A 144,179-nucleotide genomic window follows, 5' to 3' on the forward strand; every position below is an offset into this window, starting at 1 on the left:
AACAGTGTCACTCTGTGTCTGATCTTTAAATAGTAGTTTAGCAATAAAAGTGGACCACATGGTAAGACAATAACAGTTCTTCATTCACCTGAATAGAACGGACACAGGCGATATGGGAAAACACTTAACTACGTCGCTTAAGGGATTCTGATGAGTATTCCTGTCCATAAGAGAACGATGTTGACAGAAGATTTCGGACCTTTCACTCCGACTAACGATTACATAATGGGAGCTGTAAAAAGTCCCTCCCATCCAAATCAAATACAAGTCAGACAACCAAAATGAGTCATAATTAGCTTTATAAACACAAAGAAAAATACTTTGACAAGGAAGCTTGATAATGCTTCAGTAATTAGATCAGTGAATTCCTTCGGTCTGACATCACATGCATTGCTGCGATTGGCTTCTTCCCATATCCTCGTCTTCAGTCTTCCTGTGCTGTCCTATGGACCAACGTGGATTCACAGAACTCTGTTCTGTTTAAAGCAAATCTGAAGTGAAAATAAACGTATGAGATAATGATGTGTAGTACAGCTAGGAAATATTATAATTTTTTATTTATATAGCGCCAACATGTTCTGCAGCGCTTTACAGAGCACAATAAGACGACAAGGGGAACATAGATACAACTAACAAATGTACAGCAAAGTTCCAAGCAGCACAAATATTGTGACAAAACCAGTAAACATTAGGAGGATGACCCTGCCCTTGCGAGGTTACACTCTAATGGGTAGTGGGGGACACACTAGGTAAGGGGGTGGAGGATGGATGAGGCAGTGACCTTTTGCCTCTGATTACTTTGTGACAGATAAGTAAATAAGGGCTATAGAATGTTATAAGATTGTCTGAAAAGGTGTGTTTTAAGAGTGTGTTTGAAGATGTCTAGGTTTGGAGCACGAGGTACAGGCTGTGGAAGAGAGTTCCAGATAAGGGGTGATGCTCGTGTAAAGTCCTGGATGCGAGCATGAGAGGAGGTGATCAGCTTAGAGGCCAGGTAGCAAGTAGCAACAAAAAAAAGTCTAATTTTCCAGTAGAGGAAAGGTGGCCATACATTAGACGACTTGGCGGCCAATCGACCATCTGATTCGATTATTATAATCAGATGAAAATTGGTGCTGTCAAGTACATGCCCAACCGACAATGCAACCAATTTCGGGGCGGAAATTTGTTGCATATATTGGTCGGACATGCTGCAAGATTTAGGGCCGTCGTAGTCGGTCGGTGCGCGGCGGTAATGGTGGGAGATATCGGGACGAGTGACGAACGCAACAAAAATTCCAGCGCTGTTCCTGCAATGTATAAATGTATGTAATGTGTGCCTTTATACATTAGCTGTCTCGCGGTGTCCATCCATCTTGCAAAGTTCTGCTCTTCTGTTAGCCCCATACATGGCGCATAGCACGACGGCGCGTGTGACATCACATGCCACGCCGGCAGCGCGTAAGCAGCTATGGAAGAGTAGAGGATGCAGAAGAAGGATGAGCACCGCAACATATAACAGGTAATATACAAATGCACACACACGTACATTTATACATTAGGGCAACAGCGGCGAGGCGGCGGGCTCTGACGATCCTGGAGAAATTTGCTGGGATTGATCGTGAATTGACCCGACAGGTCTCTCTAATCAGATGCTATTCCCTATCTCATTTGATAAATGAGGACTACCTGTATTGGCTTTAATGGGTACCTGAAGTGAAAAAAAGTTTTATACATACCTGGGGCTTCCTCCAGCCCCTTTCAGGCTGATCAGTCACTTGCTGTCTTCCCACACCGCCTGAATCCTCCACTAGGTGGCCTGGTTATTTCGAAAGTTGACACAGGTGCAGTCCGATGCAGGCACAAAACTCTCATGGTGACAGGGATGGGGCGTGGTCGGGTCATGCATGCGCAGTACGCCCCGACTTAAAATACGGAAGCTTCGCGTAGTGCGAAGCGTAGTGTATGCGGATGCTTATGCCCTTATGCGGAAACATTTCCCAAATACTCAGCTAAATATGCGCATGGGTGAACTAATATATGCGTACATTCCACCTTCCAATGCGGAATTGTATACGTATAGAAGGGCAATAATATTTGTGCGCATGCGCAATGATCCGTATAGACGCAGTTACCGCACTTGTAGTTGACTTCGCAATACATACGTCAACTACGCGTAGCGGGCGAAGCATCAAATAGCGGTACTACGACTACGCGGAAATACGTACGTGATGTTTTTAAACTTCGTCTATAAACTACAATGCGTAGTTGCAGACTACGACGCGTAGATTCGCACTGGCGTAGTTTACGACCAACCCTGATTTTATGTATAAAGTCCCTATCTCAGAGTCACTTTAATAATAATTTTGCAAAAATTGCACTGTTCCATACACATAAAAAAACAAAACATTTCACTCACCACCCTTTAGGCCCCGTTCACACTTGAAAGCGCAAAACGCTAGCGATTATCCCTAGAGTTTTGCGGGAGTGATTTTTCTGTGATTACTGCGGAAAAATCACTGGACAAAGTAGCGTTTTGGGAGCGATCGTGATTAGCGGTTCTATACATGCTAATCGCGATCGCTCTGGGATCACCGCCAAAACGCTGCAGGTAACACATTTGTCGCTAATTGCAAAACGCCCGCGATCACAGCAGTGAGAACACTGCCATGGGGTACAAGACTAGCATTTTTAAAAGCCGTTAGCAGTTTGCAGTTAGCGGGAATTGCGCGATTCCCGCTTAGGTGTGAACAAGCCCTAAATGGCGCAAAATATAATAATGATGACAGTATTTTTCACGGCTAAATAGTACGCCACACTTTAAAAAGTGAGGGCCGCAGCTGCCCCACCGCGTTCCCGAAGAAACAGGCAGCCTACGAAAATATTTTTTTGCAGGAGACAAGCCGCCTTTGATGGGGGAGTGTGTTTCAGGCAGCGAGGGCTCTCTGCAACGCCGCGGGAGCAAAATAACAGAGGAGCCCTATGCAGCGAAATTAGCAAATCCAGATCTAGGTTAAAAGGACTATTTTCACAACAAGCGGGGTGAGTCATTCGCCCCGCTCATGTATACGAGTGGAGCAGCCTGCGTTTCCCCCATCTGGTTTAACAATCTGCATCACAAGGCTCCACGTTTCCTGTTACCCTGGGTAAGCTCATTTCAAGCCTAAGGGAAAATCTTACCATTTTTCTCCGATTATCTTTACAAATGTAAAAAAAAAAAAATCAGAATAATGTGAAATGAGGAGGTCCAACAAACTAACCACAAAACAAAAAGTTGTTTATGTGAATTAGAAGTCTGAAGGATCGTTAGGATGAAAGGGGAGAGGCGATTCCAAAAAATAATAATAAAAGAAAAAAAAAGGTAAAATGTTCCAGACTTTTTTTTTTCGCTGACGCGACTTTAATGCAAAAAGCAAACGTTTGGGGCTGTAATTCTGTCGTGGCACAAAACTTATGTAAAGTAAACCCATTACTTCCATTCACTAAAACACAGCAAGAAAAGTAAACTTAAAGCCAATGGGTACCGGATTAAAAAAGAAAAAGTCAGATACTCACCTAAGGAGAGGGAAGGCTTGGTCCTAATGAGCCTTCCCTCTCCTCTCCCGGTGCCCTCGGTGCTGCGCTGGCTCCCCCGTTCGCGTCCGCCGCCGCAGGGACTTCGGAGGTCTTCAGGAGCACTCGGGCTTCCGAAGACGGGCCGCTCCATACTACGTACGCGCGAGCGCATCATGGAGGGCGCTCACGCATGCGTAGTATGGAGCGGCCGCGTCATCGGGAGCCCGAGTGCTCCCGAAGGCTTCCGAAAGCTCCCGAAGGCATGCGGAAGTGGCAGTATTTGACCGAACTGGTCGAATACTGCCACGGGGGATCCTGTGCGGGACCGGGCACCGGGAGAGGAGAGGGAAGGCTCATTAGGACCGAGCCTTCCCTCTCCTTAGGTGATTATCTGACTTTTTCTTTTTTAAATTGGTAAACATTCACTTTAAAGAGAAACTGTAACCCAGGATTGAACTTCATGCCAATCAGTAGCTGATAGTGATACCCCCTTTCTCACAAGAAATCTTTTTCTTTTCTCGAATAGATCATCAGCGGGGGTCTGTATGGCTGATATTGTGGTGAAACCCCTCCCACCGTGTGATGTCATGACCATGGTCTGGAAATTTTAGCTGTCTGTGAACTTCGTTGCATTGTGGGAAATAACAGCTTATTCCAACTGCCAAGCAAGCAATATCTCCCTCTGTGCGTAGAACTCCGTACAGATCACCTGGCAGAACTAAGATGTCACCAACTGTGATAAATTTCAGAATATAAATCAGGGAGAGGAAAAACTGTACAATGGGCAAACACTGACTAAATATTCTGTAAATGAATATTGTAAAAAAAAAAAAAAAAAAAGCAATTTTATTAATTACGTTATTCTCGCTACATTTCCTCTTTAAAGGACATCCGAGGTGATAATAAACTTATGAGAAAAACAATTGTATCTATCCTCCTTATCCTAAAAATGACTTTTTTTTAGATATCCCACAGTTTTATTTTATATTTAAATCTAGTTTTTAAGTTTTTACTGTTTCATTGTCTCTGCTCAATGACACCTTCTTTTAAGTATGCCAGAGCTCAAATCTATGAATTATTGAGCCTTTTTATCTCTTTCCTGCTCCAGAAATCCATTAACTGACAGGAAAGTGTTTTTTGGCTGTTATTACTTATCAGTGAGGTTTATGCTATAGACCAGGCATGGGCAAACTTGGCCCTCCAGCTGTTAAGGAACTACAAGTCCCACAATGCATTGCAGGAGTCTGACAGCCACAGTCATGACTCATAAAGGCAAATGCAATGTGGGAGTTGTAGTTCCTGAACAGCTGGAGGGCCAAGTTTGCCCAGGCCTGCTATAGACTGACCCAGTCTGACCTGGTCCTGACCCGGATAGAAACTGTCACTTGCACACCTGGGGCTTGATTCACAAAGCGGTGCAAAGTGTTTGCACGCCAGTGAAAAGCCCCTTATCACGCCTAAATTCACTTTAGGCATGATAAGAAGCAACTCGCGCGAATTTTCCACGCGCAAAGTTTTGCGCGCGCAGCGTCCCCGCTTCGCGCGAAGCTCCCATTAAGCCCTATGGGACTTTGCGCGCGCACGTACGCGCGGAAACTTCGCGCGAGTTAGAGCAAAAATCGGTGATAACTCAGTGGTGCAAAGGTTATCACGCCTAAAGTCTTTTAGGCGTGATAACTGAGTTATCACCGCTTTGTGAATCAAGCCCCTGATGTTTAACTCTTTCAGGCAGAGAAAGAATAAAAAGGAACACAGCCTAGTTATTTGTGTGCTTGGTACTGTACATACACATGCCTATCTTATCATGTCACAAATCACCTCGGTTGTCCTTTAAGGCCCCCTTTACTCTTGCACTGGAAACCTGCATTGGGCTACCCCTTTTTTTTACCACAAGGGCCCACAAACGCAATGCAAGTCAATGGAGCCTTAAACACTTCATGCGGTGTGATGCGGTGAGCAAGAAGCTACTAATTCGACGCACGGGCTGCAGTGCGTTACCGCATGCACTGTGCTTGACGCACGGAGTGTACTGTAATGCAAGTCTATGGTCAATGCAGGCAGTGTAAACGATGAAGTGTGGTACGCAGGGGCGCAGATGCGTGATTGGCATGAATCCCAGTGATGTACTTCCTGTCCAGCAGGGAGTACACCTTGAGCGGGGTCGTGCCTATGCATATGACCCTGTCGACGCACTCTGCCGCAGGGTCATATGATTTACATTTTTTGTGGTGAGTGTAAAATTGGTCTGAAGAGAAACTGAGTTGGGAGGAATATGGAGGGTGACATATTTATTTCCTTTTAAGAGACTCTGTAACAAAAATGTCATCCTTTTTTCTACCATCCTACAAGTTCCTAAACCTATTCCAATGTGCTCTGGCTTACTGCAGCACTTTCTACTATCACCGTCTCTGTAATAAATCAATGTATCTTTCCCCTGTCGGACTTGTCGCCCTGTGTCTGGAAGGCTGCCAACTCTTCTGTGCTGATCTGTTATGCACTCCCCCCCTTCCGGCCCCTCTATGCACACTCCAGTGTGTGTATTATTTACATAAGCCAGCAGCATCTCTGCTCTTATCAGTGACAGAGAGCTGGATAAAAATCCTCCTCTGTTAGGCTGTGAAAGGAGCTGGCTGACACATACTGAGGAATTACTGACAGGGCAGAGCTGTCTGCAGGAAGAAATGATCAGCCTGGCTGTCACTAGTATTCAGTGGATGAGAGCTGCAGGGGGACAGAAGGTAAACACACAAATGATCTCTTGAGATTCAAAAGGAAGGCTGTATACAGCCTGCTTGTGTATGGATGTATTTTCTATGTGTGGACATGCTGTACATCAACCTACTTCCTGTTTTGGTGGCCATTTTGTTTGTTTATAAACAAACTTTTTAAAACTTTTTTTGACTACTTTTAATGCGGCGGGGAGCGGCGAAATTGTGACAGAGGGTAATAGGAGATGTCCCCTAACGCACTGGTATGTTTACTTTTGTGCGATTTTAACAAGATTCTCTTTAAGCAATACATATTTCCTGGCTCTCCTGCTGATCCTCTGCCTCCAATACTTTTAGCCATAGACCATGAACAAGCATGCAAAACAGATGTCTCAGACACTACTGACCAGAAAGATCAGCAGGGACTGCCATGCAACCAGTATTGTTTAAAAGGAAATAAATATGGCAGCCTCCATATGTCTCTCACATCTGGTTCCTTTTAAAGGACATTCAACTAGGCATTATTTTTTCATTACTCCTCCTTCACTTCTCATAATTGCTGAAGTGCCTGGAGGGAGGTGTGCACTGACTCTAAAATATCTAGGCAAATACGAAAAAAAAAACCTGTTTTGTGTAGTGATGATGACCAGGGGCGGATTTACCATAAGGAACTGTAGGCACGAGCCTACAGGCGCCTAATGATAGAAAGGTGGCTCACTTTGCTTCTCGAGTGCCTTCCTGCCTCCTTCCCTATGCAACTTAATATTGAGGGTTCTTCTGGCTACCTAATACTAAGGGGGACCTGCAGTGGCGGCGCTACACTGGGGCTTACCCAGGCTTCAGCCCCAGCTGGCAACTTGTTAGCCCCTCTTAAAGCCCCCCCGCTGGCCATGGCCACCGCAAGTCTGTACTTGCGTATTTTCAGAAGAGAAGGAGGATTGGAGAGGGGCTGGCCTGCTGGCTGACAGATGACAAAAAATGATCGAGGCGCCAGCCGCGCTAATAAGGGATGCGGGAGCCTGCTTTATTCCTCCCTCCCTCCTCCCTTCCTATGAATGCCCCCACCTGCTGTGAATGACTGTCCCCCCCGTAGGCAGTGTGTGCGGAGCAGAGCGGAGCGGTAGGTCCTCTTACCACAATCCATGCTCACCGGCAACTAGTCTCTTGCTTCCTGTTTACCATGACGTCACAGGAAGCAGGAGACTAGTTGCCGGTGAGCATGGATTGCGGTAAGAGGACCTACCGCTCCGCTCTGCTCCGCACACACTGCCTACGGAGGGGACATTTACAGCAGGTGGGGGCATTCAGAGGAAGGGAGGAGGGAGGGAGGAATAAAGCAGGCTCCCGCATCCCTTATTAGCGCGGCTGGCGCCTCGATCATTTTCTTCCTGTCTTCTCTCCCCAGGGCAATCTCCTCACACACAGGGGCACCTTCCTCCCCACCCACGGGCATTCTCCCCCCTCCACTGACGACCCCCCTACCCACTGGCACCCTCTTCCCCACCCACTGGCACCCTCCTCCTACCCACTGAGTCTATCCTCCTACCCACTGGCACCTTTCTCCCCCACCCAGTGTCACCCTCCTTTCCACCCACAGGTACCCTCCTCCCCACCCACTGGCACCCTCCTCCTACCCACTGAGCTGCCCTGGGGCCCCCAGCCCACCACCACCAGCCAGGCCTGAGCTGCCCTGGGGCCCCCAGCCCACCACCACCAGCCAGGCCTGAGCTGCCCTGGGGCCCCCAGCCCACCACCACTAGCCAGGCCTGAGCTTCCCTGGGACCCCAGCCCACCAGCCACGCAGGCATGAGGCCTCCAGCCCACCACCAGTCAGGCTTGAGGTGCCCTGGGGCCCCCAGCCCACCACCACTAGCCAGGCCTGAGCTTCCCTGGGACCCCAGCCCACCAGCCACGCAGGCATGAGGCCTCCAGCCCACCACCAGTCAGGCTTGAGGTGCCCTGGGGCCCCCAGCCCACCACCACCAGCCTGACTACATATACTGGGGACAGCTATACGCCTGGCTACATATACTGGGGACATCTATACACCTGGCTACCTATGCTGGGGACACTGTCTGTCTGTCATTATGTGCATTTACTGGAGAAAAGTTGTCTCTTATGTGCATTTACTGGGGAAATGCTGTCTGTCATTATGTGCATGAACTGGTGAAAAGTTGTCCCTTATGTGCATTTACTGCGGAAACGCAGTCTGTCATTATGTGCATTAACTGGTGAAAAGCTGTCCCTAATGTGCATTTACTGCGGAAACGCAGTCTGTCATTATGTAAATTAACTGGTGAAAAGCTGTCTCTTATGTGCATTTAATGGGGAAACTGTCTGTCATTACATGCATTAACTGGTGAAAAGCAGGCTCTTATGTGCATTTAATGGGGAAACTGTCTGTCATTACGTGCATTAACTGGTGAAAAGCAGGCTCTTATGTGCATTTACTGCGGAAACGCAGTCTGTCATTACGTGCATTAACTGGTGAAAAGCTGTCCCTTTATGTGCATTTACTGCAGAAACGCAGTCTGTCATTACGTGCATTAACTGCTGAAAAGCTGATTCTTATGTGCATTTACTGGTGAAAGGCTACCTGTCATTATGTGCGTTTACTTCATTTTTTTTTTCATGTAACTACGTTAGCTGGTACAACCACATTAAAGTTAGCCCCGCCCACATGACATCATGACCACGCCCAAATCCCCCACGCCCCAAGCCCGGCCTGCCAGCCCTCGTGCCCCCTTTGAGCCCCCCCAAAAATCTGAAGCTGGAGCCGCCACTGGGGACCTGTAGCTACCTACACAAGGCAGGGGAAATAAAGGAGAAGTGGCAGCTGGGCCAGCCAGCACACTTGTGGTGCAGTTTGGTGGGGGTTTGTAGGCTCATGGAGGGCGAAGTCTAGGGTGCCAGGACATCTGTGCCTATAAGCTTCAGTGACGTAAATCCGGGCCTAATGATGACACCTTGTGTTGAAGGCCCACTCCCCTGTACAGGGCTGGGAATAACATGAGTGGCTTCTATCATCTGTCATATGGAGCAGTTTTCTTCCTTGTCCAAAATATGTTCCTCAACAGAGTGTCCTTTTTACCTTGAGGTACAGGCAGACCTCAGAGCCCTGACCTGTAGTCTTAGCTCTCCTGTGATGGGCCATGCAACTACTCAGGTGTTGTTTGGTCCCCTCAATGTACAACTCTTTGCACTTCTCATCAATGGCATAGCAACAGAACTCTGTCCCTAGATGTACAATTTAAATCTACTCCCCCCCCCCCCCCCAACTTTTCACCCATTCTTTTTGCAACATAGTCCAGCTCCCGTCCCCTACACAAATTTGGGAAGTATATTATCCATTTTAGGTCAGGGGCGTAGCAATAGCCATAGCAGCCATAGCAACTGCTATGGGGCCCTGGAGATTAGGGGGCCCAGGTGATATTTGATGTATTCACCATTACCTTTCTTGTGTATCTCCACCCTCTGACTTTGTCTCAGTGCCCATGAACAATGTGCAGTGTAAATTGCATGAGAATGTAAATTACCCAATTAACTCCTATCCATAGGGTATATGGGGCAGGTGGTATTGCTTAAGAGTGCCTATATCTGAGGGCCCCATGAAAGTTTTACTACGGGGCCCTATGATCTCTAGCTACACCACTGTTTTAGTTATTTACTTAACATTTGTGTTTGGCAGATATAGGCTGTTTTTTAGCTGCAGATACTCTAAGATACTACATGTGGGTGGGGCAGATAATCCAAGGGGATGGTGCAGATACTACATGTGGGTGGGGCAGATAATCCAAGGGGATGGTGCAGATACTACATGTGGGTGGGGCAGATAATCCAAGGGGATGGTGCAGATACTACATGTGGGTGGGCATATACTCCAAGAAGGTGATACAGATACTCCAAGGAAAGGGAAGGGGGTACAGATACTCCAAGAGGATGGTGCAGATACTCCAAGGGGATGGTGCAGATACTACATGTGGGTGGGCGTATACTCCAAGGAAGTGATACAGAGACTCCAAGGAAAGGGAAGGGTAGTACAGATACTCCAAGCGGATGGTGCAGATACTCCTAGAGGATGGTGCAGAACTGCAGATACTCCAAGAGGATGGTGCAGATACTTCATGGGGGTGGGGCAGATGCTCCTAGGGGATGCTCAGTGGCGTAACTACAAACCCCCTGCAAACCTTTGATGGGCCCCTCATGCTCACATCCTTCTGTTGGTGGTCCTCATAGCCTGGGGCTCCATCTTCCAAGGGGCATAAAACAAGTGTGGACATCATAATCTTCACAACTATAACAAGTGTAGCCAGAAAAACAACCGATCTGAAGGATGGACCCCTTTATCGAAAGTAGGGAAGTAGTAGTTGGGGCCCCTTACATCTCTGGGCCCCCCCTGCAGGCTCAGGGGCTGCTTCCCTCTAGTTACGCCCCTGGGGATGGTGCAAATACTCAATGTAGGTGGGCATATTCTCCAAGGAGGTGGTGTAGATTCTCCAAAGAAGGGGAAGGGGGTACAGATACTCCATGGGGCTGGGGAAGATCATCCGGGGGGGGGGGGGGGGGTGCAGATGTTCTATGCGGATGGTGCAGTTACTCCATGGAGGCTGGGAATATACTCCAAAGGTATAGTACAGATACTCCATTGGGGGTGGGGCATATACTCCAAGGGGGTGAAGCCGCAATTCCAAGGGGGTGGGACTGCAGCTTGACAATAAGTAGTCAATGAAATGCTAATATTTCCGGTTTGCATGAAAACGCCATGCAAACTGTAGGCAGCTTGAAATTGGGCCAGTCAAAATTTGAGGATGTAATTGGTTGCCTACAACTTGCTTTCAATTTACCTGCAAGCCAGAATAATTTGCATCCCATTGGCCATCTCTAGCATGCAGTGGCTGTGGTGTGCAGGAGGAAATGTTTTTTCCGGGATTTGGCATCCGTGTAAAGATTGTATTGGTAATCTGGGCACTGCTGTTATTAGAAGATCGTGAATGATATTCAAATAATGGCTTTAGCTTTGGAAATGTTCGCGGCACTATTACCATTGCTTTCTAATGCTAACCTCCCCTCCATTCCCATCCATTAATACTAACCCCCCCTCACCCTAACACTAACCTCCCCATCTATGCCTCACACTAACTTCCACCCCACCTACACCTAACACTATTCCTGAGCACTGCATTGTTACATCTCCATCACAGCTGATAATGGTAGCCTGCTATAGATACAGCCTATACTGTTATTCAGCTATACACGCTCCACCACAGTCCGAAGCTCGAACATAGGGTAGCCAAACTCTGGTGCCTCTATTCACCAAAGCCACATAGCCATGGCAATTTTGAGTGGGAGCCTGGTTCTTTGGTATGGACTGGTACATCAGTCTTGAAAGAGAAGCTAATGAGGAAGAAAGAGGGACAAAGGAATTTGGTTCTCAAAGAGATGCTGTCCCTCTGAAACAGTTGTGAGATATGCTAACATTATACTCATCACCCCCCCCCTCCCCATACTCACTTGCAGAAGTCCTTGACTTAAGCGTAATGGGACCCTTTTCATCTAGCCATTGTCCCCCAATGTACTCGGTAGCAATGCAGCTCCAGCTGGCTATGTTTTGACACCTCCACTCAGAAACTCCTGTGGCGTCCTCACTTTTTCCTACCCTCATATATCTTATCACAAGCAGATTGGAAGGAGGTCAGTGGGTGCAACAACCACACCTCCCCTCCAACTGGCATCAAAGGGAGGGGGCTAATATTGTAGGTGCTCTGTCCTCTCTCATTCTCAGAAGTGGCCACAGAAGGTCAATGGAGCCATCCTCCAGCTTTCCTCCAAAAGCCAAGGAAGATCTGGGTGGAAGCCTCAGCATCACCTCATCATTTGGAGCCTCAGGCAATTTGCTGAGTATAATGTGGGGTGGGTGGAGGGTTAGTAGGAGGAAAATTATTCCAGAGCTTGGCTGAGAATGGGATTTAAAGATAAGCAACTTTTCCATTTAAGAAAGGAAAATAATCTGCACATTTATGCTAGCAATTAAATCCGCTGCTGGTGAGAGCAAAAACCAGTCCAGTAGAGAAAAAAAAATGCCAAAAAAGCTTTAAAAACCAGCCAAATAGCCCTGGGAGGAGATGGCCTCTGACCCCTCCACACTGGAACTGAACAGTACTTCTCAACAGTATAGTAACAACGAAATCCCAAGTAGATATTAAAATGCTGTGTATAATACATGGAGACGGGCTGTCTGAATCGGGTGGTTCCCGAAACACCCCAGCCATCATGGCTCACCAATCAGATTACAGAAGGGGCCTCCGTTCCTTGACTCTCAGTGACCCAACGTGGGCAATCGTCCAAGGCATCGGGCAGGCTTTAGCAGAGCACTGCTTTGGTGTTGGTGGAAATTCTCTTTCTTTATAATTGCGTTGGCTGCCTTCTCTGTCACACGTTGTAAAATGTTTTGAAAACTATTGATAGGAAGGAGCATTGGGAATGTTTAGAGAGAGCGAGAGAGAGGAGAGTAAGGCTCTTGTTGACTTTTCCATAAGGCACGTATAGATATAGGCCATGGATTTATGTAAACTGTGAGCTGAGAAGCTGTGTGTAATGGTAGAGAGAGAAAGATCCTTGGGGAAGCGGGGAGGGGGGAGGAAATATTTTCTTCATGAACACTTGACTTCCTGTCAGAAAACTGCAGTAGGACTGAAGTCTTTGTTTATATCAACAAAAAGGAAGCAAGACTACAGAAAATAAGTTTGGGAGAAAGTGGGTCTCTGCTGGGATTTTTTTACGCTCACCTCCATAAACAGGTAAAACAACGGCATCTAATATAGATTGGTGGTCATGGAGGTTAAAAGATATCTTTTGTGTAAACTGAGGCTTCTAACTAAAAATCCTGTCTTGGAATTTTGAAGAAATAATCCTAAATTCCTGTGTGAGAAGGCTGTTTCCAGGCTCTATGGATGAGTCTTGGGTTGCATCATCCTGCTGATCAAACCACAAACTGTGCTTCTTAAATAAGGGAACAAACACCAACTGTACAGCAGTCATAGTGAACTGTCAGGGCCGGATTTACCATAAGGCGCTGTAGGCATGTGCCTACAGGCACCTGATGATGGAAAATTGGCTCAATCCGCTCTCCGAGTGCCACTCTCCCTCCTTCCCTATGCAGAGTCCTTATGAGAGTGCCTGTTCTCGGCATTCCACTAACGAGATCTCCCTTTAGTCTAGCGACCTAATACTTGGGGGCACCTCTAGCTACCTTCTTAAGGGGCACCTGTAGATACTTTTGAGGGGCAAAGGAAGTAAGGGAGAAGTGACAGCTGGGACAGCCAGCACACTTGTGGTGCTGCTTGGGGGTTTGTAAGTTTGTGGAGAGTGAAACCTAAGTTGCCACTGCATCTGTGCCTATAGGCTCCTGTGAGGTAAATCTGGGCCTGGGAATTGACTCACTTGAAAGTAAAGTGGCCTATCAAAACTCAACTCCCTTGATACTCGGGGGTGGATGCCATCGAGGCCAGGTGCCTTTACTTGTGCCTTTGCCTCTGTTGAGCCTCATACACACGCCTGACTTAGCCCCCTCCCGACCGCCTAGCGCCGATTGGCGTTGGGAGGGTGGTAGCCCCAGGACCGTGTAACGCCAATTGGCGTCAAATCCTTGGGCGGGGTTTTGCAGAAGATTGCGTGCGCCAATGCGCGTGCATCTCCGTTTGAATGACGAAGCGATCGCCGCTAGGAGACTGTTAGAAGGCGAAACCGTTGTCTAGTTACATTGTACAACGCTGCAATCTACGGCAGCGCTGTACTGGGGACTGCCGTGTCACTCGGCTGTCCCCCGGAGATGCTCATGTCATGAGCGATCGGCTTTCATAGGCTGATGCCTATGAAAGCTGATCACTGTCATTGGCTGGCGGGAGGAGGGAGGAAGGAAGAAAAAAAAATAGGTAGTTTTATTAAAAAAAAAAAAAAAAAAAGACAAACAAATAAAAAAAACAAACAATAAACATCGTACACCAATAATGTAACAGCATTTATACTTACCTGATGCATCAAGATCAAGATAGCGCCGGACCTGGACGCCGCGGCCACAGGGCTCCGGATTTGTTACTTTTTTTCTATGTAGTCTCCCACCCTTACTCGCCTCCGAGCCTCTTTACCGCCGGGGTGAGATGTGGGGATCACGGGCATGCCGGTATTGTTCCGCACCGGCCATCGAGTCCAGCTGATTGTTACATCGGCGGTTTGGGGCGGCATGTGGGGGGCACCGTTCAGCTTGCAGAGGGACCGCTGCTCATTCCCACCGCCGCAGCTGGGTGCCGGCTCCACTGCTGCAGATCCATACTGGGCCGCTGACGGGAGATTTGTTGCTGCTGCACACTGCAAAGCGGGCCACAGCTGATCGATCCCCAGGGAGGCTTCCACAGCGCCGCGGGCCGCTCCGTCACCTAACACCTTATGCCGGCCATTGTTGCCACTGCGCTGGTCACCTCCAGGCCAGCCCCTCAGCCTACTTGTCGCCACTTCCTGCTTGGGCCACCCACGTGGAGGAGCTTTCGTTGCCAACGTCGCTCCACTGGCCGCTTCAGAGGCAGTCTTCTACTCCTCCAGCCCGCTAGACCTACCACGTGGAGGAGATCCTCTTCTCCAAGCTCTCTCGCAGGCCTGACCACCACTGGCAGGCCACTGCCAGGACGATCACAGCATCCAGCCCTCAACAGCTGCCACAGGGATCCGATCTCCATTTTAACATCATAGGCTGACATCACCCCAGGGCCCTCATGCAAACTCCAGCACAAAGGGGGATCCAGTCACTCCCCCACTGCTCCAGCCGTGCCAGAAGGGGTCAATCAAAATCCGCAGGGAGACATGCAGAGATCGCACAGAAGGAGCCACATCGCTGAACGGTCCCGCCGACCCTGATGCTCTGCCGCCATGGGACAAAAAACACAAAAACTATTGCCGCCTGCGTGAACGCCTGATCCATCTAAAGGCTGCCCGGCAAAAGGGGACTTTTTTTCAATGTCCTTACCTTCTCCATTTTCATTCTTTTTCCTCTTTGTCTCTCTCCCAAGGATGGACTGGGGGGCATCTGATTCAAAGTATCGCTGTAGAAGCGTTTTGAGTGCCTTATACGGCAGCGGATTACCCCCCGGTCCTCTCCTGGGTCCAGCTCTTGAGTTTCCTTCTATATCTATCCTTTTTATTCTATGCCGTGTATATTTGCTGTATGTAATGTATGTACCTACTGTAAGTATGCGTATGCACTGTATGTATCTACTGTATGTCTACTGTATGCTAAATTGCACCATTCTGCTACTGTACCGACCCTGTTGTGCCAAAATCAATTCCGGGTACAACTCTCGTTGTACTTGGCGAAATAAACCTGATTCTGATTCTGATTCTGATTTAGGCCATGGGCTCCCTTGCCATCCTCCTGTGATGCTCTGATCCTCCGCTGGTAGGCCCGCTCTTATCCTCCAGTTCTCCCGGCGATGGGAGCACAACGGGGGCACACAGGTGGCTGGGCCCTGCATGCACATAGTAAAGCACCATTGGCAGCGACTGGACAAAGAAACCTGAGAAGTGTCCTGGAAGGATTCCAGGGAGCCCATGGCCTAAAGGAGGCTGGAGGAGGCCCCAGATAGGTAGAACTGCTGTTGCATTATAGATCTTAGGTACACTTAAAATTACCCATAACTATGACCCCATGTTTGCTTGCAGCTTGTTCATTCTGCTGCAGCAAATGAGTTTCTTCTGTATTGTTTATGTGTGTAGGTTTTGTTTTTGGAATTGACAATTCTTGCTTCCGGCATGAATACTTACCCATACAGACTCCACTCCACTACAGACTCCACACCTTAACAGCCCTTGTCCTCCTTTTTTATTTAGTCTATCTTGTCTAAAGACATTGTAATCCTTTATATTTGCCATCCAAGCATGGCTAGCATCATTCACGTCTCTGCTACTCCTTCAGTTTCACAGTCTAGATCTCTCAACTTCAACTCAAGTTCATCCATTCTATTTGAAAGGCTTCTAGCATTGGTTAGTATACATCTGCCCCTTCTTGACCCTGGACACTACCAAGCTGCTCATCCATGCCCTCATCATCTCCCGCCTTGATTAGGGCAACTCCCTTCTGTCTGGTCTCCGCTTAAAACTCATTGCCCCCCTTCAATCAGTTATGAACACGTCTGCAAGACTCCTCTATTCTTCTCACTGCTCCGCATCTACAATCATCACCCCTCTGTAAATCCCATTCCCTGCACTGGCTCCCTATACGATCCAGGATAAGTTTCAAGATTCTATGCCTGGCCTATAAATCTATGCACAAAACCTGCACTACCTATTTCTCGGGGCTTGTTCACAGGTATACACCAGGTCCTCCCCTCCGGTCCTCCAACCACCTTCGCCTAACTAACACATTTCCCACTCCCATGTTTGCCTGCAGGATTTCTCAAGAGCCGCCCCCACCCTCTAGAACGCTCTTCCACCGCGCATCAGACTTGCTCCTTCCTTTAACACATTCAAGCAAGCCCTCAAAACCCACCTCTTCAAGATGGCCTATCCACCCCCTTCCACACAGTAACTCTCTGCTGAATACTTATTCCACAGCCCTACCTTGTGTGTCCACTAGTGTTGGGCGAACAGTGTTCGCCACTGTTCGGGTTCTGCAGAACATCACCCTGTTCGGGTGATGTTCGAGTTCGGCCGAACACCTGACGGTGCTCGGCCAAACCGTTCGGCCATATGGCCGAACTAAGAGCGCATGGCCGAACGTTCCCCGAACGTTCGGCTAGCGCTGTGATTGGCCGAACGGGTCACGTGGTTCGGACCCGAACGCGCTCTGATTGGCCGAACGGTCACGTGGTTCGGGTAAATAAATACCCGAACCACGTCATATCTCCGCCATTTGTCTGTGGGTTTAGCTTTGGGTAGGCAGGCAGGGTAGTTCGCGCTCCAGCCACGCTAGCCAGGGTCCCCCCTGTCATTGTGTCACTGCTGGGAACAGTAGTACACCGCTTGCTCAGCCACACTATATAGCATTCTGTTTACTGCCACTCTGTGTACCTCGCTCAGCCACACTATATAGCATTCTGTTTACTGCCACTCTGTGTCTGCTGGGAATAGTAGTACACCGCTTGCTCAGCCACACTATATAGCATTCTGTTTACTGCCACTCTGTGTACCTCGCTCAGCCACACTATATAGCATTCTGTTTACTGCCACTCTGTGTCTGCTGGGAATAGTGGTACACCGCTCGCTCAGCCACACTATATAGCATTCTGTTCACTGTTCTGTGTCTGCTTGGAATAGTGGTACACCGCTCGCTCAGCCACACTATATAGCATTCTGTTTACTGTTCTGTGTCTGCTGGGAATAGTGGTACACCGCTCGCTCAGCCACACTATATAGCATTCTGTTTACTGTTCTGTGTCTGCTGGGAATAGTGGTACACCGCTCGCTCAGCCACACTATATAGCATTCTGTGCACTGTTCTGTGTCTGCTGGGAATAGTGGTACACCGCTCGCTCAGCCACACTATATAGCATTCTGTTCACTGTTCTGTGTCTGCTGGGAATAGTGGTACACCGCTCGCTCAGCCACACTATATAGCATTCTGTTTACTGTTCTGTGTCTGCTGGGAATAGTGGTACACCGCTCGCTCATCCACACTATATAGCATTCTGTTCACTGTTCTGTGTCTGCTGGGAATAGTGGTACACCGCCCGCTCAGCCACACTATATAGCATTCTGTTCACTGTTCTGTGTCTGCTGGGAATAGTGGTACACCGCTCGCTCAGCCACACTATATAGCATTCTGTTCACTGTTCTGTGTCTGCTGGGAACAGTAGTACACCGCTCGCTCAGCCAGAGTATATAGCATTGTGTTTACTGCCACTCTGTGTACACCGCTCAGCCAGACTATATACCATTGTTTACTGACACTCTGTGTACACCGCTCAGCCAGACTATATACCATTGTTTACTGACACTCTGTGTACACCGCTCAGCCAGACTATATACCATTGTTTACTGCCACTCTGATTCTGCTGGGAACAGTAGTACACCGCTCGCTCAGCCAGACTATATAGCATTGTGTTTACTGCCACTCTGTGTACACCGCTCAGCCAGACTATATACCATTGTTTACTGACACTCTGTGTACACCGCTCAGCCAGACTATATACCATTGTTTACTGAAACTCTGTGTACACCGCTCAGCCAGACTATATACCATTGTTTACTGCCACTCTGATTCTGCTGGGAACAGTAGTACACCGCTCGCTCAGCCAGACTATATACCATTGTTTACTGACACTATATAGCAGACTATATAGCATTGTGTGTACACCGCTCAGCCAGACTATATACCATTGTTTACTGACACTCTGTGTACACCGCTCAGCCAGACTATATACCATTGTTTACTGCCACTCTGATTCTGCTGGGAACAGTAGTACACCGCTCGCTCAGCCAGACTATATACCATTGTTTACTGACACTCTGTGTACACCGCTCAGCCAGACTATATACCATTGTTTACTGCCACTCTGATTCTGCTGGGAACAGTAGTACACCGCTCGCTCAGCCAGACTATATACCATTGTTTACTGACACTATATAGCAGACTATATAGCATTGTGTGTACACCGCTCAGCCAGACTATATACCATTGTTTACTGACACTCTGTGTACACCGCTCAGCCAGACTATATACCATTGTTTACTGCCACTCTGATTCTGCTGGGAACAGTAGTACACCGCTCGCTCAGCCAGACTATATACCATTGTTTACTGACACTCTGTGTACACCGCTCAGCCAGACTATATACCATTGTTTACTGCCACTCTGATTCTGCTGGGAACAGTAGTACACCGCTCGCTCAGCCAGACTATATACCATTGTTTACTGACACTATATAGCAGACTATATAGCATTGTGTGTACACCGCTCAGCCAGACTATATACCATTGTTTACTGACACTCTGTGTACACCGCTCAGCCAGACTATATACCATTGTTTACTGCCACTCTGATTCTGCTGGGAACAGTAGTACACCGCTCGCTCAGCCAGACTATATACCATTGTTTACTGACACTCTGTGTACACCGCTCAGCCAGACTATATACCATTGTTTACTGCCACTCTGATTCTGCTGGGAACAGTAGTACACCGCTCGCTCAGCCAGACTATATAGCATTGTGTTTACTGCCACTCTGTGTACACCGCTCAGCCACACTATATAGCATTGCGTACTCTGCCAGTCAGTGTGTATATTGCTGGGATCAGTAATACTCCACTCACCGTCAACCACTATATGAGCTCAACATGAGTTCCCCAGAGACCTCCGCTGTGAGCAGCACTCCCAACAACAGCAACAGCCAACGCCCCACGCAAGCTATAACATCCACCCCAGCAGCCAGTGGTCAGCAGCAGCCCTCCCCGGAGGAGAACGTTGTGTCCATCAGTCCGTCGCCAGAGCGATTAATGAGGGCTGCCATTGAGGAGATGATGGGGCCTGATGTGGAGGAGGAGGTCTGGCTCAGGCCAGCATCCCAAGTTAATGTTGAGGACGATGAGGGGTCTGTGTCTGGGGATGTTGGGGTGGCAGAGGTGGTGGGTGGGTCAGACTCAGGAGAAGAGTTGTATGATGAGGATGATGATCGGGACCATCTGTATGTGCCTCAGAGTCCGACCCCGGAAAACATGTTGTATCGTGTGTTTAGGTACTAAAATCTGCGTTCCCTCCCAGTAGTGTTGGGCGAACAGTGTTTGCCACTGTTCGGGTTCTGCAGAACATCACCCTGTTCGGGGTGACTATATAGCAGACTATATAGCATTGTGTTTAATGCCACTCTGTGTACACGGCTCAGCCACACTATATAGCATTGTGTTTACTTCCACTCTGTGTCTGCTGGGAACAGTAGTACACCGCTCACCCGCCACTGTATAGCATTGTGCTCTGTGTCACTGCTGACAATAGTGGTACACCGCTCACCCACCACTGTATAGCATTTCTGTACTGCCACTGTACTGCTGCCAGTCAGCGTGTACTTTAAGGATAAGTGAAATGAGGAAGAAATCCGGTGAAAGAGGGAGGGGCAAGGGAAGAGGTGTTTCCCCTGACGGTTCACGTACAGGCCACAGGGGAGCACCCAAGAAAACCCACTCAATACTGCCCATGTTGTCCAGGACAACAACCCTCACAGATCCAAAAGAACAGGACCAGATAATTACTTGGATGACCTCTCAAGCGTCCAGCAGTGGGTTAAGCAGCACCAGCACATCACGCACGAGGTCCGAGTCCTCAGCCAGTTAAAGTCTGGGCTTTCTTTGAAGACTGCACTGAGGATGTTACCATGGCGATTTGCAAGGTGTGCAAGACCCGCCTGAGCAGGGGGAAAAGTATTAACAACCTCTCCACCACCAGCATGAGCCGCCACATTCTATCCAAACATCCCACTCTGTGGGCAAACGCGGCAGGACAGGGTACCACCAGCAACACTGCCTCCCTTGGGTTCACCAGACTCACCACCAGACCCGCCTCAGCAGCAGCAGTAGCCCAGCCATTGCGTGGTTCACAACATTCACAAACATCAGACGATGCTGACACTGTCACTTTCCGGACTAGTGCTCTTGAGGTCTCCCAGTGTTCATCAAACACAACAACCAACAGCCCTTCGGTGTGCAGCGCTACGGTTGAGTTGTCTGTCTCTGAGATGTTTGAGCACAAGAGGAAATTGCCAGCAAATGACCCCCGGGCCGTGGCAGTAACAGCCAGCCAGCATAGCCAAGCTTCTGGCCTGCGAAATGCTGCCATATCGAGTGGTGGAGACAAACAGCTTCAAGGGCATGATGTCAGTGGCCATCCCACGTTACGTTGTTCCCAGCCGCTACCACTTTGCGCGCTCTGCAGTGCCTGAGTTGCATGAGCACGTGGTCAGCTAAATAACCCGAAGCTTGAAGAATGCCGTTGCCTGCAAGGTTCACCTCACCACTGACACCTGGACGAGTGCGTTCGGCCAGGGTCGATACATCTCCCTTACCGCGCACTGGGTGAACCTTGTGGAGCCTGGCAGCGATTCCTCACCTGCTACGGCGCGGGTGTTGCCCACGCCGCAAACAGCTGGATAACAACAGCAGCACCTACCTCTCTGACTCCTTCTCCTCCAACGCATCTCAAAGCTGTACCTCATCCGGAAATGCTAACCCAGCACCAGCAGCAGTAGGATCGTGGAAGCAGTGCAGCACAGCTGTTGGCATGCGTCAGCAAGCGTTGCTGAAGCTGATCTGCCTTGGGGATAAGCAGCACACAGGGGAGGAAATTTGGAGGGGAATAAAGGAACAGACGGATTTGTGGCTGGCACCGCTGGACCTGAAACCGGGCATGAAGCTAGACACCTGGCACGAACTGGCAATGTACGCAATAGAGGTGCTGGCTTGCCCGGCAGCCAGCGTTATGTCGGAACGCTGTTTCAGTGCTGCCGGAGGCATCATCACAGATCGGCGTATCCGCCTCTCCACAGAAAATGCAGACCGTCTGACTCAAATTAAAATGAATCAATCCTGGATTGGAAACGACTACGCAACACTCCTGGACCCCAACCAAGTAACATGACCGATGAACATCTGGGATGGTTTAGCGTTTCCGGTCCCTGTTTATTGAACCTCTCATCTGTATTACATTTATGACTGCATGGCGGCAAAAAGCATTGCTGCTATATCCGCACGCTTTTTGTCCTCATGCAAGGCCTGGGTTGTTGTGTCTCACAAAGCGTGGCCTTCTCCTCCTGCGCCTCCTCCTGTTCCATCACGTGTGCTGCTGCTGCTGCTGCTGCTGCTGCTGCTGGGTTACCGTTGCCGGTCCCTGTTTATGGAACCTCTTATCTTTATTACATTTATGACTACATGGCGGTACAAAGCATGCTATCCGCACGCTTTTTGTCCTCATGCAAGGCCTGGGTTGTTGTGTCTCACAAAGCGTGGCCTTCTCCTCCTGCGCCTCCTCCTGTTCCATCACGTGTGCTGCTGCTGCTGCTGCTGGGTTACCGTTGCCGGTCCCTGTTTATGGAACCTCTTATCTTTATTACATTTATGACTACATGGCGGTACAAAGCATGCTATCCGCACGCTTTTTGTCCTCATGCAAGGCCTGGGTTGTTGTGTCTCACAAAGCGTGGCCTTCTCCTCCTGCGCCTCCTCCTGTTCCATCACGTGTGCTGCTGCTGCTGCTGCTGCTGGGTTAGCGTTGCCGCGTGGTCCCTGTTTATTGAACCTCTTATCTTTATTACATTTATGACTACATGGCGGTACAAAGCATGCTATCCGCACGCTTTTTGTCCTCATGCAAGGCCTGGGTTGTTGTGTCTCACAAAGCGTGGCCTTCTCCTCCTGCGCCTCCTCCTGTTCCATCACGTGTGCTGCTGCTGGGTTAGCGTTGCCGCGTGGTCCCTGTTTATTGAACCACTTATCTTTATTACATTTATGACTGCATGGTGGTACAAAGCATGCTATCCGCACGCTTCTTGTCCTCATGCAAGGCCTGGGTTGTTGTGTCTCAAAGCGTGGCCTTCTCCTCCTGCGCCACCCTCCTCCTGTTCCATCACGTGTGCTGCTGCTGGGTTAGCATTACCGGTCCCTTTTCCTGGAACCTCTTATATGTATTACATTTATGACTGCATGCCGACAAAAAGCATGTTACCTGTGCAAAGAAAACAGACATTTCCCGCATTTAAAAGACAGTTTTCCCTTTGAAACTTTAAAATCGATTTTCTCAAAAACTATAAGCTCTTTTTGCTAAATTTTTTTTTCCTCTTGTACCCACTCCCAAGGTGCACATACCCTGTAAATTTGGGGTATGTAGCATGTAAGGAGGCTTTACAAACCACAAAAGTTCGGGTCCCCATTGACTTCCATTATGTTCGGAGTTCGGGTCGAACACCCGAACATCGCGGCCATGTTCGGCCTGTTCGGCCCGAACCCGAACATCTAGATGTTCGCCCAACACTAGTGTCCACCTCCACACCCCCAACCCCCTTCCCCATCTTAGATTGTAAGCCTTTTTGCAGGGTCCTCCCTTCCCTAGTGTATTCTAGATGATTGTGTGCACTTGTCCTATGATCGCCTCATACTTGTGTTACTGGACCTACCTACCCAGCCCATAATCACATGATTGTACCGTTTGCCTTGTATAGCTTTGTCCTATGTTGTATAACCTTGTTACGTCTGTCATGCTTCGTATCATTCTAGGGGCTTGATTCACAAAGCGGTGCTAACTGTTAGCACGCCTGCGCGCAAAGTTAGCTCGCGATCTGATTGAGAAATCCAGTGCTAACCTACTTAGCACCCTGGTTAGCGCGTCTAAAGACTTTAGACGTGCTAAGTAGGTTAGCACCGCTTTGTGAATCAAGCCCTATATATTTATTGTACAGAACTGCGTAATATGTTGGTGAGAGGGTAGGAGGCGCCCGGAGTACTCGTGACATGGTAGTGATAAAATATCAAAATATCTCTGAGATAATCTCAGTAATTATATGTAAATATAGATAAATATGGTCCTACCTGAATAGAGATAAAAAAACTTTATTGGCGCCTAAGGTTGCAGTACTCTGTGCAAGGCAAGATATTCGACCTGAGGAAGCAGGATATTCCGTGAAACATGTTGTCATTTGTGCCAATAAATTTTTTTATCTCCAAAAACAATGTGATGGACTACTTATTCAGGTAGGACCATATTTATCCATATTTATCTATATTTACGTATGATCACTGAGATTATCTCAGAGATCATATAATTTGATATTTTATCACTACCGTGTCACGAGTACTCCGGGCGCCTCCTACCCTCTCTCACCTACGTTTTACCCCGTGCCAGGGGTTACCACCGAGGAAGGTGGACCTTTTTCAGAAATGGCGACCATCTACACCTAGACACAAGGCCGAGTGGGGACGGTACTTCCCTACATGCGCAACGCAGTGGTTGCCTCACGCAACCCACTTTTGTGGGTATATCTGACGCATAGATCCATTTATCGACCCTTTTACCTTACGGTACTACACCAGATTGGGCTCCCAGTTTCCTCTCGTCCTTTTTCTACCCTTCCCACCATGCGTAATATGGTGGTGCTTTATAAATACAATAAATAATAATAAAACATGAAACCACACTTTTTTTCCGTAGCACTTGCGAGAGCAGTAGAAGGTTCAGTCACCGTCACCATCTTATTTCTTGAGCTTCCCATACCCCCCCTTTCCATCGTCTATAAGTTTAGTCTACTCTGCGCGGTGATTCAGTGTCAGGTACAACACAGCTATTCTTAGAGGAAATTCCAGAACTCCCAGGTGAAGAAGAGAATGCTGGTGTAACTCCAATGCCTATATAAAAATGCAGAAATGTAAACAGAAGCGCAGGTATTTCTATGTTTATCGAATCCCTGACTCATCTGGAAGGAAGGAATGCCAGCTCTCTCCCATTCATTAGGCTGGAACAGGCTGGACTCCAGGGTCTTCCTAACACATGGACCAAGAATACAATTACAGGTCCACTATCACAAAAATTGTAAAATGTAAAAAACATGCAAAGACATACAAATAAGAAGTACGTTTCTTCCAGAGTAAAATAAGCCATAAATTACTTTTCTCATATGTTGCTGTCACTTTCAGTAGGTAGTAGAAATCTGACAGAACTGACAGGTTTTTGGACTAGCTCATCTCCTCACGGGGGATTCTCAGGGGTTTCTTTATTTTCAAAAGCACTTAGTGAATGGCAGTTGCTCCGTCCAACTGCCCAAAAAAAAGTGCAGCAAGCAGGGAGGCTGGCCAGCAACAGTGTATAAATCTTTTTCAGGGAATGTCTTTATATATGTTACGGCCAAAACCAGAAATCGGCCAATTCTAGAATTGGCCGGCCGTTTCTAGAACTGGCCGATTTGACGTCGGCCAAAGTCCAAAATGCTGGGAATTTCTGACATTGGCCGGCCAGTTCTAGAACCGGCCAAAGTCAGTCGGCCAAAGTCCAGAAACATGAATGGCACTTGGAACTATTTGTTAGTTACAACTGATACAAATCCTGCAATAAATCTGCAGTGTGTCTACATCCTGCTTTCTTGGGAGCAGGCATATTGTTAACATCATGTGCTTTTAAATTAGCTGCTTTGTTGTGGCAGTCAGGTGGGTGCTATACGTGGCTGGAGGGGGGGGGGGGGAAGCTTTGCTGAGGGGAGGGGGGGCCTTTGCTGGGCGCTTTGCATGGCTGGGGGGAGGGATTTGCTGGGCGCTTTGCATGGCTGTGGGGGGGGAGGGGACTTGCTGGGTTTTTGCATGGCTGGGGTTTGATATGCTGGGCCCTTTGCATAGCCAGGGGGGGGGGCTTTTCTGGGCACTGTGCATTGCTGGGGTAGTTTTGCATGGCTGTGGGGGGTGGGGGCCTTTCTGGCTGCTTTGCATGGCTGGGGGGAGGGATTTGCTGGGCGCTTTGTATGGCTGAGGGGGGGGGGGGGGGGGATTTGCTGGATTTTTGCATGACACTTTGGATTTGCTGGCCGTTTTGCATGGCTGGGGGGGGGGGGGATTTGCTGGGGGGTAAATGCTGGGCGCTTTGCTGGGCACTGTGCCTTGCTGGGGTAGTTTTGCATGGCTGTGGGGGCTTTTCTGTATGGCTGAGGGGGGGGGGAATTTGCTGGGTTTTTGCATGACACTTTGGATTTGCTGGCCGTTTTGCATGGCTGGGGGGGGGGATTTGCTGGCCGTTTTGCATGGCTGGGGGGGGGATTTGCTGGCCGTTTTGCATGGCTGGGGGGGGGGGATTTGCTGGCCGTTTTGCATGGCTGGGGGGGGGGGATTTGCTGGCCGTTTTGCATGGCTGGGGGGTAAATGCTGGGCGCTTTGCTGGGCACTGTGCCTTGCTGGGGTAGTTTTGCATGGCTGTGGGGGCTTTTCTGGCTGCTTTGCATGACTGGGGGGGGGGCAGCCTGCGCTATTTCCAGACCCCAGATCAGAGCGGCGGAGAGGAGCTGAGCAGCGCGCACACTACCCGCCCTGACCCATACACTTCACATGCGGAAGTGAGCAATGACGTCACCTCTGCATGGAAGTGTAAGCGTCTTTGCGGGTCGCGTGTGCGGCGCTGCTCTGCCTCTCTTTACCTCTCCGGTCCGGGTCGTCCTGATGTGAGGTCTGGCAGTGACTAGCGGCATCAGGGGAGGGAGAGGTGAGCGGCAGATCGGGACTTGGCCGGCCACACTTAGCCAGAACGCGTTCTGGCCGGCCAAAGTCCGGAAGAAACGTTTATTTCTAATATTGGCCGCATCAGCCGGCCACTTCTAGATTTGACCGGCCAGAACCCGAAGTGGCCAGACTTCGGGTTCTGGCCGTAACATATATATAAAATCATATGTATGTTTGTATGTATGTATGTGTGTATGTGCCGCGATCACTCGGAAACGCCTTGACCAATTTGAATGAAATACAGATCCCTCACTACCTGGGATGATATGTTCTGGGGGTCTCAGGTCCCCCCTGCACACCTGGGCGGAGCTACAAACAGCAAATCAGATTTCACTCATTCATGTCAATGGAAAAAATGTAAAAGGCTGCCATTCTCTCAGTAATCAAGCCAGAGTCCCCACACATGGCACAGTTGATCACTTTGTGACCGAGGTTACAAATCCAGGAAAAGTGGGCGGAGCATAAAACTACCAATCGAATTTCAGCCAACCATTTTTAATGGGGAAATGTAAACTGCAGCCATTCTTAGACTGTTAATTGAAGGGTTCTCAAACTTGCCACACTTGGTCACTGGGTGAATGAGATTAAGATTCAGGAAAGTGGGTGGAGCCTACAACCGCCAATCACAATTCATCTACTGGTTTTCAAGGGGAATATTTGAACTGCTGCCATTCTTACACTGTTTATGGCAGAGGCTTCAAACCTGCTACAGTCGGTCATTGGGTGACTGGGGTCCAAATTCACTAAAGGGGTGGGGCCACAAACAGCCAATCAGATTTCCTTGCTGTATAAACTGCCTCCATTCACACATTTTTGATGCCAGGAACTTGAAAGCTCACAAACTTGGTCATTGAGTGACTGTGTGTCAAGGTTACAAAAACTGGGCGGAGCCAAAAACAAATTTCCCTGGTCGAATATAAACTGCAGCCATTCTTACACTGTTAATGGCAGAGGCCTCAAACCTGCTACAGCCGGTCATTAAGTGACTGGGGTTCAAATTCACTAAAGGGGCAGAGCCAATAACAGCCAATCAGATTTCTTTGCTGGATAAACTGCTTCCATTCACACAATTTTGAGGCCAGGAACCTGAAAGCTCACAAACTTGGTCATTGAGTGACTGTGGGTCAAGGTTACAAAAACTGGGTGGAGCCAAAAACAGGTTTCCCTGGAAAAATGTAAACTGCAGCCCTTCTTCACTGTTAATGGCAGGGTTCTCAAACTTTGCACAGTTGGTTACTGGGTGACTGGGATTAATATTCAGAAAAGTGGGTGGAGCCTAAAGAAGCCAATCAATATTCACCTGTTTATTTTCAAGGGTAATATTAAAATTGCCGCCATTCTTGCACTGTTAATGGCACAAGCCTCAAACCTGGTACAGTTGGTCATTGGGTCACTGGGGTTCAAATTCAGAAAAGGGGACAGAGCCACATCAGATTTGTTTTTATTGATGCCAAGGACCCGGGTCATCAGCTAGTAAAGAATAAAAGCTTTGCTGAGAATCCCCTATGAAGAGATGGGCTAGTCCAAAACCTGTCGATTCTGTCAGATTTCTACTACCTACTGTAATTGACAGTACGATGGGAGAAATGTAATTTATGGCTCATTTTAATGTGGGAGAAATGTACAGTACTTCTTATTTGCAGGGCCGGATTTGTACTTCTTACCGCCCAAGGCCGATTATTACCAGCCGCCCCAACCGAAGCCGTATCCTAACACCTCTCTCCACACACACACACACACACACACCTACCTAAAAAAGTTTAGGCCGCTGGTGTCCACTATTGCGGCTAGTGCCGAGGTCTCCATGGCAACGTGAGGTGAATCAATCACGTCACACAGGGGAACTGGTCAATCAAGCGATCTACAGGTGAGAGGCGTGGTGGGAGCCGTCCACCACACACACAGTCAAAAGTGACTCACAACTGGATATTGGGAGGGGTCAGCAACACGTAAAAGAGGTCCTGTACCCACTGCTGTCTCCACGGTAACAACGCTGGCCAATCAATAATTAAGAAATGGGTACTTAGAGAGTCTGCCTTCTGTATTCTGTACTATTTGCTGGTGCTGCCCCTGGTCCTTTCATCCCCCACACCAAGTGCGTGAGACCCAGCCTTCTGTAACTGCCTGCAGCTGCTGCTATGTCATTGGACAAGGTCTGGCTTTTTGCTAGTCACACACTGCTCACAAACATTTAATTAATGGACTGCAGCTGCCTGTAGCACTGCACAGGCAGATACTAGCTGGTACTAATAGTGCAGTTATTCTGACCACTTTCATTTGTTTGGACACTTGCAAATAATGCCCTGCAAATAATGCCCACTGTCTGCAGGCCGCCCCTTGTTTATCTGGTGCCCTAGGCCATGGCCTATGTGGCCTTGCCAGAAATCCGGCCATGCTTATTTGTATATGATTACAATAATATATTTCTTATATTCATATGTTAATATGAAGGAAAATGACCAGGATAGAAAGGACCAGTGTGGTTTGAATTACCGTATATTCTGGCGTATAAGACGACCCCCCAACTTTGCCAGTTAAAATGTAGAGGTTGGGGTATGCTCACCGTATAAGACTACCCCATAGTAGGAGTGTCAGGGTGCCGGGTATCAGGCAGAGCTGTAATTACCTTATGCTGCAGTCTCCCGGTAATAAGAAAGATAGATTGCGTTCTCAGTTTAAAAAATAACTTGTTGTAACAGCTTCTTGCGAGCAGCCGCTCGCATGCGTAGCAGTGCAGCTTCCTGCGTCCCTTGACTGGTGACGTGTGCGCTCCACTGATGAAGCTCACGCGGGAAGAGATTGCCGGGCTGTATTGTGGAGCGCACACGTCACAAGTCAGGTGACGCCGGAGGCTGCACTGCTACCCGTGCGAGCGGCTGCTCGGAAGAAGCTGTTACAACAAGTTATTTTTTAAACTGAGAACGCGATCTATCTTTCTTATTACCGGATGACTGCAGCATAAGGTAATTACAGCTCTGCCTGATACCCGGCACCCTGACCAGACCTGACATTTTGACACTCGGCGTATAAGACGACCCCCGACTTTTCAGAAGATTTTTCAGGGTTAAAAAGTCGTCTTATATGCCGGTATATACGGTATAACATATTTTTCTTAGGAAATCTTTATGGTATGCGTGACTAGGGGTGTGCCTTGTTTATATAGAAAGGACCATAAGAAACAAACAGAACTGCAAGGTCATGTAGTATAAAACATCTCAAAAAATCTTTATTTAGTATCAAAGTAATTCCATAAAAAAGTCAATACAGGCTTTAGTACATTCAGTTTAGGCCTAAACTGAATATACTATAGCCTGTATTGTTATTTGTGATTGATAACCCCCTGTTCCTGGATGCTTTCTGTTGAAACAAGTAGCCTCTTACAGAGACTTTTTGTGGAATTACTTTGATACTAAATAAAGATTTTTTTGAGATTTTTTTGTACTACATGACCTTGCAGTTCTGCTTGTTTCTTATGGTCCTTTCTATATAAACAAGGAATCTATTGTGGGTGAAGTGGATCACCCTAAAAAGGGACATTTCAGTTTTTTTTCTCTTTTTATCCTGTAAAAATTGCAGTCCCAAATATATTTATACCATATGACTAGGGGTGTGCCCAGGGGCATGGCTAGGACTGTGGCAGGGGCGTGGTTGAAGTGTCCCTTTTTCGTATCTCAAAAATTTGTAAGGTATGCATCTGATCAGGCCTAGACGCTTTCAGTCTATTCTTATATGTTTTTGTTTTCCTTTTTTTGACATATGCTGTTGAGTTATGTTAAGCATTTCTCAAGAAAAAAAAACACCACCCAACGTAACATTACCTGTAAACCTCTTCTGCAAGACAGGCAGCTAAATGGGCCGACACGCAGCAAAGATGTCAAACAAACGTCTAGCATGAAAATCTTGTGAATGCCTAACCGCTACTAAAAGAGGGGTATAATGTCTACGCTGAGTGACAGGTCCTCTTGTCTAAGCTCTCCCAGAATGTTGTGTGTTTCCCTCCGTCTGGAGATTAATTCCTCCCTTCTGATGTTGTTGGATTGTTATCAAGGTAGGAGATATATATATATATATATATATATATATATATATATATATATATATTTATTTTTTATTATTTTTTTCAGAGCAGTGTTTTCATCCTGCTTGTTTCCAGGATCGATGCGTTACTTTGCTTTCTCTTTTTTTTCCCCCTTATTGCGTTGCATATCATTTTCGGAATACCAAACATTCCAGAAATGATGAAATATTTTAGCGCTGTGGAAATCAGATTGCAGCTTGTGGGAATGAGATATTCTGGGTTTACTTTTCATAAGGTATTTTTTTTCCTCTCTCTCTGTCTCTCGTTTTAGAAATCAGCCCAACGTGGAACATATTTGTCTGATGCTATCAGTGAATATTAATGGAACGTATTTACCTGTGCTGCTAGATAGGGGGGGGGGGGGGGGGGGGGGCAGAAATTCAGCTCAGTTGTTATTTGTCAGTGGCCGTTTCTGGTTTTTGTTCGAGGGCATGAAGACTCTTAAAGTGAACCCGAGGTGAAAGGGATAGGGAGGCTGCCATATTTATTTCCTTTTAACCACCCTGGCGTTCTGATTAAATCGCCAGGGTGGTTGCGGGAGGGTTTTTTTTAAATAAAAAAAAAACTATTTCATGCAGCCAACTGAAAGTTGGCTGCATGAAAGCCCACTAGAGGGCGCTCCGGAGGCGATCTTCCGATCGCCTCCGGCGCCCAGAATAAACAAGGAAGGCCGCAATGAGCGGCCTTCCTTGTTTTGCTTATATCGTCGCCATAGCGACGAGCGGAGTGACGTCATCGACGTCAGCCGACGTCCTGACGTCAGCCGCCTCCGATCCAGCCCTTAGCGCTGGCCGGAACTTTTTGTTCCGGCTACGCTGGGCTCAGGCGGCTGGGGGGACCCTCTTTCGCCGCTGCTCGCGGCGGATCGCCGCAGAGCGGCGGCGATCAGGCAGCACACGCGGCTGGCAAAGTGCCGGCTGCGTGTGCTGCTTTTTATTTGATGAAAATCGGCCCAGCAGGGCCTGAGCGGCGACCTCCGGCGGTGTTGGACGAGCTGAGCTCGTCCAGACCGCTCAGGTGGTTAAACAATACCGGTTGCCTGGCAGCCCGGCTGATCTATTTGGCTGGAGTAGTGTCTAAGTCACAGCAGAAACAAGCATGCAGCTAATCTTGTCAGTTTTGACAATAATGTCAGAAACACCTGATCTGCTGCATGCTTGTTCAGGGTCTTTGGCTGAAAGTATTAGAGGTAGATGATTTAGCCAGGCAACTAGTATTGCTTAAAAGGAAATAACCCTTATCCCTCTCACCCAGGGCCGGATTTCAGCCACATAGGCCATGGCCTAGGGCACCACAGGATCAAGGGCAATTGGGCAGTAGGCTATACTGGGAGAAAGGGGGGAGGGGGGGGTTGTCATCAAGCTATATAAAGGGGGGGCTCATCTGGATTCTTATACTAGAGGGAAGGGGGGATCATTAGGCAATCTAATTTAGAGGAGGGGGAGGGTTATCTGACTACCTATATCGGGGGAGGGGGTAAAGGGTCATCTGGCTACCTATACTAGAGGTGTACAGAAGGATCCGCAAGCGAAACAGTGGTTGAAAAAACGCTGGTATTCTTTATTCTAAGATTCCACATGACAGGTGCAATACAATCACAGAGTTCAACTGACGCATGTCGGGCTTACAATCTGCCCTTAGTCATAGTTAAAAGTGAACTTGCAAGGGGAGGGCTTTATGTAGGTGGGGGGAGAAAAAACTCCACCCTATACCTCAACCAGCTGGACCACTGGAACTTTAAATTGCACAGACAGACAAATTGCACAGACAGACAAATTGCACGGACAGACTCCCCTTCTGTACATATCTGTGGATTGGCTTGGCTCTCCAGATCCTGCACCCATTGGTTTGTTATCCAGGGGGTCAAGCGTTTTGAACTTTTTGTCCTTACCTATACTAGAGGGAAGGGTCAACAAGCTATGCATATTGGAGGGAAGAGGAAGGGTTCTCTGGCTACCTATACTGGGGGGAGGGTCATCTGGCTACCTATACTGGGGGGAGGGTTCTCTGGCTACCTATACTGGGGGGAGGGTCATCTGGCTACCTATACTGGGGAGGGTCATCTGGCAACCTATACTGGGGGGAGGGTCATCTGGCTACCTATACTGGGGGGAGGGTCATCTGGCTACCTATACTGGGGGGAGGGTCATCTGGCTACCTATACTGGGGGGAGGGTCATCTGGCTACCTATACTGGGGGAGGGTCATCTGTCTACCTATACTGGGGGGAGGGTCATCTGGCTACCTATACTGGGGGAGAGTCATCTGGCTACCTATACTGAAGGGAGGGTCAGTTGGCTACCTATACTGGGGGAGGGTCATCTGGCTACCTATACTGAAGGGGGGCAGCTGCTGACAGTGGCCTTGGGCGGTTAAGAGTACAAATCCGGCCCAGCTCTCACCTCAGGTTTACTTTAAAGCTTACGTTTTTTTCCACACGTAAGCAGGGGGGAACTACAGGGGGGAACAGCCCAGAGCTGTGGGGGCGGGACCCCAACTACTGACCTTCCCCTCCTCTGATACAGGGAACTTTACTTTAGATCAGGTGTTTTTGTGGCTACACTTGTTATGGGTGTGAAAATCATGATGGCCACACCCAGGGGAGGACTGGCCAGGGGGGAAGGGGGGAGATGTCCCCCCAGGCTGCCTCTCATTTAATGATTTAGGGCTGGTACAGTGCCTGGTGCATTCAAGTTTTTGTATAAGGCAATGTGAACCACTAGGCTGGCTGAGGCAAATAAATGCCCAATTACAGAGCAATTAGAGGGTGGGTAAGCTGGTAAATATACATAGCATGATACAGAGCAGAGGCTTGCCTGCAGGGTCTGTGGGAACAAATCTGTCTGGTCTCTCACCATTGTTAAAATGACTGCATGTACACAGCTACATAAGGTATTGTCTAGGTTGAAAAGTATTTGACAACCTAGACTCCAGAAGGGCTGCTTGAAAAACAGTCCCTAGACTCCAGGATGTCTGCTGGCAGAAAGTCCCTAGACTCCAAAGGGGCTGCTTTCAGGACTTATGTGAGAGATTGGCAGGGACAGGATTGATATTATAGGCAAGTACCCTCTGTGTGATTTGGCTGCAATACAGATAAGCTCTCTGATCCATCTCAGGCTATTCTCATCTCTCTTCCACTACTGGAATATAGCACATGGGGCACGTGTGTGATGTCATTTGGGCTGGGACTGCTGTAAAAATGGGCCTCTAATTTGTGTTTTCCCCCCAGGCCAAAAGGTCCCAGTCCTCCCCTGGCCACACCTCTTTTATGACCCTTGTAAGTTGTGACCCCGAGGGCATAAAGAGCACCAAGGGGAGACAAGGGAAAGGGCGTAACCATTAGGGGGGGGGCCCTCAACCTTTTGCTGGGGGAGGGGGGGGGGGTGAATTGTAGTTACTCCCAGGCTGTGAAGTCAGTACAAAAAGTATAAAACTCATCCGACTACTCAGTTTATGAAACTTCAGACTCCAGGTACCCAAAATTGCTCCGATTCCTCGACTCCTTAGTCTAACACTTACCAGGACTGTTGAGTTGGTGCAAATTTATGAAACCACCGACTCCAACTCCAGGTACCCAAAAAGTGCTTGACTCCGAATCCTCAACTCCAACCCCACAGCCCTGGTTACATCACTGCACGTAAGTCCCCCAAAATGCATCAACACACCTAATTCTACCTCCCAGCTAGGGTGTTTGGATAAAGAGGTGTTAAGTATGTGTTCATGCAATCCACGCTGGAAACTGTCTGTGAACAATTAATCTTCTGTCTACCCAGAGAAGCTCGATCGAGCATGCACTTGGTGGGAACCGTTTAGTAATCAATTCAGATGGTCGATCGGCCGCCAAGTTGCCTAAAGTATGGCCACCTTTACACCTCACTAAAGATAATTGATTCCACTGCCAGCTGCAGGACAAATTATCAGATCGACTTGTAATTTACCAATTGCTGATGAAATAAAGGAGAGAAAGTTCTCTTCTGTTCTCCCCCACGATTCCCTGACTACAGCAGAAACTTTTCTGCATTGTTTAAACATCTTAGTACACTTCCAACACAATCTGATAATTCTGGACACAAGAGCAATCTTATTAAAGAGGAGCTGTCAGCCATGCTAAAATATGTATCGCACTGTCCACGTTTTTATGTTAGTGATTTTTGTACAGTAAAAAAAAGAGAAAGTCCTTCTTAGCATTTCACATTTTAAGTGTGGCTATTTTGAAGCCAATCCTGATGTCATTTCCTCCCTTACTCTCCTCTGCCTGATTTGCCCGCTCTTCACTATAGAAAGTGCATTGTCTCAGCATGAGAAATATTGGCCAATCAGAGAGGAACAGAGGGGTGGGAGGGGAAAACAGGAGTGCTCATGGTGAATCAGTATGAGGAGAAGAAGGCTTTTCCCGAAGGAGGAGGCATTATCAGCCAGAGATTTCAGAAGCAAAGGGGCAGAGAGGGGAGGAGAATGGAGGAGAGGGGAGTGGAGTTTTCACAGGCTGAGGGGTGGAGATATAGAGCAGCTTGACTGTGTAATGATCACAAGCAAAATATGGCTGCTCTCACTGTATCACAGGAAGAAATAATAATATACTGTTGAAGCTGTTTGCAGTTAGATTTACTGTGTAAACCATCTACACTTTAAATAAGATATATAGACAAGTTACTTGTTATAGTTAGTTTTTCATCTCAGATCCACGTAAAGGATTGAGCCTTCAAGTAACATAGAAACTATGGTAAGTCATGTGTTTTTAGCTATTAGTTTTATGCTATGATTAATGCTTTACACCATAGATAAAATTTGAGTTTCATCCCATTTGAAGAAGGCCTTGATGACCTAGATAGCATAACTTGGAAGGCGACCTGGCACTCTCAGTAAAGTGAATATTCTATTACTAAACCTTTCTAAAATGAGTGGTATTCTCTCTGTTCCGGACTATCAATAGCCCTCGGAAAAGAGATGAGCTTACAGAAACCATGACTCAACCTTCTCATATGAAAAACTACAGAAGACGTATAAATTAGGCGCTTTGTCTATGTCTATATTTTTTACATTCCAGACAGGAATATCAGCCCACGCAGGCTTCGCATTGGTCACAGTCTGGTCAAACAAGCCCAAAAGACTTTTGTTGTTCAAACAAACCAAATGCAGGTGTCTGGCGGGGGGGGGGGGGGGGGGGGGGCAAAATAGGGGCTTAGCATACAGTGAATTGGATTGTCCTTGTTTAGAATCAGTTTTCTGTAAGTCAGTCACTGGCAATCATTAAACCTTATCTAATCTGGGATTACACTTTATTTTTTTCTCTGCAGTTCCCCCCACCAACAGACCCCATCCATCCTTCCCATGCCAATCACCTCCTCTTTATACTCCCAGTTCAGGTTTAGCAAAAAAAGAGTTAAGATTAAGGCCCATACACACGTCTGTTTTTTTCGAACGACGGGTCGTTTGAACGTCCCGTCGTTCAGTCGTCCACCCGCTAAATCGGGCGTGTGTACAGACTATCGTTCGCGTGATAAGACTGAGTTTGAGCGATCCGCCCGGCGGATCGCTCAAACTCAGTCTTATCACGCGAACAACAGTCTGTACACACACCCGATTTAGCGGGCGGACGACTGAACGACGGGACGTTCAAACAACCCGTCGTTCGTGAAAATCAGACGTGTGTATGGGCCTTACAAATGGGGCCCTAGGCAAGATAGCAGTTTTTGCCCACCGCTGATTGTTACCTGGCTATTTTAGTTGGATTTGGTGGCCCCTACACTCTCTCCAGGTCCAAGGCAACTGCCTAGGTTTACCTTGTGGATGATCCGGCTCTACAGTGTAGTCATGCCCTGCCTGCCTGCCAATTTAGTAAATCCCAATGTAGTCAATCTGAACAGCACATGATTTGCATGCGAACCAGATGTAGTACCTCACTGATTATTTGTATTCACCCAGATGACATTACTTTAGGACAAAGGCAAGTTTGACAACTTTAGGGCAATTAGGAGATGCGATAAAGTTTTTTTATTGTTTGTTATGCCAGACTTAAATTCTGTATTGCTGAGGAACTGATGCTACGTGGCCTAGCTTTTAAGATTCCCTCATTACAGTCTATTGATGTTTCTTGTATGGCATGCTTGGTGGTAACAGTCCACCTAAGGATAGAGATAAATGACTATGCTACCAAACAAATGGGTATTCAGCACATGACTCTTTGAGAGTTGGGTCAAGCATCGTACACATAATGGATCATGAGCTACTCGATAACCAATTTGGGACTTCTAGGACAGTTACGGTTGTTATACGTGAAAGAACGATGGGTCAAGCAATAAAAGGGTTTCATGAGAACACAACTTAACAAACTGAAGTCTTTGTTATCCAACAACAATCAGCACCTGCTCATAGGCTATTAAAAGTTTGGTAGCTCAGGCAACAGCAACCCTCTGTTCTATGCATCATGTCATTAAACAAGTCTCTAAATGACAATGGGAAACTTAGGAAAACCGATTTATTTTTGTTGAATGTTTTACAAAAAAAGGTTAAAAGGTCGCAAGGGCGTTTCGTGTTAATCAACCTTTTTATTCAATGACAGTGTAGTCACTGTTTAATCCTTTGTCACTTGTAAAAAAATTACAGAACACAAGAAGGCCAATTGGGCCTACATGAGAATCAATTACAAAAGCCATTTTTCAGATCCACATTCGCACTAGAAGTCATAGCTTTTATCACTGTCACACCGCATCGGCTATTGTTGCATTGTTCTACTGCGTGAGCTGTAAGAATATAATTCAAATGCTAAAGAGGCAGTTTGTCAGCTTTTAAGAACATGTCCTCTTTGCCCCTCCATTGTCCGGAGTGCCACACTAATATGTCTTTTATGATAAATGACTTCTGCTACTTCCTAATTTGACATTTCCCTCGAAGCGGCGATGGAAACAATAAAGCCTCATCTGAAGATGATTTCGGGTTTTAGTGTTTCCTGCCTTTGCCAGATTAGAGAAAAGCGATGAAGTAATCTAAGGCCCGGGAGGACAAGCCTTGAAGCTCGTTAGAAAGTGTCTCGGGAAAGGCAGTTTGGTTGGAGGAGTGTAGGAAGGAAGGAGCACTGGCTGCGTTTGCTCCTGGGTGTCGTAGAGTGAGTTGTCACCGAGAGGTCACCGGGAGAGGTAAGCCTGTCTTCCTTCCTTCCTGCATTTGACAATGTCACGCCTAAGGCCCCGTTCACACTTGCGGTTTTGCGAAAACCGCACCGGATGTCCGGACCGCACCGGAGCCGGATCGGACCTGAACCGTACGGTTCCTGTCCGGATCCGGTTCGGATCCGGTCCGGTTGCATACGGTTTCCGTGCGGTATGAACACGGTTGCGGTCCGGATCCGGATTCTTAAAGAGATAACAACCTGTATAAATACCTGGGGTTCTGGGAGGTCAGCAGAAGCTCTGGGGTCATTGTTGGAGACAGCTGGACGTGTGGAGACCATCCTTGGATACAGAGACAGCAGTTGGGACCATGGATCCAGTCATTTTTTACGCTTATTACCTGGGAATTCTCTCCTTCCTGTTGTTTACCTACTACTATGTGGGGAGAAGGCGTGCTCCTCGCAGGAGATGGTGGGTGCACCCTCTACTAGCCAGGAGGCAGAGGAAGGGAGAGTTCCAGGCCCTCTACCGGGACCTCAGACGACACCCACAGAAGTTCTACAGCTACACTTGGATGTCTATTCCCCTGTAAGTATATAGGCCTAAATACACCAACCCCCACCATTCCTAAACACCCCACCCTCACCCCCACAACACCTCATCCCTGTATACCTAGCTAAACACACCACCCTGACCCCCACACCCCTGTATACCTAGCTATACACTACACCCCCACCCTCCACAACACTCCCAAACCTCTGTAAACACACCTCCCCCATCCTCCACCCAACACCTTGTCCCACAACATACTTTACAGCTTCTTCCTTTCCATCTCCTGACAGGTTTGATACCCTTTTGGAGATGGTGAAGGATGACCTTAGGAAGAAGGATACCACGTTCAGGAGAGCAGTCACACCACAAGAACAACTACTCATCACACTGAGGTATGTAAAAACAAATTTTTTTATTGCAAAAACAACCACTTTCCAACATGGAAACATTCTTCCAACATGGAAGACAAAAAATAACATATCTATGGTATAGCCCGGTCAGTTTTAAGGAACACCAACCACCAACTTTGTGCTGGAAGAGTTGCAGGGCATAGCTGCCCAAGTGTCTTTCGGGGACACCAGTCCCTAATATTAAAGTGCTTCAAAAACCTAACCACTGGCACAGGACCCTCTGAGCCATGGATGAAGGACACAGGTCAGTGAAAAGGCTAGGCCTCTCACCGACCAGTGTAGGTGTCCTTCATCCATGGCTCCAAGGGTCTTGTGCAAGTGATTAGGAACAAGAACAAAGTGAGGAGCAAGAGGAACCGATGGCAGAGGAGCAGGACTACAGGTAGTGTCTTTCAGGGACACCAGGCCCTAAATTTTTAGTGCTTCTAAAACCTAACCACTGGCACAGGACCCTCTGAGCCATGGATGAAGGACACAGGTCAGTGAAAAGGCTAGGCCTCTCACCGACCAGTGTAGGTGTCCTTCATCCATGGCTTCAAGGGTCTTGTGCAAGTGATTAGGAACAAGAACAAAGTGAGGAGCAAGAGGAACCGATGGCAGAGGAGCAGGACTACAGGTGCAGTGCAACAGGCACAAGGTTGTGACCCAGGTAGTGTCTTTCAGGGACACCAGGCCCTAATAAATTGAAGTGCTTCAAAAACCTAACCACTGGCACATGACCCTCTGAGCCATGGATGAAGGACACAGGTCAGTGAAAAGGCTAGGCCTCTCACCGACCAGTGTAGGTGTCCTTCATCCATGGTTTCAAGGGTCTTGTGCAAGTGATTAGGAACAAGAACAAAGTGAGGAGCAAGAGGAACCGATGGCAGAGGAGCAGGACTACAGGTAGTGTCTTTCGGGGACACCAGGCCCTAAATTATTAGTGCTTCTAAAACCTAACCACTGGCACAGGACCCTCTGAGCCATGGATGAAGGACACAGGTCAGTGAAAAGGCTAGGCCTCTCACCGACCAGTCAAGGTGTCCTTCATCCATGGCTCCAAGGGTCTTGTGCAAGTGATTAGGAACAAGAACAAAGTGAGGAGCAAGAGGAACCGATGGCAGAGGTGCATGACTACAGGTGCAGTGCAACAGGCACAAGGTTGTGACCCAGGTAGTGTCTTTCGGGGACACCATGCCCTAATAAATTGAAGTGCTTCAAAAACCTAACCACTGGCACATGACCCTCTGAGCCATGGATGAAGGACACAGGTCAGTGAAAAGGCTAGGCCTCTCACCGACCAGTGTAGGTGTCCTTCATCCATGGTTTCAAGGGTCTTGTGCAAGTGATTAGGAACAAGAACAAAGTGAGGAGCAAGAGGAACCGATGGCAGAGGAGCAGGACTACAGGTAGTGTCTTTCGGGGACACCAGGCCCTAAATTATTAGTGCTTCTAAAACCTAACCACTGGCACAGGACCCTCTGAGCCATGGATGAAGGACACAGGTCAGTGAAAAGGCTAGGCCTCTCACCGACCAGTGAAGGTGTCCTTCACCCATGGCTCCAAGGGTCTTGTGCAAGTGATTAGGAACAACAAAGTAAGGAACAAGAGGAATCAAAGGCACAGGTGCAGGACTACAGGTGCAGTGCAACAGGCACAAGGTTGTGACCCAGGTAGTGTCTTTCGGGGACACCAGGCCCTAAAATTGAAGTGCTTTAAAAACCTAACCACTGGCACAGAACCCTCTGAGCCATGGATGAAGGACACAGGTCAGTGAAAAGGCTAGGCCTCTCACCGACCAGTGAAGGTGTCCTTCACCCATGGCTCCAAGGGTCTTGTGCAAGTGATTAGGAACAACAAAGTAAGGAACAAGAGGAATCAAAGGCACAGGTGCAGGACTACAGGTGCAGTGCAACAGGCACAAGGTTGTGACCCAGGTAGTGTCTTTCGGGGACACCAGGCCCTAAAGTTCAAGTCCAGCAAAAACAAAAGTTCCCTGACATGGTCATCTGAACACCTCTGAACCTTGGTTGAAGGAGATGGGGCAGGGAAAAGGTTGGGCTAAAAAGCCCTGTGATGGTATCCTTCCTCCGAGGATCGGAGGTATTCAGAGGAGCATGTCCAGGAACAATTTGACTTTTTTTTTCAAATTGTATCGGCACCACTACTAGAAAAGGTGGGAGTTGCTGCCTGGAAATCTGGACTCTCTTGGGTGCTGGTCGTGGATGAGCTGGACCCTGACAGCGGTGGCCCATATTGACTGCCTCTGTAGCCGGTGTACATCTGTGATGATTGCCAGGTGGGCACCGCTGTTGGTTGTGGGGGTCTAAAAATTGGTGGTTGCAATAATGGCGTGTCCATGTGTTGTTTGATCACCTCCAGCAAAGTGGAATGGCACGCCATCATGTTTTGGGAAGGCACCTTTTCCAAATATGGTATTAGAGACATCACAGTGTGAAAACACGGGTGTGCCTGCAATTTCAGTAGTTCCTTGCTTTGTTGATGCATTTGCTGCATCATGTTCTGCAGCTGGCCCACCGACTGATGATGCTGCGCACGCAGTTGGTCGATTTCTCCTCTGTGCATCTCATGCATCATTTTAAGCTCGTCCCTGTAGTGCCCATGTACAGCGTCGAGCTCACATTGCAGTGAAGTGATGTGGGACTTGTACTGCTCCATGATATGGCCCCTGTCCTCATCTTGCAACTGCCGGGTTATGAGAGTTTGGTGGCTCTGAAGAATCCCGAGAAGTCCGGAGACAGCCCCGGACATCTCGGACTCTGTCTCTCTCCTTGTTGGGGGGAGGGTACCTCGACGCCTCACTGGTGGGGTGGTCCTCACTGGTGGTGTGGCAGCATCTTCCCGTCCTCTGGCCTGTGTCGGGGTTGCCCTGCGCGCTGGTTGTGCTGCAGTCTCTCGGTGCTCCTCACTTTGTTCTTGTTCCCCTGGAGCTTCCATAGCGGTCGATTGTGGAGGTGCAGCTTCTTCCACACTCGGTCCTGCAACCTCAACATCCAAGCTCTCTTCTACCAAGTCATCATCAAAGGAGAGAGCTGGGATAGCTAAGGACTCCCTCCTCCTACTCCTCTCCTCGGGGAAATAGGTTACATCGGCGACGTCATCATCCACCAAGCTCTCCTCACTGCTGAACCGTGCCTCCTGGGTCGGTTCCTCTTGCTCCAAATTGTCTTCAGTCCTGTAGATAAAAACAATATTTATTGGTGTGCCAAACAGCATGTGGCGTCAATTCACAGAGCTAGCAAACACTAGCAAACACTTTATCAACCGTTTCTACCAAACATTTGATAAAGCTTGTGAGAAAAGTTCGCTAGCCATGGGAATTGAGGCCAGTTTATAGCAATACATGGCCGAAGTCATGGTAGTTGTCTGCTAAAATGAGCTCTCAGTTCCTGCCCACAGTAGTGGTACTTACAGTCTAGGTTCCAGGCTTGCATTGATGAAAGACAATTGCTTGGCAAATTGGTAGTCTTTTTGTCGCTTTCCCCCGCCACTGCCACTTCGTTCGGCAAGTTTTTTCTTCCGTAGCCATTTCACGTATGCATCACGTATATTGCGCCACCTTGTCTTGAACCTTTCTCCTGTAACGACATGAAAAATTGATTTCGATTATTTCTCTTGTAGGTACATCGCAACTGGACAAACATATACATCGCTACATGTCACATTTCGTATTGGGAAGAGCACGGTGGCAGGCATCGTCGTGAGGACTTCGAGGATCCTTTGGACGCGACTGAGGGCCAGATACATGCCTGTGCCGGACACCACGAAATGGGAGGAGATCGCCCAGGGCTTCTGGACCGAGTGCAAGTTTCCTAATTGTGTTGGCGCACTGGATGGGAAACACATCCGGATTCAGAAACCCGTGGGGAGTGGCAGCCATTATTTCAACTATAAAAAATACTTCAGCATTGTTCTAATGGCAGTGGCAGATGCGGACTACAAGTTTGTGTACGTGGACGTGGGGTCGTACGGTAGTTCCAATGACTCTGTAATTTTCCAGCGTACGACCCTTTGCCGGCTGATGGAGGAAGGCAGACTGCGTCTCCCCCGTGACAGACCCTGGCCTGGGACAAGGGCACCGGCCTACCCCTATGTGTTTGTGGGGGACGAGGCCTTCGCCCTGTCCGACCATGTAATGCGTCCGTACCCAGACAGGGGACTTGATGCCAGCCAGCTACACTTCAATGCTCGGTTGAGCCGTGCAAGGAGAATGGTGGAGTGCACATTTGGGATCCTGGTGTCAAAGTGGAGGGTGTTCCACACGCCCATGCTGCTGAAACCGGGCAACGCAGTTGTCGTGGTGAAGGCAGCATGCATCCTCCACAACTTTGTGCGGCAGGAGGAAAGAGAGACTCCGGAACCCCCGAATGTGCTTCCACTAATGCCCCTGCGGAGGTATGCAACCAGGCCAAGGGTAGTGTCACTGCGGAACAGGGACCAACTGAGACTTTATTTTACCACACCACCAGGACGAGGGTGAATGTTTGGTTTTTAATATGTTTTGTTGAAATGTGTTTATTTTGGAGTTTCAAGTTTTTAAGTGATTTTAAATGTCTTAATTTTTTACAATAAATTGATGTTTAATAATTGGTCATTGTGTATGTTTTATGTGCACAGGTGGGGTACATCGCAGGTGGGTGGGAGACATCACAGGTGGGTGGGAGACATCACAGGTGGGTGGGATACATCACAGGTGGGTGGGATACATCACAGGTGGGGTACAGGTGGGTGGGATACATCACAGGTGGGTGGGATACATCACAGGTGGGTGGGATACATCACAGGTGGGTGGGATACATCACAGGTGGGTGGGATACATCACAGGTGGGTTACAGGTGGGTGGGATACATCACAGGTGGGTGGGATACATCACAGGTGGGGTACAGGTGGGTGGGATACATCACAGGTGGGTGGGATACATCGCAGGTGGGTGGGATACATCACAGGTGGGGTACAGGTGGGTGGGATACATCACAGGTGGGGTACAGGTGGGTGGGATACATCACAGGTGGGTGGGATACATCACAGGTGGGTGGGATACATCACAGGTGGGGTACAGGTGGGTGGGATACATCACAGGTGGGTGGGATACATCACAGGTGGGGTACAGGTGGGTGGGATACATCACAGGTGGGTGGGATACATCGCAGGTGAGTGGGATACATCACAGGTGGGGTACAGGTGGGTGGGATACATCACAGGTGGGGTACAGGTGGGTGGGATACATCACAGGTGGGTGGGATACATCACAGGTGGGGTACAGGTGGGTGGGATACATCACAGGTGGGTGGGATACATCACAGGTGGGGTACAGGTGGGTGGGATACATCACAGGTGGGTGGGATACATCACAGGTGGGTGGGATACATCACAGGTGGGGTACAGGTGGGTGGGATACATCACAGGTGGGTGGGATACATCGCAGGTGGGTGGGATACATCACAGGTGGGGTACAGGTGGGTGGGATACATCACAGGTGGGGTACAGGTGGGTGGGATACATCACAGGTGGGTGGGATACATCACAGGTGGGGTACAGGTGGGTGGGATACATCACAGGTGGGTGGGATACATCACAGGTGGGTGGGATACATCACAGGTGGGTGGGATACATCACAGGTGGGGTACAGGTGGGTGGGATACATCACAGGTGGGGTACAGGTGGGTGGGATACATCACAGGTGGGTGGGATACATCACAGGTGGGGTACAGGTGGGTGGGATACATCACAGGTGGGTGGGATACATCACAGGTGGGGTACAGGTGGGTGGGGAACAGGTGGGTGGGCCACGGGTGGGTGGGCAACACGTGGGTGACACAAATCCATAGCAAAAGTGGAATACATCACAAGCTAACCACAAGCCCCCCCAAAAACTTCTAGTCAACATACCCTCTGTGCCTTGCTGTCTCTTGCTCAAGTGCTCAAAGTCCTCCACATACAGCTTGGCAATTTTTTTCCACAGGCCTCTGCATTTTTTGATGTTGCTGTGGTCCGCATCCCCCTTGTCCCACAGGGCTGGTACCTGCTGCACCTGTAGGATGAGGTCTTCTGATGTGTAGGGCCTCACCCCCTCGTTATCAGACATATCGTCAGACATGTTGCTGCCAAAGAGCTCCAGCATGAAGTCACTGCTGCTCCACTCTGTGAACGCTGGTGCCATGTGGTCCCCATCCAAAATGGCCACCATACCATAGAGTCAGCATAGGAAGTGTGGTATAACATCCGGTTTTTATAGCCAGTGTGTTGTGCGCTCTCCGGTTCTCATTGGTTTCCATTGGCCGGATGCAACATTCCGGCTCCGGTCCGGATACGTCAGCCGGACCAGCCGGACCAAAAAATAGCGCATGTTGGAACGGACGCCGGAGTCCGGATCCGGTCCGGCTCCGGTCCGGACGAAACGGACGCATGTGAACGGTCGCATAGACTTTCATTGCTATGCCGTGCGTCCGTTTCGTCCGGTCCGCATGCGGTCCGGCTCCGGCACGGCGATTCCGGATAGCAACCGCTAATGTGAACCGGGCCTTACTTTTGTGCGTGGGTGGTAGCTAGGCTCTGCCCTGCTCTCTATACAATAATCACCTTTATAATATACAATTAAAGTGAAATTCCACTCTCGATAACATTTTTTACTATCAACATGTATAGGAGCTGAAATGTTTCTGCAACTAAACGTTATTAGAAATGACTTTCCCATTGCAGAATGCAAACAACTATGTTTTTGTGGCTACACTTGTTATGGGTGTGAAAATTATGATGACCACACTGGTTTTATGGCCCTTGCAAGAAGGGCACCAGACTGTGAGGGTCACAAGGGTTGGCTAGTGAAACGGTGTAAAAGGTCCATGATTTATGATTCCATCCCTGATGGTAAGCCCAAGGTGTGTTACTTGTTTAGTTTGTAGTCTGTACTCTGTGCTGCACTAGTTTTCAGTACAGACAGCCCAGATATGTTTCTCACCCTGTGGGAGTAATTAGCAATGTGTAGATTATTACCAATTGGTATTACTTAATGCAACTTTTGTTGTTTTAACAAATAGAATGTGTTCGGATCTTCTCCATGACTAATACCTGACCACACCTCAATTTGAAGGAGGTCATTTGGGCACCAGCGGTCACCTGGTAAAATGGTGGTCATATAGACCGTATTGGTAATTGTGGCTATTGTCAGCACCTGGCAATAGCCAGTGCCACTGAAAAAATGTGGACACTGGACATTGGGTGGAGTAGCAGCAGTGGGTAAGGCAGCATAGATATCGGTACATTTTGTGGGGTGCTTTTTAGAGTTGGGGGGGTCATTTAAAGTTAGGCGTTACTAGTAATTATCAGTGGACTTGATGTTAGTTAGGGTTAGGCATTGGTAGGGGGAGCACTTCTGTGTGGACTGGGTTAGGTTTAGTATAAATTATTGGAGGGAGGGAGTAGGTTGGGGGTCAGTTAGTATGGGGTATCGGAAGAGGGAGGGTTTATGTTAGAACAGTCAGTTTTACGGATATTTTACTAATGGCTATCTCCAGTGCCTAAATTACTACAGCATCCTTTTTAAATGTACAGCCTCAATTGGTGTATCTTTATTGCAAGAGATGAGAGCACAGTTGCGCAGCTGACTTGAACAGTCCAAAGTGAAAAGAAGAAATTTTTAGGCCAATTTTATTGCAAATATCACAGTGCAAAACAGCAAAACAGTCAGGTCGAAATGCTGTGCTGTTTTGCACTGTGATATTTGCAATAAAATTGGCCAATTGGTCTAAAAATCCAGGTAGAGACCCAGTTTTCTTTTCACTTTGGACTGTTGCTACACCCTAGGTGGATACGGGAAGTGACTGGTTGACTCCCTGGTACTAATATTTGCTTGGGTTGCAGCATCAAGGTACCTCGCATTGCTTTGAACAGTCCAGCCAGCATATCCCAGCCTTGAACAGTCCAGCCAGCATGTCCCAGCCTTGAACAGTCCAGCCAGCATGTCCCAGCCTTGAACAGTCCAGCCAGCATGTCCCAGCCTTGAACAGTCCAGCCAGCATGTCCCGGCCTTGAACAGTCAGCCAGCATGTCCCAGCCTTAAAAAAAGTCTAGCCAGCATGTCCCGTCCTTAAACAGTCCAGCCAGCATATCCCAGCCTTGAACAATCCAGCCAGCATGTTCCGACCTTGAACAGTCCAGCTAGCATGTCCCGGCCTTGAACAGCATGTCCCGGCCTTGAACAGACCAGCCTGCATGACCCAGCCTTGAACAGTCAAGCCAGTATGTCCCGGCCTTGAACAGTCCAGCTAGCATGTCCCAGCCTTGAACAGTCCAGCTAGCATGTCCCAGCCTTGAACAGTCCAGCTAGCATGTCCCAGCCTTGAACAGTCCAGCCAGCATGTCCCGGCCATGAACAGTCAGCCAGCATGTCCTGGCCTTGAACAGTCAGCCAGCATGTTCTGACCTTGAACAGTCCAGCTAGCATGTCCCCGCCTTGAATAGTCCAGCCATCATGTCCCAGCCTTGAACAGTCCAGCCAGCATGTCTCAGCCTCGAACAGTCAAGCCAGCATATCCCAGCCTTGAGCAGTCCAGCCAGCATGTCCCGGCCTTGAACAGTCCAGCCAGCATGTTCTAGCCTTTCATTGTCCAGCCAGCATGTCCCGGCCTTGAACAGTCCAGCCAGCATGTCCCAGCCTTGAACAGTCCAGCCAGCATGTCCCAGCTTTGAACAATCCAGCCAGCATGTCCCGGCCTTGAACAGTCTAGCCAGCATGTCCCGGCTATGAACAGTCAGCCAGCATGTTCCGACCTTGAACAGTCCAGCTAGCATGTCCCGGCCTTGAATAGTCCAAACAGCATGTCCCGGCCTTGAACAGACCAGCCAGCATGACCCAGCCTCGAACAGTCAAGCCAGCATGTCCCGGCCTTGAACAGTCCAGCTTGCATGTCCCCACCTTGAATAGTCCAGCCAGCATGTCCCAGCCTTGAACAGTCCAGCCAGCATGTCTCAGCCTCGAACAGTCAAGCCAGCATATCCCAGCCTTGAACAGTCCAGCCAGCATGTCCCGGCCTTGAACAGTCCAGCCAGCATGTTCTAGCCTTACATAGTCCAGACAGCATGTCCCGGCCTTGAACAGTCTAGACAGCATGTCCTGGCCTTGAACAGTCAGCCAGCATGTTCCGACCTTGAACAGTCCAGCTAGTATGTCCCCGCCTTGAATAGTCCAGACAGCATGTCCCGGCCTTAAACAGTCCAGCCAGCATGTCCCGGCCTTGAACAGTCCAGCCAGCATGTCCCAGCCTTGAACAGTTCAGCCAGCATGTGTCGGCATTGAACAGTCCAGCCAGCATGTTCGGACCTTGAACAGTCCAGTCCAGCTAGCATGTGACTGCCTTGAATAGTCCAGCCAGCATGTCCCAGCCTTGAACAGTCCAGCCAGCATGTCTCAGCCTCGAACAGTCAAGCCAGCATATCCCAGCCTTGAACAGTCCAGCCAGCATGTCCTGGCCTTGAACATTCCAGCCAGCATGTTCTAGCCTTACATAGTCCAGACAGCATGTCCCGGCCTTGAACAGTCCAGCCAGCATGTCTCAGCCTCGAACAGTCAAGCCAGCATGTCCTGGCCTTGAACAGTCAGCCAGCATGTTCCAACCTTGAACAGTCCAGCTACTATGTCCCCGCCTTGAATAGTCCAGACAGCATGTCCCAGCCTTGAACAGTCCAGCCAGCATGTCCCAGCCTTGAACAGTCCAGATAGCATGTCTCAGCCTCGAACAGTCAAGCCAGCATGTCCCGGCCTTGAACAGTCCAGCCAGCCTGTCCCGGCCTTGAACAGTCCAGCCAGCATGTCCCAGCCTTGAACAGCTCAGCCAGCATGTGCCGGCCTTGAACAGTCCAGCCAGCATGTGCCGGCCTTGAACAGTCCAGCCAGCATGTGCCGGCCTTGAACAGTCCAGCCGGCATGATCCGGCCTTGAAGAGTCCAGCCAGCATGTCCTGGCGTTGAACACTCCAGCCAGCATGCCCCGATCTTGAACAGCCCAGCTGGCATGTCCCAGCCTTGAACAGTTAAGCCAGCATGTCCCTGCCTTTCTACATTTGCTGGTGTGTCCAGCAAGTATGCCAAGAAGAAACCATGTTAATGCATTGTGCTCTCTGGATCAGAGGACTGACTGGACAGAATTGGAAATTCTTGGGCAGGAAGGACATTTGACATACTTTATCTGTGTATTTAGTTACTTTCCTGGAATTGAGCCGTGAACAGGTGAGTGAGAAGATGTGTTGGATGATCTGATCCATATTTCACCTCTAGATGACTACCAGACACCCTCACAGCGCACAATCAGCGCAGGATTGAAGGAACTGCCATTATGTGAAAACAGATAATCAGAAATGCATTTGCTTTCTCCGGGCTGATGGAATTTTAGCCCCGAAGGTCTTAAAGTTACATTCTGGATGTTTGACAGGAAAAGACAAGTTATCCCTTTATAAAAGACAAGCCACCCATACTAAAATCAGCTCTTTGTTTCGGTACACCTGGCGCGGACTTTAAGCCACTTAAAGTGTAACTCAACATTTAGGTTGCATTCACGGTGGGATGTTGCAGTTTAATGAGACATTAAAGTCGCAACGTGTCTGCGTTAAGAGGTAACGCACTGCAAGCAGTGAGTTACCACAACGCAACATGTTTTTAATGCAACTTTAACGTCGCTGCGGTATAAGACTTTATAACGCGTGACCATAACGTCCCACTGTGAATGTGACCTTAAAGTGTAACTTAACTAGGTTTTTCTTAAAGTGGTATGAAACTCATCATTTCCTCTTTGCTCTAAAAGATTATTTACAGCATAAAATCTACTACCACAAAAAAAATTGTAGCAGAACAGCATTCAAACAGTTAAACACAGCACTGTTCTTCAGTGGGCAGCTTCTGGCCACATTCAAAGAGGTGATAACATTATCTTTTGTTGAGTGATGGAACTGAGCTGTACTGAGCTGAGAAGCAGAAAGAGCTGAGAAGTGATCACTAGATAGATTTTAATATATAAATACAGCAGCTATGCAACAAAATACAATGGCAATATTCAGAGCAGATAAAATGTAGTTTGGGAAGTTCTAATTTATAAATAGACAATAATACTTTTGCACAAAAGCAAAAATGATAACTGTATGGGTAATAAAAAGTAGGAATACACATGTTTTTTGAATGTTATGTACTGACATATATAGTAGAATGTAGGAGATTGTACAGGACAACCACTTTTATGTTAGTTATCCTGGTTTCAGCATCGAAAACACTTCTTATATCTATATAATGCTGTATGTTGGTACGTAGCCCTATATGGGAGGGCGGAGCCATGTCTGCTGTCCCAGTCACACATTAGCACAGAACTGGCACCATTCTTCTGTGCCCTCATTGCCCTGAATAGCCATACACTGCAGCACATTTTCCAGCTATATGCACAGAGAGTAGCCTCTATAAACGCCTTGCAGCCTGAATTTCTGCAGCTTTACAAATTGTGATGTCACTCACACAGGAACTGAACAATTTCAACTTCCTGTTCAAGAACCAGGACACAGCGTCCAACTTTTCAGATTGCTGTCCTGTGTTTGTGGATATTGGAAAGAGATGTTACCAATAACATTTTTCTTAAGAAAATGGAAAATGTGCATTCAGAGTTCAGTTCTGCTTTAAGGGCAGATTTCATTTTAGCTAAAAACAGAAGAAGATGAAATATAACTTTAATGCTGATGGTAGATTCATACTGCCACCAAGAGATGTTTTCACACCAGGGAAATGACACCATAGGAGGTGTGGGGATTATGATGAAAGGAGTTTTGACTGGACCACCCATTCCTGGGTCCCATAGCAGTCTCTGTAGGCCTCAATTCACTAAGATCATGCTAGAGATAATAAGGCAAAAGAAAACTTACCTCCACACGTGAGAGAGTTATCTTACCTCTTCAGTCCTTAAGTTACCTCTCCTGTAGTTAATTTACCTCCTCTGTAGTTAATTTACCTCCTCTGTAGTTAATTTACCTTCTCTGTAGTTATTTTCACATGCAGCTAATTAACAGCCTGTCTTTAACTCTGGAGTTATTTTAAGGATTGGAGAGTTAATTTAAAGACAGAAGAGTTAACTTTAGGCTTGCCTGAGGTAAAATGTTTCCTGAATACTACATGCCTTATCACCATGGTAACAACTCTAGAAGAGTTATTAAAGACAGGAGATAAGTTTAGTGAATTGAGGCCAATTGTCTGCTATGGCTGTCGTTCTGTCCATGGTTCCTAAGAACTTCAAAGAATCTCTAGTCCTTCAAGTCCACTACTAACAAGAGGGCGGGTTGCCTTATATATAGAGTGTAGGTATAAACTCAAGATCGATAGATAATAATAATACTATCACTTATCTAAGTGCGCAAGCAAAAAAGGGTTATTTTGTCATGTATAGACTTTTCGACATTCATTATTTTACTTAACCGCAGACTTATTTTATGGCAGTTTTGGTGCTGTCAACAAGATGAATTCTACACCAACCCGAATACCGCAGACAAAAATTTAAATGAGTTTTCACACCAATGAGAGCAGAGTGCCATCCAAAAAACACAGAGACCAGCATGCCTAGACGACTTTTCTAGGAAATCATTCTTATAAACTTCACACCATGCCCGACAAACGTGCAACTTTTGTAAAAAAAAAGTAACTGTTAACTCAACAAGGCGCCTCGTACCATTTAATCTGAGAAAAAGCAGGGAAATTGAGGATAAATAAATGCTCCTTTATTTTAATTAAGTATTTACTGTATATAGTGCCGACATATTACACAGCGCTGTACAGAGTATATTGTTTAGCCACTTAACTGTCCCTCAGAGGGGCTCACAATCTAGGAAACAGTAAATTCGGGCGCCTGAGGCTAGTGGACAAATCGGGCGCCGCCATTCACTTCTATAATAAATATCGTTTAATGGGCGCCCGGTAGGAAAAAAGGGCGCCGGAGAAAACTAACGTTTTAAAAGCGGCGCCCGGAGACTTAATGTTTTATTACTGTTTCTCATGATTACACATTATTTAATGATTTATACATGTTTAAATATTATTTTTAAACGAAAACCAGTACAATATTTTTCCTAAACATTATTTTTAAACGAAAAAAATTACAGGGGGGGTCTTAGGTTTAGGCACCAACAGGGGGGTCTTAGGTTTAGGCACCAGCAGGGGGGTCTAGGGGTTAGGGGTAGGTACAGGGAGGGTTACTTAGGCACCAACAGGGGGGTCTTAGGTTTAGGCACCAACAGGGGGGTCTTAGGTTTAGGCACTAACAGGGGGGTCTTAGGTTTAGGCACTAACAGGGGGTCTTAGGTTTAGGCACCAACAGGGGGGTCTTAGGTTTAGGCACCAACAGGGGGGTCTTAGGTTTAGGCACTAACAGGGGGGTCTTAGGTTTAGGCACTAACAGGGGGTCTTAGGTTTAGGCACCAACAGGGGGGTCTTAGGTTTAGGCACCAACAGGGGGGTCTTAGGTTTAGGCACTAACAGGGGGGTCTTAGGTTTAGGCACTAACAGGGGGGTCTTAGGTTTAGGCACCAACAGGGGGGGTCTTAGGTTTAGGCATCAACAGGGGGGTCTAGGGGTTAGGGGTAGGTACAGGGAGGGTTACTTAGTAATTTTTTTTTAAACGTTATTATGCGGTTCATTATTTAAACGAAAGATTAACGTTTTTACAATTGCCGATTTAATACACATTATTTAATGATTTATAACGTTTAAAAACATTACTTTTAAACGAAATACATTTTTAAACGTAATCCATGTTTATCGTTAAAAACCCGGCGCCCTTTTTTCCCATCGCCCCTTTTTAACGTACGCCCCAATCTAGTCCCTACCATAGTCCTATGTCTACGTATGTAGATACATGACATATGACTGTGGTAGGGACTAGATTGTGAGCCCCTCTGAGGGACAGTTGAATGACTAGACACAGGGCAGGGCCGAGGCATAGGCTGGAGAGGCTCTAGCCTCAGGGCGCAGTGTAGGAGGGGGTGCACAATTCATTCAGCTGTCATTCCTAATTGTGTTTGAAGCAGAAAGAAATAAGAAAAGGAGATACATGGAAGTGACTACAAGCCAGATAACTAGAGATTAAGGTGTTGGGGGCCCTGGGGTGCCTCTTAGTCTAATAGCAATCAGTGTGTGACGGCTGGGGTGGGAGGGATGGAGGGGCGCACTTTGGTGTCTCAGCCTTGGGTGCTGGAGGACCTTGTCCCGGCTCTGACTAGACAATATGTAATATGTAGTGCATGTATCACAATCTAGGGCCAAGTTTAGGGGGATAAACAATTGTTCAAAATTGAGGCGCCAGATAAGGATAAAATAATTAAAAACCGTTTAAAAAGGGGGAGGTAGTGGTGGACTTACCTTCCACAAGTAGACACATGATCAGTTATTCACTGAAAAATATCTTTATTTAAATAGACTCCAGAGTGATAGCAACACATTTCACGGGTTACATCCCGCTTCATCAGGACAGAGGCACTGGCCACGGGAAATGTATAGTGCACTGAGCACTGCGGGGCACATTACACATTAGGGAAGACAGCGTTGGGGTTTTTGTCAGATTCGTTGCTCGTCCCAATATCGCTTACTGTTACTGCCATGCACTCAGTTGAGTAAATCAGTACTACATCTTGCAGCATGTCCGACTGGGCTGAAATTGGTTGCATAGCTGATCGGGCATGCGCTTGGCAGCTTCAATTTTCATCCAATTCCTATTATGATAATTGAATCAGATGGTCGATCGGCCGCTAAGTCACTTGATGTATGGCCACCTTAAGTCTCTGATTTGCTAGTCATGATCATGTGCTAAAGCAGGGTGTTATCACAGCAAATCAAAGCTTTGCTAATCTATCAGCCGATCAAACAAATCCACATTCTTCTCCATGAGTTCTCCATGACATGACCATCATTACCCTCAGCAGCATCTTCCAGCTAGCTAAGGAGCAATTTGAAGTCCACCAGAGATGGGTTGAGCCTGGTCTGTTTTCCTGCTACCCACATGTCCGCAGTCGTTGCCAATGAACAAAAGATAAAATACCACCATAAAAATGCCACATTGATCTCAGCGTTCCAATGAATACAGTTTCCCCAACACCTTCTTCCCAGCTGTTTAATAGGCACCTCTTAGAAGACGGGCCCTGGTGTGTGTGCGAGTATTATTCCCTTCCTGCCATCTCACAAGGAGAGATTGTTACACAACTTCACATTGATAATCACCACGTTTAAAACAAATCCAAAAATCTCAAGTAGTTTTATTAATCCAATATGCACCACAACACAGATCTGTAAGCCATGAGATATATTCCTCCTGCCACCACCATCCCATACCACCCAACAACTTTAAATTGGAAACATTTGCCCATATTTTTTATTATTTTTTTTCTTCATCTTCTTCCCCATGTTAACATTTGCAAAGAGATAACTCATTTCAGACTCTTACATTTCAGCTTTTGTGAAGCAGCCCGGTTATTTTGGAGATGACTTGGCGGAAAAAGTCCCCGCACTGCGGTGCCACCTTGTCTATACAGCAAACAGCAAAGGAATCTGCTGAGGATTTTCTGACCTAAAGAGAGAAGAAGTCATTGAAATGCTGCCTGGATGAGGTTCAGACTCGGCAGTTCTCAGAAGCCTTTCATCTCGTGAACAATGTGTTATTCTAAAACCGTTTCTCTTCCAAAATTAACCAACAGCCCGATAACCATCTTGCACAGAAAAACATGGCCAACAAATAAAAATATTCTGCTAAATGTTAATAAATATGTCATCTTTTTTTTCGAGAAGGTTTTAGTGTGTGGGATGACCCAACAATGACAACATCTTTGGTAATGTTGAGATAAAATTATAAGCTCTGGTAATTCTGGGGTATTTAATCGTGACAGGCCTCCTATTACTGATATAATTGAGTAATTATCTTTTCTCCTGAGTGCTTTCTGGAAGATACAAAATTGCTTTTTGTGACTTGCTTGATATGTTTTAGTGTTTTTTGGGTTATTAAGATGTTTTGCTTTATTATATATTGAAAGGCCCACCCCGATGCATGGCAAAGACCCAACAATGCTTAACAATAAAGATCTTCTTGATTTCTTTAATAAAATAATTGCTATTTTTTTTCTAGCCTATAATTTTGAGGATGTACAGCAACATTCAAGAAAATCAGATAAGTACATGATTTTTTTTTTATGGGTTATGCCTAGAAGGAAAACGCTATTGAAAAATAAAAATTAAAGTTCCACTCCAAGGAAAAATATTACCGTAAGTCTAGGGCAATACAATAATAATGTAGAGTACTGGTATAATGAAGGCCACATAATAATACAGTATACAGGGGCTTAACTAGGGGGGTGCAGCCGCTGTGTTCACAGGGGGGCCCAGAGTTTTGGGGGGTCCCAACTGCTAATCTTCACTTCCTCGGATACAGGGGACTATACGTCAGATCAGGTGTTTTTGTGGCTATACTTGTTATGGGTATGAAGATCATGATTGCCACACTTGTTTTATGCCCTTGTGATGGACCCCAAGGCCATGAAGGACACCATAAGGGGGCAAGGGAAGGGGTATAACCATTGGGGGGGGGGGGGCATAGATGTCCTTCAGTGCAAGAAAAGCATCCAAAGAACCCCTTGAAGAGGAACTTTAACCACTTAAGGACCAGAGACCGCTGGTCCAATTCCGACAGAATCCCGACGAATCTCAGCACATACCCGTCGCAACCGCCGTCATCGCCGCTTGCCGGGACCCCCAGGACATAGACTCTGCCTGTCTCTATGACGGCAGAGTCATGTGAGCCGGTCAGGAGCCGCTTTCATTGGCTCCTGACCCTGTTTTTCAATGTAAGCCAATGGGAACTGCTTACATTGAAAGACAGGGCCAGGAGCCAATGAAATCGGCTCCTGACAGGCTCACATGACTCTGACGTCATAGAGACAGGCAGAGCCTGTGAGATGCGGTGAGAATCGTCGGGTTTGAGCGGCGCGATCGGCGGGTAGCGGCGGAAACGGCGGATGCATGCTGCGGACAGTGATTGAAATCTACGCCCTGCCAGCCAAAAGCCCACCAAAACAGGGCGTAGATTCCAATCACTGCGGTCCTTAAATGGTTAACCACTGAACTTCATTCCAATCAGAAGCTGATACCCCCTTTCCCACACAAAATCTTTACCTTTTCTCAAATAAATCATCAAGGGGGTCTGTGTGGCTGATATTGTGGTGAAACCCCTCCCACAGTGTGATGTCATGACCATGGTCCTGACAGTTTTCTGTGTGTGAACCTCATTGCATTGTGGGAAATAACAGCGCTGTTTCCAACTGCCAAGCAAGCAATATCTCCCTCTGTGCATAGAACTCTCAGTAATGTACATTCCGTGTAGATCACCTGGCAGAACTAAAGATGTCCCCACCCATGATAGATTTCAGAATGTAAATCAGAGTGAGGAAAAATTTTACAGTGTGCAAACACTGACTAAATTAATTATGAATACATATTGTAAAAATAAGCAATGTTATTCATTATGTTATTTTCACTACAGTTCCTCTTTAAACACACAGTTACAGATTATCCAGCAAGCTCATGGTGAACCAGAGTGTGTAGGAGTGTGTAAGGGGCTACAAAGGACCAAAACGTCAAATATTCTATGAAAAACAAAAGTTTAGATATAGAAGTTGCCTTGACTATTTCCTGTGGTGATATACATGTCACATTTTAATCACTGTAAAGAACTCTTCCCTAAATACAGTAGAGTCATAGGCAAACAGGGGGGGGGGGGGGAATTACAGCTGCCCAGAATCCCCCCTCAGACCAGGGCAGTGCAGTGTCTGGGGACAGGCACAAGCTGAGACACCAGAATATCTGCAGGTATCCTGGAGCAGCAGTGTATGTACAGAGCATGGAGCAGCAGCCCGTGTACAGAGCATGGAGCAGCAGTGTGTGTACAGAGCATGGAGCAGCAGTGTGTGTACAGAGCATGGAGCAGCAGTGTGTGTACAGAGCATGGAGCAGCAGCGTGTGTACAGAGCATGGAGCAGCAGCGTGAGTACAGAGCATTGAGCAGCAGTGTGTGTACAGAGCATGGAGCAGCAGCGTGTGTACAGAGCATGGAGCAGCAGTGTGTGTACAGAGCATGGAGCAGCAGTGTGTGTACAGAGCATGGAGCAGCAGTGTGTGTACAGAGCATGGAGCAGCAGTGTGTGTACAGAGCATTGAGCAGCAGTGTGTGTACAGAGCATGGAGCAGCAGAGTGTGTACAGAGCATGGAGCAGCAGCGTGTGTACAGAGCATGGAGCAGCAGAGTGTGTACAGAGCATGGAGCAGCAGTGTGTGTACAGAGCATTGAGCAGCAGCGTGAGTACAGAGCATGGAGCAGCAGCGTGTGTACAGAGCATGGAGCAGCAGTGTGTGTACAGAGCATGGAGCAGCAGTGTGTGTACAGAGCATTGAGCAGCAGTGTGTGTACAGAGCATGGGGCAGCAGTGTGTGTACAAAGCATGGAGCAGCAGCGTGTATACAGAGTATAGAGCAGCAGAGTGTGTACAGAGCATGGAGCAGCAGCGTGAGTACAGAGCATGGAGCAGCAGTGTGTGTACAGAGCATGGAGCAGCAGTGTGTGTACAGAGCATGGAGCAGCAGTGTGTGTACAGAGCATTGAGCAGCAGTGTGTGTACAGAGCATGGAGCAGCAGCATGTGTACAGAGCATGGAGCAGCTCTGGGGAACTTAACCAGAGTCAGGTATACGCACAGCCCTGAGCCCTGGTGTGTGAATGCTTCACTTTCCCCTTCATTAGCAATATCGGCTGTCCTCATTATTATCTGTATCCAAACTGCTCCTGATCAATCCCGCTGTCGATCGGTAGCAGATCGGACATTTAGGAAATAATTGTCAGATCCTGTCAGTCGGACGGGGACTTGCAGTTGTCTTAAAGTGGACTTAAACTCTTACACAGGGCAGAAGGAAAACATAGAGAAATTCACCCTGTATGTATTTAGAGAGTTTAGACTGTCTCATTCCCCCTTTATCTGTGCTTATTCACACATTGTAATTTGATCCCTCAGCTGTGTCAGCTGACTGCCACGGCAGAGCAGCTAATTTGAAAGCACAAAATGTTAACAATATGTCTGCTTCCATGAAAGCAGGAAGTAGACACACTTGCAGATTGATTGCAGTGTTTGTATCAGCTGTAACAAAGAAATGTTTTTTCTTTAAAGGTTAGTGTGCTGGTGTTTATCATTTAGAGCAGAGAGGATGTTCAGGTCCGCTTTAAGTATAAATGAGAGGTATTAAACATATTTGAAATATGTATGTTATTTTGAAGATTTCACGTAATTTATAACATGTAAACGAGATTCAAATTTATTTTATGCGTGAGACCAATTTGTTTCGCCTCCATAGGATTCCCCGACATATGGTTGTACTCACCGGGGGTCAAGGTGTTAAAACCGCTACACGATAAAAACTATGAGTTAGGATATCGTTATTGACACTCACAATTTCCTGTATCTCGTGTTCCAGATGGGTGATGTTGTATTCTTCAGAGACCGCGTCTTCGGGATACCGAAACAGCGCAGCGATGGGGTATTAGCCGGGGAAAGAACAAAAAGTAATAGTGTATATATTTTGGCCTTAGCGTTTGAACAAAGACTTGGCGCGGCGTCACCCTCGGCCCTTAACAGGTCCTGTTCTCAATTAACATTTGTTTATCAAACATATTTTGGGGCCAAGAAAGAATTATACCGCTCTCAAGGTAAGTGTCATATTTGATATTTTAATGACCATGTCAAAGTTGAAATTACTTTGGTGAAGTTATTTATTTGGCTTCTGAACTTTTGGCTTGAGAATTTGAAGCTGTAACAGCTCTCCTGGGAACCTCTTGCAGGAGCGCGCACTAATTGTGCTGTTTGGGTTTACATAGCTGTGTAAGCGGAGCTAGCGGTATACTGTGTATTTTATTTATATATTTTATTTTCATGGATCGAAACATTCAAGGTTTTGAGGTAATTTGGTATAGGAGGACAGTTATTGCTGATATTATTATTTAGTATTTACTAGCTGATGGCCCGGCGGTGCCCTGGTATGTATTTGGTTGGTGTTGGCTCCGCCCACTTTTTGAACCCTAGCACACAATTACTCAATTACTACGTTTGTGAGCTTTGCAGTCTTTAGCATCTATAATTTCCATTGAAATGAAACAAATCTGATGGGCTGTTTGTGGCTCCACCCCCTTTTCTGAATTTGAACCCCAGTCACCCAATAACCAACTGTACCAGGTTTGAGGCTTGTGCCATTAACAGTGCAAGAATGGCAGCAATGAAATATTCCCCTTGAAAATCAATAGGTGAATTCTGATTGGCTTTTGTACCCTCCACCCACTTTTCTGAATATTAATTCTAGTCACCCAATGGCCAACTGTGCAAAGTTTGAGAACCCTGCTAATAACAGCGTAAGAATGGCTGCAGCTTACATTTTCCCTGGGAAATTTGTATTTATCTCCACCCACTTTTTGGTTATGGGGATAAAATGTATCCTATATGTTATTCCAGGTAATGTACTATGTGTGTGCCAAATTTCATTCAAATCCGTTCAGCCACTGTTAGGTGATCGAGTAACAAACATCCAAACTTTCACATTTTTCACATTTATAATATTAGTGAGATTTATCCGGAGAGGCCAGAAAGGCTCGGGCCTTGAGCGGCTTCAGGCTGAGGAGGCCCCTGGGTGTGAATAGGGGGTGCTACATATAAAAGAGAAGGCTGCAAATAGGGAGGATCACATGAAAAAGGTAAGCTGATGCCTAAGGGAGCTGTACATGCAAGAAAGAGTTGCGGTATTTCTGCAGAAATCTCTTTTCCATTTTCCAAGTTTCTAATTGGAAATGCTGATTTCCAATTGGATATGGGAAATTTCATTTCCTCAGAATTCAAATGAGCATCCCTACTGGGGACATGTCCTGCAGGTTTTTAGCGAGAGGTTTAGTGCCAGGCCCAACACTGATGAGCAATCTTCTGGATTCACAAACATACAATTGGTTACAAGTTTGCATGTGCTGTTTTATCGGTTGTTGTTGTGTGGGGTTTCCCCGATGATTGCAAGTCGGTCTTTAGACTCAATTGTGTGTTTTTAATTGGGGAATATCTTGCGCTTTGTTTTTTGATTAAACTCACAGATTTTGTCAGCATTTTTAATGCTCAATTAATTAAAAGTATTTTTTAAAACCTTGATGAGCCTTTCACGATTTATGTTTACAAATAAACAAGAAACACTAGGGGGCGATCCCTGTCCTTGTGAGCTTACAATTTAGAGGGTAGTGGGTAAAGCAGTAAGCCTCAAAATGAGAGTATGTTTGAAGGTTTCCAGGCATGGAGTATGACGTACAGGCCGTGGGAGAGAGTTCCAAAGGAGAGGAACCCTCGTGAGAAGTCCTGGATGCAGGAGTGGGAGGAGGTGACCAGGCTGGACGACAAGAGGGTCTCATAGTAGCCACTGGCTCAGAAGTATACGGGTCACGTGTTCTGATAACAGTCTGTACTGGCTGACTGTTTGCATCTTTCGGTTATAAGACTCCACCTGCTGAATAGTGTTGGGCGAACATCTAGATGTTCGGGTTCGGGCCGAACAGGCCGAACATGGCCGCGATGTTCGGGTGTTCGACCCGAACTCCGAACATAATGGAAGTCAATGGGGACCCGAACTTTTGTGCTTTGTAAAGCCTCCTTATATGCTACATACCCCAAATTTACAGGGTATGTGCACCTTGGGAGTGGGTACAAGAGGAAAAAAAAATTTAGCAAAAAGAGCTTATAGTTTTTGAGAAAATCGATTTTAAAGTTTCAAAGGGAAAACTGTCTTTTAAATGCGGGAAATGTCTGTTTTCTTTGCACAGGTAACATGCTTTTTGTCGGCATGCAGTCATAAATGTAATACATATAAGAGGTTCCAGGAAAAGGGACCGGTAATGCTAACCCAGCAGCAGCACACGTGATGGAACAGGAGGAGGGTGGCGCAGGAGGAGAAGGCCACGCTTTGAGACACAACAACCCAGGCCTTGCATGAGGACAAGAAGCGTGCGGATAGCATGCTTTGTACCACCATGCAGTCATAAATGTAATAAAGATAAGTGGTTCAATAAACAGGGACCACGCGGCAACGCTAACCCAGCAGCAACACACGTGATGGAACAGGAGGAGGCGCAGGAGGAGAAGGCCACGCTTTGTGAGACACAACAACCCAGGCCTTGCATGAGGACAAAAAGCGTGCGGATAGCATGCTTTGTACCGCCATGTAGTCATAAATGTAATAAAGATAAGAGGTTCAATAAACAGGGACCACGCGGCAACGCTAACCCAGCAGCAGCAGCAGCAGCAGCACACGTGATGGAACAGGAGGAGGCGCAGGAGGAGAAGGCCACGCTTTGTGAGACACAACAACCCAGGCCTTGCATGAGGACAAAAAGCGTGCGGATAGCATGCTTTGTACCGCCATGTAGTCATAAATGTAATAAAGATAAGAGGTTCAATAAACAGTGACCACGCGGCAACGGTAACCCAGCAGCAGCAGCAGCACACGTGATGGAACAGGAGGAGGCGCAGGAGGAGAAGGCCACGCTTTGTGAGACACAACAACCCAGGCCTTGCATGAGGACAAAAAGCGTGCGGATAGCATGCTTTGTACCGCCATGTAGTCATAAATGTAATAAAGATAAGAGGTTCAATAAACAGGGACCACGCGGCAACGGTAACCCAGCAGCAGCAGCAGCAGCAGCAGCACACGTGATGGAACAGGAGGAGGCGCAGGAGGAGAAGGCCACGCTTTGTGAGACACAACAACCCAGGCCTTGCATGAGGACAAAAAGCGTGCGGATAGCATGCTTTGTACCGCCATGTAGTCATAAATGTAATAAAGATAAGAGGTTCAATAAACAGGGACCACGCGGCAACGCTAACCCAGCAGCAGCAGCAGCAGCAGCACACGTGATGGAACAGGAGGAGGCGCAGGAGGAGAAGGCCACGCTTTGTGAGACACAACAACCCAGGCCTTGCATGAGGACAAAAAGCGTGCGGATAGCATGCTTTGTACCGCCATGTAGTCATAAATGTAATAAAGATAAGAGGTTCAATAAACAGGGACCACGCGGCAACGGTAACCCAGCAGCAGCAGCAGCACACGTGATGGAACAGGAGGAGGCGCAGGAGGAGAAGGCCACGCTTTGTGAGACACAACAACCCAGGCCTTGCATGAGGACAAAAAGCGTGCGGATATAGCAGCAATGCTTTTTGCCGCCATGCAGTCATAAATGTAATACAGATGAGAGGTTCAATAAACAGGGACCGGAAACGCTAAACCATCCCAGATGTTCATCGGTCATGTTACTTGGTTGGGGTCCAGGAGTGTTGCGTAGTCGTTTCCAATCCAGGATTGATTCATTTTAATTTGAGTCAGACGGTCTGCATTTTCTGTGGAGAGGCGGATACGCCGATCTGTGATGATGCCTCCGGCAGCACTGAAACAGCGTTCCGACATAACGCTGGCTGCCGGGCAAGCCAGCACCTCTATTGCGTACATTGCCAGTTCGTGCCAGGTGTCTAGCTTCATGCCCGGTTTCAGGTCCAGCGGTGCCAGCCACAAATCCGTCTGTTCCTTTATTCCCCTCCAAATTTCCTCCCCTGTGTGCTGCTTATCCCCAAGGCAGATCAGCTTCAGCAACGCTTGCTGACGCATGCCAACAGCTGTGCTGCACTGCTTCCACGATCCTACTGCTGCTGGTGCTGGGTTAGCATTTCCGGATGAGGTACAGCTTTGAGATGCGTTGGAGGAGAAGGAGTCAGAGAGGTAGGTGCTGCTGTTGTTATCCAGCTGTTTGCGGCGTGGGCAACACCCGCGCCGTAGCAGGTGAGGAATCGCTGCCAGGCTCCACAAGGTTCACCCAGTGCGCGGTAAGGGAGATGTATCGACCCTGGCCGAACGCACTCGTCCAGGTGTCAGTGGTGAGGTGAACCTTGCAGGCAACGGCATTCTTCAAGCTTCGGGTTATTTAGCTGACCACGTGCTCATGCAACTCAGGCACTGCAGAGCGCGCAAAGTGGTAGCGGCTGGGAACCACGTAACGTGGGATGGCCACTGACATCATGCCCTTGAAGCTGTTTGTCTCCACCACTCGATATGGCAGCATTTCGCAGGCCAGAAGCTTGGCTATGCTGGCTGGCTGTTACTGCCACGGCCCGGGGGTCATTTGCTGGCAATTTCCTCTTGTGCTCAAACATCTCAGAAACAGACAACTCAACCGTAGCGCTGCACACCGAAGGGCTGTTGGTTGTTGTGTTTGATGAACACTGGGAGACCTCAAGAGCACTAGTCCGGAAAGTGACAGTGTCAGCATCGTCTGATGTTTGTGAATGTTGTGAACCACGCAATGGCTGGGCTACTGCTGCTGCTGAGGCGGGTCTGGTGGTGAGTCTGGTGAACCCAAGGGAGGCAGTGTTGCTGGTGGTACCCTGTCCTGCCGCGTTTGCCCACAGAGTGGGATGTTTGGATAGAATGTGGCGGCTCATGCTGGTGGTGGAGAGGTTGTTAATACTTTTCCCCCTGCTCAGGCGGGTCTTGCACACCTTGCAAATCGCCATGGTAACATCCTCAGTGCAGTCTTCAAAGAAAGCCCAGACTTTAACTGGCTGAGGACTCGGACCTCGTGCGTGATGTGCTGGTGCTGCTTAACCCACTGCTGGACGCTTGAGAGGTCATCCAAGTAATTATCTGGTCCTGTTCTTTTGGATCTGTGAGGGTTGTTGTCCTGGACAACATGGGCAGTATTGAGTGGGTTTTCTTGGGTGCTCCCCTGTGGCCTGTACGTGAACCGTCAGGGGAAACACCTCTTCCCTTGCCCCTCCCTCTTTCACCGGATTTCTTCCTCATTTCACTTATCCTTAAAGTACACGCTGACTGGCAGCAGTACAGTGGCAGTACAGAAATGCTATACAGTGGTGGGTGAGCGGTGTACCACTATTGTCAGCAGTGACACAGAGCACAATGCTATACAGTGGCGGGTGAGCGGTGTACTACTGTTCCCAGCAGACACAGAGTGGAAGTAAACACAATGCTATATAGTGTGGCTGAGCCGTGTACACAGAGTGGCATTAAACACAATGCTATATAGTCTGCTATATAGTCACCCCGAACAGGGTGATGTTCTGCAGAACCCGAACAGTGGCAAACACTGTTCGCCCAACACTACTGGGAGGGAACGCAGATTTTAGTACCTAAACACACGATACAACATGTTTTCCGGGGTCGGACTCTGAGGCACATACAGATGGTCCCGATCATCATCCTCATCATACAACTCTTCTCCTGAGTCTGACCCACCCACCACCTCTGCCACCCCAACATCCCCAGACACAGACCCCTCATCGTCCTCAACATTAACTTGGGATGCTGGCCTGAGCCAGACCTCCTCCTCCACATCAGGCCCCATCATCTCCTCAATGGCAGCCCTCATTAATCGCTCTGGCGACGGACTGATGGACACAACGTTCTCCTCCGGGGAGGGCTGCTGCTGACCACTGGCTGCTGGGGTGGATGTTATAGCTTGCGTGGGGCGTTGGCTGTTGCTGTTGTTGGGAGTGCTGCTCACAGCGGAGGTCTCTGGGGAACTCATGTTGAGCTCATATAGTGGTTGACGGTGAGTGGAGTATTACTGATCCCAGCAATATACACACTGACTGGCAGAGTACGCAATGCTATATAGTGTGGCTGAGCGGTGTACACAGAGTGGCAGTAAACACAATGCTATATAGTCTGGCTGAGCGAGCGGTGTACTACTGTTCCCAGCAGAATCAGAGTGGCAGTAAACAATGGTATATAGTCTGGCTGAGCGGTGTACATAGAGTGTCAGTAAACAATGGTATATAGTCTGGCTGAGCGAGCGGTGTACTACTGTTCCCAGCAGAATCAGAGTGGCAGTAAACAATGGTATATAGTCTGGCTGAGCGGTGTACATAGAGTGTCAGTAAACAATGGTATATAGTCTGGCTGAGCGAGCGGTGTACTACTGTTCCCAGCAGAATCAGAGTGGCAGTAAACAATGGTATATAGTCTGGCTGAGCGGTGTACACAGAGTGTCAGTAAACAATGGTATATAGTCTGGCTGAGCGGTGTACACACAATGCTATATAGTCTGCTATATAGTGTCAGTAAACAATGGTATATAGTCTGGCTGAGCGGTGTACACAGAGTGTCAGTAAACAATGGTATATAGTCTGGCTGAGCGAGCGGTGTACTACTGTTCCCAGCAGAATCAGAGTGGCAGTAAACAATGGTATATAGTCTGGCTGAGCGGTGTACACAGAGTGTCAGTAAACAATGGTATATAGTCTGGCTGAGCGGTGTACACACAATGCTATATAGTCTGCTATATAGTGTCAGTAAACAATGGTATATAGTCTGGCTGAGCGAGCGGTGTACTACTGTTCCCAGCAGAATCAGAGTGGCAGTAAACAATGGTATATAGTCTGGCTGAGCGGTGTACACAGAGTGTCAGTAAACAATGGTATATAGTGTGGCTGAGTGGTGTACACAGAGTGTCAGTAAACAATGGTATATAGTCTGGCTGAGCGGTGTACACAGAGTGTCAGTAAACAATGGTATATAGTCTGGCTGAGCGAGCGGTGTACTACTGTTCCCAGCAGAATCAGAGTGGCAGTAAACAATGGTATATAGTCTGGCTGAGCGGTGTACACAGAGTGTCAGTAAACAATGGTATATAGTGTGGCTGAGTGGTGTACACAGAGTGTCAGTAAACAATGGTATATAGTCTGGCTGAGCGGTGTACACAGAGTGGCAGTAAACACAATGCTATATACTCTGGCTGAGCGAGCGGTGTACTACTGTTCCCAGCAGACACAGAACAGTAAACAGAATGCTATATAGTGTGGCTGAGCGAGCGGTGTACCACTATTCCCAGCAGACACAGAACAGTGAACAGAATGCTATATAGTGTGGCTGAGCGAGCGGTGTACCACTATTCCCAGCAGACACAGAACAGTAAACAGAATGCTATATAGTGTGGCTGAGCGAGCGGTGTACCACTATTCCAAGCAGACACAGAACAGTGAACAGAATGCTATATAGTGTGGCTGAGCGAGCGGTGTACCACTATTCCCAGCAGACACAGAGTGGCAGTAAACAGAATGCTATATAGTGTGGCTGAGCGAGGTACACAGAGTGGCAGTAAACAGAATGCTATATAGTGTGGCTGAGCGAGCGGTGTACCACTATTCCCAGCAGACACAGAACAGTGAACAGAATGCTATATAGTGTGGCTGAGCGAGCGGTGTACCACTATTCCCAGCAGACACAGAACAGTGAACAGAATGCTATATAGTGTGGATGAGCGAGCGGTGTACCACTATTCCCAGCAGACACAGAACAGTAAACAGAATGCTATATAGTGTGGCTGAGCGAGCGGTGTACCACTATTCCCAGCAGACACAGAACAGTGAACAGAATGCTATATAGTGTGGCTGAGCGAGCGGTGTACCACTATTCCCAGCAGACACAGAACAGTGAACAGAATGCTATATAGTGTGGCTGAGCGAGCGGTGTACTACTGTTCCCAGCAGACACAGAACAGTACACAGAATGCTATATAGTGTGGCTGAACGAGCGGTGTACTACTGTTCCCAGCAGACACAGAACAGTACACAGAATGCTATATAGTGTGGCTGAACGAGCGGTGTACCACTATTCCAAGCAGACACAGAACAGTGAACAGAATGCTATATAGTGTGGCTGAGCGAGCGGTGTACCACTATTCCCAGCAGACACAGAGTGGCAGTAAACAGAATGCTATATAGTGTGGCTGAGCGAGGTACACAGAGTGGCAGTAAACAGAATGCTATATAGTGTGGCTGTGCAAGCGGTGTACTACTATTCCCAGCAGACACAGAGTGGCAGTAAACAGAATGCTATATAGTGTGGCTGAGCGAGGTACACAGAGTGGCAGTAAACAGAATGCTGAGCGAGCGGTGTACTACTATTCCCAGCAGCGACACACAATGACTGGGGGGGACCCTGGCTAGCGTGGCTGGAGCGCGAACTACCCTGCCTGCCTACCCAAAGCTAAACCCACAGACAAATGGCGGAGATATGACGTGGTTCGGGTATTTATTTACCCGAACCACGTGACAGTTCGGCCAATCAGAGCGCGTTCGGGTCCGAACCACGTGACCCGTTCGGCCAATCACAGCGCTAGCCGAACGTTCGGGGAACGTTCGGCCATGCGCTCTTAGTTCGGCCATATGGCCGAACGGTTTGGCCGAGCACCGTCAGGTGTTCGGCCGAACTCGAACATCACCCGAACAGGGTGATGTTCTGCAGAACCCGAACAGTGGCGAACACTGTTCGCCCAACACTACTGCTGAAGCAAACAGGCATAAGAGTCATCCTTTTTTTATTTATTTTTTTTAGCAAATAAGGATGGCGGTCTCCATAGTCGTCTTGCTAAAGGTCTACTTTAAGGGCTTTCATTGATGAATATTTTAAAAGGAAACATGGAAGAACTGGCAGCGCTCCTAACCAGGTTGCATGTGAAATGACTACCAACAGAGGTGTGCAGCAGAGCCCCTTAGAGGCCAATACACATCTTGTAATCAAAACAGATGTTAAACTATGCACTAAATCCCTAAACTCAGAATAAAATCAGAATGCAAACTTGAAATAGCAAATGGGTGCAGCTAGCCATAAAGTAAACTTACATTTTTTTATACAGCAGAGAGAGGTGTCAGCGCTTCCCAAGACAGGCTGAATCTGAATGACTAGCAGCATAGATGTGCAGAGCCTGATTATAGGCAGGATACACACCTTGCATTCAAAAGAGATGCACAAAGATTAACATAGTGGAGGATGTTAGCTTCCAAAACAGTTTGCATGCAGAATGTTCTGTACTAGACCCTTCCACCGTGATCATGGAAAGGATTTAAAAGAAAAATGTGAGCATTTTTTAAAATAATACCTCATGAAGGTGTACATTTTTGCACTCGTCAGGCCCTCGTACCTGTCAGGACTTCCACAAGCTCCTTGTACTGCCTGAGGAAGCGGAATGCTACCCGTAAATGTGTTGCAATTAATTTGGAGTCTTATTGAATAAAGATTGAATTAAGATATTGAATAAAGATATATTTTTCAGAGACTGTGATTCTGGTTGAGGGAGGTAAGTCCACCACTACCCCCCCCCCCCCCCCACCTTAATTGGTTTTTATTCATCTTTTCCTTACCTGGCACCTCTGTTTGAACATTTGCTTATCCCTATGTTTTTGCTTTGTTTTGCTCTGAAAGCATTGTTTTTATCGTATTATGTTGGTTTGTTCCTTTACATTGCACGGCGTGGCCTTGTTCAAAGAAATTCTGCCCCTGTGGTGTAAAAAAACTGAGATGGTTGAATATTGTGCATACCTTCCATTTTGTTTGTACTATAAATCCTTCTATAGTAATGATGATCAGCAAATTCTCCTGACATGTGTAGGCCAGGTGTCAGCTCGCTAGTCTGCACTGTATTCCATAGGTCCATATAGGCAGCTCTTTCATTCCCAGAGCAATGGTGAATTATTGAGAAAAGATAGGAAAGCCTTATCCTCCTAGCCTTGCAAAAGAGAGTAGAAAAATAACTCCCAGACAGGCATTAAACAATGGATCTGGTCATTGTAGAGCAATCAACAAAAATGTCATCAGCAACTGAATATTCAACACTTAAAGAGGAACTCCAGTAACAATAGTGTAATAAAAAAGTGCTTCATTTTTACAATAATTATGTATAAATGATTTAGTCAGTGTTTGCTCATTGTAAAATCTTTCTTTTTTACTGTGGGCAGGTTATGTAGCTGCTGCTAGCTGCTTTGGCCATTGGAGACAGCTGTAAACAGCTATTTCCTGTCTGTGAACATTGTTACATTGTGGCAGTTTGCCCAAAGTACCGCGGTCCTCAGAGCTTCTTGTGGGAGGGGTTTCACCACAATATCAGTCATACAGCGCCCCCTGATGGTCTTTTTGTGAAAAGCAATAGATTTCTAATGCAAAAGGGGGTATCAGCTACTGATTGGGATAAAGTTAAATTCTTGGTTGGAGTTTCTCTTTAAAGAGGAACTTTAACCAAGGGTTGAAATTTATCCCAATCAGTAGCTGATATCCCTTTACCACCAGAAATCTTAACCTTTTCTCAAATAGATCATCAGGGGGGTCTGTGTGGCTGATATTGTGGTGAAACCCCTCCCACAGTGTGATGTCATGATCATGGTCCTGACAGTTTCCTGTCTGTCAACCTTGGCTTTTGTTCAACTGCCAATCAAGCAGTATCTACCTCTGTGCATAGAACATTCCGTACAGATAACCTGGCAAGACTAAAGATGTCCCCACCATGTGGTAAATTTCAGGATGTAAATCAGAGAGAAAAGCTTTTACAATGGGCAAACACTGATAAAATAATTTATAAATTAATATCGTAAACAATAAGCAATTTTATTCGTTATGTTATTTTTACTACAGATCCTCTTTAACCATTTCAGCCCGCGGGGATTTTTTACCTTATGCATCAGAGCAATTTTCACCTCCCATTCATTCGCTAATAACTTTATCACTACTTATCACAATTTATTGATCTATATCTTGTTTTTTCTGCCACTAATTAGGCTTTATTTGGGTGGTACATTTTGCTAAGAATTATTTTTTTTAATAAATGCATTTTAACAGGATTAAGAAGACAAAAATTGAAACAATTCATGATTTCTCAATTTTCGGCCATTATAGCTTTAAAATAATCCACGCTACCATAATTAAAACCTATGTATTTTATTTGCCCGTTTGTCTCGGTTATGACACCATTTAAATTTTGTCCCTATCACAATGTATGGCGCCAATATTTTATTTGGAAATAAAGGTGCATTTTTTCCGTTTTGCCTCCATCACTATTTACAAGCTTATAATTTAAAAACTGTTCGTAGCATACCCCTTCAAATGCATATTTAAAAATGTCAGACCCTTAGGTAACTATTTATGTCTTTTTTTTTTTTTAATTGTAATTTTTTTTTCCATTAAAGATTTTATTTGGGTAATATTTTGGTGTGGGAAATAAACAGTTAATTTTTAATGTTATTATATGTGTACATTGTAATGTAAAAAATATGTAGATGTAGTTTGACTATTTGGTCACAAGATGGCCACCTTGAATTTTTTTTCCCCTCCTTGTGCTTCTCGCAAAGCGGAAGCACAAGGGGGAGGCGGAAATTTTTACGGTCAGAAAGACTGAAGCCTCTTGTAAGAGCGCTTTGGTTTTTCTGCTGGTGAGACGGATCGGTGATCGGGAGCCATGCTCCCGTTAACTGATCCCAGGGCTACTGGGGGACACCACGGGGGCGCACCCGCGATCACGCACGGGAGTGCGCCGAAGCGCGGCACCGCAGCAGAGCAGCCGCCCGGACGTGAGCTTCAGGTCCAGGCGGCAGAAATAGTTAAAGTCCTTATTCAGCCTTCGATTTTTAATGCATATGATAGCAAACTGGCAGCCCAACTGTTTAGTGCAGTGTTTTTTTCTACTTTGTGATTAGCACTTTAACCCTCCACCATGTAATTTAGGTATTATATGGGCTAGTCAGGGCCGATCTAGTCCTGCATGGTGTCCCTCTATGTGGATCAAAGTATTGTACAAAGTCTGACACTTTGAAACCCTCCTCCGCCACACTATGGCCTCAATTCACTAAACTTATCTCCTGTCTTTAATAACTCTTCTAGAGTTGTTACCATGGCAAGCCTAAAGTTAACTCTTCTGTCTTTAAATTAACTCTCCAATCCTTAAAATAACTCCAGAGTTAAAGACAGGCTGTTAACTGCGTGTGAAAATAACTACAGAGGAGGTAAATTAACTACAGAGGAGGTAAATTAACTACAGGAGAGGTAACTTAAGGAATGAAGAGGTAAGATAACTCTCTCACGTGTGGAAGTAAGTTTTCTCTTGCCTTATTATCTCTAGCATGATCTTAGTGAATTGAGGCCATTTCCATGCAATTATAGAATTATGCTGGCTCGGGCATGCAGTGGGGCGGAGCTGGTGCCAGTCCCATTTCAGGAGTGTAATTTAGACCCTACTGAAGTCAGTAAGATCACCAGAATGCCAGGCAACTGATATTGTTTAGTAGGAGATAATAATGGTGGCCTCCATATCCCTTTCACTTCATGTTCCCTTTAAATTTGTAGTGTCATATATTATGGTAGATCAAATCTCCACTTCAACAAAGTGATTTCTAAAAATAAACAGTGTGCTGAGTCTGGTGTGGTAGGACAGTGGCGCAGTGGTTGGCGCTCTCGCCTTGCCGCGCTGGGTCCCCGATTCAAATCCCAGCCAGGTCAACATCTGCGGGGAGTGTCTGTGTGGGTTTCCTCCTTGCACTCCGGTTTCCTCCCACATCTCAAAAACATACAGATAAGTTAATTGGCTTCCCCCTGAAATTGGCCCTAGACTACAATAAATACACTACACGATGGGCTTGATTCACAAAAGGGTGATAACTGTGTTATCACGCCTAAAAACTCAGTTATCACGCCTAAAAGCTTTGCACGTGCAAACTAGGGTGCTAAGTAGTTTGCACGTGCAAAGGTTTTAGGCGTGATAACTGAGTTATCACCCTTTTGTGAATCAAGCCCAATATACAGTATACATAGACATATACAACTATGGTAGGGATTAGATAGTGAGCTCCTCTGAGGGACAGTTAGTGACAAAGACTATATTCTCTGTACAGCGCTGCGTAAGATGCCTGCGCTATATAAATACTAAATAATAATAATAATAAATAATAATCAAAAAACCTGATTTGTCTGCATAGAGCCCAGACCTGAATCCCACTGAACACCTGTGAGATACATTTCGAGCTAGAAACAATCACCCAGCATGAGTGTCTGAAGTCACTGCTTCTCTTGTGTTTGGATGGGAGCAATTCCTTGTCCCAAAATGTAGAAGATTCCATCTCAGAAGAGTGGAGGTTGTTATAGCAGTAAAGAGTAGGCCATCTCTGCTTTAATACTTTTAGTTTTGAAACGATAAGGCTCTGGGGTTCCTAGTCACCTATTGTTGGCAATGTAACATACTAATAAAATATGTTAGTTTTGCTAGAAGTAACAAAAAAAAGGGTATATTCTAGAGTTGAAAGGCTGAAGAATCTCCCCTCCCATCTCTTGATTTGGGAAGAAGGTCAATTTGACACCGCAAACAGTTAATTCATATTTGGCAACATGTGGGACTTGGAACCTGCTTCTTGATGAGAAATGCAGGATACAGTATCGGTTGTAATGTGAGTGCCCCACACTTAATCTAGCGCTGTTTGTTTTTACAGTGAATAACAACGCCTTGAAAAAAAAATCATACAGGAATGTCGTCCTCCCCACCATTCGCTGGACATCTTTTATGAATATTGTTTCTATTTACCCCTCTCTCTCTCTCTCTCTCTTTTAGGTTTTTTTTTTTTTTTTTTGAACTTTCGGTAAACAAAGGATTGCAAAGTTTTCCTCCCTGTTTTATAGGATGTTGCAGCATTGAAGTTTTAATTGGCTGGTGCGAGCGTTGCCAAGAGGCTTGGAGGAAAAGCCAAAGGAAATCTTTTGTTGGAGGGAGTCGGGAGAAAGAAAGATGGCTCTTTTTTTCCTCTTCTCATTCTTCTAATACTTTGGAATTTAGATCAATAAATAATTTTCTCTTTGAACACCGTAAACGACAACTTGTGGAATCACTTTAAAGAGCAGCTCCACCCAGAAAAACTAAAACATGGTCAAAGTACTCATGGAGGAATATTTTTCTTTCTGCCAAAAGTTTTGTGAAGCAACGTAAATATGGGTTCATTATCCATAGATATATACTGTGTCATTACATGGGGAGCAGTTAGCAGGAGACCACCAGGGTGTCCGGCGGGGACAGGGCAGCAATTGGGGGTTGGACATTGTTTTTTACCAATGTGGTTTCTCATATTTAGTCAGACCTTCTGGCTCTAACTCTCCCCCCCCCCTCCCCCCATACACACACTTAAAGCGGATCCGAGATAAAAACTAACTATAACAAGTAACTTGTCTATATATCTTATCTAAAGTTTAGATATTTTACACAGCAAATCTAGCTGCAAACAGCTTTAATAGAAAAGTATTATTTCGTCCTGTGATACAATGACAGCAGCCTTGTTGTTTGTAAACATTACACAGAGGTAGGCTTATCTGTATCTTGAGCACTAAGCCTGTGAAAAAAACCTAATCCCCCCCTCCTCCCTCCTCTCCTCTGCCTCTGAAATCAATGGCTAGTAACACCTCCTCCTCTTGCCCAGAGTGAGCTCCCATGAGCCCTTGCTACTGCCAAGGCTCTCTGAAAACATGTGGGCGTGGTTTATTTAGTTTATAGGGAATTAGAGTATCAAAACAAAAACAAAAAAGTATTTGGCTTGAGGAATGCCCTATAATCAATAGGAAAGGAACCCAATTATGCAATGAGTAAAAGTTCACCTCGGATCCACTTTAATGCCTATGTCTCCTGTAGGTGCCTGACTCTAACCCTCCCCCTTCACTTAATGTGTAACGCCCCCTGCAAATGCCTGACCCTAGCCCTCCCCCTGCACGTAATACCTAACCCTAACACCCCCTGTATAAACCTGACCCTAAACCCCCTGCAACCATGGCTACAACTATAAAATGCAATGTAGCACTAAGGCCTCGTTTAGACTATACGTGCTGCCATGCGCATTTTGGCAGCACGCATAGTGCAAGAACGGTAGAAGGACATAGACAGCCCTTCTACCGTTCCCATCATATGCGCTGCGCGGCATTGCGATGCGCTATTGCGCTGCTGCATGCATTTTTCGGCAATCGCAGCGCAGATCCATTCACTGTAGTGAATGGGATCTGCAGCACAGCGCATAGTAGCACAGATGGGGTGTGATCGTACGTGTTGCGTTCCGATCGCACAGCCATCTGCGCTAAATGATCGGAACGAGGCCTTACCGCTCAAAGAGATCAGCCTTTTGTCCATGCAGTTCCCTTAGCAGCTGTTACTAATGTAATCTATTTTCTATTTTCCTGGTTATTCTCTGTTGAGCGCTGACCTACAGAAAAAAAAAAAAATAATCTGTGAAAATTCATTACACTCGCAGGTTACTTGGGAATAACACCTTTTTTTTTTGCCGCTTGCCGCTGGAAAATAGCAACAGCATAATGACGCTTGTTGGCCCATACTTGACTCTATTTTTAGGAGTAAAGAAAGTCACTATGTATGCAGAAGCACCATACCGTCCTGCACTAAATCCTACACATCTGTGCCACCTGTTACCTCTGACATCACATATATTTTGGGAGGGAGGGAGGCGCAATAACAGTTTAGAACATACATGTCAAACTCCAGCCCGCAGGCCAAAACTGGCCCTCAGAGCCATTAAATTTGGCCCTCAAGTGGTTTCCCCACTTTGCATTATGTTTGGCCCTCTCTAGACCACCAGGGAAGCTATACTGGAGATGAAGCACTAGAACACCAGGGAAGCCATATGGGGGAGGTAGGGGGAAAGCACTAAACACTAGGGAACTGTATAGGGTAGGGTGGGGGCCTCTAGACACCAGGGAACTTTGTAGGGGAGGGAGGATCACTGGACACCAGGGAACTGTATAGGAATTGGAGGGGGCCATTTGACATGAAACAACTTTATAAGAGAGGAAGGTGGCCAGTAGACATTGAGGTTGGCCCGTGACTAGGTCCCAGTGTATTTGAGTTTGACACCCCTTGTTTAGAAGGTAAGAGGAACTTACCTCAGGGGCACACATAGTTTAAGGTAAAAAAAAAGAGGTGGTTTATCTGTAAAAAAAAACAAACAAAAAAAAAACACCAGACAACATTTTTCATGGGAGCTTCTTCAGGCAGGGGCGTAGCAATAGGGGGTGCAAAGGTTGCAACCGCATCGGGGCCCTTGGGCCAGAGGGGCCCTGAGGAGGCCCTTCCTCAACGGCAGTATTAGCTCTCTATTGGTCCTGTGCTCATAATAATCACTTCTATAGATACTTTGAATAGTGGTAATCATTAACAAACTGTTCCCCATTCCCTTCTTGCACCTCTGACACTGTAGTTGCCATTGGCAGGTTTTGGTGCGCCGTATCAATTGTTATGTATAGAGCACTTGGGGTGCTCCAATGTAAAACTTGCATCAGGGCCCACAGCTCCTTAGCTACACCACTGTCTTCAGGTCAAGCCCTTTGGGCTAAGGGCCAGTGTACACTTGCAGCAGATCAAAACAGATCCATTTAAAACAGATCCGTGTTTTTGAAAATGGCTTAGTTTTTCACAATTTTGTGCTTTTGTAGCACACATTTCCAGTATGTTTAAACGTATAGCAAAAATGTCTACTTCCTTTATGGGTGTTTCTATTATGATAATTTACCTTTTTTTTTTGACCAATAGGAAGGAAGTGGGAGTGGTTATGCTGTATCAAGCAATTTTTTTTAACCATATAAGGCCTTGTTTAATAAACTTGGGAGGATTTTGGGAGTGGTTTTGGTATCATAGTCCTTGAGGAACTGCTTGGTGATATCCTCCCAAACTAGCTTGCAATGGTGCAGGTTGCTGTACTGTGGATGTCATTTGTCATAGAGCTCTGGGTTCTTCTGAACAGCCAATATCAGGTCCTCCACATTAAAAAACCACTTGGTCGGCATGTTTGCATCCCTTCTCGCTTCCTGCTTGTAAACAGGAAGTCCACAAAGATGGCGCTGAGGGGAGGAGCAGGAAGTTTAGTTAATCCGCTTTGGCATTCGATTGGTGTGCAAAGTTCTGTGTATGAATGGAAGTTCTGTTTTTGCATTGGCATTAATTGCCAAGTTCGGACTCTCCGCTCAGTTTTCAGGAACAAGTATCGTCAAAATGGTGAATATTTTTAACATTTCAATCCGTTCCTCTGTTTTAGCTCCAAAAAGCGTACTGAGCGGATGCATGTTTATTGCAAGTGTGAACTGGCCCTAAGTTCACATAGTATCTTTTGCAATGAGCATGAAGCACATTGTACCAGATTTAAAAAATGTCTTCCAGAAAAACGTTTGTTAATAAGTAATAATGCATGCAGGCGACTTAGCGGCAGGCCACGGGAGGACAGCGAGGGACTCACATGTGCTTATGGGGCTGGAGGAAGCCCCGGGCAAGTATCGATTTTTGCTATATAGTCAGTTTTGATTTACTTCAAACGGCATGGCCAGTCATATACTTCTTACTTTTCTTCGAAATTAAGTACCTAGGATGTAGATCCTAATGAAGTGGAGCCAACTCCCCCCCCCCCCCCCCAAACATTTGACATAATACTGTTCTGTTTCTTAGCTGTGCTACAATTCATTATCTCATAAGTTTATTTTTGCTTCAAGTTTCCTTAAAATCTGATACAGAGTCTGATGAAGGTATTACCATGTACTAAAAGTTTACTTTTTGGATTGTTTAAAGTAAGCCAATACCTGCCAGGTATCATCCTAATTTAAAAAAATCTGCTTTCACTGGTAGCTAACATGGTACAGTACAATGCTTTACTATATTATAAAAATATAGCAGACTCTGCAAGATTGTTTCCTTACAATAGATTTTGTGCTAGAAGTTATATCATGCAGAAAAAGCAAGAAGATCCTCAGGGGTGGGACTACCATGCCCTATTATCACATGGTTTGCAGATCTTCCTCTCATTTTATATGTCCTCCCCTGAAGTGCTTCGATACTTCTTCTCCAACTGCAGATTGCTTAAAGGCAAGGCTGCAATACTTTACGTTTTTTTCCTCTTCTGGTTTGATGGGCTTCTGTCATTTTGATACCGCTGTAGGTATTAGCCTGGTTTTAAAACTCTGCAAAGTATTTCTAATCGTTATATTGCTCATCTTTCTAACTCCCTTCATTACCCATCATTTTTGTCAGTTATACTTGAAGTTATTAAGAGAGGGGAAAAAAAGTTTCTGAGGTTTTCTATCTTAAACTAACCCCAGTGATAATCATTACTAATAAAAAAAAAAATCTATTTTTTTCTAATCCTGTTGAATGCAGGCTTTCAGGGAGCTTCTCTTCAGCTACAATGGGTGCCAAAATTCTCACACCGAACTTACTGCAGGGAAATGTGAACTTTTGCACTTAGTCTTTGAACGTTTGGTTTGGAGTTTAGTCTGCGCGGAGGGCCACTCTCTGTGACCCGCTACAGATGGATGATCTCCTGCCAGGTATTCTGGGATGTGAACAGCTTTATTGAACAAACAAATACTGTATAACTTCCCCACATAACCCCTGGAAAATGAGTGCCTTGACGCCGGGCCATTGGATAATCAGTATGCCATATCCTCTAGGGTCAAGTGCACAGGGTGAGTCACCAGACAGTGTTGCCTCCAAGGAGAGGCCAAATTAGTCACGAAAATTGATCTTAATCAAATTCAAAGTGTTTATGCCACCAAATTATGTAACTGCAAGAGAGATCTCCCGTTGGTTTGGGAGGTAAAAAAAAAAAAAAAAAAAAAAAAAAGCTTATTTGCTTAAAGTTTCAAAATAAATCATGAAAGAAGTGAGTAATTCTGCGTTCTCGAAATCCTACATTTAACATGTATCACTCATCCAAGCTGGCATAAGTCTCCGATTATGGGCCAGCAAAAACACCTATATTCCAAAGAGTAATTTTCCAGATTGTGATGCTAGTTGGGTAAAATAGGATTTTGAAAGGATAGGCCAAAAATACTGGGGCTGATTTATGAAAATAAGAGCAATGAAAAAAACTGGAGCAAAAATGAATCAGATGTGCTTAGCGACCCAACCTTGTTTCGTCATTGAAATAAAGGGAGGAATGTGATTGGTTCGTAATTTGCCAGTTTATTAGCTCCAGTGTTTGCAATGCAAATCAAGGGTTTTAGGAAACGGATGTTCCTAGCACAGAGAATAAGAGCAAAACTAGAGCAAAGAGGAATCAGATGGGCTTAGCGACCAAACCTGGTTTCGTCATCTGAATAAAGGGAGGAATGTGATTGGTTCATAATCTGCCAGTTAAATAGCTCCAGTGTTTGTAATGCAAATCAAGGGTTTCTGGAAATGCATGTCCTTAGCACAGAGTAACCAGTACCCCAAAGAAAAGAATGGGGCATGGAAATCACTGAGAATGGCCTGGACCACGATCACCATAACAGAATAAACATGGTGCCAAGACATCAATGCTTATTCATCATCTTCTGTTCACTTTAGAGGATAAAGCATTAAGTTCCTGAAGTTCGTCATTTGAGGTCTATCTAGTTAGTGATGGTTAGTATGAGGCTTAGGTTTATTTAGCGAGTGCGATGACACATGTGCATCCAATTTTAGAACTGTGCAAACTACAGTTATATATGCTAGGGTCAGAATCCAAAGTCTGGCCACTTCAGGATCTGGCTGGCCAATATGCGAAGTGGCCTGCTGTTGCAGTCAACAGAAGAAGAAATGACTTCTTTCAGACTTTGGCTGGTCAGAATGCAACCTGTCAAGCCCTGGTTGGCCATGTCCCAAAGCTGCAGCAGCAGCCGGTGTTACAAGCCAGCAGAGCCTTAGGCCAGCAGAAACATGGAGCAGAGGAGGCAAAGAGTAGAGGCCATAGAGAGTTGGCATCTTGCTGCAGGGACTCCGGACCGGAAGTGGAGCAGGGAGAGGGTCAGGAAAACAGTCAAGTGCAGGGAGGGAGAGAAAGACACGGAGCAGTGGAGGGAAGGCAAACTGGCACGGCAGCGCAGCAGCAGACGGGTATAGCAGATAGGTCACCACTGTTTCCCTTCCGCTCTGTATCTCCTCCACCCTGCATGTCTTCTGGTCTAGCTCATGATGATCATCTTCAGAACTTGTCCGGCTGGTGTCTGTCATTTCCCGTTCTGGCTGGCCAAAGTCGAAAAATGTAAGTTACCCACAGGTTTCTCTGTACATTGACTGCATCAGCCAGCCAGCCGTCTCTCACATCGGCCGGCCAGATCCCATAGTGGTCAACTTCAGAATCTGTCTGTAACATATACACAGACTAAGTTGAATAATGTAATTCATTTGTTTCTCTTTCTCTTATTTAGTTACACGTTAAGGTATAAATTACTAAGTAAAAAAAATGAAATAGCCCACCAAGATTCTTAAATTACAACTGAACATTGATGATGTGTCATTTTAAAATGTTATGATTCAAATAGCTGATATTTGAGACGACTTTAGGTTTAACCCATATCTGAACAGCAATCCTTCTGGAAGAAAAGATCATCCACTCAGGTCTAGTTCAGCTCAGCTGGAGCTACAGGTCACATTACACAGAACAGGGTTTCGGGGTTTTAGGGTAATGCCCTCTCTTTCTTTTCTTCATGCAGCATTATCTGTCCATTGGATAAACACTCTCACTTGTTCCATTTATGGATTGTATTGAATGAAAATACACATTTATCCAATCACCTTTTAAATCTTTTTGATAGTTCCTTTCAAACTTTTTTTTTACTGAAAGTATAAACATTTCATCCTTTGGTTTACATTTGAGCAGACCACAGTGTATGTTAATCTCAAGCCAGAGGACAAATGTACATGTCAAACCATTATCTCCAACAACAGGGCATTCAAAAGTGCCTTCTGGCTTCAAAAGCTTATGGTGAAAATGCCCATGAGCAGCATGCAGGTCTGTCTGAAATACTGGGGAATTAGTCGATCACCCCGTAAATCAGACGCCTCATAGTGGGCTGGAACAGCTTCACTAACACACTAGCAGTGATGGGCTGGTATTTCACTTTTGTAGTGAACACTTCTGTAGTGAACACTGCTTTTGTGCTCTCTCACATTTTACATTTTTTGTGTTGCTGGAGAAGTAGGTGGGTTATGTGTCCTTAGAGGTGGCTTGTCAGCCACAAAATCAAATTCCATGTATTACCCACTGCTCTGTGTTCATTATGCAGCCTGGAACCTTACCCTGCATTGCAAGCATTCCAATCTAATTAGAAAAGTTTTTGCTGTAAGAAATCTTATTTGTCATCCTAGCTCTAGTTGGTACATTGCAGACGAGAAGGAAGTTGGTTATCTCCCCTCCCAAATTCCTTCTCCTCACTGATTGGCTGAGGGCAGTTCAGTGTGACACAAGGCTGAAATCTGATCTTATGTGCTCACATGTTTACAAAATAAGCTGGAGATGACAGAGCGGATTCAAGGAGAAAAAAAAGAAATATCTATATATATATAAAAGTGTGTGTGTGCGTGCGTGTGTGTGTATCGCTCGAAACCGCCTTGACCGATTTGAATGAAACTTGGTATACAGATTCCTTACTACCTGGGATGATAGGTTCTGGGGGTTTTGTGTCCCCCCAACACACCTGGGCGGAGCTAGAAACAGCAAATCAGAGTTCCCCCATTCATGTCAATGGAAAAAATGTAAAAGGCTTCTATTCTCATAGTAATCAAGCCAGAGTCCCCACACCTTGCGCAGTTAGTCACTTGGTGACTGAGGTTACAAATCCAGGAAAAGTGGGCGGGGCATACAACAGCCAATCAAATTTCAGCCATTCATTTTAAATGGGAAAATGTAAACTGCAGCCATTCTTACACTGTTAATCGCAGGGTTTTCACACTTGGCACACTTGGTCACTGTGTGAATGAGAATAAGATTCAGGAAAGTGGGTGGAGCCTACAACAGCCAATCAAAATTCACCTACAGATTTTCAAGGGGAATATTTATGCTGCTGCCATTCTTACACTACTTAGGGCCCTTTCACACCAGAGGAGTTTGACGGCGTTTTAACGCCACAGCCGAAGTTGGCGTTTTCTAAGGTAAAATGAAAGTCCATAGACTTTCATTTTACCTTTCACATCTAACTCGGCATTTTGGAGCGTTGCGTTTCAACGCTCCCAGGAGCTTTTTCAGGGCTTTTTACAGCCGAAGTTGGCTGTTGGCGTTTTAATGATAGTCAATGGAAAACGCCAACTTCAGCGTTTTCAAAGCGTTTTACAGCTGACTTGTTCACTTATTTTTATAGAAAAAAAAAAAAGGACGTTTTCATATGAGCTGTAAAACGCTTTGAAAACGCTTTAAAAACGCTATGTATTGGCATTAAGCAAAAGGCTGACTTTCAGCCTTTTCTACCGCAGCCTCTAGTGTGAAAGAGCCCTTATGAAAGAGGCTTCAAACTTGCTACAGTCGGTCACTGGGTGACTGGGGTCCAAATTCACTGAAGGGGCGGGGCCACAAACAGCCAATCAGATTTCCTTGGTGGATAAACTGCTTCCATTCACACATTTTTGATGCCAGGAACCTGAAAGCTCACAAACTTGGTCATTGAGTGACTGTGTGTTACGGTTATCAAAAGTGGGTGGAGCCAAAGACAAATTTCACTGGGAAAATATAAACTGCAGCCATTCCTGCACTGATAATGGCAGGGTTCTCAAACTTTGCACAGTTGGTCACTGGGTGACTAGGATTAATAGTCAGGAAAATGGGTGGAGCCTACAACAGCCAATCAAAATTCACCTGTTGATTTTCAAGGGGAATATTTAAATTGCTGCCATTCTTCCACTGTTAATAGCAGACGCCTCAGCCTGGTACAGTTGGTCATTGGGTGACTGGGGTTCAAATGCTGGAGAGGGGCAGAGCCACAAACAGCCAATCAGATTTGTTTAATTTCTATGGGAATATACAAATTATTGATGCCAAAGACCCCAAAGCTCACAAACTTGGTCACTGAGTGTTTGTGTGGTAGGGTTAGAACAAGTAGGCGGAGCCAACACCAGCCAAATACATACCTTGGCACTGCTGGGTCATCCGCTAGTTTGCTATATAAAATTCCCTGAAATCAAAACGTGGACAGTACAATACATATGTTATGTAAGTAGAACAAATATTTATCTAGTTAAATATGTGGCTTTTTTTTCTGACATAGTGTGGCTGACCCTGCTGCTTTAAAGAGCATATTCAGCCTAAATTACACATTTAATCTTTAGTTTTCTACTATAAAGTTATAAGAACCTGCTAGGTGTTTTCCTTCCACATCCCTCTCGGAGTCCCGTGTCCCCACTGGCATCTGGCATGTAGCTCCACCCCCTTGCATAAAAGGGCAGTGGCACTTTCTCTATCACGAGTAGAGAAAGCGCCACGGCACTCTTCTGCAAGGGGTTGGGGCTACCTGCGGCAGACATGGGGCTCAGGCAGGAATTTGGAAGGAAAAGACCTGGCAGGTTGTTATAACTTAATTGTAGAAGACTAACAAATATTATTAAATGTATAATTCAGGTTGAATTTTCTCTGTAAAGATACTAAAAGACCGTTTTCAAAACTACCATGTCTGTTCCTTTGAAATAATGGTAGTTGCATAGTTGTCCTCCTGAATGTCCATCAGCTTCTTTTAGCCACTGGTCCAGAAGAAAAATGGAGATCAGGGGCTCACACCAAACTCTGACCACACTAACCACATGCTTGTTTTATGTGGCATTACTGAAGCTAGGAAGATCAGCACAAGAAAGCAGGTAACAAAGGGGAAATGAGCTAGCAACTAGAAAGAAGGGGGAGCTTGAAAAGCAGCCACCTTTCCTATATCCCGCTGCACCTGGCTATGTAAATTAGCCTAGGCTACATTGCACCCCTTGACAATAAAAAGATAAAAGTACCAGTTCCCATTGGATTCAGTTTTTTATGTAAACACTGTTGCTTGAAATGATCTTTGTTTACACATTGTTTTGGGTGGTACCTACAAAACATGGTGTTTGGCTCTTGGTCAATAAGTATTTTCTGTACTATGGAGAGGAGTAGGTCAAAGACGTATCTAATAGGGTAGAAGCCCTGCAGCAACAAGGGGAAAACGGCATGGGTGCTCCTCACTACCCTTTGAACAGATGTTTTGGCCACACTCCCTATGAAAGGGGAACGTCATAGTGACCATGATCTTATGTGTGGGTTGTGGTGGCCAGAACTGTTAAATGACTTCTACCAGTTGGGCCAAGCAGTGGGTTGCACCACAAGCTTTTTTGTAAAGGGCATGAGGCATCAAATTATTGCCGGGGTGTGTAATAATTTGTAGGAAAGGATGAACAAAAGCAATCTGCCTGAAGAGGTAAATAACAAGATTGATCAATAATGATTACCTACGAGGTCTTACCAAGTGTTGGGGGATAAACTTGGAAACGGTATCTGAAACTATCTTGAACAATTGTTTCAGGTCACCTGAGTTTAGATGAAGTTGCAAGTTCGTACTGGTCTTTATGACCAATAGCTTCCCAACATTATTCCTCTCCACTTTCCTCTCCTTCATTCATTTAGTCCTACTCCTTAAAAAGTCTACCAGATCTTTCAAGAAAAAGTATCCTGATTCAAAACTTCTCAGATCTTTCAAGGACCTCTTTGGATAGCTTTCTGAACCAGAATAGCGAGCTTTAGTTAAACTGTTTTAAATCTCTTAGCATGCTTTTCCATGGAAGACACCTAGCACACATACAACAGAGCTTAGCCATGCCCCCGACAGCCCCACCCACTCTTTAATGTCTTCTGAATCCCAAGTCTTGGCCACTTACACTAAGTTGCCTCTTAACTGAGCTGTTAAATGGATTACGACTGATTTGTGGTGGCCGAGCGAAAGAAATGACTAATATTTCTGGGCATGACTGTGAGTTCCTCAGCTGCATTATTTTTGGGAGATGGAGCTTTCCATCTTCATAGACTTCTTCCTGGCTTAGCACTTCCAGCGCCATTCCGGATTTGTCGAACTTTTTTTTATTATTCTTTTTTCTTGTAAATCGCATTTCGATTTGCCAATATTAACAAATTTCATGGCCTCAGCAGCCTGGGGACTTTGTTTCCCTCCATTCCTTTCAGCATTGCTCACATAACTTTCAAATGTTTCTTAAGATACGAAAAAAAAGAAAAAAGACTTAATAGTTTCTAGACATCGGTGATAAATACGACAGGAGATTTGGAATAGAAACTTGTCTGGAGAGTTCTGGTTGTAAGCTGAGAAAGAAAGAGGACTCCCATCGATTACAGGAAGCCATGGAGCAAGCAGTTAGACCAAAAATGGTTTTTGGCATAGACCTTTTTGGACAACGTTGATCAGATGACCACAGCGAGTAACCACATGTCTTACATGCACCAATCCAATAACTGTAATCAGTTTCTCAAAAACATGAAAGGGATGTCTAAGTGGACTTCTCAAACAAACTAGGTGTTCGCTGATTTATTTTTCTACTTATTTCAATGGGTGCCATCAATAACACACAAAGCATTACATAAATACCCTTTTGTTTTGTGTCAAAGAAGATGAAAAAGTGGATGAAATGTACTTTCATTAATAATTTTACTAAAATATGGTTCTTCTTGCGCAAACTGATTTCTGTCAGATTTCTACTACCTACTGTAAGTGACAGCAACATCGGAGAAAAGTAATTTATGGCTCATTTTACTCTGGAAAAAAACATACTTCTTATGTTTGCACATATTTAAAATTTTACAATTTTTCGCCATAGTGCCACTTTAATTATACTGGTTTCTTATATCTGTGTTCCTTTCAGCGATGATTACCCTAGGCTATGATGTCATGCAGCCCTATGCCCCAGAGCTCTCTGGGAGAGCACAGGATGTTCCTGTTCACTGCATATGAATATTCAGTCACAAGAAGCAAAGGCTGGGCACCAGTGATGAATGCTCTGATAAAAGTTTAATCCAATCAGGTACATCCACATACAGCAAAGTAGTGAATAGATGGTCTTACAGCCACCTTACAGAACAGTGTGCTTCTTCTGGCCATGGGAGCATGAACAGGTGCCATGCAAACCAGCTGGATCACAGACTTCACAGCGGTGCAACGGAGGGGACTGGATGGAGACCCCAGTGAGCAGAGCAAGATTATCCTTCAGGCAACCTAGAGAAGTGCTTGGGGCCTAATGGGTGTCAAGGGTCCCACCTACCACCTTCTTTGACCTCTCTACACTGCAGCTTACCAAAAGGACCACAAGGGGGTCCCCAAACTACTATCTTGCCTAGAGCCCCATTACATCTTAACCATTTACCGCCATCCTAACGTATTAAAACGTCATGCTTACCGCTATTAACAGCAACATGACGTTTTAATACGTCGCGCATTCCCGCCGCTGCTACCGCCGTGTGTCCGCCGCTACCGCCGCCATTACCGTCGGGATCCCGTGCTGGGCGATTGGGGAAGAGGACTGAACAGTCCTCTACCCAATCGCAGTGCCTGGAGTGAATGGACGTGACCGCGAACAGCGGCTACGTCCATTCACATAAACAGGAAATGTAACAGTTTAATAAAGTGTGTAAAAAAAAAAAAAAAAAAAAGTGAACACGTCCTATGAGTGTTCACCAGCGCCATCTTGTGGCCAAAAAGTATATTACACCTACAAAATACATACATTTTCAAGTATATACACATCATTAATAAAATTACACTTCCAACCCTCCCTCCCCAAAAAAACACTTGTAAAAAAAAAAATCAGCTTAAAAAAAAAAAAAATAGTTGCCTTAGGGACTCAGCTTTTTTTATTCTATATTTTATGGGGGAAAATTAATTTTAATTTATTACATAGGGGCTTGTAATTATGACCAGAACAAACAGAAAAATAACCACTTATATTTCAAAATAATATACTGTCGCCATACATTGTGGTAGGGACATAATCTAAACGGTTTAATTATCGGGACCACTGGGCAAATAAAACGTGTTTGTTTTATCCACAGGAGAATGTTTAATTTTAAAACTATAAAGGCTGAACACTGAGAAATAATGATTTTTTTTCTTTTTTTTTCTGTTTTTCTCATTAAAATGCATTTAGAATAAAAAAATTCTTAGCAAAATGTACTATCCACAGAAAGCCTAATTGGTGGCGAAAAAAACGAGGTATAGATCATTTTCTTGTGATAAGTAGTAATAAAGTTATTAGGGAATAAAAGGGAGGAGCGCTGACAACTGAAAATTGCTCTGGTCCGTTAGGATAAAAACCCTTGGGGGTGAACTGGTTAAAGTGAATGGGAATTGAATCGACCAATAAAAAAAATCAACCAGATACTTACCTAAGTAGAGGTAAGGCTCTGGGTCCTATAGAGCCTTCCCGCTCCACTCATTGTCCATGCATTCCAGCGCTGGCTCCCCCGGTAGCGACAGCCACCGACAGACTGAGAACGCGAGTGATTCTTCGCGTTCCCAGCCACAATAGCACCCTCTATGCTGTTATTGCAGCAAGAAGGCGGCAATACCAGCATAGAGGGTGCTATTGTGGCTGGAAATGCGAAGAATCACTCGCGTTCCCAGCCTGTCGGCGGCTGTCGCCGAAACCGGAAGGAGCCGCCGGCGGGGACAGGAGGATCGGAGCGATGCTGCGAGGGCACCGGACAGCTGCAGGGGGCTGAGGGAAGCCCCAGATGAGTTAAACTCAAAGTTTCTTTGACTTAAAGCGGAATATAACCCTGCATTTCAACTTTGCTCTAAAACATTATTTACAGTATATTATATGCAACCAGCATTTTTTTTTTACTAGACCAGCATTGGAAGGGTTACACAGGGCTTTAAAGTCCCTAGAGATTTCTGCAGACGCATCCGAACTTCAGTTAGATACTTTTTGTTTACAAATATGTATCTAAGTGTTTATTATGACTCATCTCTCTCACTGAGAAGGAGCTTGGAGGACAGCCAAAGAGTGTGTAACTGTTTATCAATAGATACATCTAACTAAATAGAATGTAACTATCTGAACGTCTGCACGGAACTTAAAACCTCTGTGTTTAACCCTTCCAATGCTGGTCTAGTAAAAAAAAAATGCTTTTTGCATATAATATGCTGTAAATAATGTTTTAGAGCAAAGTTGAAATGCAGGGTTATATTCCGCTTTAAGTATCCCTTTAAAGACGGAATCGTGATATGAACTGGAAGGCTCTATAGGACCCAGAGCCTTACCTCTACTTAGGTAAGTATCTGGTTGGTTTTTTTGGGGGCCGATTCCTAGTAGCTTTAATTCATCTATGCCTGTCAATGAGGGATATCTTGTGGAGCTGTTGATCCTTTGGGGAAGGGGGATACGTATATATATATATATATATATATATATATATATATATATAGTGTGTTAGATGTGAAATTGACATAAACATTTCCAAATTTAGTGAAAAATACTTTTCAAACATTCTGTTTTCTTGTAATTATCAAAGTATAAGTAGCATAGGTATCCAGCCTTAGTTTATTTATGATGTATCCTTTTGTCAAACTCACCACAACGTATAGACTATTATTATTGTTATTTAGTAGTATTTATATAGCGCCAACATTTTCCATAGCACTGTACAGAGTATATTTTCTTGTCACACCTTCAAGTACCTCTGAACTCCTGAAAGGGGGGGGGGGGGGGGACCTAACTACAACACAAATGCATGTCCATTTCAAATTACTTATTAATAATAATAATAATATATATATATATATATATATATATATATATATATATATATATATATATATATATATATATACTTATTAATAATATATATATATATATATATATATATATATATATATATATATATATATATAAAAGACATTCTTACCCCTTAGCACATTATTGTTTTCTCCAGAAGGGTGCCTTCATTATTTTGCTGCCTTTTCTTTAAAAGTCATCTTAGTTAGCTGTATAAAGGCAGCGTTACTCTCTAAAGGGAATCTTTTTAAAAAATATTACTTTGAACTGGTACCATCTTGTGCCATCTCGAAATCTTTGGGCACCCCCTACACAGCCCACCAAACACGACTTGAAGAGGGTTTACAAGCAAAATATTTGAGGAAGTTGTAGGACTGAGCACAGTGTGCAATGTTTCTTTTTTTTTCTATAGAGGAGGGGAGGGGGTGATGGCCAGACCGGTCCTACACTATACTCTGATGTTTACAGAATTAAATCCTTAAATTAGCTTGCCTATATAATTTATGACTTCCACCAGTAAAGTGGGGATGGTAATATAAATAGCAGAATCCAGGTTGATCCTGCCTGCAAGGCTGATAAAGATTAAATATTTTCTTATTTCATTATTTCAGTATAGCAGTAAAAAAAAACCAAAGGGGGGAAAAAACGCCATGATGATGCATTGGACATGGAATGTCAACCATCCAACTGAGCAGCAAATTGTATGGAAATATTCCTTTCATCTTAATTATAGGCTGGACAGCGAGAATGTCATATATTCTGTCGTACGCTGAGGCTAAAGAAAACTTTCCCAGGGTTTTTTTTAATTATTATTATTATTCCTTCTTTGGGACTTTAGTTGAATAGTTGCCCATGTGACTTTGTCCCGTCTACTTTCCATAATAAGCAAAAAAAATATATGAAATGCCTTTCATAGCCCGTGCTGGAAATGACTAGTGTGTAATGGGGGATTACGCTGATGGCCTTGTATGGTTCCTTTTCACAATCTGCTTCCTTGAAGGCATAATTGGATACCAGCAGCAGTTAAGCACGTGATACAAGATATTAAAATTTGCCGACTGAATAATGTTAAAACGTATGTTTTTGTTTTTTTTCTTGGTGTCAGTGCTATTTTTCCCAACATGCTATTTAGTCTGTTTTCCAAAAGTATTTCATGGAGACACAAGCTAGTGCTCTCTGGTCTCTTACTATCGCACTAATATAAATGCGAACAATTGGATGTTTGGATGTTTGTTACTCAATCACACAACAATGGCTGGACAGATTTGAACGAAATTAGGCACACACATAGTACAGGACCTGGAAAAACATATAGGATACTTTTTATCCCCATAACTAAAAAGTGGGCGGAGACAAATACAAATTCCCTTGGGAAAATGTAAACTGCAGCCATTCTTACACTGTTAATGGTCGGGTTCTCAAACTTTGCGCAGTTGGTCATTGGGTGAATGGGATTAATATTCAGAAAAGTGGGTGGAGCCTACACAAGGCATTCAAAATTCACCTATTGATTTTCAAGGGGAATATTTAATTGCTGCCATTCTTGCACTGTTAACGGCACAAGCCTCAAACCTGGTGCAGATGGTCATTGGGTGACTGGGGCTCAAATTCAGAAAAGGGGGTGGAGCCACAGATTTGTTTCATTTCAATGCAAATTATTGATGCCAAAGACCGCAATGCTCACAAACTAGGTCATCGAGTTATTGTATGTTAGGGTAAGAAAATGTGGCGCCAACAAATACAGCCAAATACATACCCGGGCCACGCAAGGCCATCAGCTAGCATTGGGATAAAAAAAAAAACAAATTATACACTGTAATTTACAAATGTGCAATCATACATGACTTAAACTAGAATTTTTTATATAAAATTTGAATTAAAAGGTGTAAGGATCCCTCCTGTAGCGTATTCTGTCCATTGCAGTGGAGCTGCAAACAGACAGTTCTGGCTTATCTGCTTGCATTCGGTTGTGCATTTGCAATGGGTTTCATTGTCATTTGCAATCACTCTGCAGTTCTGGGCAGCTCAGGATGTTGTCATCATTCCACCAATTGCTTGTTGTAGCTGAGCTGCGGACAGATTGGCCTGGATTTCCTGCATGCATGTTGTTACATAATACTGCATGTATTTCTTATGGGGGTCCTTTGCATTCACAGCCAGCTAGCAAATGGTAATCAAGCCAGCTCAGGATTGAGTGATTACCATTCAGCTGTGTGGAGATTTGCATACCAGCATCCATTGGCTGATGCCAGCATAAAAGTCTGCCTCCCATTTCATACCCCGCCCGTCATAGTGGTTAGTACGCTGATTTACTGGGCACCTTGTTACTCTGTATAGTTCTGTTATTGTAGTTCTATGCAACCTTATTACTTGTGCTTTAGCTAGTTCTTGATAAATATATATGCAGACTTGATAATGTATATTTATCCGTCAGTTGAGCTGTTTGTTATTTTTCTTATTACTGTGTATTGCCTAGTTCCATGCTTGATGGACGTTCGCTGCATCGGCGGTGGATCAGTGAAGTCCATTATCCAGATAGCTTGGATTCTTCCATCACCACGTTGGTGACTAGTAGTATTCCTGCTACTCTAGTTTCTGGGAATGTAACTAGAGGCTGCAGATGCTATGAGTTACGTTCTATCCTGTAGTCTTGCCTGAGTGGATGCTTGCTGGTGACTGTTGTTAGCCTGCTTGCTCTGCTTCTGTGGACGTGACTGTGAGCTGTGGTTGCTACTAGTTACGCTCCAATCTATAGTCCTGTCTTGTACCTGTCTGAATACTTGCTATCGCTAAGGCAACACAGTGCGAACTAAGGCAGCGCAATATTGCACTGCGCTGCCATTGTGTTTTATTTGTAGCGATATCGGAACCCCAGAGCTGCAGTTGCTCTGGGCAGCCTGTGTAACCTCTTCTATTATCCAGCTCTTAGCCTTGTTGCGCTGGGTGGTCAGAAAGTATGACCCCCCAGCATCACAAAAGGAAACCAGAGCTGTCGATAAAAGAAGAACGGATACTTACCCGCTGCTTCCTCCTGCAGCATAAACACATGTGAGTCCCTCTCTGTCCTCCCGCGGTCTGCCGTTCAGCCACAATCAGCCCCGGTAATTGGCTCAGTCACGTCAGTCTGGGCTACTGCGCATGCACAGTAGACCCAGACTGATCCCTGAATTTGGCATTTCGGCTACAACAGGCATCCTTTGTAGCCAAGTCTGGCTTTTTTTGTCTATATTAGGCACCCTTTTTTCCAGGCGCCTTTTTCGAATGTATGCATCTAATAAAGAGTGCAACTTGGCGAGAGGTCAACGGGGGAATGGTCTAAGTTATGTTTGTTGGGAAAAGTGAGTTTGAGGGAGCATTTAAAGATTTAAAAGGTTGGAGACTTCACTTTACTTTAGTTGATCTGCAACCAGATTGTCTATTAGATAGATCTATTGCCTGCCCATACACTGCACACCAATTTCTATTAGATTTCAGCATGAAATCTGATGGGAATCATCCTGCTGCCACCACCCAAGGGTATATGTACCCCCCCCAAAACCTGAGCCTCCCCACAACTCCCCCCCATGCAGTATTGAAGGCTCACTTGTCCACCAGCACAAATCATGGCCTCCTCCGGTGTCTGGCATCACCACAAGCACTTGTACCACGTGGCACAACGCATGTAGTGATGTTGGTTGTCGTGCTATTGAACGCTGTTACCACCGCGATCAATTATTTTGACCAATTTTGGGCCAGAAATTGATCAAAAGATCAATCAGGTGTCCATGTTGCGGAACTGATTCTCCTTCAATCTGATAAAATGACCTGACTGAAAGTTCGGTCGTCCCACAAACTTGAATAATGTATGGGCATACTTAATCTCTCTGTCTATCTTATAAAAGTAACCCAAATAAAAGAAAAGTATGCATCACTATCGCAGAATACATCATCTACTCATCTACCATGAGACTTTACACACGTTATTCTGCTTACCAGGGCCAGTTCTAGTAACAAGAGGGTCCCCGGGCAAGATTAACCTGGGGCCAGCGACAAACTTCCCCCCCCCCCACTCACCAAAAAGCGGCATTAGGGGCCCTTTGTTGCCGCCAAATTTCCCCCCAGGGCACCTGAGCCGGCTACCCCCTCACCCAGATCACACCCCCACTTAACTTTGCCCTCAGGGCCCCTGCAATATCTTCGACAGAGTAGAGTCTTGCATTTCCCGGCAGGCACGCTTATCTGTCAGTCCTTCACTGCTCCATTGCAGTGTCCCGGTGAACACAGGTACATTGGGGGGGAGACACCTTGGGGAGGGGGGGTCCTACAGGCTCTGGGGTCCTGAGGCAATTGCCTCCTTTGCATCTATGGAAGCGCCGGCCCTGCTGCTTACCACAGTTTAGTGAATACATCCCAATGTCACAAGTGCCACAAATACATGTCCTCATGCTGTTGATGTGTCGGGACATGAGCATGATGGCAACTGGAAATCTGAGAACAGCAGGTAATGGAAGGTTCCAGAGTTCTCAATGTACCTTCTAGAGAGGAAATAAAATACTGAGGAGCCCTCTATGGTGGTATCTATGGTGGTGTATATATTATGGCTAACAAGGTACAACACTCTACATGATCAATGGAATGTAATGCGGTGTAAAAATATACTTACACCACTCTGATTGCAGCAGCGACAACCAGTGATGATCGCAACCAGCTAATTAAGATTACGCAAAATGTCACGTAAATTTTCGCAATTACGCCTATACATAATAACAAATAGTTAATTTAATCGATTTTGTTTAATCATTTGTAATTATGCATGGATTTACGCATAAATTACATGTAAATTTATGCCGGCTTTGGCTAGGAATAACAAAGTCCCCATACAAGCTATCGCTACCAAAATGACTACATAAGTTAAGGAGAAAATCGATTTTAAAAATACTAAGAAAAATGTTTTTTAAACTCAGAAAAATGACAGCTTAAAAAACATTTTTGTTTGTATTTTTAAAATCGATTTTCTCAAAAACTGCAAGGCCTTTCTGAACAATTATTTTTTTTAAAGCGGTATTGTCACCATAAAAATTAAATTTCAACAGCAACTGGTCTGAGTGTATTAAGTGATAAAGATGCTAATCCTGCATTCAAAACTTTTTCTGCTGTTAAGGTAGCCATACACTGGTCGATTTGTCATCAGATTCGACCAACAGATAGATCCCTCTCTGATCGAATCTGATCAGAGAGGGATCGTATGGCTACCTTTCTGCAAACAGATTGTGAACCGATTTCAGCCTGAAACCGTTCACAATCTGTTGTGGTGGCGGTGGGGCTGCCGCCGCTCCCCCCGCCCGCATACACGCATACATTACCTGCTCCGCTGGCGCGACTCCAGTCCCCAGGTCTCCGCTGTCTTCTCCGCTCTGGTTTCCAGGTCCAGCATGCTTTACTTCTTCCTGCCCAGCAGGAAGTTTAAACAGTAGAGCGCACTCTACTGTTTAAATTTCCTGCCGGGCAGGGGGAACTGAAGCATGCCGGAGACCAGCGCGGACACGGAGCAGCGGTGACCGGGGGTAGTCGTGCCGGCGGAGCAGGTAATGTATGCGGCTCTATTGTGTCGGTCGTCGGGTACTCGAATGCCGCTAGCAACACGCTCCCTACCCGCGGGCGATCGACGGTAATTTTCCGCAAGGAGCGATCAACGGGATCGGACGAAATGGATCAAAATTCGGCGTGTAGCGCGAACGATTGGCAGCAGATTTGATCCCAGTGATCGAATCTCCTGTCAAAACGGCGGCAAATCGGGCCAGTGTATGGCCAGCTTTATGGTTTGGAGTTATCACATACTTTAGGAGCACTGGCCCTTTAATAGTCAGTGCCAAACAGTTGCATGCTGGGGATTCTTTGTATCTATAATATATTCCTCCTCTTCCATTTATTTCTCTGTCTAGCTGCTTATCTGAAACATGATCCTCTGCTCACTTGTGTTTATCAGCAAGGCTGAGGCGACTCAGCGATTGGAGGAGAAAAGAAAAAAAGCTAAGGGCAAAAATGACATCAGGATTTAGCCTCAAGCTTTGGGCAAAAGACATGGTTCCCACCAGGAATAGAATTCTCTTCATTTACTCTATACAATTCACTGAAATCAAAACGTGGACAGTATAATACATGTTATGTAAGTAGATCAAGTATTTATCTACTTATATATGTGTTTTTTTCCCTGGCATAGTATGGCTGATCCTCCTGCTTTAACTTGTACCCACTATTCTACTTAACATACAGTATGTAGCAATTTTGGTAGCAATAGCATCAGTGGCGTAGCTAGATATCATGGGGCCCCATAGCAAAACTTTCATGGGGCCCTAAGATGTAGGCACTCTTAAAGAGACTCTGTAACAAAAAAAAGTTTCCCTGGGTGGTACTCACCTCGGTAGGGGGAAGCCTTAGGGTCCCAATGAGGCTTCCCCCTCCCCTGTAGCTGCAGGCAGTCCAGCGCTGGCTCCCTCGAAGTGCCCCGCAATCCATGCTCGACAAGCTTGACAAGGCCTGCTATATTTACCTTCCCTGGCTCCAGTCGGGTCCGCTCTACTACGCAGGAGCAGGAGACTTGCGTCTGCGTAGTAGAGCGGGCCGACAGCGATCGGCTATTTCCACCTATCTCCTAGTGGAGATCTGATACTGCGCTGGTGCTGGAGCCGGGAAGGTAAATATTTACATCCCCGCTGTTTGGAAGGGCACAGCGGGACACAGGAGGACGGGGGAAGCCTCCATAGAATCTGGAGGCTTCCCCCACTCGAGGTGAGTACCCCCCCAGGGGCACTTTTTGTCATTACAGATATTCCACCTGCCCCTACCCTCTATTTATGAGTTAATTGGGCAATATACTGTACATTCTTATGCAACTAACACGGCACATAGTTCATGGGCACTGGGAAAAGTCAGAGGGTGGAGAAACACAGGAAAGGTAATGGGCCCCCTCTGCTACAGGGCCCCATAGCAGCTGCTATGGCTGCTATGGCTATTGCTACGCCCCTGAATAGCATGTATGTGGGCTTTGCTATTCACCGCCAAAGTCAGCACAAAATTACGCACAACTTACGTGTAAAGTCATGCGTAATTGCGACTGCTTACAATTAAATACGAAATTAACAATGCTTTTCACCAAAATTTTGCATTACGAGAAATTGTGAATTACGATGCGTAATTACGCATAGGCGTAATTTCTGCACATCGCTAGCGGCAACCGCAGTAGTATGCTTGTGTAGTATTCTAGTCCATCTCCACTCGGAACATAGATGATTCTAGGGGTCACTCTCCAGAAAAACAACAAACGTGACCAAATAGAGGCTAAAGGCTAGTTACTAATTTGGAACTGTACCCCTCGGGGGTAAGGAAATGAAGGGGTAGGAGAAGGCAACCCAAAAATGATAAAAGACTCTAAAAACAGTTTAAAGGAAACCTGTAATAAAGAAAAATGCCTCTTGGAGGGTACTTACCTCGGGAGCGGGAAGCCTCGGGATCCTGATGATGCTTCCTGCTGTCCTCCAGTGTAGCCCCGATCCAGCGCTGGCTCCCTCGATCAGCAGCAGGCAGCAATATCTACCTCTGAAATGCAGCGCAGGTGCAGCACCAGCTTCCCCTGGGGCTCTGGCAGAAATAGCTGAGCCCGATCAGGGATGCTCTACTGCGCAGGCACGAGACTGCCGCTGAGCAGTAGAGCGTACCCAATCGAGCACGAGGGGAAGCTTGTGCTGGCATCTGTGCTGGCTCTGAAAGGTAAATTTCACCGCGTGCTGCATCCGCTACAGCACATATGTGCACCGCCGACAAGCTAGTCTGTGGATTTTCAGGGGTGTCAACACTGGATTGGGGCTGCACAGGAAAACAAGGGAAGCCTCATTAGGATCCAGAGGCTTCCACCTGCCGAGGAAAGTACCCCTTAAAGGCACTTTGTTCCTTACAGGTTTACTTTAACCTGCTGGGTGTTCTGATTATGCGCAGCCGCACGGCTGCGCATAGGTTTTTATACCTAATTTTTTTTTAAATCATGTAGCTAGCCCAGAGCTAGCTACATGATACCCCCCTCCCTGCCAATTCCCACCCACCCTTCTGATCGCCGCCGGTCCCTATGCCCATCAGGAAATCCTGTTCTGAATGGAATTTCTGAATGGGCTTTCCCCGTCGCCATGGCGACGAACGGAATGACGTCTTCGACGTCGTGACGTCATAGGGAGTCCCGATCCACCCCTTAGCGCTGCCTGGCACTGATTGGCCAGGCTGCACACGGGGTCTGGGGGGGCCCTATTACGCGGCGGGTAGCGGCGGATCGGTGGCGAGCGGCGGCAATCGGAGAAACACGCAGCTAGCAAAGTGCTAGCTGCGTGTTGCAAAAAAAATGTATTCAAATCAGCCTAGCAGGGCCTGAGCGGTGGCCTACAGCATGTCTGGACGAGCCTAGCTCGTCCAGAAGGCTAGGGAGGTTAAAACATAAAAGTAGGCCTACGGAAGTCAATCAGACAGCACTAGCCTAAAATGATTATTTATTAAACACTATGGACAACTTGTTTCGTGGGTTGAATCCTGCTTCCTCAGGTCAATGCAAGTGTCTTGTTGCGGCAAGAAAAAAGGAGCCGGTGTGGGGAATAAAATGGCTGAACAGGGTTCCACCAGACCACCAGTCAGTCTTTACCCCCAGGCTGCTAGAACCACTTTAAGATCTTGCACTTTTTGGGTTGTTCCCATCCCCAGATACGAGATTCCATACCTGTATTTGTTTTAAGCTGAGATGTGAGTAATATGTTCCTGTGCTGAACGTTCTTGTTGAATATTATAGCCGGTAAGATCTGCTTACATGCTGTCGTTAATGTTAAAGTAGCGCACATACTTCAACAAGATCCAGCAAAGCTGAAATAGCCTTTTAGCACAGAACTGCTATTCAGCAACAATATCAGCTTTCTTATGGATCAGTATTACATTCCATTTGGTCATTATAAGCTATCTGATGAGAGAAACAAAAATGTTACAAGAGTACAAAGCATAGCAATACGTAAACTGTGAGAATGGAGGAATGTTATTATAGCAAATTCCCTGTTATCCGGAACTCAGGCAAACGGAAGGCTCAACTAACTGGCATGCCTAATGGGATAATGAGGACAGTGCTTTGGGGGGTTTGCGGGCAGAAAGTACTTACCGAGCCTCCAGCGCCCTCTTCTAACCATCCTCCAGCTCACTTTGGCTTTCCGGCATATATGCATGGCTCCCAGCGCGTCACGTGACTTGATGTGTGTCAGGTGACATGCCAGGAGCCGTGCACCATGTATTGTAACACCAGAGGCGCATGCATGAGCTGTGCGTGTGACCCTGGTGCACATGCGCTGCTGGTCTTGCAGCACTGGACCAATACGAAGGTAAAAAAGCCACATGAATAGCCACAGGAAGCTGCAGCATGCAGCAATGCCCCAGCTGCAGAGGGAGAAGAGAAGCCGTCTATCCGCAGGAGCGGAGCGAGGGGGAGAGGAGCGGGCAAACAGGATCAGGTGAGATCAGAGTTTACTGAAGTTTAGTGTTGTGTATAGTATTGCAGTGTAGCTTAGCTGGTGGTGGGGCAGCAGGGGTTAGTGTAGTGTAGTGTAAGTGTACTGCTGTACAGTGTAGTGTGTATTGCAGTGTAGCTTAGCTGGTTTTGGGGCAGCAGGGGTTAGTGTAGTGTAGTGTAAGTGTACTGCAGTGCAGTGTAGTGTGTATTGCAGTGTAGCTTAGCTGGTGGTGGGGCAGCAGGGGTTAGTGTAGTGTAGTGTAAGTGTACTGCAGTGCAGTGTAGTGTGTATTGCAGTGTAGCTTAGCTGGTGGTGGGGCAGCAGGGGTTAGTGTAGTGTAGTGTAAGTGTACTGCTGTACAGTGTAGTGTGTATTGCAGTGTAGCTTAGCTGGTGGTGGGGCAGCAGGGGTTAGTGTAGTGTAGTGTAAGTGTACTGCTGTGCAGTGTAGTGTGTATTGCAGTGTAGCTTAGCTGGTGGTGTGGCAGCAGGGGGTAGTGTAGTGTAATGTAAGTGTACTGCTGTGCAGTGTAGTGTGTATTGCAGTGTAGCTTAGCTGGTGGTGTGGCACCAGGGGTTAGTGTAGTGTAAGTGTAGTGCAGTGTAGTGTGTATTGCAGTGTAGCTTAGCTGGTGGTATGGCAGCAGGGGTTGTGTAAGTGTACTGCAGTGCAGTGCAGTGTGTATTGCAGTGTAGCTTAGCTGGTGGTGTGGCAACAGGGGTTAGTGTAGTGTACTGTAAATGTAGTGTAGTGTAGTGCAGTGTAGCTTAGCTGGTGGGGCAGCAGGGGTTAGTGCAGTGTAAGTGTAGTGTGCAGTGTAGTGCAGTGCAGTGTAGTGTAGCTTAGCTGGTGGCCCAGCAGGGGTTAGTGTAGTGCAGTGCAGAGTAATTGGTGTTAATGTGATCACTCAGGCCTGGATTCACACTGGCATGGCAGGTTATTAGTCTTCAACACTACTCCACACGGGAATGGGGGGGACACATGTACACTTGGGGACACCAACCATCGGTCTGTCGATTGATATCAAACATAACTGCCGCTACACTCGTGACCGAGATTTTCCAGTATTCTCAATAGATCCATTCTACCTATTTTGCATCTGGTTTTTTTTTTATCTCTGTCTCTCTTGGTGAGACACACCTCTTAGAAAAAATAAAAGTAATAATCATTGGTTGCTAAGTAGATGAGGCATTCACTCACGAGAAATTTCTTGTTAGTCTTATGGCAGAAAGTCCGCTATTTACCTATAATACAAGTACGGTGAAGAAATCCAAGGTCAAGTTTTCACAGACAAATCCAAGGTCAAGTTTCACGAGCTTGTCTTTTAACTGCTGTTTTGTTTTGCTTGACCTTTGACCTTTGTTTCATTCTGGTCAAGCAAGTCCCTTGGGAAAAAAGATCTTCTATGGTTTGAACAAGAGCGTTGTTTACTTTCTGTGATACTGAGTTGATAAGAAGATGTGTTTTTTTTCCCTTAACTTCAAATGAAAATTTTACAAGCATATTTCCTTATCCAATAAAACAAAAGTAAAAACAAAATAAACTGCACAACTCTGCAAGTATAGTTCAAAAAGATAGCGTTAGAGCCACAGTTTCAAAGGCAACCCCAAGGTTACATTTTACAAGTTTTCCCTGCATATGCTATTTTGTTAAACATTGTTCATCTTTAACCTTTGGGCCAACCTCAAAAACGACGTCCTCTGGGGGGAAACCGCTATATGAACCAAGAGGATTCTTTACTGGGCTGCAAAGTAGATGAGATTTCACTCCATCTTTCAATTCCAAGCTTTGCTCTTAGAAAGCACGACGCCTCCATGCTTGCTAGGAGCCTGCTACTAGCTGCTCTTTTAATTGCCCGAGGAAGCGGGTTAAGTACCTGTAAAACGCATTGCACTGTTTTTTGCTGTATACAATAATCTTTTTCCTGATGTAGATAATTTGAGTCATCAATGGGGAAGTCCACCACTACCTCCCGTTTTTTAAAATAGTTTTAAGTGTATTTTATCCTTTCTGGAGTCTCTGTTATTATCCAGTTATCTGACATAATTCCATTGGCCAAGTGGCCATATGTGATGGAGGTATGTCAGTAATGCTGGGAATACACCATACAATATTCTGTTTGATTTTTCTGTTAGATTTTCTGTTAGATTTACTGTAATTAGATTATTTACTGCAGAGACTGGTCATTATCTCTGGTGCATTGTCTTCTGTTTATCTCCTGCTGAGTAGAACAATGCCTAATTGCTAGGCAGATAGATGGTTAGTTAGATAATTTCCAACATCTGGCAGGTAAATCTAACAGAAAATCTAACGTAAAATTGTATGGTGTATTCCCAGCATAACATTGCTATCGTATCACCGCTGCTTCTTTGAAAATTTGCAAGGCTGGAGAAATTACATCAATTGTGCCCCAGCAATTCGAATTTAAAGGAGCACCAGCTCCCCACTTCTGTTAACAATGACCATTTACAAAAAAAAAAAAAAACTTAAAAAAAACACTTAAAGGAAGCCTGACATTAATGATAATAATAATAATACCTGGGGCTTATGTAACCCGATTTATCCCTTGTTCAGCCCTGACTGAGAGGAATCCACCAGACACTGACTTGAATGTGAATATCAAGAATTTATTTGTGACCTAAACAACGGTCAACTGGTAACTTCTCAACCAGTGACAATGCTCAACTCTCAAATATATATATTCTTATCACATTAACCACCCTGGCGTTCTGATTAAATCGCCAGGGTGGCTGCGGGAGGTTTTTTTTTAAATAAAAAAAAAACTATTTCATGCAGCCAACTGAAAGTTGGCTGCATGAAAGCCCACTAGAGGGCGCTCCGGAGGCGATCTTCCGATCGCCTCCGGCGCCCAGAATAAACAAGGAAGGCCGCAATGAGCGGCCCTCCTTGTTTTGCTTATATCGTCGCCATAGCGACGAGCGGAGTGACGTCATCGACGTCAGCCGACGTCCTGACGTCAGCCGCCTCCGATCCAGCCCTTAGCGCTGGCCGGAACTTTTTGTTCCGGCTACGCTGGGCTCAGGCGGCTGGGGGGACCCTCTTTCGCCGCTGCTCGCGGCGAATCGCCGCAGAGCGGCGGCGATCAGGCAGCACACGCGGCTGGCAAAGTGCCGGCTGCGTGTGCTGCTTTTTATTTCATTAAAATCGGCCCAGCAGGGCCTGAGCGGCAGCCGCTGGCGGTGTTGGACGAGCTGAGCTCGTCCAGACCGCTCAGCTGGTTAAGGGTGGCCATACATGGTACAATTTTTCATTTTTTTTCGATTAGATAATTTAGTTCGATTATTCTGTTAGATCGAATATAAAGATTTTTCCAGCATGTCCGATCTGATTTTTCTCGAAAAAACAGGATAATCGTTCAAATTTCTTGATCGAAAAAAAAATATTTTCAACTTTCATTTGATTCGATCATTTAGATTGAATAAACGGGATAATCGAACGTTTTTATTGTACCATGTATGGCCACCATTAGAGTCAGTTTAATCTTCTCCTCTTCACAGCCGGTGCACCGGTAAAAAGCTGCGGAATGAAATTCAGGTTACTTACAATACTTCTCACAAATAAATGAGCTACAACAGTTCTATTTTCATTGTTACAATCATTAACCACTACTCAATACAACACTTGTTCATCACAGTACCATATGCTGAGGTATAAGGACCTGGGCAAAAAAAAGGTCTACTGAGCAACTTCAGTTCTAAGCAGTCTCTGTCCCTTGATACCAAGTCCAAACTATATTGCTCAGCAAAACCTTTGGTATTGGAATTTCATGGGGGATATGGGCGGAGCTACAAACAGCTAATCAGATTTCACCCATTCATGTCAATGGAAAAAATGTAAAAGGCTGCTATTCTCACAGTAATCAAGCCAGAGTCCACACACTTGGCACATTTGGTCACTTGGTGACCGTGGTTACAAATCCAGGAAAAGTGGGTGGAGCATTAAACAGCCAATGAAATTTCAGCCATTCATTTTCGAAGGAAAAAATGAAAACTGAGCCATTCTTACACTGTTAATCGCAGGGTTTTCATACTTGGCACACTTGGTCACTGGGTAAATGAGATTAATACTCAGGAAAGTGGGTGGAGCCTACACCAGCCAATCAAAATTCACCTACTGATTTTCAAGGGGAATATTTAAACTGCTACTATTTAAACTGTAATATCACCCACTTGAGCCATATGGAATCATGGACATTACCTTGCACATTCAGTTGTAACTGACAGCTGCTGATATATATAACTGACAGCAACTGGTATATTTCAGTTCTGACAAAATATTGTCAGAACTGGAAGGGATCACTGTAAGAAGAAAATGGTGAGCTTCTGAAAGGAACTGACGGTGAGGTAAGTATGTAATATTCATTTGCAGCTACATCATGTATTTATTTTAAATAATTTTACTCGCTTCAGGTTCCCTTTAATCAGTTGCTCTCAGTTATAACTGAAAGAAAACCGATTTTCAAAGTAATGCGGCTGCCCATGTTTTCCTATGGCACATTTGCCACTATACACGGTTTAACTGAAATCTCTTTCACAGTGCACTGTTATGGAAAAAACATGTACCAATGTGTACTAACGCATGCTAACGAACACTAACGCATACCAACTGATTAAAGTGGATCCGAGATGAACTTTTACTCATTGCATAATTGTGTTCCTTTCCTATTGTTTATAGGGCATTCCTCAAGCCAAATACTTTTTTGTTTTTGTTTTAATACTGTAATTCCCTATAAACTACATAAGCCACGCCCACAGGTGTTCAGCTTGTGGGAGCCAAGGCACTTTCAGACAGTAGCAAGGGCTCATGGGAGCTCAGTCTGGGCAGGAGGAGGAAGAGGTCTTACTAGCCAGAGATTTCAGAGGCAGAGGGGAGGAAGGAGGAGGAGGGGGGATTAGGTTTTTTTGCTCAAGATGCAGATAAGCCTGCCTCTGTGTAATGTTTACAAACAACATGGCTGCTGTCATTGTATCACAGGAAGAAATAATTATATTCTATTAAAGCTGTTTGTGTAAACTTTAGATAAGATATATAGACAAGTTACTTGTTACTAGTTAGTTTTTCATCTCGGATCCGCTTTAAGTGTAAAAGGACCCTAAGGCTACATTCACAATGGGATATTGTGGAGCTGCGTTGTAAAGTCTTATAACGCAGCTTACTGCACTGCAATGCTAATCCTATGGGACTTACAGTTCAAAGTTAGCGTCGCATTGTAAGGTTTAGTGTTATGGTAACACACGGCTGCAGTGTGTTACCTCTAAATGCACACGTGACCAGGTACAGGAAAGCACACTTTTCATTGCCTGTAGCTTTACTGTACCTACTGTATACGACGGTAATGCAGCGTTAATGTGCGTTACCACCTTTTTTTGCATTGCATTGTGTAATGCTGAGTTATGATTTTAAAGAGACTCTGTACTGAAAAAAAACGTCCCCTGGGGGTAACTTACCTCAGGAGGGGGAAGCCAAAGGGTCCCAATGAGGCTTCCCCCCTCCCCTGTAGCTGCAGGCAATCCAGCGCTGGCTCCTCCGAAGTGTCCCGCAATCCGGGCTCGACAAGCCTGACAAGGCTTGATATATTTACCTTCCCTGGCTCCAGCGGGGGGCGCTGTTGCGGCTCTCAGCATGGAAATAGGCAGAAATAGCCAATCTCTGTCAGGTCCGCTTTACCACGCAGGCGCAGGAGACTTGCACCTGTGCAGTAGAGCAGGCTGACAGCGATCGGCTATTTCTGCCTAACTCCGAGCGGAGAGCCGATACTGCGCCTGCGCTGGAGCGGGGAAGGTAAATATTTACATCCCCACTATTCAGAGGGGCACAGCGAGACCGCCGTGGGGCACAGGAGGACGGGGGAAGCCTCGATAGGATCTGCAGGCTTTCCCCACCCGAGGTGAGTACCCCCCAGGGGAGCTTTTTTTAGTTACAGGTTTTCTTTAACGTCGCATTACAAGGCAATGTCCCACTGTGAATATTATCATAAGAGAACAGAGGCGCCAGCAGGATAAAAGGTAATAAAAATTTTAAAATTTGCTGGGAGGCAGTGGTGGACTTAGCCCCGGAAAGCAGACTCAAGATACTGTCTAAATTAAATAAATACATTTCTTATTGGTACCCCAAAATATGCAAAGCGTTTCGCAGGCTCAGCCCGCTTCATCAGGCAATAAGATAGGGGACAAACACGAATAGCGCCTCTGTGCTACTGACGAGCTACTGTTTGTCCCCTATCTTATTGCCTGATGAAGCGGGCTGTGCCTGCGAAACGCGATGCATCTTTTGGGGTACCAATAATAAATGTATTTGTTTAATTCAGACAGTATTTTGAGTCTGCTTTCCACCACTGCCTCCCAGCAAATTTTAACATTTTTATTACCTTTTATCCTGCTGGCGCCTCTGTTCTCTTACGATAATACTGTGTCCACCGCTGGTGGAGGGGTGACCTACCCCTACTTTTCTGATCTACAGAGAGCGACATCTTAATCCTGAGTGAGGACAGGTCTAATCTCCTCACCTGCATCTACAGTGGTTGCCTAAGAGGTAACCCATGTTTGTGAGTATATTCATCTCACACTTACATTTATCCACGGTTTTCAATACATACTACATTATATTGGGCTCTCGACGTTTCTTATTTATCCCACTGTGAATAAGCCCTCAAACAAGAAGGATCACCTCTAAGTTAGAAAATAGATGAGATTTTTTATCCCACTTCTTAGTTCCAAGTTTTGTATTCTCTTGGTTCCAAGGCAAAAGACCCATTTATGTATAGGTATGCATAGGAAAGACAACTTCAAGGTCAAGTTTTACGAGTTTATTGTGCTTTTACACTTGTTTTCTTAATTTGATCTATGGTCTTTATATGATCTAGGTTAAAGAAGTCCCTTGGGAAAAAAGGAATCCTTTGTGGTCTACAACAAGAGGTCTTATTCTTCCAACAGCAGTGGGTTGTGAAGTACATGAGTTTTCCGATCCATCCACGTCCATGTCTCTGATTCAAGTTTCATGTTTGGTTGGTTCCAAGACAAACCACCCATTTATCTCATTTATTAAAAAGGCTTTTATTTCCTGTGCATCTTAAAACACTCAACAAAAGCTATTTTTAACATCGGTAATAACTTATTGTCACTCAGTGTTTGTAATTTTAAACAAACCCTAATGGCATTATTCAAAATCACTGTAACGTTTTATCACTTTCCATAGATCTTGGTAGATACAAGGTCAACAAGAGCTCCTTCAGTGATTAAAGATGTAAGTGGACTTGATATGACCTCCGATTTTATGTGGATTTTATGGGGACCATTTAGTAGTAAAAAAAAGGACAAAAGAAGAAAAACATCCTTGGCTTGACCCACGGCATCCATTTACAGAATGAAAGTAGATCCCTCTTATGCGTGAATCATGGGAGGTTGGAGAGAATTATGCAACAGGATGCCTTGGGTGATTATTTATTTTCAAGTGATGTCGAATTACGATGGGCTTATTGTTCCGGAGACATGGATTTGTAAAGTTTAATAAATGCTGGTATCAACCTTGATACCCAATCTGCAAATGAATGCCCACATAAGCGAAACCACTTACATTCTAATGGCCTGAAAGCACCGTCATCCATACTGATTGTAGGCCCCTTTTTTTAAACGACCTTCAGCTATTTTATGTTTTATTTTAGACCGACTTTTTTAAACAGACTGGTTTGCTGTTGGTAATTTTTCATACTGGTTTTTACTCATCCAAAGGTCTTGGCTTTCTCTTCAAAGCTAAAATCGCAACTAGGAAAAGTTCAAAAATATATTTTACTGTTACCTTTCTGTAAGATAATAAAGGCAAAGTAACTCTAAGTGTTACTGTATGGGAATTAAAGCATTTTAAACCTATTTATTTAAAAAAAATTTTTAATAAACTGGCATTCCTGGATACCTCTTTCCTTGTATAGTAGCTCTCAGTCCTCAGATCCAACAAAGAAGAACCCGCAGACCATTCAAAAATGCACCTTAATGAATATAAAAAGCTTATAGTGTAGTTTGTTTTTTAACATAAAGTGATTAGCACATCATCTCTGGAAGCAGTGCATAACAGGGAGTAAGGCCCGTTACCACCTACATCTCCCCCCCCCCCCCCCCCATCGTCCCTGCTCACCAGCAGCAGTATATAGTGCAGTTTCTCATCAGCTCCACTTCACTGCCAGCTTCACTCAAAGTAATCACCAGAGTTTAAGCTTAGGACCTTATCTAGGGAACTCAAACAAGGGCCATCATGCGTAAAACCACAAATTTAATAAAAACATTTAAAACCAGTAATGCCCGTACATGAAAAAAACATTAGAACAGCGTTAATATCTCCAATCTTTGGTTTGGGTGGATTTCAGGGTCCCGCATCACCTTTCCTCGGGTTCGGCATGGTGTGTTAACCTTGGCTCCACCCTACTGGTTTCGCATCCAATGACTCATCAGGGGCTGATACCTGGATACCTTATGATGAAGTACATGACTGGATCACTCTATTTATATACACAGTATATATATTTGTTTTCTATGCTAACAATTCTCTTTTTTCTATTGTTACAATTTTTTTTTGCTTTGTTGTACTGTGGCATGAGGCTCAAATGGTTGCAAAGAGTTGTTGTATTTCTTATACAGGTAGAAAAAAAAATACATTTTACTTTTCAAAACATATTTAAAATAAAATGCACAAACATATTATAGTTTATTACTAAAATACATCTTTATAGCTCCAAACAGTTAAAGCAGAACCTCTTTGCCCTGTTTGTTTGCTGAAGGTAATCTCAGTGTAGGTTCTTTTATAGTGCCAGACTGGGAGGGTCTATGTAAAGCAGACTCTAACAGAGCCCAGTAACAAAAATACTGAGACAAAATTTCTGCTACAAAGGCCCAGGCCTTGGGCAGCTGCAGCCCACGGCGGTACCTGAACATGAAAGAGGAGAAGCTACATAATGAAAGAGAAGGGGAACAATACATGAAGATGGAAGCTGATGCCCAAGGCAGTTGTACATAAAAAAGAGGGGATGCAGTACATGGATGATAAACATGGGAGAGGGGGCTGCACATGAAATGGGAGGGGCACTGCTGCACATGGAAGAAGAGTCCCAACATACGTGGCCTAGGCATGATACAAAAGTATAAATCCAACCTTTATGACTGACATCAAAAAAGCTTGTATATACCCTTTTATTTCCCTTCCTTAAATGTAATTTTATTAACAGGACAGAAGAAACAATTCAGTAAAAAAAGAAGGAAAACAGATTTAAGCGATATATATATATAATTGTCCTTCTCAAAGGGAATGTAAATGTTTTCTGTTAAATATATTTTGTCTTATGTATTTATCATTTTCTCATCTAAAATAAATATTATGTCTGTTGAATGAAGTACTGGTAACATGTTGGTTCCAAGGCACGCTGCCCATGTATCTAATTTACTACAAATATTTTTTGATTTAGTGTTCATATGAAAACAATCAGTGAATGCTATTTTGTCTTGTAGGACTCAAGCACATGAGCAGCTAAGAAGAGTTGCTGCCACTTTCCCTAAAGTACGCTGGTCATGTGTGTAAAGTGCGTACCCAAGTCATAGTCTGATTTTTCCTATGAGCCTCCAGGACAGGTGCTACATTGAGATAGGGCTCCGCCCAAGGAACAGGAAACACCCAGCAAGCTCACTATAAATTTAAAGAACACCTGTATTAAAAAAAGGGCCCCTGAGGGGGCACTTATCTCGGGAAGGGGAAGCCTTTGGATCCTACCGAGGCTTCCCCCTGTCCTCCTCTGTCACTCCATTGCAGTGCCGGGACCCCCTGAATAGCGGCAAAGTAAATATTTACTGACACCGATCCTGCGCAGGCAAACTAGCGGCTCTTCGTTCGGGTCGAAGGTGGAAATAGTCGAACCGGATTGATCCAATCTACTAAGTCCTTTGCGCCTGCACAGTAGAGCGGATCTGATCTAAGCTACAGGGGAGGGGAAAGCCTCATTGGGACCCTGAGGCTTCCCCCTCCCGAGGTGAGTATCCCCCAGAGAGTTTTTTTTTTTATCACAGAGACTCTTTAACACACAGCTATCCATTAGTCAGTTGTGAGTTTCCTGTCTCGTCAACCAGTAGGAAGAATTAGCGAGTTAGAAGCACTGAGTTTTGAAGGACAGTTTTGTTCTAAATTTCAGGATAGAGTGGTACCAGGCCCGGCCCGCTCATGAGGCGGGGTGAAACTTTTGCCTCAGGCGGCAAATTTCCAGGGGCGGCACCCGCCCGTCCGTGGGTGCGTGGAGCCGGCCGCCAAGCTGGAGGGGTAGCTGGCAGGATGGGGGTATTGGGCCTAGCGGCGGGGAGGGGGGTCGGACCCCCCCCCTCCCTCGCCTGGGTCCCCCGATCTGCGCTCCCCTCCAGCCTTAAATCAAAGCAGCCGCTATTTGTAAGAGGCACGGGCGGGGAGGACTCACCTCTTCCTCGTTCCAGCGTGCGCTCCACTGACGTCACTTCCTGCAACGCTGCAGGAAGTGACGTCAGTGGAGCGCAAGCTGGGAAGAGGTGAGTCCTGAGTCCTCCCCGCCCGTGCCTCTTACAAATAGCGGCTGCTTCGATTTAAGGCTGGAGGGGAGCGCAGATCGGGGGACCCAGGCGAGGGGGGGGGTCCTCCCCGCCGCTAGGCCCAATACCCCCGTCCTGCTAGCTACCCCTCCAGCTCGGCGGCCCCCCAGAGCGCCCCTGGGGCGGGGGCGGCGGTGGCAGCAATTTTTTCAAAATTTGCCTCAGGCGGCAAAAAGTCTAGGGCCGCCCCTGAGTGGTACCGAGGACAGTAGAGGATTTTATACCAAAAGAATCACATTTATCCAACAGAGTGCAAGAAATTATATTGCCTTCATTTTGTTAAAGAGTAACTGTCAGGCATAAAATCCAAAATCTATTCTCTATTTTTATCTATGAAATAAGTAAAAAGGTTGCTAACCAGGCAATCCAAAAGTTCAAAATCAATCTTACTTTTCTTTTCCAATAGAATATCATTCCCCAGGTCCCCTGGCTCTTATTAGATACAGTTGCCGAACAAAGTTGCAGTGCATGCTAGTTTTTTTTTTTCTTCTCTACTTTCCCCTCATTCGTTATTCCCTTCAGACACAAGTAATGCATTCTGATTGGCTGAATCCTCTTTCCCTCCCGTCTTCCCCTCCCATGCCTCTGTTCCTCTCTGATTGGACAAAGTGGTGATAGATCAGAGGACACCCATGCAGAAACTCACTGTGAAGTTGGAGTACTAGCCACTATACCATTGCTCTGCCCAAAATGTGTTTGTAGAAAATAATGAATAATAAATACAATAATAAAATTGGTGCATTTGAAGAATTACAAATTAAAGTTTATTTTTTATATATCAGTCTATTGGCAAGGGTTGCACAGATTGTCAAGTGTAACACAGTTTTGTAGGAACTTCATGAATTTGCTGGGTAAAAAACTTTGGGCCCGATCCAATTCACTTTTTCTCCTAAGTTTTCCCCTAGGAGATAATTTTTCATCTTCTGTTAAAAATACATTTTGCACTTTGCAAGTTCTAAAAATGAGTTAAAAAGGTACTGTCAGGCCTCATTCACACCTAAAAATGCAAGCGTTTTGCATTTTTGTGTGCTGTTTTTTTTACCCCCTCCCAGCACTCCCCTGCGTGCTGCGTTTTTGGTAAAATCGCTTTTTTAAGCGCTCTTCCAGAGCGGTTTTGTCATTCACTCTTTGACGCAGGTCAGAAAGGGAACTCTTTGACCTGGAAAAAATAAATACAATGTATTTATTCTAAACAACGCGAACGCAAACACCGCATAAAGCAGTTTTGTGAGCGTTTATCTCTCTTCCTATACCTCCCATTATAGTAAAAACGTCCCAAAAATGGTCCAGGCAGCTCTTTGCTGAACGCACAGCACACGAACCGCGCTGATATGAACCTTCTCACAGAGATTCAGTGCACAAGCGTTTTGAGGGCGATTTTAAAAATTGGCTGCGCTTGAAAAAAGGCCGAAAACGCCCCTAGTGTCAACGAGTCCTGAATTCTAAGTATTTTCTGCTGGTGGCTTAAATGGTCTTGTAAGGTGTTTTTCCCCTTCCTCTGGATCAATAGTGATATACAGGGCTGGATTTATACTTTTTGTGCCCCTAGGCCAAGTACGGTGTGGCTTCCCTTTCATATGCAGCAGTGCCCTTTCCTCTTCCATGTGTTTCATCCATGTACTGTAGCCCCTCCCATTCCATGTGCAGCCCCCTCTTCCGTGTGTTTCATCCATGTACTGTAGCCCCTCCCATTCCATGTGCAGCCCCCTCTTCCATGTGTTTCATCCATGTACTGTAGCCCCTCCCTTTCATTAACAGCTCCCTTGGGCATCAGTTTCCCCCTTTCCATGTATTGCTCCCCATTTATTTTCAGCCTCCTCCTTCATATGTAGCAACCTCTTTTTTAATTTTCAGGTGACCCTTTGGGCTGCAGTTGCACAAGGCCCAGGCCTCTGTCTGTGGCCTTTCCAGACTTAGAGATAGTGCACGGTAGTATTGTACCTTATTTTCTAGTTGAACTTGATGGACCATGTCTTTTTTCACGCTAAATAACTATGTAACTAGAAAAGTGTGGAACTATAATCTAGGAGAAAACTTAGGAGAAAAAGTAAATTGAATAAGGGCCTATAATATAATTTGAGAGAATTTCACTCTACTAGGAGGTCTTTCCAATTGCTCTGCTTTATTGCAGGTCACAATGGTATATGCAGACATAGTACTTGCATAGCGTTTAGGGCTTCCCTGCCTTTCTTAACTTGCAATAAAGCAGAGCAAGTGAAGAGGACATACCTCCTGGTGGCCTGAGTGGCCTTTTTTGGGCTGTAATTTGGCTGATTTGGGTTAAGGTAAATCTGAGTTGTTTGAGGCACTCCCAGGCACTGTGATATTTATAGTTGTAATATGGGTGCCAGTGCTAAGGAGGGTATTGGCTGAGAAAATTTCAACTAAGTGGTATTAAAGAGTAGTAAATAATGATAAATCTTTGACATGCTTTATGAGGTTGAGTGACCACTTTCTCAGGAGGCCAATATTTCTATTTTCGAGTTGCAAATTGGTTACAACAGCAAGGGGGAGAGTATTGGCAGAGAGAATTTCAACCAAGTGGTATTAAAAAGTAGCAAATAACGAGACATCTTTGACATGTTTCATGAGGTTAACCACCCTGGCGTTCTATTAAGATCGCCAGGGCGGCTGCGGGAGGGTTTTTTTTAAATAAAAAAAAACCTATTTCATGCAGCCAACTGAAAGTTGGCTGCATGAAAGCCCACTAGAGGGCGCTCCGGAGGCGTTCTTCCGATCGCCTCCGGCAGCCAGAAGTAACACGGAAGGACTATTTGTTCAGGCTGCACAGGGCTCAGGTGGCTGGGGGGACCCTCTTTCGCCGCTGCTCGCGGCAGATCGCCGCAGAGCGGCGGCGATCGGGCAGCACACACGGCTGGCAAAGTGCCGGCTGCGTGTGCTGCTTTTTATTTGAACAAAATCGGCCCAGCAGGGCCTGAGCGGCAGCCATCGGCGCTGATGGACGAGCGGAGCTCGTCCATCTCTTTCTTAGGAGGCCAAAATTTCTATTTTAGATCCTCAAAATCAGAAAAATACGCTAACTGTAAAATCCATGGGGGTCTTTGGCAAAATCAAAACTATTCTAAATATGACTTAGACACCAAGAGTTTACAGAAGTAGAAATAGAGGCCCCACGTGTCCTGAAGAGGCAAATTGTACACGTGAAACAGCTGTAGACTAGGGGGGCCAATTGTTGTACCTGTGCTTCGTTCTTTCTGCTCAAGAAGTAGGAATAGAGTCATAACTAAGTAACAAGGACAGGACCCCTGTATATGGTCAAATAAGGGATTACCCTCTAAAGTCCTTCATACAGGTCACATTTCTTGTCTCGTACAAACGTTGAGAAAGCTGAGAACATACAGTATAACAGACCCTTCCCTCCTTGCGGAATTCACAATATTAACACAGTAAATTCATCCTGTAACAATGGGTTTCAAAATAAAAGCAAACATGTGCATCTTTCAAACAAGTGCTTTAGAAGTTTCTCCCTTCGGAATTCCACATGCGCGTCAGAAATATTCCAAGCAGCTGTGTTTACTGATTGCGTAGTAGCAGGTTCAACACTGCCTTGACGACGGCCTGGTTCTACTGCAAATAATAATCTACATTGTCATAAACACAAACAACGTGAAGTGGAAGAAATCTGGAAACTGAACTCAACAAACAGAACATTAACTTTTATTTATGAACTCTTTCTAATGGTCATGCCCATAAACAACTGTGTCCTCCACAAAGGCGAGCCTACCAACTCAAATCTAGACAAACAGTCAACACAATATCGCTCTTGTAAACAGATTTATGGGACAATCATGCAAACTATTTTTCTCCAGGAGTTTTTAAAAAGAATTTTGCTGTTTGGCTGCCTCGAAATATCTCACCCTGCCTTGTGAGGGAACGCGTATGGATTGATTTAGCAAGTAGTTTTGTGTAATGACCTTAAAGTGGATCCGAGGTGAACTTTTACTCTTTGCATAATTGTGTTCCTTTCCTATTGTTTATAGGGCATTCCTCAAGCCAAAGACTTTTTTGTTTTAATACCGTAATTCCCTATAAACTAAATAAACCACGCCCACAGGGTTTCAGAGAGCCTTGGCAGTAGCAATGGCTCATGGGAGCTCAGTCTGGGCAGGGGGAGGAGGAGGTGTTACTAGCCACTGATTTCAAAGGCAGAGGCGGAGGGAGGAGGAGGGGGGATTGGTTTTTTTTCCACAGTCTGAGTGCTGATGGTGCAGATAAGCCTGCCTCTGTGTTATGTTTACAAACAACATGGCTGCTGTCATTGTATTACAGGAAGAAATAATAATTTTCCATTAAAGCTGTTTGCAGCTAGATTTGCTGAGTAAACTATCTAAACTTTAATATATATATATTATATATTATATAATATATAAGATATATATACAAGTTACTTGTTATAGTTTGTTTTTCATCTCGGATCCGCTTTAATGAGGGACAACAGTAATACAGAAAGCCCAAAGATGTCCATAAAAGAACACGACTAGTGGTCAAATTACCTTACTTAAACTATTGCGAAAAATTGTAAAATGCATGCGTATGCATATATATATATATATATATATATATATATATATATACATATATATACACACATTTGTTCCAGAGTAAAATGCACTATACATTTATTTTTTCCTACATTGCTGTCATGTACAATAGATTGAACAAATCTGACAGGTTTTGGACTAGTCCATCTCCTCATGGGAGAATTCTCAAGGTTTTCTTTAGTTTCAAAAGAACTTTTTGAATAGCAGTTGCTCAGTCCTGGCACGTAATAATGGAAGGTCGTATGATGCTGCTGTCGCCATGGAGATCGCCGCTGGAAGGTGCGATTGGATGAGTTAAGCTTCCCATTACACATGGCACATACAGTTTCATGGAGGGGGGAGGACAGGAGAGCAGAGGAATCCGGCCCTTTATCAGAGGGCCGTATTCAGAACACACACAGGCGTAGTTTGCTCTGCTATGACAGGTCCCCTTTAAGTCTGCAGAGTTTGTGAAATAAAACCCGGCACATGTACAATCACAGTGTTTACTAAGTGCTGATGGGGGACTCAGAACCATGTGGAGCCTTATAAAACTTCATGTGTATTGATGTGAACTTTGGAAGAAACTCTCCAGCTTTCCAAGAACGTTTGCATAACGTTTGCCTTGGCCCCGGTACATGAGCTACACAACTCTGTCAAGCTGAGTGATAAACTTTTTGTTAATGTGCAACTTTCTCCCCAAACACTGCAGAGCTATTCCCAGCCCAGCTCTCCAAAGCCACACTGTAGCCTGACTTCAAGCTGGATCTCACAGTCCTCACACAGCTCCGGGAGGAACACAAACAGCATTCAGCCTTCCAGAGACCAAAAGTGCTCAGAGCCATAATCGGATAATCAAGATGATGTTAAGATAATTTTAATGACTGATGAGTGAGAGGGAAGAGCGGAGACACACAGCCAATAGTCAGGTCTAGCTTCAAATATGCTTAAAGAGGAACTGTAACCAAGGATTGAACTTCAACTCAATCAGTAGTTGATATCCCCTTTCCCATGAGAAACCTTTACCTTTTCTCAAGCGGATCATCAGGGGGCTCTGTATGGCTGATATTGTGGTGAAACCCCTCCCACAGTGTGATGTCAGGACCATGGTTCTGACATCACACTGTGGGGGCTTTGTTGCATTGTGGGAGATAACAGCTGTTTCCAACTGCCAAAAAAGCAGCATCTCCTTCTACAGACATCACCTGCCAGCAGTAAAGATGTTGCCATGTCAGAATGTAAATCAGGAAGAGGAAAGATTTTACAATGGGCAAACAATGAATAAATCATTTATAAATAATTATTGTAAAAATTAAGCACTTTTAAGTAGTAGGATTAACCATACTATGCCAGGGAAAAAAACACATATAGAAGTAGATAAATACTTGATCTACTTACATAACACATGTATTGTATTGTCCACGTTTTGATTTCAGTGAATGTTATATAGTAAATGAAGAGAATTCTGTTCCTGGTGGGAACCATGTCTTTTGCCCACAGTTTAGGCTAAATCCTGATGTCATTTCTGCCCTTTACTTTTTTTTTCTTTTCCCCTCCAATTGCTAAGTCACCTAGGCCTTGCTTGTAAACACAAGTGAGCAGAGGATCAGGTTTCAGATAAGTAGCTAAGCGGGGAAATAAATGGAAGAGGAGGAATATATTATAGATAAAAAGAACCCCCAGCATGCAACTGTTTGGCACTGACTACTAAAGGGCCAGTGCTCCTAAGGTAAAAGATAACTCCAAATCATAACAGCAGAACAAGTTTTGAAAGTTTTGAGTGCAGGATTAGCATCTTTATCACTTAATACACTCAGACCAGTTGCTGTTGAAATTTGATTTTTATGGTGACAATCCCGCTTTAAATGAAAATCTAGTAGGAATGGTTGGAAATCCCCAGCGGAATGCCACTTTCCAGGTTTCCGCAGCAATAATTCCCTTTTATAAAACAGAAATCCGTTGAAATGCCGCACTGCCATAGCTCGGAAATATTAGGCAAATCGCAGAACCAAGGACCAATCCGAGAATGCAGAATTATTTCCAAGGAAATTGGATCACTGTGGTAATTTTAGACCTAACATAAGACTCGGATACTACCAGGTTTTTTTCAGTCTTGTAATTGGCCTAATAATTCAATTTTTAGGCCACTCACTGGGAATTCGGAAATACTCGGTAGTGTTGGACCAATCAGAGAATGCGGTGATTTACCGCAGAAATCGGCATAACTCGGAAATTTTAAGACCAACACAAGACTCGAAAAAAACTCTATAGAATCCAAGTCTTGTGATTGGTATAAAATTACTGCGGTACTCCGATTTCCGATGAAAAAATTATGCATTCTCTGCTTGGGTCAACACTTCCGACTCTCAAGTATTTAGCCAATTAGAGTACAGGTAGTCCCCGACTTACGAACGCCCGACATACGAATGACCCGCCGATACGAACAGCATGGATTCAGTGTTTCCATGGGAACAAGCCCAAAAATGTTTTTTCAAATTGGAATTGTAGTTTTTGAGAAAATCGATTTTAAATAAATCAAAGAAAAAATGGCTTTTTAACTTGTATAAGCAGGCACAGAGGGCAGAGGTGACACAGAGGGGGACACTGGAGGCACAGAGGAGGTACAGGGGACAAAGAAAGCACATTGTTCCGACTTAAGAACAGATTCAGGTTAAGAACGAATCTACAGTCCCTATCTCGTTCGTTATCCGGGGACTTCCTGTTATCTGGATGTATTTTGTACTGTAAAGTGTTTTTTTAATGGAATCCATAATATTTTTCGGATGTCCGTTACAGACATACGGAAAATATTTCAAATTCCGTAAAAAACAAAACTTTTTTGGAAAGTGGAATTGGAAATCGGATTAATGTTGGTATGCCACAGTATCGTTAATTGGCATTTGTGGAAATTAGATCTTCATCGGAATCAAAAATTCCATTCATCCCTAAAATCTAGCATTTTGGAAAAAGTTATTTCCCAGTTAATGGGGTCTGCAGTCAGTCCACAGAACCTGCTTACCCCCGACATACCAAAGGAACTGTCCCTCTCTGGGGGTGATTCATTAAAGCAAACTGCGCACATATTTTTAAAAACGTCTTAAATGAACCTTCACCAAAGGGGGGGGTGGTAATTGTGTGGGCTTTTTGGGGTGCACCAGGCCTACATGGGGCTGTTTAGTAGCTTCGCGTCTATACGAAGGCCTCCATTTTCTATGATGCTCAGTCTCAGAATTGCAAGTTCCTACAGCAATCTCCTGTGTCCCCGGCAGGCGCAATTCATAAAGGGGACGCGTTCGGGGCCATTTTTCTGGAAAGGCCACAAAGGCCCGGGCCTCGGGCATCACTGACTGCATTGCATAAAGTATAGCAGCCATTAACTTAAAGTGTACCTCCGGACTAAAAATCTACTCAGCAGAACTGAAAAGGCTTGGTGTTTCAGTTTCACAGCATCAGAACTTTGTTTTTCTTACCAAAGCATCATTTGTAGCTGCATTTTTAGCTAAGCTCCACCCATCAAAGAAAACTGCCTGGGCTTTTTCCCCTGATGCTGTGCAAAGCATGATGGGATTTTCTATGTTGTTATTCACGTTGCCTAGCAACTGGGAAGGGTGATCAGCACACAGGACAGTTGGAACTGTGTCTCATGCTCCCTGTCACCTCCTTTCAACCAAAAAGATGGCTGCCCTCATGAAATCAAACATTTGCCTGTTCTTTTAAAACAGGGTGGGTAAGAGATTATATTACCTATCTATTTTAATTAACATAACTAATGTAACTTAATGACAGTATGTTTATTTAGGCTGAAGTTCCTCTTTAAGTGCAGCCAATAATTCTCCCAGGTCCCCAAGTGTAAGCACTGCAGCCCCGTTTTCCCCTCTTGCCCTTTCCTTATAAATAGTTGTGGCCAGGACTTTCAGACCTGTGTTTTCTTCGCACTTCCTTCATCAGGAAAGTGTCACTCACCACTGGATAAATTGGTGCAAATAGGAATGTCACTAATAGTACACACAACTCAGTGTGCTCAGTGTTGCAGCCATTGGTTGGTAAGAATGTCAGCGTCTTACGGGCAATGGATGCCTCTAAAACTTGTCATATCAAAGGATCGTCGCCCAGTCCCTTTGGCTCAGGGTGAGACCCGAAAGACGGCTCACTCTGCTGCCACTCACATTTAGGGATAATAATTACTAGTACAATTACCCCTCAGAGTAGTAGCAACTTGTTATTGAAGTGCCATCAACAAACATGGTGTAATGTATCTTATCTCTGCCAACTTGGCTCTTTTCTTCTACATTTCCGGGCTGAGGGAAGATAAAAAATGCCTTGCTATCTTCACTTCTTCCCCTCCCACATTCCTGCTCCTTGCTGATTGGCTGAGGGCAGTTCAGTGTGACATGCTGAGACTGAGAATGGAAATACACCTCATCCCTCTGCAGAAGCTGCTGAAATCTAATCTATGTTCTGCTCACGTGTTCACAAACCAAGCTACATAAGACATTGTAGTTCTGCATACACCATTTCAGGCAAAGAAGTAAGGGAGGAAATGACATCAGGCCAGGCTTCAATCAAAGGCAATTAAGATGGAAAATGCCTGGAACAGATTTCTCTTTATTTACTATATAAAATTCACTCCAAATGTGGACAGTACAATACATCTGTTATGTAAGTAGAACAAGATATCTACTTAACTATGTGTACTTTTTTTTCCGTGGGATAGTATAGCTGACACTCGTTCTTTAAGGCAGGAGGAGAAAGGATATTCAAACATTCAAACATGAAGCTACTGAATTTCAGTCTGGCCACTTGGATACCCATTCAGTCCTATTCTTGTGGCTGCAGATACAATTGTATGTTTCTACTATGGCAAAGTACGCTTGAAATATTTCAGTTATTATGATAACTTTGAAAATGTATTTCAAAAATACAAAGGAAAGCATAAAAGAAAGATATAAAACTTTGCCTTCGGGGAAAATGTCAGATTTTTCGGGAGAGAGTTGTGATCGGCTACCCGCAATCCGCTGTCCCAGAGCAGCGAAGCGCTTTCCTCTCCTGGCTGTGGCCGGCGCTTGCAATTTCCAAACCAAATTCCATCGCTGGCAGGGAGAGGCGGCAGGACCGTGGCTGCCGCCAGCAGACACAACAGACTGGGCTCCTGTAGCAACAATCTTGAGTCCAGAACAAGCCAGAGCCTGAACCAGTGAGAGGAAAGGGCGCTAAAGAGGACCTGTCTGGCTATTCTAGAGTCATGACTGAAAAAAATAAGGCTCAAATATGAACTGTACATCTGTTGTTCTCTACGTTTCTACATATCTTTATGTTTTGGCTTATAAATGTTAAATATTAATTTCATCAAGACTTCCCTGAAGCTGCTGTGACCTAATCAAGACCTCCAGGCACCTGACACCGGTAATTAAAATTGTCTGAATACAGGGCAGACCTACCATGAAGCCATAGTAGCCGACATTAATTTTGCATTAGCCCCTATGGGGCCCCCAAATAGTCCATTAGACCCAGGCGCCCAAATTTCCTGATTCCCCCATATGAAACCTTCTTATTTGCAGTAGCCCCTCTTCTCTATGTAAAACCCTATCCATCTACACTTCCTCCACTTGTGCCTCATGGCAGCCGGTTATCAAGCATGGACCTCCTGAAACAGAAAGCGTTTTACTGTTCCCCACAGAACAGTGCGTACTCCCCAAACAGAAAGATAGACAGCTGAGATGCGTGGCACAAAACGTAAGTCCTCATATGAAGAAATCTGGATAAGGGTAAAAAGAAAACACAGACGGATTTTTGGAATCATGCGGAGTATTAAAATTAGGCCAAGACATACTGTGCATTTTTCGAAGGGTTCTTTGGAACGGGACCTAAATAACAGAGATGCCTACTTCTGGGAACCGCGTGAACAAGGCAGCGAGAGCTGGGAAAGAGAGCAGGCGGCCAGTAACTTTATATAGCACAAATATATGACTTTGAGATGCTGCTGATTACAGATGCGAATGAGCAAGCCGTAAGGAATGCGGCAGTGAGCGTCGCAGGTCAGCCTAGGAAATGAGAGATGCTGGATCCTATTGTGACCTGTTAGGAAAGTGCAAAAGCACTAGAGAATATTCACTTTTATACGGAAGACCAAGAGGACCGCCTAAGTCCAGTTCAGCCAACATGATGGGCCTGATCGCTAGCAGGGACGGTACTTCCATGAAGCAACATGAATCATATGCTTCAGGGTGGCAACAATTAGAGGGTGACGAGAGGTGGCTCCCCTTCCCAAATGTCCCCCTCCTCGCACTCCCCATCTCCCGCTCCCTAGATGTGTGGTGCCACTTCACTGACCTGCCCTCAGCGTTCCAGCGATGAGATCTCCATCCACCCATCCAGCGTCTTGTATCCATGGCTACAGCTGTGCCTCATGTGACCTGTTACATGCTGCCGGGTCACATGAGGCACCGCTGTAGTCAGAAAGGAAGCAGGACTTCACGAGGGGCTGGTGATCTCATTGCTAATCTGCAGAAAGTGGGTGAGTGATGCGGTACCGATGCAGCATATACCTGGCATCCTGGAGATCAGGGCTGGATTTACCATAAGGCAGTGTAGGCACATGCCTACGGGCGCCTGATGATGGAAAGGTGGCTCTTTCCCTTCCCCAAGTGCCCCCCTCTCGCCTTCCCTATACAGAGTCCTGATGAGAGTATAAATGTAAAAGTTACTCACCCTGTTCTCAGCATTTCACAGATGAGATCTCCCTTGAGACAGGGGTACTGAGATTCCTCTAGCTACGTAATACTTGGGGGAACCTCTAGCTACTTAATATTGAGGGTTCTTCTGGCTACCTATTACTAAGAGGCACCTGTAGCTACTTATGACAGGCAAGCGAAGAATGGAGAAGTGACAGCTAGGCCAGCCAACACAGTTGCGGTGCAGTTCGGTGGGGGTTCGTAGGTTCATGGAGGGTGAAGCCTAAGGTGCCAGGACATTTGTGCCTATAGGCTCCTGGGAGGTAAATCCAGGCCTGCTGGAGATCATAGTTACATAGTTATTTGGGTTGAAAAAAGACATACGTCCATTGAGTTCCACCAGAGAACAAAGTACAACACCAGCCTGCTCCCTCACATATCCCTGTTGATCCAGAGGAAGGCGAAAAACCCTTACAAGGCATGGTCCAATTAGCCTCTAAAGGGAAAAAATTCCTTCCCGACTCCAGATGACAATCAGATAAAATCCCTGGATCAACACCACTGGGCCTTACCTAGTAATTGTAGCCATGGATGTCTTTCAACGCAAGGAAAGCATCTAAGCCCCCTTTAAATGCAGGTATAGAATTTGCCATAACTACTTCCTGTGGCAATGCATTCCACATCTTAATCACTCTTACTGTAAAGAACTCTTTCCTAAATCGGATGCTGTGGGCCAGCTGTCTTATAGGAAGCAGAGGGAGGTAAGCGTAGTGCTAGCGCCTACAAAGCACAGCCCGATGTGTCTCTACTCTCTTCGGTTCGACTTTGCACACACACACACTGGGGAAATAATACAATGTATTGCTTCAAGCGGCAACAAGTCTAGAACCGGCCCAGAATGCTAATAGACAATACCAAAACAATACCATGGCTACAAAATGTGTTGAAAGACCTCTGTTTCTCAAGAAGCGTCTCTAATTTTTAAAACATAAGAGTGAAACTCTTAAAGGACCATTATCCCGAAAATCGTACATTTTAAAATACATGTAAACACACACTAAGAATAATGTTTCTTTCAGAGTAAAATGAGCCATAAATTACTTTTCTCCTATGTTGTTGTCACTTACAGTAAAAAGTAGAAATCTGATGGAGCCAATTGTTTTTGGACTAGATGGGTCTGCTTTGGCTCGGGTACACTTCAACAATATAGATGAGTCAAGGTGTAATTGAGATGATGTTACTCACAGTAAGGGCCCATCCACACTTGTGCGCATTAGCAATTTCAGCATCGCATTTTTTGAAAAACGCTTGTACAATGAAGAGTATATGGAAGTGTTCTCATCTAAGTGATTTGTGATTTGCTGTAATGTGTTTCCTGCAGCATTTTCTGAGCAATTCTAAGCGATTAGCGTTTCAATGTTAAGTATAGGTGCGATGGTAAATCACTCTGGAAGTGCCGGCCTGCTCACAATCAACATCGTTTTTTCAGCGATTTTCAAGCGATTTTACCCATTCAACCCTGCAGTTTAGCCACAAAACACCTCTTTTTCCTGTGCAGATAATACCCAGCACCGGGTGTCAAATGCCCTAGGTACACCACTGCGCTAATTGCTAAAAAAAAAACCCAGCTGAAATAACGCTTTCTGCACAGTGAAAAATCGCTGGAAAATCTCTAGGAAATAACACGGGAAAACTCCAGAAAATCACTCAGCGTTTGCGTTCAGCAATTTCTAGCGTGAATGGGCCCTAAGGGAGTACTTGGCCTGGGCAGTCATCAATAAAGGGGTACAAGCTGAAAGAAGGATAAGAAACACTGTAATGGCCCATACTCACGGGCTACAATTGTTGCCGCAACCACGTGGCACGCGCGTGTTGCGGCAACAAGTCGCCCGTGAGTATGAGGCGCGCGCCCCCAACCGTCGCTCGTCGCTGCTGTCGCCAGGCGATTGGTGCGGTCAATCGCCTGACGACAGTTGCCACCGCAACTTCGCCGCAACTGTTGCTAGTCCGCGTGTGTATGCGGACTAGCGACAGCAACCTCATAGCCGATAGACGGAGCTTCCAGCGGGGGGAGGAACGTCGGCGACAGCTTCCGTCGCATCACTCGTCCCTCTTCCACAGTGTGTATGCGGAGGGACCTGGCGACGAGCTGTCGCCGAACTGTTGCGCACACCACCAGCTACATTTGTAGCTGGTGTGTATGGGCCATTAGAAAACAACATTTGGCTAGTTTTGGTTACATTCAAGTACTTAATCTCTACAGAGTCAGACATCGGCTGACTGCAGATCAAGAACCCCTCCCGCAGATCAAGAACCCCCCCCTTTATTCAGTGGTAACCAACATGGCATTCGGGGTGCCCCACTGCTGGATCCGTGGAGATGGGGGGGTAAAGGAAGCCTCTGAATCATCCAAAGGCTTCCCTCTACTGAAGACACGCCCCTGCCACACCACTAACCACACCCCTGCCACACCCCTTGCCATGCATAATACAAACAATTCAGAAGCCAAAGATGTAGTTTTATCATTCAAATCACCCTGGTCCTCTTTATCATTATTAGTTTTTCTTCACTTTATCCAGTTTAAACTTCTCACGCTATCATACAAAGCTCTACGCAAGCTATTGCCTCCATACATTTCCTCTTTAATCTCCTGATACCTCCCCGCCCAGACCCTCCGTTCCGTACAGGAGACCCTTTTGTCCTCTAGCCTGGTCAGCTCCTCTCACTCTCACATCAAGGACTTCTCACGGGCGGTCCCTCAACTTTGGAAGTCTCAACCACAGCCTGTTCGTCATGTTCTGAGTCTGGAAACCTTCAAACGTACTCTGAAAACACACCTATTCAGACAACCCTATAATTTGCTATAGGCAGAGCCGGTTCTCTCATGAAACAAGGTGAAACACTTGCATCCGGCGCAGAGATTACAGGGGCAGCATGTTTGTACTGTGTTTACACTAACAGCATGCAGTTAGAGTTGGAGGAGAAGCAAGAGGAGAGCGAGGTGAAGAGATCATCATTGGGGAAAAGCAGCTTGTTGTGCTGTGTGAGGAGTCTGACAGTGAGTGATGGGGGGGGGCAGGAGAGCAGCAGTGTGTCATTTGACTTGCACAGCAGAAGGGAAGAGGTGGCACTGTTGTCCTGACTGAGGAGGAATGGAGGACGGCCGACTGGCCCAGGGTGAGCAGTTTGTTTGTCACAGACTCACAGCCAGCCAGCGTTAATGTGCTGAGCTGCAGCATGACATGTCTCAGGTTGCTGCATATTTCTGACTGAGGACATTAAATAAAGCAAAGTAAATTGTCAGGTGCTATGTGATCATTCCAAATGGGGGGGGGGGGGGGGGGGGAGTGTGCAGGACAGAACAGAAGGAAACCACAGACCATGCACCCTATATGTATTTAGTGAGTTTAGCCTGTCTAATTCCCCCTCATCTGTGACTAATCACCAGTGGAATTTGATCTTTCAGCTGTGTCAGCTGACTGCCACGGCAGAGCAGCTAATTTGTAAACACAGGATGTCAATCGTATGTCTTCTTCCATTAAAGCAGGAAGTAGACACACTGCAGACTTATTGCTGGATTTATATCTGCTGTAACAACAAAATGTTTTTTCTTTAAAGGTTATTATGCTGTTGTTTATCATTTAGAGCAGAGAGGAAGCGCTATAAATTGCTTATTATACCCAGAAGCCCCCGCTGAAGGCTGTACAGCGATGACAAGGGCACCTGAACCTTCTCTATGCAGGATGCACAGACTGTGCCCTTTTCAGGTTAAGCGTAATCATTATCCCTGCTTTCATAAAGCTGAATGCTTTTAATAAAATGCTTTGAGAACTCAGATGAAAATGCCAAACATTCCGTCACTGAACTTGACTTCTTTTATTACCTGCCATGCAATTACCGGCAAGCACTGAAGCCCGATGCAGGAGAGCTCTGCCGGGCAACAGGCTGGAATGAGACAGGTCCGGCCAGCTGGCAGCTCCAGCAGTGTTTCGGGTTACGCTGCACATTTATGACCTGTATGTATTCAGAAGAAAATGCTAATAATTAGATTAGGCTATCTGATATTTCAGGAATGTGGTGGCTGATTGCCACGCCTATCGTAGGAACACATCTTTACAGTTAATCACTTTGTTCTAAATCTTACTGGAAGTTATATAAAGAATAGGGAATGAAAAGAACGAGGTTAGCGTGATAGTAGGAGGCTGTAGGTGGGTTCTGAGCCTGTGAGCAGCGTAGCATTCTGATCGGTGGCAGGATAATGTGCCCCTTAAAGCAAACCTGAAGTGAAAAAAACGTATGCCATAATGAATGTATGTGTCATACGGATAAGGAAAAGAACATTAGTAGCAAAAAAAAAAAAGTCTTATATTTTTATTTTCAGTTATCGTATTTTTCAGACTATAAGATGCTCCTGACCATAAGACGCACCTAGGTTTAGAGGGCAAGAACCAGAGGAAAAAAGTATATACTAAACCTTATGCATCCATGGTGAAGGGGAATCTTGTGGAGTATGCCCCCTTGTACCTCTTGTGTCCTCCTCTGTCTCCCTTGTTTCCTCTGTGTCCCCCATGTATCTGCCTCTGTCCTCCTTGTGTCCTCCTCTATGCCCTTTGTGTGTCCCCCTGTGTCCTCTGTTTGTCTTCCTCTGCATGGGCACAGTACAGGGAGCCCCTGACATTGCGGCGGGTTAGAGGTTCATATTGGCAGGCGTCCACAAGTCAGGAAATCCCTGCATGTGGACTATAAGATGCAGTGACTTTTTTTTCACACTTTTGGGGGAGAAAAAGTGTCTTATAGTCCAAAAAATACAGTATATAGTTTTTTTTTTTAATTAAAGCAGAAGTAATGACCCTTTGACCTATCTCAAGCTCTCCCTCACTGTTTCCTGGATTTTTAAGTGCTTCAGAAATCAGTATTCGTCCCAGTGGGTCGAACAGCTCAGAGAAGCTCTTTTGCATAGAGACCAACTGAAGTTTTTTTTAAACTCTTCCTATACTGGAGAACAACACAAGACTCTTTTTTTTTGCTACTACTCAATATTGTGGCCCGATCGACATTCTGATTCGATCATTTTATCAAATCGGAGATACGGTGCTTCAACATAGCCACTCAATAGATTTTTTAAAATCGATTTCTGGTCAAAATCGGTTGAATGAAAGGATCGATCGGACACACAGGTAAATCTTGGTGCTCGATCTGGTGCGTGGTGGGTAACAGCATTTGATATTGTGATAACCGGTGTACCCAATGGACCCCCGGCCGGGTCCAAGTGTAAATGTGTTTGTGCGCAGTGTAAAAGTCTCAACTCCATGGCTCCTGGCCTACTCCCGTGTCCACCGGTAACACCGCAAGTGGCAGTACCATGTGGCGCTGGCGCATGTGTGTGACGTCACTACACCCGCTTATGGCCATGTGGTACAGGCCTTTGTGGAGACTGCGAACACCAGAAGAGGTCAGGAATCATGCAGGCGGACAGGTAAGACTTTAGTGAGCACAGGCACCAGTGGGACAGTTTTACAATTGGCGGATCGGAGGAAGTATTGGTACTAGGACGATTACTGTAAGATTTCATGTTGAAATCTATCAGGCATCGGTGTGCGGTGTATGGGCAGGCAACAGATTCCTCTCTGGTCAGATTCAGAGATCAGATCAGACAGAGATCTGTCTCATCGTCGATCTGCCCTTACATCGAGAGATGTATAGGTAACTTTAAAGTGGTCCTGAGGATATGGTGTTTAAGAAACTTCAATGAATAACAGGTGACAAATCATTTTTATCAACCCCAAGAACATTTTATGAAAATGGTTATGTTTGCAAGGAGAAAGTCCCCTAGTGTCAGGATGAAGTCCCTCCCCTTTGACCTTTACATGGCTTCCTGATTGTTCTTTATAGTGTACCAATACAAGTAAGTTATGGTAAATCTAGGGGTGCTGAATGATGCATCAAAAGAGCCAGTACTGAAGCACTGTACTAATCCTCTTCTTCCCCATGTGACCATGCTCCCAGCCCAACCCTTCACCTTCATGGTGTTGTGCCCACCCTATGGATTGGTTCAGAGGGTGGTACAGAAGAGCCCACAGCCTTGCAGCATCCCCCAGGCCACCCTTCCATGTGCAGCAGCCCCCCTCCCATTCCATGTGCAGCCCCCTCTTCATTGTGTAACGTCCAGGTGCAACAGTGCCTCTCTTTCAGTTACAGCTCCCTTGGGCAGAAGCAGAAACCTCTTCTTCCATATGCACCACCATTTTGAGTATGTTTATATCAAGTGTTTGTTTATTTGGGATTCTGGTGTTCCTGACAATTTGAATATTGGCACTATAATCAATAATTTATTATCGTCTTATGTGACGCCTTATTCTAACCCCCTCCCCACCTATGCCTAATACTACCCCTCCCCCCACACACACACACACACCTATGCCTACCACTAACTCCTCTTTCTAACACTAACCCCTCCTCCTAGTGCCTGTTGCCTAACACTAACCCCTCCTCCTCGTGCCTGTTGCCTAATACTAACCTCCTACCCACACCTCCACTAACTCTCCTCCTTCCACACCTAATACTTACCACCCCTGTATATGATGCAGTATAAGGAGGGTACATGGAGGGCCCCAGTCTATAACAGAGTGGGAAAGGCAGATACGTAGTATTGTTGCTTAGTCTCAGGGACGTTTCTGCCCAAACCCCTCCCCCAGTCTTGTGAATAGGAATACCATAATTTACATCATTAATTTTGCAGGCACCAATAACAAATAGGAGGACTTATACAGAATCTCAAAATAAGTCACACAAATTATACCAGGTCAGATACACCTCGTGGGCCAAAATTAATGGAATCCATATAACAAACCTTTTCTAGGCTTGTTATACGCAGTGTGTAGACACTTTTCACATAATAACATAGTAGAGCCATTAGACTATAACTATGGCAGGCAAGGATTAGACTGTGAGCTCCTCTGAAGACGGTCAGTGACATGACTATGTACTCTGTAAAGTGCAGCAGAACTTGTCAGTGCTATAAAAACACATATCTTATATACTCACGTATAAGCCTAATTTTTCAGTACAAAAAATTTGCCAAAAAGTTACCCCCTCAGCTTATATGCGAGTCAGTGAAACAGAACAGCTGGTGGAGGTGGTTTTGATACTGGCAGAGGAGCTTAAGGATTGTGCACTAGTGATCCTGCTCTTGCCAGCCGACTCCCTGCTGTTTCAGTGCCCCCCATCCCCTACAACATGGTGTGCAGAGTGTGCTGCTCAAGACTACCTGTGTCCCCTGTCTTGTGGAGCGGAGCGTGCAAGCAACGTGCCAGCGGTGCAATGATTGGGATTCTTCCTGTGTGGCCATCGCCATGTCTCATATCTATGATGCTGTCTATTGGTGTCTTGAGACACAGCTGTAGGATCCTTGAGGCCCATTTGGCTATGGGGAGGGGGGCTGACGTGGAATGGTGATACATCTGGCTACTGTGGAGGGGGCTTATATGCGAGTCAACCCTTTTTCCTGGTTTCTGAGGGAAAAGTGTGTACCTTTGCTTATACATGTGTGTGTCGGCTTATATGCGAGTATATACAGTAATAACATGGTAGAGTAATTAGACTAGTAGAGGAAGCACAAAAAGAGGGACACCGAGAGCCCTATATATTGCAGTATGTAATGTTACCAAGATAAGGTAAAAGTAGGAGAACTGGCTCTGCAGACTTCTCCAGCATCACTACAGTACACAGCATTAGGGGAGGGTTATAGAGGTTGGGGGCAGGGCGCTGTACACAAGACCCTGCTGCACACTGAATAGGGACTGTCTACAAATCTTTGTCTGCAAAACTTTGTATGATTCTTTATCAGTAGCTGAACAGATGCAGTCATTAGAACAATTGTGCAGAGAGTGCAAAGTTTATTTTCTTTCCTTGCCCTTAGTTGTCAGCCTCTCAGGACGAGGCCCACTGTGGCTTCTGGGCCCCCCGCAGCTGCATCCCTTGCAGGGTCTATTGTTACTCCCCTGTCTTCATGTAGGAGATAAGTCCACCACTACCCCCTATTTTAACAGTTTTAACGTATTTTATCCTATTTTGGCACCTCTGTTACAAAACCTCAGTTTATTAGATTAGGATTTTGGCTGGGATTAAATTGTGAGCTCCTCTGAGAGACAGTCAGTGACATGACTCTGTACTCTGTAAAGTGCTGCAGAGGATGTCAGCATTTTATACATAATAATAATAATACTATGCTGTGGTGTGTTTTATTTGGCTCAGTTCTGCTTATAAATGTTTTGCATTAGGTAAGTTCTACTCTTTGGTAAGACAAACCTATCATTGTTTGGGATGGGGAAACCACAAATGATGGTCTGTGATGTCCTCACTAATGATCCATCTTAAGCATAATCGCAGCAACCTCAAATTGCTGAATTGTGGATTTAATTTATCTCAAATAGACTTAAGCAATGAAACCCGACCTTAGCAGAATTACCTTGGTCAACGATACTCCACATCTGCTATTCATTAATAGCGCATTTCAGACCTATTTGTTGACAACGCAAAGAACCCACGGAAAACCATTTTCGGTGATTACCTCTCGGGATCAACGGTATCGGCATTGTCAGCAGCTGATGGCTTGTGCTAATATCACAGGCCTCACTACTTTTCCCGTCAATATCCATTGCGGTGATGGCCAACCGTTTCCTGCGATGAAGAATCATGCGGAGTGCAGGCCCGGGAGGAATAATTTGCAATCAGAAGAAACTTTTCTGCTGTTGAGATTTTGGAAGTATTTTCTTGCCACTAGGGGTGTATCTGGGTAATATAGTGCTTATGGAAAACACTGAAATTGCGTACCCCTCGGTCAGAGCCCCCTTCCCATCTAAAAGCAGCATGCTTTCTCAAATACATTTGTTATAGTTGTACTTTTTGGCTCGGGATGTTGCTGAAGTTACTTTTCTGGAAATATCTGTACTTTTTTCCTCTCTGTACTCTATTCTAACACCATCCTTCCCCTCTTTTAACATTAACCTCCTACTGCAGTCCTAAAGCTTCCCCTCTTGACTCCTAACACTAACCTCCCCCCTCTCCACTCCAAACACTAACCTCCTCCCTCTCCACTCCTAACACTAACCTCCTCCCTCTCCACTGCTAGCACTAACCTCCCCCTCTCTTCTCCTAACACTAACCTCCTTCCCTCTCCACTCCCAACACTAACCTCCTCCCTCTCCACTCCTAACACTAACTCCCCCCTCTCCACCCTTAACACTAACCTCCCCTCTCTCCACTCCTAACACTAACCTCCCCCTCTCTTCTCCTAAAACTAACTCCCCCCTCTCCACCCCTAACACTAACTTCTCCCCTTTCTCCACTCCTAACACTAACCTCCCCCCTCTCCACTCCTAACACTAACCTCCCCCTCTCTTCTCCTAACACTAACTTCCCCCTTATCACTCCTAACACTAACCTCCTCCCTCTCCACTCCTAACACTAACTCCCTCCTCTCCACTCCTAACACTAACCTCCCCCTCGCTTCTCCTAACACTAACTCCCACCTCTCCACTCCTAACACTAACCTCCTCCCTCTCCACTCCTAACACTAACTCCCCCCTCTCCACTCCTAACACTAACCTCCCCCTCTCTTCTCCTAACACTAACTCCCCCCTCTCCATCCCCTAACACTAACCTCCTCCCTCTCCACTCCTAGCACTAACCTCCTCCCTCTCCACACCTAACACTAACCTCCCCCTCTCCACTCCTAACACTAACCTCCTCCCTCTCCACTCCTAACACTAACCTCCTCCCTCTCCACTCCTAACACTAACCTCCCCTCTCTCCACTCCTAACCCTAACTTCCTCCCTCTTGACTCCTTACATTAACCTCCCCCCTCTCCACTCCTAACATTAACGCCCCTTTCTCAACTTCTAACACTAAACCCCCCCCCTCTCCACTCCTAATACTAACCTCCCCCTCTCCACTCCTAACACTAACATTAACGCCCCTTTCTCAACTCCTAACACTAACCCGCCACCTCCTCTCCACTCCTAACACTAACCTCCTCCCTCTCCACTCCTTGCACTAACCTCCCCCCTCTCCACTCCTTGCACTAACCTCCCCCCTCTTCACTCCTAACACTAACCTTCCCCTCTCTTCTCCTAACACTAACCTCCCCCCTCTCCACTCCTAACACTAACCTTACCCCTCTCCACTCCTAACACTAACCTCCCCTCTTGACCAGGGCCGGATTTCGGCCAAGGCCACCTAGGCCATGGCCTAGGGCAACGCAGGAGAAAGGGCACCAAAGCAGCAGGCTAAACTGGTGCAGCATTTCCAAGCTTGCAAATGCTGCAGTGCTGGGTGATCAGGCAAGTGCCTGATCGCAGTACTTTGCTGCTAGCTGCCTGTGCAGCAGCCATCCTGCTCTCTCTGCAGGTTGGCATTGTGGCCGGCGGCTGTGGACTTGGGCAGCATTGCAGAGTTACAAGTGGGGGATGTGGAATAGCAGATGCCAATTGCTCACATCTCCGCTCATCTCCAACGTAGAAGCTTCCTCTTCCCGTCTGACTTGATGGTAACATGCCGGCAAGTCACAAGTGAGAGATGCTGGTTGGAGGGACAGATGTACAGCAGCAGCTGATAGAGACGGAGGGGAAGCTTCTGCACTGGAGACGAGTGGGCAGGTGACACTGATGGCTGCTGCAATGTGGAGGCAAGCTGGCTACCTATACTGAAAGATGGGAGTGGGAAAGGGAAGGATTAAGGGAGTCATCTAGCTACCTATATTTGAGGGGGAGGGGTCAACAGGCTACCTACACTAGAGGGAAAGGGGTCATCTGGCTACCTATACTGAAGGGGGGGCGGCAGGTGACAGTGGCCTTGGGCGTTAAAAAGTACAAATCCGGCCCTGCTCTTGACTCCTAACACTAACCTCCTCCCTCTCCAGTCTCCACTCCTAACACTAACCTCCTCCCTCTCCACTCCTAACACTAACCTCCCACCACTCCACTCCTAACACTAACCTCCCCCTCTCTTCTCCTAACACTAACCTACCCCCACTCCACTCCTAACACTAACCTCCTCCCTCTCCACTCCTAACACTAACCTCCTCCCTCTCCACTCCTAACACTAACCTTACCCCTCTCCACTCCTAACACTAACCTCCCCTATTGACTCCTAACACTAACCTCCTCCCTCTCCACTCCTAACACTAACCTCCTCCCTCTCCACTCCTAACACTAACCCCCATCACTCCACTCCTAACACTAACCCCCACCACTCCACTCCTAACACTAACCTCCTCCCTCTCCACTCCTAACACTAACCTCCTCCCTCTCCACTTCTAACACTAACCTCCTCCCTCTCCACTCCTAGCACTAACCTCCCCTCTCTCCACTCCTAACACTAACCTCCCCTCTTGACTCCTAAAACTAACCTCCCCCCTCTCCACTCCTAACACTAACCTTACCCCTCTCCACTCCTAACACTAACCTCCCCCCTCTCCACTCCTAAAGCTCAACACACACCATACAATCTTGGTTGTACAGATTTACCAAATCTATGTAGTATAAGGGCCAACAGATTGAAAATACCTTGAAAGATTGATTGGATAAGCTCTTATACTACATGAAAGTGGTAAGATTGAACAACCAAGATTGTATGGTGTGTGTTGACCCTAACACTAGCCTTACCCCTCACCATTACAGATAATGAGATTGAGCAGCAGATACAGATTTAATTAGAACATACAGAGTCCCAGAAAGACCAACTAAATTTGGCCCCCTCCTTTCCCCGCCCTCCCTGTTTATTGGTTGAAAGGGTGTTAAGGCAAGTTGGAATATCTCAGTCCAACAAGCAATGGGAGACCACAATTCAAAACCGCTGGAGGGGGTTTAATTGCTGTTAAACCTGCAGGCTGCACTACTGTTATAAGACACATGCATTGTCCCTAGATACCTGAATTATGCAGTTAGGTTACCAACATCCCAGAGTTTAATATGCCCCTGGATACATGAATTGAGAAGCCATGGTCCCCTAGATATTAAAGAGACTCCATAACAAAAATTACATCCTGTTTTTTATCATCCTACAAGTTCCAAAAGCTATTCTAATGTGTCCTGGCTTACTGCAGCACTTTCTGCTATCACCGTCTCTGTAATAAATCAATGTATCTTTCCCCTGTCAGACTTGTCGGCCTGTGTCTGGAAGGCTGCCAAGTTCTTCAGTGTTGTGGTTCTGCTATGAATTCCCCCTTCCAGGCCCCTCTATGCACATTGCCTGTGTATTATTTAGATTAGAGCAGCTTCTCTCTTCTCTTTTACAAGCTGGATAAATCGTCCTCTGAGCTGGCTGGGCTTTCACATACTGAAGAATTACAGACAAGGGCAAAGCTGTTTGCAGGAAGAAAAGAGCAGCCTGAAACTTCAGTGCATGAGAACAGGGGGAAAGAAACACACAAATGATCTCTTGAGATTCAAAAGGAATGCTGTATACAGCCTGCTTGTGTATGGATGTATTTTCTATGTGTGGACATACTGTACATCAACCTACTTCCTGTTTTGGTGGCCATTTTGTTTGTTCATAAACAAACTTTTTAAAACTGTTTTTAACCACTTTTAATGCGGCGAGGAGCGGCGAAATTGTGTCAGAGGGTAATAGGAGATGTCCCCTAACGCACTGGTATGTTTACTTTTGTGCGATTTTAACAATACAGATTCTCTTTAAGTTGCCATGTGCCTCACAGTTAAAAAAATAAATAATCACATGCTTCCAGCACTGTCTGACTTATAGAAACGTCCTGGAGCCATTAGGAGGCTCTAGCAGGACGTTTTTATAAGTCAGCTTGTCATTAAGTGGTTAAACCAGTCCAGCACCTGTAGCTGTGCATCCCTCCTGCTGTTATTAGTAGATGAAGAGGAATATTACATAGTAAATGCTTTTTGCGTGGAAACGTATCTGCAGCTGTCAGGCCAGTGACGATCACACTTTGCCAAAACTTTTACAATGAAAAAGCAGATGTGGTTTATTTAACAGAGGTTGTGAGGTCAAAAGCAGATCATTTATATTATTTATTATATGTGTCATGTACAGTACTCAGTAGTGTTACATCGGCTCTGGATTGTTTTATTTCCACCTTTTTTTTTTCTTTTTTTGGCAAATTGAGTTTTATTGAAGTTTTACGCTTTAGCTCGATGTAATGGAAACAAAAGAAATATCAGGAACCTTGTTAAAAATAAGAAAGAGCAGAGAGAGACTTAAACCTAATGCTAACGCTAACCATTGCCCTACCGCTAAGCCTGACACTAAACTTAAAGAATTACTGAACTTACACACACGTAAGCACTGTTTTGCTTTTCCTCCCCCTCTCCCCAATGCTTTATAAAACTAAACAGGACCTCCTATGTGGGATGAGCAGATATAGAGATCTGACCCATGTGCCCCAGTGCTCCCCTTAACCACATCAACCCACAGGCTATTTTACCCTTACCACCAAGAGCCATTTTCCCCTTTCAGCCTTTCAGCGCTCGTCCCATTCATTTGGCCATGACTTTATCACTGCTTATCACACCTAAATGATCTATCTCTTGTTTTTTTCCCCCCACAAATTAAGGTAGCCATACACTGGTCGATTTGCCATCAGATTGACCAACAGATAGATCCCTCTCTGATCGAATCTGATCAGAGAGGGATCGTATGGCTGCCTTTACTGCAAACAGATTGTGAATCGATTTCAACATGAAATCGATTCACCATCTGTGCAGCTGACACCGCCCCCCCCCTCCCCCTGCATACATTACCTGATCCGGCCGGTGCAAGTCCCCCAGTCTCCGCTGTCTTCTTCTCCGCTGGGCTCCAGGGCTCCAACTTCACTTCACGTCCGGGAAAGTTTAAACAGTAGAGGGCGCTCTACTGTTTAAACTTCCTGTCGGGACAGGAAGAAGTGAAGCCAGCCGGAACCCAGCGGAGAAGGAGCAGCGGGGACAGAAATGACACGCGCCGGCGGAGTAGGTAATGTATTGGCGCTAGCGTCGGTCGTCGGACATTCCAATGCCGCTATCGACGCACTCCCGACCCGCCGCCGATCGAGCGATATCTTCTGCACGGACGGATCGACGGGAACGATTGATTTTGGACGGAAATTAATCTTCAGTCAGCGTTTGCGCAACGATTTCACAGCAGATACGATTACAGTGATCGAATCTGCTGTATATTGGCGGGAAAATCGTTAGGGGTATGGGCCCCTTTAGGCTTTTTGTGGGTAATACTTGTTTTCAGTAATTACTTTATTTTCTATGCATTTTAAAGGTAAAAACATGAAAAAATACACTATTTCTTTAAAGGAATACTTAAGTCAAAAAAAAAAAAATGACATTTACTCACCTGGGGCATCCCTCAGCACCCCGAAGCTGGATGGTGCCCTCGCAGCCCCGCTCCGATCGTCCTGTCCCCGCCGGCGGCTACTTCCGTTTCGGCGACAGCCGCCGACAGGCTGGGAACGCGGCTGATTTTCCGCGTTCCCAGCCGCTGCTATCACTCTCTATGCTGCTATAGCGTCTATATAGACGCAATAGCAGCATAGAGAGTGATAGCAGCGGCTGGGAACGCGGAAAATCAGCCGCGTTCCCAGCCTGTCGGCGGCTGTCGCCGAAACGGAAGTAGCCGCCGGCGGGGACAGGACGATCGGAGCGGGGCTGCGAGGGCACCATCCAGCTTCGGGGTGCTGAGGGATGCCCCAGGTGAGTAAATGTCATTTTTTTTTTTTGACTTAAGTATTCCTTTAATTGCATCCCCTATAGTTTAAAAATAAACAATGCTATTTTAGATAAAAGCCACCCATTTGTCCATTGTCCCGGATATCATTCAAATTATGTTCCTAGTACAATGTATGGTGACAATATATTATTCGGAAATAAAGGTGTATTTTTCCTGTTTGTATTTCTTGTACCCTATCAATATTTACTGTACAAGCCTTTATTTGCTACAATAACAGTAATATACCCTAATGACATACATTTTAACAAAACTTAGAGCCAATGGTAACTATTTATGTGTTTTTTCTATATGCTGTTACTTTGTTTTTTTTTGTGTGTCTTTTTACTAGTGTTTTATTTTGGTAACTACGGAGGAGAAGGGTGTTAGAAGGGGTTAATAGCTATGGTAAATTTATTTTTTGAATGTATTTTTGATTTGACTTTTTGGCCACAAGATGGTGCTACACACTATCCTGGTTTACCAGGAAGTGTTTGAACTTTTTTACACTTCTTTTTACTTTCATTTTATAAACGAACATGGCTCCTGATTAAAGTCAAGTTCATCCATTCCCAGACACTTTGCTTGGCTCGGGCAACACATGTTCCTGTTCACCATCACCAATCTCCGACGTAAGTCCCGCCATGAATAAGTGGTGGGCGTGCATCCTAATTTTTTGTTACAGAGACTCAAACTGGATGCGTATGTACATAGTAAATAAAAAAAGGTATTTTTTTCACACAATATTAATTTATAAATTATTTAGCCCATGTTTGCCCATTGTAAAATGTTTCCTCAAACTGATTTACCGTACATTTTAAAATTTATCACAGGCGTCACCGTCTCTAGTCCAGTCAGGTGCAGCTCTGCGGAAGCTTGGTTTCTGAAAAATCATAAGACAATAAAAAATAATGTCTGGTCTCCCAAAATGATTTAAGTGTCAAATTCCACATAGCTAAACAGCCTAGGCTAAGCATCACTGAGAAGGCGGGTCTATATACCGCTATACAGCAATATACAGGTATAAGAAGTGTTTCTGATGCTGAAACCAGGAAAATGACAGTAAAAGTGGGTATCCTGAATAATTTAAAGGGACTCAGAGCACCTCTCATGGGCATGACATTAAGACTGCGACCAGTACTGCAAAGTACTTAAAGATCCACACCTTTATGTAGCTTGCACTCTCCTTTTTTATTTGATGCCTGAATCGCCGTTCTACACCAAATAGTTTTTGTTCGATTTCATCTTGGCTATGCTGTTATAACTTCCGGGTCACCCCTGTCTTCTCTGTTAGAGAAGAGCATCACTGAATGAAGCAGGAAGAGAAAGTGACAAGCATGGCAATTGCAAGAGGCTCCTCCAGAGGAGTCATACCACGACTTTGTTGGAAGTTGTCTGTCTAAAAGGCATGCCCATAGGAGGTGCTCGGAGTCCCTTTAACGCATTCTACTATATGTAACTACAGTGCCTCTTTAACACTGAGGCCTTGTTCACATTGCGTTCGGCTCGTGTGTCCGTCTGCAGTGGGCTTTTTTTGCGTGTTTTTTTCTGTGAGCGTTTGCTCGTTTTTTGTATGCACTTTTGCAGAGCTCTTCCGTCTTTTGATGCAGAAAAAATAAATACAATGTATTTTTTTTTTAAAAGCTCATGCAATCGCTTGCCAAAGCGATTTTGTGAGCGTTTTGCGTTTTTCCTATACCTTCCATTGAGGCAAATCGCCTCAAAAATGGCCTAAGCACAGCTTTTCAAAGCAGATTGCAAATTAACCGCTCTGATATGAACTTTCTCATAGAGAATAATTGCACGAGCGCATTCAGGGCGATTTTGAAAATCGCCCGCGCTTAAAATTTTACAAAAACTCCTATAATGTGAACAAGGCCTGAAGGAGAAGACGGGTAATAGTCAGAGTGTGGCTCTTAAAGGAGAACTGTAGTGAGAGGTATATGGAGGCTGCCATATTTATTTCCTTTTAAGGAGCCTGAACAAGCATGAAGTAGATCAGGTGCTTCTGACATTTTTGTCAGATCTGACAAGATTAGCTGCATGCATGTTTCTGGTGCGATTCACACTACTGCAGGCATATAGCACAGCAGGGCTGCCAGGCAACTGGTATTGCTTAAAAAGAAATCAATATGGCAGCCTCCATATACCTCTCACTACAGTTCTCCTTTATCGTTAGCGTCAATAAAATGTTACAGATTACCCAGCAAGCTCATGTTGAACCAGAACTCCTAGGAGTGTGAAAGGGGCTAAAAAGGACCAAAAAACTTAAACATTTCTTACTAAAAAATGCTATGCAAACTGCACAAAGTCTGATTTAAATACTAAACACAATAGATAACCTTTTAGGAGGACTCTAATTAAAATGTAACTTTTACTACAATAACCTTAATAGGGTAATATTATGATGTTTGCATCGAAATTGACTTTCAAGGCACACAGGTTTAAAGTGCTTTGATCTAGATCCACATCACTCAGACTGAATATAGGCGACACTTGTTCCCTTTCAAAAATGCTTATAATTACAGACAGACTCCCACCATCCAACATGTTTCACTATGTCTAAATGGGGGCTTTGTCAGGGGCTCTGTCATAGCAATAGGCTTTTCTGCTCTCATAGCAGCCTGGCTGCTACGAGAGCAGAACACCTATTGCTATGACAGCCAAAAGGCTATATGATATTGATTGAAATGTATTTGTGAATGCTATATTTGCACTGGCACCCTTAGCACTGAGCACTATTTTTCCCCCTGACAAAGCCCCCCATTGAAAGAGGGTGAAACATGTTGGGTTGGTGGAGGGGTCTGTCTGTAGTTGTGGGCATTTTTACGAGGGAACAGGTGTCTTGATCCCGCCAGGCCGCCACATATATTCAGTCTGAGTGACACAGATCTAAATCAAAGCACTTTAAAACTGTGTCCCTTGTAGGTCAATTTCAATGTAAACCTCATAATATTACCCGTTTAACTTCTTGCCATTGCAACCGCTCCACACCAATTGGCGGCAGCCCCAGGACGGCTCTACGCCGATTGCAGTGAACGGCCTTTTATGGGGCTAGCAGGAGAGTGCGCGCGCATCTTCGTTTGGAAGTCAAAGCTCCGCTCCGCCTTCAGTCTTCCAGTGGCGATCGCCGCTCGGAGACTGTTAGATGGCGAAACCGCCGTCTAATATACCTGCAATCTAAGGCAGCGCTGTACTGGGGACAGACGTGTGACACGGCTGTCCCCCTGGGGGACACAGAAGCGAAGCCTATTATAAGAAAAATAGGCATTTTTATTAATAAAAAAATAAGAAAAATATTTGTAAAAAAAAAAAAAATAAATAGTGGGGGAGCGATCAGACCCCACCAACAGAGAGAAAAGGGGGGGGGGGGGGGGGGGAATCACTTGTGTGCTGAGTTGTGTGGCCCTGCAGCGAGCCCATAAAGCTGCAGTGGCCCAATTTATGAAAAATGGCCTGGTCTTTAGAGGGGTTTAACACCGCGGTCCTCAAGTGGTTAAGGTTATTCTAGTAAAAGTTATGTTTAATTAGAGTCCTCCTAAAAGGGTTACCGGTATCTATTGTGTTTAGTATTTAAATCAGAATTTACATAGCATTTTTAGTAAGAAGGCTTTTTGGTGTTTTTTAGCCCCTTACACACTCCTAGTAGTGTTGGGCGAACACCTGGATGTTCGGGTTCGGGCCGAACAGGCCGAACATGGGCCAGATGTTCGGCATGTTCGGCCCGAACGCCGAACTCAATGGAAGTCAATGGGACCCCCAAACATGCCCATTTTGGGGGCCCTATGGGGTCGCAGGCATAAGGGGGGAGCATGCCCGATCGCGGGGGGGGGGGGGGGGGTCGGAAATTCCCCCCACCCCCTCCGCTAGCGCTCCCCCCTCTGCCCGCTTCCCCATAAAAAAAGTTTAAGGCAAGTTAAATAGTACTTGGTGGCTGGCCTGGCACTGGCAGTGGAGTAAGGAGGAGTCCGAGTAGCAGAGTGACGCGTTGAGGCCGGGCAGCGGGCGGTTCAGCGGTAGTACCCTTGTGGTACTTCCGCCCTTTCTCTGACCTCATGTTCTCTACGTGATGACGCATACGAGGGTACGCGTGATGCGTATCCTCGTATGCAGAGGACGTGAGGTCAGAGAAAGGGCGGAAGTACCACAAGGGTACTACCGCTGAACCGCCCGCTGCCCGGCCTCAACGCGTCACTCTGCTACTCGGACTCCTCCTCCTCCTCACTCCACTGCCAGTGCCAGGCCAGCCACCAAGTACTAATTAACTTGCCTTAAAAAATTTTTATGGGGAAGCGGGCAGAGGGGGGAGCGGTAGCGGAGGGGGTGGGGGGAATTTCCGCCCCCCCCCCCCCGCGATCGGGGCATGCTCCCCCCTTATGCCTGCGACCCCATAGGGGGGCCGTATTGCGGCATGTTCGGGCGAACAGGGCCCTGTTCGGCGGCCATTCAGTAGTTCGGGGCGAACCCGAACTTAAAAGGCCGAACACCATCAGGTGTTCGGCCGAACTCGAACATCACCCGAACAGGGTGATGTTCTGCAGAACCCGAACAGTGGCGAACACTGTTCGCCCAACACTAACTCCTAGGAGTTCTGGTTTAACATGAGCTTGCTGGGCAATCTGTAACTTATTATTGACGTTAACTTACATTCAAGTACATATCCAGTGTTTTTCAACACATGAAAATGCCCAGAAATAGGCTTTAACCTCCTTGGATTATTTATGTAATAGGTAAAGCATGAAGACATTCCATTACCACAAAGATGCAATTAAACCTTTATAATTTTACTGCAAAATCTTTACTACCTCACAAATTAGACTCTGCTCGTTTAATTTTACTAATTTATGTTGTTCATGAATCACTCTCGAGGGGGGAGCAATATTTTTTTTTGAGGTGGGGGAGGGGGGGGGGGGGCAGAGGAAGGGGAGGGGGGTAACACCACTTTTTGAAAAATGTACAACTTATTTACTTTATAGTGTGCAATAAATCTCTAAACTACAAACTTCAGAACATCCTGCTAGACTTTTTCATCATCACCTTTTCGACTGAAGAGAAACACAGCAGACAGAACTGCATAAAAAAACAGGGAGTTCACCGGTAAATGTGGTTTAAACTTCTAACTGTTTTCTTTTTGTTTGTTTTCTTTTTATAAAATGCAGAAAAAATGTTTTTGATCTGAATTAATGGACTTCTAAGGAACCTGAAACTTCCTGTAAAGAAGAGATGTCAGAAAAGTTTTTTTTTTTCCCCATACAGAAAAAGCAGAGACTTTGGTTGTTCAGTATATGAAAGATGGTAATTTGTTTACTTTAAAGCACAGATTAAAGAGGGTTTTTGTTGTGTTTGGAGGCCCTTTGAATTGGTGTATAAATATATATATATATATATATATATATATATATATATATATATATATATATATATATATATATATATATATATATATATATATATACCAACTGAGTAGTACCACCCTTATTTTAAATCTGTCCTCTACTATCGCATTTGTTTTTTTTACTTTGTTTTGATTGCCAACTAGGTAGTGCATTTATTTTGTAGGGTTTATTCAGTCTATTAACTAAACCTTATTTAGACTAGTCCATTTCCTCTTGGGGGATTCTCAGGGTTTTCTTTGTTTTCAATAGCATTTCCTGAACAACAGTTGCTCAGTCTAACTGACAAAATAGTGTGCAAGGGAGTAGGGAGGCTGGCTGGTATCTTACTATTTTGGCAGTTAAACTGTTGTTCAAGAAATGCTTTTGAAAACAAAGAAAACCCTGAGAACCCCCCATGAGGAGATTGCTCAGTCTAAAACCTGTCAGTTCTCTCAGGTTTTATTTGCTTACATGTTTCCCTTGAGTGTCCTTTAACTTTTTCCCAAATGCCACATCGCATATCTACGCCTCAGTGCACAATGTTTCATATGGCGTAAATACACCTACCCGCTTTGTGTACCTCGTCGTTCCCTATCGCCGCATCGCAGAGCCGCTGATCGGCCGCCATCTCGCCATCCGGTGATCAGGGAATGAGAACAGCTTGTTCTCAGACCTGATCACAATGCCTGTAGCGAATGAAAAGCCGTGTCAGCAAGACGCAGCTCATTCACTAAATTCCGACGTAAACAACATGTAAACAGTACTTCCGCATGCTCTTATGAGCACATAGACATTCAGTGTAGTGCCATCTTGTGGCCAAAAAGTAAAATGCACCCTAAGGCTAGAAACCCACTAGGAGAGCTTTTCTGAGCGCTTTGTGATTTGAAAAGCTCTAGCTAATGTAATGCTATGGGTGTGATCCCACTTGAGTGATGTGATTTCATAAAAATCCCCCATAGCATTGCATTACCAAGAGCTTTTTCAAATCACTCACGCTTACAAAGCTCTCCTAGTGGGTTTCTAGCCTAACACTTCCTTACATACTGAAATACATTTACATTTTACAATACATTTTAATACAATTTTAACCCCTACCGTATAGTTATTTATAATAAGATACGTAAAAAATTAATAAATAAATAAACTTAAAAAAAAAACATAAATCAATAACCTTTGGACTTTTTAATATGTATGTCTTGAGGGTATAATACTGTTCATTTTGCAAATAAAGGCTGGCAAAATAAAAATAAATAAATCACAAAACGCAAAAAAAATACACCTTAATTTCCAGATAAAATATTACCACCATCACTGTCACCATACATATACTAGGGACACATTTTAAACATTGTCATAACTGGGAAAAATAGGCAAATAAAATGTGTGGGTTTCATGTATCAAAGCACATTTTATTTTAAAACTATAATAATGATATAATAATGAATGAGAAATAATGAATTTTCATTTTTTCCCCCCAATATTATTCCCTTTAAAATGCATATAAAATAAAATAATTCTTAGCAAAAAGTACCACCAGAAGAAAGCCTAATTTGTGGTAAATAAAACAAGATATAGATCATTTTGATGTGATAAATAACAATAAAGTTACTGGCGAATAGGAGGAGTGTGATGTAAAAATCGCTCTGGTGGTTAAGGGGAAAAAAACCTGTGGTTGAGAAGTGGTTAAAGGGTCACTTAAGCCAACTAAAAAATATATTCTATAACAGCATAGAGGGCGCTATTACGGCCAGGAACGCGAAGAATCACTCGCGTTCCCGGCCTTTCGGCTACTGTCGCCGAAACTGGAAGTTTTTAAACGGCTTCAATGTTTGTTTAACAGGTCTGTGAACCTGATATATCGCCCACTTGAGCCATAGGGAAACATGAACATTACCTTGCACATCAGTTGTACTTTCAGATATAACTGACAACAACTAATACAGTGAAAAAGGGCCCCAAGGTTTTGGTCACACATAGAAAGGGTGTCCATTCCTGCCCTGTCAGTTTTTGATAGTTGCTGTTAGTGAGCACACATAAATCTGTACACTTTCTGTCCAGTCCTTTCAGTTTTGTATGTGTTTCTTTGGATGTCTCCACACATAAAAGATGTACATTTCCGGTCCAGTCAAGCAAAACTGACAGGACAGGTCAGCACTAGACCAGACCAGTAATGTCAAGACTTAGAGAAGCAATAAAGAAGAGAATTGGCTCTTGGGTGCATGAAAAATTATTATATATAAACTTTATTATAAAATAGTAGAAAAGCATATAAAGACTATACAGTGAGACATAAACCCCCCTAACACATCCTAAAATATCAAAACCCCCCAGATCTGGGCATGTAATCTCCACTAGACCAATGAGGGGCTGCAGTCCCCAAAAAAACTCCCATCAGATGATTAAAGGCAGTTCAATGTAATGGCTAAGCAATAAAACCATGCGGCATGCATGGAATGAAGTACTGGCAGAAGCTTAAAGAGGAGCTGTTAGGTATAAGGTCTCAGAGAAAATAAACACATATATCAGTAGCTAAAGATTGGCTGTACTTACATTACATATGCATTTCACTGTCCACGTTTGGATTTCACAGAATTTGTATATAGTATATGCAGAGATAGATGCTCCTGACAGCTCATGGCAGGCTCCATGTTTTTCTGTCAAATGTGTCGTCATGTCCTGCCTGCTTCCTGATCACAGATAAGCTCCTACTTGAACAACACAGTGTGCAGTGAATATTAATGAGCCATGTGGCTAGGAACAATAGCTGACTCCTGCAGTGTACTCTGCCCGGAGATTTATCAGTGCTACGCGCTGGACTGATTACAAGCTGCTGTAACGTCTCATTAGCAGCCGAGGGGAGGGCCCCACAATGCTTTGCAGTATAGTATGCGGCTTGCGTCCTCTTGGGTTTTAACAGCCTTGCTGATAAGCACACATCAAAGGTAACTGAGATTTTTATCTTCACTAATGGCTTTTGGGCTTCCTTCTAAACTGTTTAACACAGGAGAATAGAGGTTTAAATTAGCTTCTGCAGCCTGACAGTTACTCTTTAAGCACAAAGCTAGAAAGCCTGTAGTGATCCTGAAATGGCAACTGGTGGTTTCATATAGAGCATGGATCCAAGATCTCCAATCGTGTGTTTGCAAAATTGGACATAATATCAGTTCATCATATCATGCTAGAATAGCACAATGATAAAGCAGAGTTCCTTATTGCAACCATCTGTAGCCAACAGCATCTTTCATATAACCAGGATAAACACAGGTGGTTGAATGCCCCATACACTGATGTTAGCTGTAAGTCCCCCAATCGCAGGGAAAGGCAATGGTTAATAGGCAGCAGTGATGTAAATATAGCAAGGCAAAGCCACACAAGACCGGTCCATGCAAGGTGAGTCTGTCCATGCAATTTAGGCAAAGCAGGTCCAAGCAGCACAGATGTAATGCATAGCCATAAAGGGTCGCATCGTTACCAGTCCTTATGTAATGCTGCCATATGGATGGATGAGTGGATGTGATCCAGTGGAGGTTCCTATAGTGTGCCCAGCGGGGTGAGGTAACTGTCAGCAATGCCTGACATGTTTCGCCGCACTTGCGGCCTTTTCAAAGGCAAGACAGCAAAGAAATGTCTATAGACGCCATTCATATGTATGGAGTAGCACTCTCTGGTAAACCATCCAGTAAGGAATGGTAGGTGTGCTGGAGAAAGATCCCGGACACCACAGGATCCAATAGTATCCAATCGTAATAATACGCACCACCTTCAAGTATGTATCTTCATTTATTGGTAGAAAAAGACAAACAAATTAAAAAGAACTGCGTGGCAAGACAGTCCGCTGTTTCGGGCTACCTGCCCATCTTCAAGTTGCCCAGTTCTGATTAAAACACATATCAAAAGCACACATATATACAAGTATCATCCAATCACAGAAGGTATACAAATTAGAGGACCTGATGGGGAACTGATCATTTACATATTCCGGCCACACCTACAAGGCCACACAATAAGCTGATTGGCTGGAAAAGAATTTCAAATTCCCAGCACTAAAAACACAATAATGATCATTATTAACATGCCCCATCGATATATGAATATAAGCATATATAAGCATATATAAGCACGAGCGGGTGTCAAAAATTAAGAGTAAATACTCACATGGGGAAAAAAACCTATAAATAAACCCCCACTGATAAGGATTGATAGGAAAGGTCTGCCGTCCAATAGAAATAACAAGGAGCGTGTACTACACACTATATATGGAAAGAATGCCAATCTCTTAATGCCGCCGGAAAGAACGCCATAAAACGCCAAGAGAACGCCTAAAAACTTCCGTATAAAACGGAATCACGTAAATAGGAGGAATTCCGTAACCAGGAGGAATTCCGTAACAAAAAGGAGGAATTCCGTAACAAAAAGGAGGAATTCCGTAATAAGGAGGAATTTCATACCAGCTTGGCGAAATTACGTAACAAGGCGGAATCACCTTACCCCGCAGACCCTGTACTCCGTATAAGGCGGAACACCGCTCCGTACAGCAAGGCGTCACGGAAACCAGACGCCCCAGGTATACAGGATCCGTCGACCAATCAAAAAACCCCTTTTTTTTCCGGCGGCATGCTAAGAGATTGGCATTCTTTCCATATATAGTGTGTAGTACACGCTCCTTGTTATTTCTATTGGACGGCAGACCTTTCCTATCAATCCTTATCAGTGGGGGTTTATTTATAGGTTTTTTTCCCCATGTGAGTATTTACTCTTAATTTTTGACACCCGCTCGTGCTTATATATGCTTATATATGCTTATATTCATATATCGATGGGGCATGTTAATAATGATCATTATTGTGTTTTTAGTGCTGGGAATTTGAAATTCTTTTCCAGCCAATCAGCTTATTGTGTGGCCTTGTAGGTGTGGCCGGAATATGTAAATGATCAGTTCCCCATCAGGTCCTCTAATTTGTATACCTTCTGTGATTGGATGATACTTGTATATATGTGTGCTTTTGATATGTGTTTTAATCAGAACTGGGCAACTTGAAGATGGGCAGGTAGCCCGAAACAGCGGACTGTCTTGCCATGCAGTTCTTTTTAATTTGTTTGTCTTTTTCTACCAATAAATGAAGATACATACTTGAAGGTGGTGCGGATTATTACGATTGGGTATAGACGCCATTCATGCGTCTTTTAAGTGCTGTAATGTCCGCCTCCCGCTCGTGCCGCCCACAGCCACGTCATCGCGCATGCTCGTCTAAAGCTAGGGCGGACGTGTGCGCAGCGCGTCACTGGAGCGCATGTTTGAACCAGGCCTAAGGTTTTCAGCTTCCGGAGAGACGAGTCTGACTAGATCTAGTCAGAACTGGCAGGAATCGTTGTTAGGAGAAAATGGTGAGCTTCTGTTAGGGATTTACCTGGAGGTTCCCGCGATGCGACTGGCTCAGCCGAGACTCGCGCATCGTCCTCCACTTCCGGCTATCGGCAGCTTTACCCGATGGTGACGCGCACATTGACGACCAGCATGCGTATAACGGTGGCCGGGTCTTTCGCTCCTCCCGACCTCAGTACTCTCTCTTACGATGTAAGATGGTGTCAGCTGACAAATCGTACACAAGTGGATTTAAAAATGAATAAAACCGTGGGATATCTAAAAAAAAGTCATTTTTAGGAGAAGGAGGTTAGATACAATTGTTTATCTCATCAGTTTAGTTTC

General features: G+C 45.4%; 2 long non-coding RNA genes across 2 annotated transcripts in view; both read right to left on the bottom strand.

The window, feature by feature from the left end:
* Positions 1-282: 282 nt before the first annotated feature.
* LOC137570991 (uncharacterized) lies at positions 283-68,229 on the bottom strand. Its single transcript, XR_011031271.1, has 3 exons — positions 68,054-68,229; positions 54,061-54,183; positions 283-491 (listed from the first exon to the last, which is right to left on the bottom strand). It is a non-coding gene; the product is annotated as an uncharacterized lncRNA (long non-coding RNA).
* Positions 68,230-133,896: 65,667 nt separating this feature from the next.
* LOC137570990 (uncharacterized) overlaps positions 133,897-144,179 on the bottom strand; it is a 354,595-nt gene continuing 344,312 nt past the window's right edge. Inside the window, exon 3 of the long non-coding RNA XR_011031268.1 lies at positions 133,897-133,980. This is a non-coding gene — a long non-coding RNA (uncharacterized lncRNA). The remainder of the gene's footprint in view (positions 133,981-144,179) is intronic.

Source organism: Hyperolius riggenbachi, chromosome 4, assembly GCF_040937935.1.
Source record: "Hyperolius riggenbachi isolate aHypRig1 chromosome 4, aHypRig1.pri, whole genome shotgun sequence".
In the NCBI taxonomy this organism is placed as follows: domain Eukaryota; kingdom Metazoa; phylum Chordata; class Amphibia; order Anura; family Hyperoliidae; genus Hyperolius; species Hyperolius riggenbachi.